This window comes from Amblyomma americanum, chromosome 8 (genome assembly GCF_052857255.1).
Source record: "Amblyomma americanum isolate KBUSLIRL-KWMA chromosome 8, ASM5285725v1, whole genome shotgun sequence".
NCBI classification, from domain to species: Eukaryota; Metazoa; Arthropoda; class Arachnida; order Ixodida; family Ixodidae; genus Amblyomma; species Amblyomma americanum.
The window spans coordinates 154,036,085-154,180,263 of NC_135504.1; positions in this window are offsets into that span (position 1 = coordinate 154,036,085).

The window sequence follows — 144,179 nt, forward strand, 5'->3', positions numbered from 1 at the left end:
CTGAAAGAATATCCCGCTTCCATCGTGGAAGACGTTATTCTGAAAGCTCGCGGTATGGACAGAAATAAAATACTGAGTTCCCACAACTTCCAGCAAGGTTAAAGGCAAACCAACCTCGTTCTCACACATTCATCAAACATACCATGCGTGAACAATATCCTCTCAAAGCATATCAACATTATCCAGCAAAGCAGTCACCTGTACCGCATTTTTAATCAGCCACTGAGAGCGGTATACCGGCGTAGCAGGAACCTCAAGGATATTATAGTTAAATCCAGAACATCGCCAATGCTAAGCTGAACCCCGGGTATCAACCCTGCCGAAAATCACGCTGCAAGATTTGCTGTCACATGCTGACCACAAACATTGCAAAAGTACCTTCTCTGACTTTCACAATCAAAGAAACTCTAAATTGCGAGTGTGCAAATGTGGTCTACATTCTTCACTGCGGCGTGTGCGGCATGCAATACATCGGCCAGACAGAAACTCCGTTCAACCACTAGGCCCACATTCACACACTGCCAAACCTACCCTTTTCCAAGCACCTATGTCTACCACAGCATATATTCGAAAGCATCCGGGTCATCCTCCTACAGTCCGGTTTTCAAACAGGCCGCCAAAGAGAACAAAGGGAATTATATTTAATAAACAAATTTCGTGCATAAACCGATGGCATAAATGAGAACTTGTGCAATTTTGCCTTCCTCAAAAACCATTCCAACTAGGAAAGAAACTCCCGTCTGTTTTTTTCCATTAGTTTTCCTTTTATCGTGCTCACCATGCCCCCCCCCCCCCCCCCCTTTCTTTTTTTTCTCCATGCGGTTTCCCTTTTTTCCTCCTCGGTCCTCCTAGCCCCCGTCTCGGAATTGTCAGCGGTGGGACGCGCGGCGCAGGCTCCCTCTGAGGAACGGCCAGTGGTTGCTGTCTGCAGCGGCTAGTTGCGGGATCGGGTTTCCGCACGGCGTCTGGACGACCGCTTTACCACCGCTGGGGCGACACGCCGCCGTCGCAACGGTCACGGGTGTCTCTTGAGCAGGGCGAAATGACGCGGTATTGACAGCTTACAGTAAATTACATTACAATTGTCCTTAACATCTGCACCTCTGGGGAGCGGGTCATGCTATGTGCGCCTTTGTGTTTTGTTTCAGTGTATTCTGTGCTTTTCTTTTTGTTCTTTTCTTGTTTTCCGTGTTCTCTTATTTTTTCCCCTTTTGTTGAACTTCTCGCTTCCGCACAAGGAAGCCTTTCTTGCTTAAAGGGACACTGAGGAGAACCCTATGAAAATTTTTTTGTGAGCAGTATCTGATAGTTCGGCATTTCATGTCCTTGTTGACGCTTGTCCGGGATCGAAAGATGCATTTATTTCAAAGAAATTTGGATTCGAAGTTGAAAATTTTTTTCCCGCCGCTCAGATTCAAAGTCAAGAACTCTTATGACGACACGGAGAACTCTTATGACGACAAAGAATGGAGTGACGTGAAACGTGACGTAAACGGAGACTCCGTAATTTCTGGTGGCTAGCGGTGCGGTCTAGCAGCTGATGAAATGAAAGCTACCGCCTCCGCACGTTGAAGACATCTATCGGGGGTCGCCACCGTCGCTTCGTTTACGTTTGCACCGGCGTCTTGCCAACGTTACGATGGATCCCGTTCCCGAACCCGACGACGTAGTTCTCGCAAAAACTCTGGCCTGCATTTCAGCGACCTCAGCCCCACAGAGCGTGCGATGCTTTTGAGGGAGCACGGTTAGGTTAGGCGCCGGCGGGTGGTTTCCCCCTTCCTCAGAGAGCAGCCGTTGCAAACTAAATATCATAACCCCAGTGCGGGGAGTCGCGTGGGGTGCGTTGCGCCCATCGGAGGCTGGCCGGGGCTTTGGGGCCAACGGATTGTGATTCCTTGAACGGAGCGGTTGCACGGTGCGGCAGGCAGCGTCGAGGTCTCCCACGGTTGCAAGGGCCAAGTTATTTATTAATTTTTTTGCCACAAAAAACAAATGGGTGCTCGACGGCGGTCGCGTTTAAAGTCGGCGGCTTGAAACCAAAGCCGGCGCACGACGCTTCAACGGCTTCCGCTAGATCCAACGGGTCCACTGGATTGCGATCTCTCGCCCACTTGCATGTACCTTCAGATATGTACTGTGAATGGATTAAAATAGCCGAGCTCGAAAAGAACACCTCCGCCGATATGCCGCAGCTAATGAATGTAACGCGCACCTCGCCGCGGAGCCAAATTAGTCTGGCCGGGCCGGCGGCGGCTGGCGCACTCGGCGCGAAATAGATACATGCTCCAATCTCCCCGCCAATGCGGTCAGAGTGCGCCGAAGCCGCCGAACGCGTAGGCGGTCAAGCGCAGTTGGAGTATAGAGGGTCTCACTTTGACCGACGTGACTTCGCCGTGCAGGGCGCGCGCGCGCCTCGCCGCAGCATAAACGCGCCTTAACAGAGCCTGCGCTTAATCGCTAACCATCGTATTCAGCGGCGGCATCCATGGGAGCCACTGAAACACCCCGCCCACTCGCTGCATAAAAGAAAAGAGGTCCGGTGCCGAGGTACGGAATCGAACCAGGGCCTTCGGCGTTTGAGGCGGGAGCGCTGCCGCTCCGCCACGACGGCTCCAGTTACAGCCGTCAATAAAGGCGCATCTAGTGAATGCACTCTTCTGATGCAGAAATCTCCGCGCTTTCGCTAGGTATATCCTGGCCTGACAGAGCTAGGCCATCAGCAATTTTTCTGAACTGCCTTGTACCTTGTCTCCCGTCCCTGATAAACGATTTCCGTTAAGTAGTTTGAAGTTGACTGGCACAGCCGGGAATGTTTCGCCGGGTAAGCGTGCGAATACACAAGTGCTGCCTTGTACGATCACCAATCATCGTGCCATCATAGCTTTTCATCGACCGTGGCGATCATCTGACAAGCCTTAACAGGCTCCTTCAAAGTTTAACTAGCACTTGAAGCGGTACTTGGAGTTCCTCTGCTGTTCGGTGCTTGTAAATCGAAGCGCGTCAAAAACAAAACCATGGGGCACGCAAAGCTCATAGACGCGAAGCGCCATAACAAATCGAAACTTTCCTGGCCGCCTGTGACGCCGCCAAGCATCCGTTTTCTTTGCTTCCAACATTCAGGTTGTATTTTGCCTGCCTTCCTTGTGTGATAAAAGTGCCCTATTAGTTCTAGAACAAAACTTACTTCAATAATGATCAGCGCAACCTACCTTTGTCAGCCTCAGAGATTCGCGACACCAAGTAGGATGGAAAATTCCTCCAAGGTGGCGTCTCTTGTCCTATGGCGTCACTATGCTTGTACTTGCGAGATTGGCCTGTGGTGGCGATACCTGCATTTTGGTTCTTGCTATTTTCTACCTTAAAAGAGCTTTGTTTTCAGTAAGAGCGGTGTTTTTGTGATCAGGAGCTGGTATTTATCGATACAAGCCAACTTCAATTTCTCCTCAGTGTCCCTTTAAGTCTTCTCGGCGAAAATCCAACCCTCTCAGCCTCTGCTACATGTCTGCCACCTCTGTATTTTAACTTTCTTTAACTTGTTTCACAAGCCTGCTCCTTTCCCCTTATGGACGCCGACACTCTTGTCTTCTACTCCGCGATGTGTGTGTATGTTTTTCTCCACAAAGAAAAGAAAGAGAGTGCCTCCTCTCCCACTCCAGTTAGATCTGAAAACAAGATAATCGTACCAGTTGTGACCTTTTCACTGTGCAAGTTTTCACTGGCCCTTTGAGCAACCCCGACTGCATCCACTATATATATATGCTTAATAAATGTCTTCCCTGATCCAGAAATTTGTAATGCAGAAAAGGAGGGGCACACGAACGGATGGAAACAGATTTATTTACGACGTTTCGGCCGGGGCCCAGCCTTCGTCAGGTAATGCACAAAGCAGCTGTGCTTGCTCCTCATATATATATCTGTGCCCCGTGTTCCTTTGCCTTGTGCTGTGGCTTCTTTGGGGGTTCTACTTTCTGCGACCGCCTTCTGCACCGTAGCATGTGGATGGAGGTGCGGGGTGTCAGTCCCCGTACGTCTCGCACATGAGCCACACCCAGTCAGTAAGTGTCAGCGAGGGTGCGCCCCAACCGCACCTACACTGACATGCTCCCCATATATGCCTCATCTGGCCACCGCCTCTTGGACATCGCCCTCACATACGTTACGACTGCGTACAAATCCTCCTGCCGGGACGCTGTTTCCTACTCCCCTTTTTACCTCTTGTACGGCCGCGAGCCTCAACTGGCTCTCGACAGAGTTCTTCAAATATTTGGTCTTCCGCCTTCTGAATACGCATGCGAAGCCATTGCCCGTGCCGACCACGCCCGTCAACTCGCACGCTCCCGGCTGCAAACTTCTCAAACCTTTTAGCGAGAGCACTGTAAAGGCCACTACCACGTCGCCTCCTTCTCAGCCTAGGTCCTCTACGCTACTCTGGGCGCCTTCCCGCCGTGTTGGGCTCTGAGAAAAGCTTCTATCCCGCCGCTTTTGCTCAAATCGTGTGCTGCGCCAAGTCACGGCCGTCACCTATGAGACAGCTCCTTCCTTTTCAATCAATCAATCAAATTTATTCCGCAACAATAAGTTACGAGGAGGGCAGGTAAGAGCTGTGCGAAACAGCTTGAGGAGCCCTTACCCCCTAGCACACGGACAGCATAAAAAACGTGCGGCTAAGGAAGTACACCTGGACAAAACAAATACACGAATTAAGCAAAATCATTCGAAGAGGAAAGCACTAGGAAAAGATAGAAGAGAAAAAAAAATAAAAAGGTCAGTGTATGGCATCATTATACAAACACTTCACGCAGTTCTTTTGGTGATACACCAGATATGTCAATGTTAGTTTCTTTTAACACGCGATTTAGAAGTGTGGGAAGTAAAAATTTCAACATTTGATGTCCATAATTGGTTCTGTATTTGGCGACATACCACACTTCGGGATGGCGAACATTATAAATAGGGACGTTTTCCGCTAGTTGTGCTAAGCTTGTTATGGCGTCAATATTTTTTAGTAAACAGAGTTTATACAAACGACATAGCTTCTAGGCATACATTGATGAAACCTGAATTATATGGTGCTTCTTAAATAAACCTGCAGTGTGAGACCGATAAGGGACTTTACAGGCTAGGCGTAAAGCTCTTTTTTGTAAGATGGAAAGTTTACTAATATTTCCAGCTGTTGTTGTTGGCCACACAAGAAACGCGTAACTTAATAAAGAACAAAATAATGAATTATATATGAGTATGTTAACAGACGTAGGGAAGAAGTAGCAGTAACGGCGCATAATGCCGGTTGTCCTGGATAGTTTATTGATAATATAGTTCACGTGATGATCCCATGTCATGTTTTGTGAAAAGTATACGCCCAGTGATTTAAAGTTTTCGACCACTTCGATTTCATAGTTATTTAACAAAATAGGAGGCAACTGCACATGTGTATGGCGGCGGTGAAATAAAACAGCCTTCGTTTTATTACTGTTAACTTTAAGACAGTTCATTTGTGCCCATGCATTAATTTTTGACAGTGCGCTATTTTCTCGACTAGCTAAATGTGCACTTGAGTCAACTGAAATGAACAAACTCGTTTCATCAGCATAGATTATGTGATGGGCCGTTTCATCGATGCGGTCCATCTCATTAATATAAAGGATGAACAGAAATGGGCCCAGTATGCTTCCCTGCTGGACACCTGCTTTAATGGATTTTATCGAGGAATGTTCTCCTTCAATGACGACAAATTGAGAACGGTATTGCAAGTAGGACTTAATTAATTTGTTCGCGATGCCTCTTATGCCATAGTGATCATGTGTTTGTAGCAGTAGTTCATGATTAATTAAGTCGGAGGCTTTTGAAAAAAAAAAAGGCCAAGTACCATATTTGTGCATTCAAATTTTCCTAATATGAATTATTTTTGGGCGAGTAATGCGAGCTCTGTAGATTTGTTTTTGCGAAAACCATACTGTGAGGAACTTATCAATTTAAAGCGGTCAGTGAATGAAGTAAGGCGTTTCAAAATTATTTTCTCCAAACCCTTGGAAAGCACAGGTAGAATCGATACAGGACGGTAGTTGGACAAATCATTTCTGTTACCCTTTTTAAATACAACTTTTACTTTGCAATTTGCATGCTTCGGGGAAAAATTCCAGTCGACAAACTAATATTGAAAATATGGGTAAGACAAGGTGCTAGTAAATCAATTACGTGTTTTACGGGCTTCATTTGAATATTGCCCGCGTCCGCGGCTCTGCTATTGCTCAGGGCTAAAAAAGTGGCTACAACCTCACTATTTGAGACTGGCTCTAGAAATATGGTTGGATTAATTCGGTCATTCATATATTTTAGGTCAGAAGTGCTGGTGCTATGGTCCCCAACTGACAGAAAGAAGTCATTGAAAGGGTTGGCTAACTCAGCGCCTTGAATTTCTGTCCCATCCTTAACTATATTAGTCACCGCTTCTGATGCACTATTAATTACAGTGTTAAGTGCCTTCCATACATTGTCTGTGCGTCCTTGTGTTGAGTTGAACAGGTTGGAATAATATTGCTTTTTTGCATGACGAAGGTATTTAGTGACAAAATTTCTATATTTCTTGAATTCCTTGAGCGCTTCGGGTGATTTACTAACAATAAATCTCTGAAACAGTTTATCCCGATGTTTCATAAGCTGAAGGCTTTCTGCTATCCGCGTCCCGTCCCACCCAGCCCAATATCGTCCACTGCTTGCACATCAAGCCTTATCACATCTGATGATCTGACGCTCTGTAAACATCAAGGAACAGCGCCGAAGAGGACGCGGACGCCGAAGACAACACGATGAAAAGATTTCATCACGGTGTTTTGTGATGAATTACCAACTAGCCCGGTCTTCAGTCTTAACTCTGTAATCAGCACCGCGACGATGCTTCTGCACGCGGGGACCGTGCTACGCACCCAGCGCACAACGACGACGGGGATAAAGTTTTCTGTGTGCTCGGCGCATGCTCTCTGGCCGAAACCTTCGCAGCGGCCAGTGCCTTGTGTTCCATGTGTGCCCTGTGTTCCAAGTTATTCGGTAGCTCTACGTGCTGCGACCTCCTTCTGCCCCGTAACTATATTGCGCTTACGTTGGCAGCACCTCTTTATTCTATGCGAAGGGAGCCTGGTTATTTGAGTTCAGTTGCCTAAATGCGTGGAATTCCCATATCACATTGCGGAAACGTTGGCACAAGACGGAGCGTCGCCCTGCAGTCTTGAGAGAAAACCCAGTAGGTTCCAGTTGGAAACAATTGATTTTCAGACACCATTGGAATAACTAGAACCAATTAGAAATCTGAAAACAACTGACTGCAGCTTTTTTGAGCCGAATTGGTTCCATTGTTGGCGAAAACACGATTGGGTCCAATTTTAATTCCGCCTTGTTTTTTTTAGTGAAATTTCAAGGAGCGATAATTCTATTTAATGCCTAAAGCTAACGGGATTACACATCATGTGATAGGTAGCGGCTAGTTTAAAAAAAATCGACCACTGTGGGTTCTTTGCGAAGGAGGTTGGCCAAGAGCGACGCCTTGCGAGCAGTGCACTGCTACTACGACAGAGGGCGGTACGTGGCTGCAAGGGTCACGTCTTTAGCATGGGTGCAGTTTATGATTCTATTGTGCAGATAAGCTTAAATTATCTATTGCAATTTTATTACGCAGCGAATTACCAACGTGTCAATTTATTTCATGGTCCCATTTGAGTGTGATAGATCTCAGTTCTTCGAATGATATGGCCATCCACTACAATGTCGCATGAAAATTATGGTCCAGTTTCGCATTTTTCTGACGGAGCTTTCATTTGCTGATAAGGCATGATTGTTATTGTGCGGTAACTTGGAGTCCTTTAGCCCGCGACAATCGATGTTGTACTTAAGCTTCTGTGAAACAATGCTTTCAGGGCCGAAGTTCCCAGACACTCTGTGAGAGCTTTTCCTGACCGACTTAATTGCAGTATACAGCATCTCCTGAAGCTTTCCTTGAACCCGGAACTAAACAGTAGGCGCTAAAGCGGCTGCCCAGGCGCGATGAGTCATGCAGCAGAGTCTCTAACGCTCAGTTCACTGTGACGCCGTTCGTGGCAAGAAAGAAGAAGCAGAAAGATTACACTCTGCTCGAATATCAAAGAGGAGAGAACAAAGATCGCACCGCATGCCAGGGGCGCTTACTATGCTTGATTTTGCACAGCGTAGGAGAAAACAATTAGTGCGTTTATATATTTATTTTCTACGAAAGCCCTATCCCCCAGGCTCTGCTGTCGTGCCTTGATTTATGTACTCCGCTTGTTTTCTTTCCGAGTTTTTTTCCTTGTAGCTGTAGGCACGCCCGATTCTACAGGAAAGCATGGGAAGAGCATACCGGTTGAGCGTGCTTGTCCCACAAATGGTTTTAGTTGGGGTGTGGGAGGGTGGCGTCAACACCGTGGCCTATGGGAAGGTGGGTCTTCTCGTCGAGCCCGAAGTTAGGGGGAAGGAGGGTATCACTCGGCTACGAACAGGGGACGCCGCAGCCGGTAGCGGTGGTCCGCCGAACAATTCACTTTGGGATCCTCTCCTGCTGTGTCGTCGGTGGGCGATTCCCCCAGGGCAGGGGCGAGGGAGGGCGCTCGGCCGCTGCCGGTGACGTCATCTCACAGGCCGAGGTGGTAGCTCCCTACTACTGTCTTCCATGAGCGGTGAAAAATAACCTTTCGCTGAGGTTGGGTGTCAGGGGCCGCAGTGCTGAGCAGGAAGAAAATAGTAAGGAAAACAAATTTCCACTTGTTATGAAAATGGGGATCCGTTTGGTCTCCAAAGGTAATGCTACTCTGACGAGATAATCCCAGCTGCCACAGCTCCAGTGGGCTACTAGTGAACACTAGTCGACAAATGCGGAGGTTTTTTTTATCGCAGGAAACTGCGAAATGTTCCCTCGCGAACCTATGCCAATTCTCCGTCTTTCCTGCCAATAAAGTTTTGCATCTCTGTTCCTCAGAGCTGGTGCTTTGCGTGCGTAACGTCCCTAGGTGCTAGAGGATGCCTGCTCACTACCATGTGTCGCAAGGTCCGCCTCTCTCAGCACGGCTGCGCTCTCCAAAATGCTTGAGGATTTTTTAGAATTTTCCCTCAGCTTTTTAGTAAGAGTACTGAGTAGCGCACAATGGACGTGCAACACAAGGAAAGAAACGACGAGACACATGGGTGTCGACTTACAAAAGTTTATTTCGAACATCGGACCAGAATATATAGGTATATCACGGCCACCATCACGCATGCGTGGCAAGCGGACTATTCAGACACTGACGAAGGTACAAAAGCTCCTTATGGCTAATACCGATCGTTGGCTTCGATACCCAAAAGCCACATAAATGATCTAGCATTTTGGCTTTGATAATTTCAAGAGTCCATTTACATTTGGTTTTGGAAATTACTGTGCAGTCCTGTAAGACGGGCTGACGTGTGGAAAAGTGATCTCATTCGCCTTCGTCTTCATCTGCATTGTTATCATCAGGCTTACATTTTCTGCAGTGTGCGTCAGGAATCCCGCCTCGCATTTAAGACACTTAATTACAGTGTTCCCGCCGTAGCCCGTATAGACACCAGGCCGCTTTGGCCAACGTAGCTTTTATCACGTGGCAATATAATGCTACAGCAAAGTTGGCCGGAATGCTTGTGAAAAGCGGGCACACGTCGAACGACACCAGTATATAGTGGTCTTTCGAAACGACGCAGGGAACCTTGGCAATGAAATCAGCTATGTTGCGGACGTGAGTGTCGGTATTGTCGACACTCACAAGGACCTTGTGTACGTACACTGAGAGCGACTTTCTCGTGTTAGGCTGAACGGTCGAGTACTACTGTCACGTTCGCCTTGTCCGCGAGCAGAATGGTAATGTCAGTGTTGCTCCTTAAGGAATTGAGGGCCAAGCGTTCGCTTTTCAACACGACAGACGACTGGCATTTCTTTTTGTTGATTCGGGATAGAATCCCAACTGCGGTTGTCCGGACTTTGTCCTGAGGTTCTGTACCCAGAAGGTGGATTTCTCCCTCTGCAGAGCATATCGCTTTTCTTAAATCTGGGGGCATCCCTTGGTTAAAATTCATTGCGCGGCTCAACACCCTGGCCGGCACTGCGGACAGTCCGTGTGAAGATAAGTTCCGAATCGCGAAGTTGATGGGTGCTTCAGTGTTTCGCCGTCGTAAGGCGTATAAGCACCGCAACGATGTTGCTAAGAACTTGACGGCGTCAAACACTGTGGCAGAGCACGCACTAAAAGAAGGGCATGAAATCGCTTGGGATGACACGGAAATCATTGCTACTGAAAGAAATCTGTCAGCACGGCTGCACCTTGAATCCTTTATAATAAAGTTGTCATCAAGTAATATCAAAAGAATGAAGAACTTTCTGCCGCCCTCTGCTACGCTTGCATTCCTTTTGAATACACTCCGTTATCCTTGAGGACCAGCGGTTGTCTTGCCTTCGCAGTACATGCCCTGCCCAAGCCCATTTCTTCCTCTTCATTTCGACTAGGATGTCATTAACCCGCGTTTGCTCCCTCAGCCACTCTGCCCGCTTCCGGTCTCTTAACCTTACACCTATCACTTTGCTTTCCATAGCTCGCTGCGTTGTCCTTCAGGTGAGCCCTTTTCGTTAGCCTGCATGTTTCTGCCTCGTAGCTCAGTGCCAGTAAGGTACAGCCGCTGTATACTTTTCTCTTGAGAGATATTGGTAAACGGCCACTCAGGGTCTAAATGAACCTGCCATATGCGCTGCACCTAATTCCGAATTTTCTATTTATTTCCCTCTAATTATCCTTATCAGCGGTGGCTGCCATTCGAAAAAAACTAAAATCGCGGATAATTGTCTGTAATTTGATACAGCGAGTGAAACAAAAATAGACTCCGAGTAGTAATAAACTGCTTTGACGATGCGATATCTATTACTGGTTGGCGTCCCTATTTTTGTTTCAAATGTACCCACCCGGCCTGAGACGGGATTCTCTCACACTGTCAACTTAATTTGATACTAGAATTTTATTAACGCCTTTAAGCAGGGCTTTCTCTCTTACTTTCTTCATTTCTACCGGGAAAACTACCCGATAGAATATTGTCCGTCTGTGAAGCTTCGCTACCATTAAATTCATAAAGGTTGTGTATACCTTCATCTCATTTGTGGGGTCAAGCAAAAGGCTTTCGATGAGGCTATGTGATGAGGAAACTTCGCGTTGTTGCATCTTGACTACACCGGTAGTTATCAAAATGCTTTTGTCATTAAGTGCCTTCTCGGAGAGTGCTTTGCATGAACACAATATCCATACAAGTGATGCATTTCGTGCATTGCGGCCTAACAAGTTCTTAAGTGTTTTCCTGATGGCGTCTAAAGTTGTTATTTTATTAATGTATTTTATATTTCATTTATGGCAGTCCGGCGGAGTGCTTTGAGCTGAACTGATGCATTTTTTCCCCATGTATGATCTGGACCTGATCGTTTGCTTCTTGCACATCGGCAAGATTTCAAGCGGCGGATACCTCTTACTCACGTGGCTTGAACGTTTAACGCAGCCTTCAAGTAAAGACTGATGCTTCGACAACGAGGCAGTGAATGACGTCTCACGGAGAGCAGCCAACCAGTTCATTCCACCCGGCTGAACGACGCTTAAAAGTGAGAAGCTTCGGACCATCAGTTGCAGTCTGACGGAGTGCATGGGGCTGAGCTGACGAATTTTTACTTTACCCGTCTAAGGTTTAGGTCTGACCTTTTGCTTTTTCCACATCGACAAGATTTGAACCTGCTAACCCCTCTTACCTATGTGGCTTGAACGAAACCTTCAAGTAAAGAGAGATGTTTCGGCAACGAGGCATGTAATCACATTCCACGAAGAGCAGCCAACCAGTTCATTCAACCTGGATCAACTACGCTTAAAAGCGGGAAGCTTCTCATCACCAGTTGCAGTGCGACGGAGTGCATGGGGCAGAGTTGAGGCATTTTTACGTCGCCCGTCTAGGACCTAGATCTGATGTTTTGTTTTTTACACATCGACAAGATTTGAACCTGTGAATTCCTCTTACCTACGTCGCTTCAACAGAGCCTTCAGTTAAAGACAGATGCTTCGGCAACGAGGCAAGAAATCACGTCCCACAGTGAGCAGCTAACCAATACATTCCGCTTAGCTGAACTACGCTTAAAAGCGGGAGGCTTCTGACCCCCCATTGCAGGCTGACGGAGTGCATGGGGCTGAGCTGACGTTTAGCAAAGCGGAAGTTTGGGCGAGTTTGTAAATACGCATTATTCTTTTTTTGCTTACAGCGCCACAAGAACGGGAGACGAGACGAAAGAATAACACAAGCAAGCGCTGATTATGAACTGGTTTTTTATTGAAGAACGAAAGACAATGAAAGACATATCAAGACAAAGGTTATCCGTAAGGCACGTGGAAGATCAGCTGACTGAATTCCCTCTCGGATAATGCAATGGAGGGGCTGCTGATACACATCGCACCCTTGTGGTAATATAGAAGGCCGCTATTACCTCGCGTGTCATTTTATCGCTGTGTCGAAACACGATGTCCGTGTTCTTGTAATCAGGAACGCATTTGCACTGCTTGCATCGGAAAGCAGACTGGGCAAGAAGGTCACCTTTAGCTCTCCTTTCTGCGTAACCTTTTTCATGTTTGCATTGACATTTCCTGCTGTGGGCGCCTGTATGGGAAAGTGGATCATTTTTTCTTGTGTTCTCATGCTCCATTAGATATTTGTTGACACACCTGCCAGTCTGGCCAGTGTACATGGCACCGCATGAGAAGGGGACCTGATATACCACCCCCACCTCGCAGGGAATTGACGGCGGCACATGACGCACCTGACAAGCACATGACGCACCTGACGCACCAGATTTCTAGGCAAGCTGCCTGTACGGGTGAACACCAAGTAGTCGTCGACATACCGAAAAACCGGAACGACTGACTCGTCCAATGCCTTTTGAATTGTCCTATCAACCCTGCTTAAAAAAAAAATGTTGGCCAACACAGGAACCATCCTGGAGCCTTTACAAACCCCCGATGCTTTTACAAAAGCTTCTCCGTCCCAATCAACCACTGTTGCAGATAGATAAACAAACAATATTTAAAAAAAACTGTTAACTGAGGCCCGTTCAACCTGAGTCAACTACGCTTAAAAGCGAGAAGCTTCTGACCACCAGTTGCAGGCTGATGGAGTGCATGGGTCTGAGCTGACGGATTTTCACTTTGCTCGTCTAGGACCTAGATCTGATGTTTTGCTTTTTCCACACCGACAAGATTTGAACCTGTGTACGCCTTTAACCCACGTGGCTTGAACAGAACCTTCATGTCAAGAGAAAGCTTCGGTAGTGAGGCATGGAATCACGTCCCATGAAGAGCAGCCAACTACTACATTCCACCTGGCTCAACTATGCTTAAAAGCGGCAGGGTTCTGGGCGTTAGTTCGAGTCCGAGGGAGTACATTGGGCTGAGCGGACAAATTTTTCCTTTGCCCGTCTATGACCTGGATCTGATCTTTTGCTTTTGGCACAGCGACAAGATTTGAACCTGTGGATTCCTCTTACCTATGCGTCTTCAATGGAGCATTTAAGTGAAGACAGATGCTTCGCCAACAAGACGCGCAATCACGTGCTATGAAGACCAGCCAACCAGTTTATTCCGCCTGGTCCAACTACGCTCAAAAGCGAGAAGCTTCTGACTACCAGTTGTAGTCCGCTGGAGTGCATGGGGCTAATCTGATGAATTTTTACTTTGCACGTCTAGAACATGGATCTGATCTTTTGCTTTGTGCACATCGAGGAGAATGAACCTGTGGATACCTCTTACCCACATGGCTGGAACCGAGCCTTCAACTAAAGACAGAAGCTTCGGAAACGCGTCATGGAATCACGTCCCCCAGAGAGGAAACATCCAGTTCATTACTCCTGGATCAACTACGCTTAAAAAAGGCAAGCTTCTGACCACCATTAGTAGTCCGACGGAGTGCATTGGGCTGATTTGATGATTATAGTGAATTTTTATGGCGCAAGGGCATCTGCGGCCAAAGAGCGCCATGACATAAGATTGTATCTATTTGGCTGATTGCGCTGATTTGACGAATTTTTGCTTTGCCCATGTAGAGCCTGGGTGTGATCTTTACTTTTTGCACATCGCCAAAATTTGGAGGAGTGGATCTTTTGTTTTTTGTATACTGACGAGATTTGAAGCTGTGCATGTTTCTTACCTATGTGGCTAGAACAAAGCCTTCAGTCAAAGGCAGATGCTTCGGTAACGAGGCATGTAATCACGTCCCACGGAGAAAACCTAACCAGTTCTATCCACGTGGATCAACTACACTTAAAAGCGACAAGTTTCTCGCCACGAGTTGCAATCCGATGGAGTGGAATGGGCTATGCTGACGAACTTTTTCTTTGCCCACCTTGAACCTAGGTCTGATCTTTTGGTTTTCGCACATGGACAAGATTGGAAGCCGTGGATCTTTTGCTTTTTGTATATCGACAGGATTTGAAGCTGCATATGCTTCTTACCTATGTGGCTTGAACGGAGCCTTCAATCAAAGGCAAATGCTTCGGCCACGAGGCATGAAATCACGTCCCACGACGAGCACCTAACCAGTTATATCCACGTGGATCAACTACACTTAAAAGCGACAAGTTTCTGGCCACGAGTTGCAGTCCGAAGGATTGAAATGGGCTAAGCTGACAGACTTTTGCTTTTCCCACCTTGAAACTAGGTGCGATCTTTTGATTTTGGCACATCGACAAGATTTGAAGCTGTAGATCTTTTACTTTTTGCACAGACAAGTTTTGAAGCTGTGTATGCCTCTTACCTACGCGGCTTGAACGAAGCCTTCAAGCAAAGGCAGATGCTTTTGCAACAAGGCCTGGAATCACCTCCCGCGGTGAGCAGCCGACCAGTTCATCGCAAATGTAGCAACTACGCTTAACAGCGACAAGCTTCTGGGCCACCAGTTGCACTCCGCTGGAGTGCATTGGGCTGAGCTTATAGCGCCCCTCGCGCCACGTTCGGCTCGCAGGGTATGGCGCGCGGCGCAGGACAAGAAAGAGGAAGTTGGTCTAGGCCGCCGCAGCGTGAGCACCGCAAATAAGCATTGTGTGAGGTTAACAACAACAACAACAACAGCAAATAAGCAGTGCGAACCTCAACGCTGTCAGAGCTGGCTCTTCCTCGCCTTAGCTCCGACAAGCTGAAGAAATTTTCTTTGCCCGTATAGGTAAGGCTGTGCTTTGTTGCTTCATAATGTCTGACTGTGACTGCCTCGCTTTTATGTCTTCAATATAGGTAGAAAACCAGTACTTATAATGCGCTGAATGCAAGCACAAGTGGCACACCGGGAAGTTTTCGTGCGTATCAAAAACATACTTGAAGCAAATGAAACTTGATAAGCTCCAAAATTGGTCATGTCTAACTTTTGATTCAACAAAAAGTTGGCCAGTGCGAAAATCATACTGATAGTACGGGGAGTGTAGACGACTGCTGGTTGACAGATATTATGGCTAAGCTTGGTGTCATCATAAGCCGCATTGATACTATTGAAAGAAAAAAAAAACAGCAAGAGGAACTGGCGAAGCACGAGTGCACGAATAACGAGTTAGAAGTAGAAATTTTTGCTGGGCTAGTTGGTGCATGTTACTAAGAAAAGAAGCGCCAGCGGAGACAAGACGCAAGAAGTGACACGGACAAGCGCTTACTGCAAGGCAAAAAGTTGCAGTAAGCGCTTGTCCGTGTCACTTCTTACGTCTTGTCTCTGTTGGCGCTTAACTTCTCTTAGTAACGAGTTAGAACCGCAAGTATTAACAATCCAGAGAATTAAGACATCTTTTGAATGGCTGTCATCCAAATGAGAGATTTTAAAAGCTCTTGATTTCTGGAGAACTGAAATAAAAGGACGTAAGGAAAAGGCTACTGATTTAGAAAAAACAGTTTATAGCAAAGTGTGCTTGCCTCACGATGGAGGAACAAGATGTGGATAGGCTGCAACTGTACTCCAGTCGAAATAACGTGCAAATACACGGGGTCAAGTATAACGGCCACAAGGAATTAAGAGCAGTTTTACTGTCTATCGCTGAAAAACTCGAACTTTCTATGCAAATAGATGGGGGCATCGAGGCACAACGGTGAATTAAAACCAAATCAAGCACCGCAGGTCCAGTACTGGTGCGATTCGCTGGGACAGAAGAGATAAATGGATTGAGAAAATAACCAGTCTAAGGAACAAAGATAGTTTCATTGATGAAAATCTCACGTATATATGAAGATGCTGCTCTGGATGACTAAACAAAGGCGAAAGAGTAGCAAATTGTTTCGTCTAGGCTCGCAATGGGCGGATATTTGCGAGAAGAAGGAAGAGAGTGATTCTGTGATCCGAATTGACTGTTAAGAAATTTAAACGATCTAATGTGAAACGACTTACAGCCTTGACTTTGTAAGAGAATGGGTGAAGTGGAATGACCAATGGGGGAGTGGAATGCTTAGTGATGTCATTCTTGACCTAATACACATCAACGTGTAATACACATAAACACCTACCGTCCTCCGGCGCCCGCTTCGCTGCTTCCAGGAGAGAGGTCAGAAGTTCCGTGGCGCGTTTCCTCGGTTGGGCATCGAACTTGGTACAAAGGCGCAGAATCACACAGACTTCTTCCGAGAGGCCGGAGTCGCCACTCGTGTTGTTCGTATTATTACTTGCCGACAACGCCTTGCGAAACATTCCAAAACGGGCCAGAAGGATTTGACCTGGTATCAGGTAGTACGACTTTTTTGTCTTGTATTTTGGTCATTACACTGCGCTATGAATCTAAGTTTGGCAAAGTAATTCGAACGTTCGGGCAGATAAAACGAACATATTTAGGGAGACTATCCTTCAGTGTTTTTTGAGACTTAAGTGGAGCAGTCGTCTTCAGTTTTATTGACAGTCTTTTATAGACACCTTCGATAGCATTGTCATTCTGAGTGAATTTATCGTAACTTGTTATTCACTTCACTTAGAAGAGCAGCTCTTGCAGATTTCTTTTCATTAACGGTGGTCAATATTTAGAAAAATGCTTGCGTATACGTAGAACGAGTGTTAGTTCTGGAAATTTTCTCGCCATCACCGGGTAAAGTAAGAATAGCCAAAGGATAAAGACACAGTCGTAGGCGGCCGTAAAACAATTATGTCAGCTCGGAAGTGCTACAAACCGCGGAAATGAGTTCGCGGGGTGATTTCTTTCTTTTTATAGGGGTTTAACGGCCCAAAGCAACTCAGGCTATGAGGGACGCTGTAGTGAAGGGCTCCGGAAATTTCGACCACCTGGGGTTCTTTTACGTGCACTGACATCGCACAGCACACGGGCCTCTAGAATTTCGCCTCCATCGAAATTCGACCGCCGCGGCCGGGATTGAACCCGCGTCTTTCGGGCCGGCAGCCGAGCGCTATAACCACTCAGCCACCGCGGCGGCTAGTTCGCGGGGTGAATAATGCAACTTCGTGAGTTTACAGCACGAGGAGCAGAGGCTGGGGTTTAGCGCACGCCCTCGCGTGCACGCTGCCGAGTCCATGCGCGCTTTCTTTTCACAGCCATTCCGAATAGTTTCTTTTACGCCCCACGGTGAAGCTCCTTTGCATACAGTAAGGCCGTCTCATCTAGTCCCAGGTCACTACTGTCAAGTGTTGCATTCTTCGCTCTCATTAAGCTTGTATTTCGTTTCGAACGCGATTTAAATTGCAAAATGACAATATTCTTGCGATATTGTGCGTTAGTACCTGACTACATGCAGGCATCATTGAAGGATTCTCTGATGGGCTCATTTATAGCCGTTTAATTATAATACAAAATGTCGAAAACGCTTTTTTTTTCTTTTCGAACGGTTCCCCGGATTTCAAGATTCGCATTACGCCAGTACTGTTCTGATGCAGGTGATCATGCGTGCTACTTGTATCCTTGTTTCTTTGAGCTGGATGAATGTGTGGGTACTGCGTTAGGTTAAATTGAACCCGCATGGACAATATTTTTATTTTTGTCTTTTCCGGTATGGGCGTTGCGTCCAGGTAGACCTTTAGTTTCAGGTCCTCGATGGCTTGGACGGTCCGGTTTTGCTTGCCTCTCTAGACTCGCAGCAGTTCCGATTTCTCGGTTGATCATGCGAGCCCTCTCTCTCCAAGGTGTCGCTCTACACACGAGACCGCTTCCTGTAGCCTCTCTTCCTTCTCCCCGAGGTAGTCCGCGTTTTTCCAGACTGTAATGTCGTCGACATACATGGCGATCTACACGCCATGCATACATCTTTGATCGTCTCTAGTTTTCGAGCTAGGCCTATGGTCACCAAATTGTGACATGGCACGCGCGAAGTGGCCACACTAAAACTAGTCGGAGACCTGGTAGTCAGCCGAGTCACGTACTGTCTATTATACCACTACCTAAACAGGAGCGAAATACAACAAGCGGAAGCCTTGCTAGGCAAAGCATAGAAGAAAGCGCTCCGACTAACGCGCAACGCGACTACAGAAAAACTCATGGCTCTGAGATCCCAAAACAGCTTCGAGGAGCTACGAGGGGCGCAGCTTGAATCGCAAGAAAAGCTGGTGCAGGCAACGATTGGAAGAGCGCTCTTAGAGAGACTCGTATACCAGGAGCAGGTGCGAGAAATGACGAGGACGGAAACTATCCCCAATGAGCTTCCCAAGTCCCTTGTGGTTGCGCCAATACCAAGGAAGATGGACCTTAATCTCCACCAAGGCAGAACAGAAGCGAGGGCCAAATTCATCGAGAAAATATGCACTCCTCAGGACATGGCCGTGTACGCCGACGCGTCCTCGAGAGGACGAGACAACAAAATTGCAGTGGCCACGGTGGTCAATTCGTCTCTGCACAAAATAACCAGCGCGACTATGCGAGACTGCACGGCAGCAGAGGCCGGGGAAGTAGCCATTGCTCTAACGGTGGGGGAGGGCTATAGAACCGGGCCGTCCCTTATATTGCTCACGTACTCTCAAACAGCCTGCCGAAGTGACAGAAAGGACAGGATAGGTCGTCCTGCGCTTGGTATAGTCGTCGCAGAGCGCGAAAGAACTAAAAACAACGAGGAGGAAGACTACAAGACCACACACAAAATTGTGTGGGTACCGGGACACGGGGGGGGGGGGGGGGGTGGCAGGGAACCAAGAGGCCGACATAATTGCTCAAGGATACACTACTTTGCGAACATCCGACGAGACCGCGGAACTCTCTCTGCCGTCGCTGCAGCCGCTGCGTGGACCGCTGAGCGCTGCCTATCCAGTGTCTGCCTATGGACGAAGCAAGTCAGCCGGAGCTGAAGTCCTCGAGAGTGGGTAGTCGAAGTCGCCGGGCAGAGTATGATCATCCGGTCGACATTGCCAACCGTGCGAGTGATTTATCAATCGATAGGGAGCGTAAACACGCTAAACGGGCAGCCGAAACCGGTGAAGAGCGGGAGCTTCGTCTGGCTCAACGGCGATCGCAAGATGCCGAAAGAAGACAGCGACGAGCCTTGGAAGCAGCCGCGGCGGAGACCGGCGAGCCGCTGGGAGTTCTCGCAGTGCGGAACTCGCAACGATCCATGTGGTTATGCAAGCTTTCACTTGCATGGCCAGCGTTAGCTAAGCCGCAGCAGTTTTTTCAGAACAGGGATGCTTGTTTTTCGAAACTGGTGATTCAGTATATATGGTAAAGAACTTTCGGTCCATTTTAGTCTAGGTTTTTGTAATCTGGACGGTTTAGGGCAAATCGATGCTGAACGCCAAAGCCACATTAGGAAGAAATCAGCAATACTATCAACTAAGGCTGGAAATCTCTGCGAGCAGCGCTGACTCACAACACCAGATATCTGAAAGGAAAGGTCAGTTCCGTGCACGAATACACAACCCAAGGAAGCAGGGACATAGTAAGTCATTTGATCTATGCACGTATGTTTAATTACCGCCGCGTGCTCTAGCTACTACTCATCGGAAGAATAAGAAATGCGGTTATCTGCAATTTTACCTCACATGCACCCTTGTGCGAAATGGCTCTTCGACTAGAATGCCACTAGAAAGCTAGGGAGGCTTGAAATGCGGCGCATAAAGCGCGAAAAAGCACAAGCTCGAGCTCGAAAAGGCGAGAAAGGGCGAGGCCAGCTTCTAGAGCGAACGCAGGCCGGAGGGAACGGGTACTCTGGCTGATGGGTGAAGGGGCCGGAGGGATGCCCGGTTCAAAGGAGAAAGTGATGACCCGCAACGGTCATCAGTCGCAGGGGGAAGCCTCACTGCCGAGAAGACCGCAGACGAAATAGAATACCAGCACGGAAAACGAAAAGAATAATGGTATACACCAAACACCCTAATCGGTGTGTTGCGCAAAACCCACACCTGGACAGAGCGGGAAGCATAAAAATGAACTGGGCAGAAAGAAGATAAAAAGGAAGAGCGTGGCCCAGGCTGTGGAAAAACAAAAGTCGATGCAGAGAGAGTACCGAGGACGGCCGCACAGTAGAAATGATCTCGAGAGAGCGGGAACGCGAAGGCTCCTTGCTCCGAACCTATGAGCAGCACGTGCGTGGTGCAGTCCCCTCAGTTTTTATTTTTCTCTTTGGACCCCCGTCGTCCCTTTCGGTAGGGTTTTCGCTTTTTGTTTTCCTGCCTTGCTTTTACCCATCAGGCACCCCGCAGCCGTTGGCACGGAGGATAGGCATGGGGAAAGGGGAGGAGGGACTCTTTGGGTTAGTTCGTGTGCTCCCCGCACCGATTTGAATGGATGCTCCGAGGGTGCGTCAATGGGCCTCGGGGAGCAGGGAACAAGTAAGGAGGAAAACTACACGCTTCATCAACGCTGCTCCCTCGTTTCGTTTTTTTCTTTCCCAGCTTTATTTCTCCAGCCAGCCCTTCCTCTATGTTCCGTCTGCGCCTAACCGGTCCGCACAGTACGGCGCTGTACCGCTTCTCCCCCGCGCCCTTTTTCGCCAGTCTTGTTGAACACGCTTGCGTGACCCCAGCTCACGTGCTTGGGCCATTTCAAACATCACGTAATGCACAAGTCGGAGCGGGCCCTGCTCAGCATGTGGCCCGGAAAAAAATGTTCGCCACTTGATATCCACTGTTCGTTAAATGTCGCGTCTCCGTTCTGTTTAGAAATCTCGTAATACCGGGAGCGCAAGGCTATAAAGCCCGTCGCACAATTCGCGCCTTTCAGGGTTAGCTTTATGAGGCATTTAGTTGGTGGTTTTTTCAAGTTCGAAATTTGGTTTTCATTAGATACTACCCACACAACAATGTAATTGAATATTCCACTGCAGAAAGAGGTCCCGAACTATTGCTTCTTTAGAGGGACCTCTTATAAAAAGTGAACAAATTGAAAGCATTTGTTATTGACAGGATTGAAAAGCAAGACGGCTGGGAGTGAAAAAGATCATCTGGCAAACAGCAGTTCATAATGAAACAATGATAGAGGTACACAAGATCACAATATGCTAACGCTTAAAAATATGCGCTTTATTATATAAGCTTTATATAATTTCCTTAGATAGGCTTGTTCCAAGAATGTGCCGTCAACGTCTGTAGCGGAGGAATAAAAGCTGTGCTTATCCGAGACGAAAACTTTCGCTGCGAGAGCGCTTTATGTCGCCCCTGAAGTCCAACGCATGTCGTTACCGGCTATTTATTAATCAAAAAAACAATGAAAGAAAAAGATGCTGCTAGCCACGGCATCTGCCATCGGAACCTGCAGCACGTACCTGAGCTTCGGCTAGCGGGAATAAAAGGACCGGGAGAGGGAAAGAAAGGGGGAGCGATACTAAGATAGGATAGCGGCAGGGGGTAATGTACATTGTGTACCAATACAGAATAGGAAATAAATGTGGGGCGCTGCGTCGCGCATGACAGGAACACATGCCCTCCGCATGGCTCTGACCGCGGAGCGAGGCATACGAGGTGGGTAGCCCGCCCCCTCCCCGTACCTTGGGTATGGGTGGGAACTGTTTATGCGGTAACAGGGGTAGAAGCACAACAGCTGTACTCAACGTATTCGAGTGAAACGCTCGAGTCTCCCGCCCTTTAAATTATTCTCTGCATATGGTCATCATCATCGGCGCCAGCTAACTGCTTCCAGTGCTGCAAGCAGTCATTCATCCCATTAAGAAGTACTTGCAACTGGGCTTGTTGGTGCATATTCGTGAAAGACATAAGAGCGCAAACTGGTAACACGGACGAAGAAGGGAACAGGACGAGCGCTACAAAGCGCTCGTCCTGTTTCCTTCCTTCACTTCACTTCACTTTATTTCCTTAAAGACCCTCGTGTGAGGGTATTACATAAGGGGTGGGACACATATAGATTAACAACAGAAAAAATACACAAAAATTGAACGAGTTATACAAAGAAAAATGACTATCGTGATGCAAGCAAACGCGTAATTTGGTCAAGAAACATAGTTTGGCATGTGATGGCAGCAAGTTCATGGGGAAGGCCGTTCCAGTCGCTAGCAGTCCGGGGAAAGAATGATGAAAAAAAAGTTGTTGTGCGTGCTCGTGGCCGAGATACCTGCTGCTGATGTCCGGTGCGAAGAGAAAAGCGCGGTGGGGGAGGGCAGATATAGGGTTCCTGTGATAGCTCGGAATAAAATAATTTATGAAATAGGGATAAACTAGCAATGTGGCGACGAAGTGCAAGAGTAGGTAGATTGGACTGCGATTTCAGAGCTGATATGCTGATATCAAAAGAGTATGAGGAATGAATGAATCTAGTTGCCCTATTTTTAACTGATTCAAGTGAGTTAGTAAGGTATACTTGTTTCGGAGACCAGATGGGCGATGCGTATTCTAATTTTGATCGAACTAGTGATTTGTATGCGAGTAGCTTAGCATGCTGGGGGGCAGAGTGGAGATGACGCTTTAAGAAGCCAAGCGTTTTGTTAGCAGATGAAATAATGTTCGCGATATGGCTATTCCACGTGAGGTCATGACTAAGATGAACACCGAGATATTTATATGATTGGACAGGGTCGATAGGAACGTTAGAGATAGAGTAGGGGAACAGAAGAGGATTACTGCGACGGTGGAAAGATATATACTTGCATTTGTTTATATTAAGTGTCATTAGCCATGTCCGTGTTGCCAGTTTGCGCTCTTCTGTCTTTCACGAATTCATCCCATTGACCTCCTATTAATGCTGTCCTGTCGTCAGATGCTGTCGGGCTATCCCCACAAGCTTGCTAACTTGATCTGAAGATCTAACTCCAGCAGCCCCCTTGTGCCTACCATATGCATTGCACTACATACTTCCAGTGAATTCTAGATGAACAAAACACATCTACGCAAGAGCGTAGCGGAAGTACTATTAAAGTTTTTTTGACAGTAACCTAACCAAAGGTAAGTAAGTAAAACAAGGCAAAGATAATGACAAGATGTAGTAGTTTCAAAAAGAGTCCGAACTTTTCGAGAAATTGACAATTATTATAATTTAATCCCTTTTACACCTTTGCCCCCTGCTTCATAGAAATGGTTACTAAAATTGCGTTGAAATTAGCAATGCTGGAAGCCATATTCGCTGCAGACGAGGAACTTATCTAGAAACTTTTCTTCGTTGCAGTAAAGATATGTGTTTCGTGGGTTATTAAGGCAGCTATCCCATACTAATGCCCTGGCATAAGAAGACAATTTGCCACAGACAGGTAGTAGCACTTCGCGTCCTATTGCAGGCTTTTGTTCCCTGACGGGAGTGGTGAGGGCTGCTTTAATTTCATCATAATCATTGTTGATTGCACCGTTCTTCTGACCGATATCTTGGCGAAAACAAAGATGTATGCGTTGGTATGTACGGTATGTATGCCTAGGAGGTGCACATGAGGTGTGACGGATTTCACGTATCCGCCCGGATACGCTGTCGGATAGGTGAGATCTGCGTTGGATTCTTCGCAGCCACAGGGATCAGCGCTTTTCTGTCGCCCTTCGTTTCCTGGTGTCCTTCTCCTGTAGAGCAGCAAATGGGTAATTGTGTGGCGTTGTTATGGGAGACGTCACAATTTAAAGGACTGACATAATTTCTACACCCTTATTTCCTTTAACATAGACCACAAAATAGGCGTGTGCCGTGTAGTAAATATTTCTGCAACAAAAATTAAGCATGAAAATTTTAAATAAAAACGGGATTTCTGGCTAACCAGGACTTGAATTTCAATCGGCTGAAACAAGAAAAATTTTCCAGGATGATGGCTACCGCTGTAAAAAAATAGAAACAAAATAACTTGTTGCTCTCCCCTCTCTTGACTTAAATTCTGCCAGCTAATCAACACGTTTGGCACTGGTACGTCACCTAAGCGTCAATGAATGTCTTTTGCGTCGATTGTCTGACCCCCCCCCCCCCCCCCCCCCCCAACGATCTTGTGAAGACTCGGCGAATTTCTCCGAATCGATAGAGGCCACTGATATCCACTAGATGACGAATCGGGCGCCCGAAATTAAAGCCACCGGAAGTAAGCGGGCTTGCGCCGTAAGTCAGAGTTTGGCAGTGCACGAAAAATGACCTGTTCCCGGGTTCGAACCCGACCGCGGCGGCTGCGTTTTTATGGAGGAAAAACGCTAAGGCGCCCGTGTGCTGTGCGATGTCAGTGCACGTTAAAGATCCCCAGGTGGTCGAAATTATTCCGGAGCCCTCCACTACGGCACCTATTCTTCCTTTCTTCTTTCACTCCCTCCTTTATCCCTTCCCTTACGGCGCGGTTCAGGTGTCCAACGATATATGAGACAGACACTGCGCCATTTCCTTTCCCCAAAAACCAATTATTATTATTATTAAAATGACCTCAGCACGGTTTTTCAATTTCAGTTTTCCTTTTAAACTTAGTATGTCCTCTTTTGCCGTTATCGTCATTTTCTAGGCCAATGCCAACCTGTTGCGCCGTCAACTGCATGAGGAGACTAGCAAAGTCGTCGGGAAAGACGTTTCAAAAATAAGGCTGCAATGCATCGCAATGATACGACACTATAGTGGAATGCAATTAAAGACCTCTACAGAATTGCCGTCCAATGTCTATACTTTCGGATCTTAGGACGGTATTCGAGAATTCGCTTTCTAGAGGTATACAACCCACTCTCAAATAATCAACGTGGGTTTTGAAAAAATAGATCTACCGCCACCGCTTTGGAGCGGTTAAGTGAATTTAATAATAAAGCTTTAAATAATAAAGAATATACACTCGGCATTTGTAATAAAATTAAGAAAGCATTCGATACAGTAAATCATGATGCCCTGCTATCAATATTAAACAGGTATGCATTTAGAGGCCTATCTCAGCAGTTTCTGTGCAACTATCTTTCTGATCGCATTGTGTTTGCGGCAAAACTGGGAATTCGCTTCTGTGTGGTGTGCCCCAAGGCTCAGTACAAGGAACTTTACTCTTTTCTTTACATATAAATGATCTTCCGCATGCTCTGAATCACGGCCTGAACACGGCTGATGATACTGCCCTGCTCTTCTCTAGGCACGACTTGAAGATAGAATTTCAAACGAATGGGGACCTCTGTATGAAACCGAAATGGTTTTTGAGAAACAAATTCAATATAAACAATTGGATAAGTAAGTACATGATATTTTTTGTTGTGTATAAAAGCCCGCACATGACATTAAAGCTTTGGATTTATAATTGCATTGTCGAAAATGTCGATCAATACATATATCTAGGCAAAACTTTGGGTGAAAAGAAAGAAGCGCCGATTAAAAATGGTGTAGTCAACATGAGAGAGACGTTTCGACTTCCACACGGAAGAATTGTGAACAAGGCTTCCATATGGAAGTCGAAACGACTCCGTCATCTTGACTACGCCATTTTGGTCGGCGCTTCTTTACTTTCACCCTTGTATTAACCCGACGATACGAGATTTCGTCAAACCTTAGATTTCAGGCATGACTCTGGATTCAACATTTAGTTTCACTCTGCACATAACTAAAGTAGACAGTAAACTAAGTAGTGCCTGTAGTAAAAATAAGTAAAAGCAAGAAAGTTCTTTTCTCTTAGCACGTTAAAACTCTGCATTATTGCCTTTCCACAGCCAGGTGACTTACTGTATTCAATCTTGGGGACTCGCTTATCCTACGCACTTAAATAATGTTAAAGAAAAGAGGCATTCGTGTTAAAACATGTAGCAAACCATTTGACAGAGATCCTCTTCACTGTTCGGTGGTCTAAATATTAAGCTGTTGTACGCTGCCCGAAATTATAAACTATATCCTGTGTGGCTATACACATTCTCAATCATAACATTCCAATGCCCTGTTCTGATTTTATACACTCATTCCGTCAAATAAGAAATCATTTCAACCGGTGGTTTTACCTTCCTATTATTAACAAAATCTACCGTAAAAGAAGCATCGTTTATGCTGTTGCCATAATTTTTAACAAGTTTCCAGTTGGTTTATGAACAGGACACATTTCGATCACCGAAATTAAAAATTTCTACCGAAGTGACCAATATGAGACAACACTACAAATCAATATTTTTCAAAGTGCCCTTCATTTTATTCTTTTTTTATTATATATGTAACTACTGTAAAATTTCGGTTGGCAAAAGTTTGTCATGATGTTACTTCATTCTAAACCAATGGTTTTCTAAGTGGCGGAAAATCTTCCAGCGCCGACCAATCGTTAAAAAGATGACGTTTCGGCCCCGGCTTACGGGGGCCTTGTTCACAATGAAAGAAAGACAGGAGTGAAGGTGAGTTATATAGGTTTCATGGTATGACGCAAGCAGCGGGAGTATATCGGGGGTAGATTGCCTTCGTTGCGATTAAGCGTGTTTGCCGTCGTCTGAATATAAAAAGATTCTAGTTAAAGCCTTCTCGTCTTGCTCTTTTCTTTTCCGATTATCTTTGAGCCGTCCCAGTCGATGTCATGGCCCTCGGAGATAGCATGATCAGCCAGTGCGTTTGTTGCCACGCGCTTGTTCTTGACATCATTGTGGTGCTGCTGCAATCATTTCCGAAAATCACCTGTTTCACCGATATAGACATGCTCGCAGTCAGCGCAGGGAACCCTATACACGATGCCCGGGAACTTCTCCTTCTTTATCTTGTCTTTCACTGTAACCAACGCGTGTCGCAGCTTCTGCGTGGGTACATGTGCGACGTCGACTTCGTACGACTGGAATATCCGGGATAAACTTTCACTTACTCCGGGGACGTAGGGTATCGGAATCCTTTTTTTCTTCTCTCGCTGGGGTTGCTGTGGCGGCGGGTGAGCTAGGCGATTCTCGGATTTTTGTATAAAAGAACTGGGATAGCCCGAAGCCATCAGGTCGCGGCAAACGGTGTCCAGATCTGTCTTTTTCTCTTCCAGCGTAGAGCAGAGGTTCTCCGATCGGCGGACAAGCGAGGCAACAACGGACTTCTTGTGACAGGTCGGGTATACGGAACTGAAGTTGAGGTACATGCCAGTGTGCGTGTCCTTCCTCAATACACTGAATGATATTCCAGGGCCGTCGCGTTTCTAAGTGCTTTTTATTTTTTATCGCTTTATTGATTATATGTAACTATTGTGTAATTTCTCTGAAACGAAATGTATTCTGAGTATGTCCCGCTACTTTTTTCTTCTGCTTACTGCATGCGACCAAATCTAGCCGATAAGTCTAAGGGCCCAGCTGTCTCAGATGTATGTTTTTATTGACCGCATCCAGGAAATAAAAATTGAATTGAATTGAATTTCTCCTGTCCAGCTTGGTTATTCTGTTGATATATCAGCAGATATTACGAGAATAACGAAAAATGCTGAGAACTGAAGGGCAAACGATGCGATATTGTACGTTGAAATACACAGAAGCAACTAATCTTCTGTGACATGCCGTCCAGTTCCCGGTGGGTTCAATAGTGCCCGCTCCGAAAAGAGGGAATGCGGCATCCAGCCACCTTGTGGACATCAGTGATTCAGGCCTCTGCATTGGCGGCCCGCAATGGCAAAAGTGGAGCCCTTTGTGCAGATAAGGCCGCATTGGGCGCATTTTTTTAGTATTTCCCTGTGAGCACAGGCTGGGTGCTCTAAAAGCGAGGTGATGCGGCGAAATTTGTTTACTTCTCTTTCACACGTTTCCAGCCGCCGGCAAGCGGTGTAGTAACATTGCCGCACGAGATCGGAGGAGATTGCTCCGGAGTGGCGTAGAACGTAGAATTTCTTGGATGGTAGGGATATTTCGCAATATTTTTAGGAGAGTCGAGAATTGAGTTTTCGACGCCCAAGGCACATATATTGACATTCCTTCTTAAGTTCAGTAGGTTTGGTCTGTTTCTGGTTTTATTGGGCTCAACGTCCCAAAGCAAATTGGGCTTTGAAGGACACATTAGTGGGGGTCTACGGATTATTTCGACCACCTGGGTCCCGAAACGTGCACTGACTTCGCACATTATGCGGGCCTCTAGCATCTCGCCTCCATTGCAATGCGATCGCCGCGGGCGGGATCGAACCCGTGTCTTTTGGGTAAGTGGCTGAGCGCCATAACCGCTGAGCAACCAATGAGGCTTGTTAAGTAGATTGCAGATGTGGCTTTTTTCTTGTCCGAACTGAGATAAGCGACGGTGATAAATACCATTGTGTGGAACAATTTCCCACTTAATTTGACCTCTTTGTATTGTTTAACCAGAATTCTATAAATGGTCGCAATCTGAATTCCAGTTTGCCTACACACGTATTGCCTAAGGACAAGCGCGTATTGAGTACACTGGTGCGAAAGTCTTGAACATAACACAACATTGAATAAAAATAAAAAAGGCGGAAAACCTCTAATTTTCAACCTAACATTTGTTCTTGAAAAAGAATTCGAATTGTTGATGATTTTTTAAAAAAGCCGGCTTATATCTGATAATCGCCATTGACTTGTCTGTCTTATGGCCGTGTCACACGGACAGATTTATTTCAATAATGACTTAAGTCTATGAACTTTGTATGCTCCATTAATCTATCGTTTCGGCGTATCTGACGGATAGACTTGTCCAGGGCTTTGGTCTGCCTAAACTGCAGATTTAGGCTGCATGCCAAGTTTATAAATAACGGTTACGGTTCCAACCTTACACCCCATTCTAAGGCCAGCAAATGTCACCCTCTGTTGCCTCACACTTTGGTAATTGGCGCGCATGCAGGAAGGCTCGAGCGTGAGCTGTTTAAAGCAGCAAAGATTGCTCAGGGCGAGCGATGCGCTAGTACAATCTCAGTCAATTTCACCAAGAACACCGTTCTTGTTCCGTGTTAATCAGAACCTCGTTTCCATCGCTTCCTCCACTCTCTCCTTGAGGGTTTTTAAGATAAGAGTGATTGTACAGCAGACATGCTCAGCGCATGCGCAGTTCTCCCGCTAGGATACATGTTCTTCAAGAAATCAGCTGTTGAAAGCTAGGACTCGTCACGTCCACTCCTCTGCTCTCGTCGTTGTGCCTTTGTGCTTTCTTTCCTCAATATAAAAACCAAACGGAAAGAAAATGACCTGAAATTTGAAAACGTCGGCCTAGCTTGAATGCTACCGGTCTCACTCCGTTGAAGATGGAAAGCGTAAAAAGGTAACAATTGTAACGAATAGCGTCTGTGCGGGAATTGACACTGTGCTTATCAATTATTTGCTCTCCAGCCCTGCGCGACCTTGAAGGCATAGCTTTCAGCGCTGACTGCTTGATATTTGTAACTGATACAGCGATGTCACAAGAAACCTCGTCGTCAGCCAGGAAAAGTGACACCACCACATAACGACGGCAGCGCTCGCTGCAGGGGCTGACGCGTGTCATTAGTCAATTGAGTGCTCGTCGCCCCACAGTCGCTGCCTTGCCCCACAGAAGATGGGCTGTCCAAGGCAGTACCTGAAAAATTTCGCGAGTGGTGCTGCGAACGTGACGACTACGTCCATAATTGAATACTGTGAGAAGAGTTAATTACGTGCCTGTGAAGCTGAGGGAAAGCTTCAACGGCAAGAGGGTCATGATGTGCGATCTCGTGATGCCAAGAAGACCGGACAACGATTCCAACATCAAAATGTCGGCACCCACGAAGCCCAGGCTACCACACGGAAGGGGTACTGGGCCCACATCGATTGTGCCCCTCCGAGTTCGTGCATGCGTTCAAAAGGCATTCGATTCGGCATCGCGGGTTCGGTCGGCAACAGACTCACATCATCATCATCATTAGCCTGACTATACCCTCTGCAAGGCAAAGACCGTTTATTTATTAACTTCGATAGCTTTGCCAGTTCTTTTCTGTCCGTAGGGTTAGACGCCCACTCGCTTTGGCGTTTCATAATCAGATCTGTCATCTCCTGAGATTGCTTGTTGGTATCCTGTCGAACCGTCCTACCGCCTACTTCTACTGCACACTCCATAATGATAGCTGTCACACCACTGTTCACTGTATGAGCTTCAATATAGTCTTCCTCAGGTTAAAACCGAATAACTGTTCTGCTGCGATATCCTGAATTCTTCCATTTTCCTCCTTAAAGCTAACACGTTAATGGACTTCATATTCACTAGCTTCTTCTGTTCCCTCTTTAAGTCTAAGCTTGTTGGAGACCTTACCAGTCTGTGGTTGCTACAGCGCACACCTTCCTTTTCGAGGACGCCCACATCCTGGATGATGCCAGGTTGAGCGCATAATACTAAGTCGATTTCGGTTTTAGTCTCAACATTGGGGCTCTTCCAGGTCCACTTCCTGTTCTCTCGATTGCAGGAGAAGGTATTCGTGTTCCGTAATTTATTTCTATCCGCGAATTCGACTAATAACTCTCCCCTGCTATTTCTAGAACCTGTCCCATAGTTACCTACCACGTGGTCGTCAGCCAGCTTCTTGCCCACCTTCGCATTGAAGTCGCCCATCAGTACAGTGTACTGTGATCTTACTTTATTCATTGCCGATTCTACATCCCCATAGAAACTTTTAGCGGTCTGGTCACCATGGCTGGATGTGGGCGCGTAGACGTGCACCACTTTCAGCTTGTACTTCTTATTCAGCCTTATTACTGTAGCTGCTATCCTCTCGTTGATAATATTGAGCTCCTCTACGTTGGCAGCTATATCCTGATTAATGAGGAATCTCACACGTAGTTCTCATCTATCCGCTAATCCACGGTAGCACAGTATGTGCCCGTCCGTTAGTACTGTATCTGCCTCACCTGTCCTCCTAACTTCACTAAGCCCAATGACATCCCATTTAATGCCCGCTAGTTAATCGAACGGCATTAGTAGGCTCGCCTCAGTGGATAAAGTTTTAGCGTTAAGAGTTCCTAGGTTCACATTTCAATGGCGGCCTGTCCGGAGCCAGAAATTCTTAGCCCCCTCCGCTGCCTCACAGGACTGACCGCCGCCTTGGTCAGTGTCTCCGCAGCGGCAAGGGTCTGAGGGCCGAGGGTAATTGGCTAGTTCATAGAAGGTTGGGGCGAAGTACCACACCACCGTGGCAAAATTCTGTTCTGGTAAGAGAGTGTGTTGTCGGTTCTGGTCACCGAGATCAGGCCGCACCCCAGGCCCGGTTATGCAATTCCATCGGCGCGCGGATTTTTTATTACAACCAGGTGGAGAATTGCGCGGCACCAGGATTCGAACCCCGGTCCTCTTTCACACAAAATAGACGCTCTACCTGTACGTCATCGCTGTGTACCTACTCAAATAGACATAGACTATCATAGGTTTTTGGAATTGTTCTCGGAATTATATGCTTAACCGGCTTATTTCTTAGTGACAGAAAGATGAGACAGGTTCAGGAACACGGTCATCTCCCTAGGTTGCGAACGGGTAAAGAGCATTTAGTTGCAAAATGTAGCAATTACTAAAACGGCGTCTTACCCGGGTGCATCATTTGGCTCCTCGCGTTTAGCTTCTTTGCAAGACGCGTTAGGAAAGCCATCGGTGTGCAACGTATTAGGCTCGAACCTATGGAGAGCGTGACTTTTATCGCCACCATTTATAAAGCGTGAAGAAAGCAAGAGGTGCTACTACTAAGTAGAAAAAATATGTTTATCTGAAGCGCCACGGAGAGAAAGATAAAGAATGGTGATCTCAATGCAATTGGCGCCTATACTAAATAATAAGCGTTAAAAGTTGGTGTTACGGTTGCCTTTAGCTTTACTGAAGCTAATGATTGCTCTAAAATCATAGCTCTTGCGATCGTATGATTCTCGCTGCTCTGACTGTATTTTTTTCACTTCACTTCACTTCACTTTATTACATTAAAGACCCCACTTTGGGGGTGGTACATAAGGGGTGGGAGTACAAATATAGGTTGAATATGATTGCTTACATGATATTTATGAAATGCATATTTAAATTGTTCACAAAACTTGATTGGCATGAACGTCGTGGGGAAGGCCATTCCAGTCTTTAGCAGTGCGAAGAAAAAAGGATGCGGAAAAAGTGACGGTGCGGGTGCGTTGGCATGACACTTGCAGTTGATGGCCGGTGCGATGAGATATGCGAGCGGGCGGTGTGATGTAGGGTGGTTGCCCGAGAGAACTGTAAAAAAACTTAGGAAACAGACTAAGAGAAGCAATGCGACGACGATGGGCAAGAGTTGATAAACCTGATTGTCGTTTAAGTGACGATACACTGATGTAGTATGAATAGGCAGAATGAATGAACCTCGTGGCGCGATTTTGGACAGATTCTAGTGAACTGATGAGATATGCTTGTTGCGGGCTCCAGATAGCAGATGCGTATTCTAGTTTTGGTCGAATGAGTGATTGGTAGGCGAAAAGTTTAATATTTTGAGGGGCGTGCCGTAGATGACGTTTCAAAAAACCCAATGACCGGGTAGCTGATGCGACGATGTTCGTTACATGAGAGCGCCAGGATAGATCCTGGCACAAGGTGACACCTAGGTACTTGTATGAGTATACAGATTCTAGTGGAACGTTAGCAACGGAGTAAGGGAAAATATGGAGGTTACGCCGGTGGTGAAAAGATACGAGTTTACATTTATTAGGATTAAGCGACATTAGCCAGTCATCGCACCAGGCATGCACTGTGTCAATGTCGTTTTGGAGCTGTGATTGGTCAAAGGTGTTGGAAATCGTGCGGTAAATAACGCAGTCGTCTGCAAACAGACGAACATTGCAAACCAGGTTTGAGGGTAGGTCGTTTATGTAGATTAGGAATAGGAGGGGAGCAAGTACAGAACCTTGGGGTACGCCTGATGTTACTGGAAGAGGGTTAGAACTCTGGCTGTTAGCGAGAACAAACTGGGAGCGGTTAGAAAGGAATTCTTCGATCCACAGTAAGACGTTAGGATGCAGTTTTAGCATGGTTAGTTTTAGCAGTAAACGCCTGTGGGGAACTTTATCAAATGCTTTAGCAAAGTCTAGAAAAATAGCGTCAGTTTGTAAATTTACGTCGAGGTTAGAGTGAACGTCATGAAGACGGCCAGTTGAGTTTCACATGACAAACCCTTGCCAAACCCGTGTTGTGAGGGATGAAAGAAGTTGATAGCGTCAAGAAAGTCCATGATTTGAGAATAGATGACGTGTTCCATGATTTTGCAAGGTATGCTGGTTAATGATATCGGACGGTAATTTAAAGGAGAATCTTTGTTACCGGACTTAAAGACGGGAATGACCTTTCCCACTTTCCAGTCATCCGGAATGGAACCTGTAGAAAGCGACTGTGAAAACAATAACGATAAGTACATTGCAGAAATATTCTTAGTGTTGCGCAGTATTTTGGAGTTAATTTCGTCGACGCCGGCCGATGATGAAGTTTTAAGGTGTTCAATGAGCGAGGAAATGCCGGCTTCAGAAAACGCGATAGCAGGCATGCTGGACTCTATATTGATGGCGAAAGTTGCAGTTGATGGGTGAATTTCATTTGTGAACACAGATGAAAAGGCGTTATTAAAAATGTCAGCGCACTCAATGTCATCAGCTTCCTCTCCAGACTCTTTAGTTAGAGTGATGGTATGTGCCGGGTGCTCACTTATGACCTGCCAAAACTTTCTGGGATTGGAAGTCAACAATTTGGGGAGGTCGTTGTGAAGGAAAGAGTATTTTGCGTTGCGAATTTCTGATAGGTAGGTGCGTTCGACTGTAGAGTATTTTTACCATGCGCACTCGTCGTATTGCTTTAATTTTGCCGCACGGAAAAGGCGCTTCTTTTTATTGTCGAGTCTTTTTATCGTTTTGGTATACCATGGTTTCTGGCGGTCCGAGTGGAAGCTTATTTTGGGGATGTATCTATCGGATAGTTCGCTAACCTTTTTCTTAAAACGGGACCAATTGTCATTTACTGAATTATCGTGAAAAGATGCTTCAAATGTTGTGAGATATTGGTTTAATTCAAGACTAAAGGCTTCATAGTTTCCTTTGTCGTAGAGGCGAATAGTTTTGTTTTGATTCTGGCGTCGTGATGGGTGGAACTCTAATGTGGCGTGGATTACTTTATGGTCGCTGATTTCGCGAAGATAAGTGATAGATGAGAGGGCTTCCGGGTGGGTAGTCAGGATTAGATCTAGGATGTTTACACCGCGGGTCGGTTCAGATACCACTTGAGTTAAGTTGAAGTTTAGGTAGACCTCGATAAAATCATTCGCTTCCATGTTGCCGACTGCTGTCTGTGTCTGCCAGTTGATTTCTGGAAAATTGAAGTCTCCAAAAAGAATGATATGCGCTTTTGGGTATTTCCTCGTTAATTGGCTGATCACGTCGTTAAGAATTCGAGAGAAATCGGAGTTGGTTTTTGGCGCTCTATAACAAACGCCCAGCAGTACGGTTTGGGGCGCAGCGCGACAAAGTAGCCATACTATCTCAAGGTCTGATGGAATATTAATAACTGTACACGAGAGCTGATTGCTAACTGCGATGAAAACGCCTCCACCTCGAGCGGATGTGCGATCTTTGCGAAAAAGGTTAAAATTCGGTAAGTCAGCAAGAACTTCAGTATCGGTGATGCCATAGTGAGCCATGTTTCGGTAAGTATCAGCAAGTTACTAGCAGATGAACACACAAGATTGGAGATGATTTCACGTTTCGGAGGAAAACTACGTATGTTTGTGAAAGTCGCCGAAAAGGAAAGATTAGGCTGGGGGGTGGCAGGTACATGAGCGGCTGGGGGCTGGCGGCACAGCAACCGCTATGGTATCTCTTTTACAGATTGCGATGGTTCGTCGAAGATATATCGTCGGGAACCGATGAACAGGGTTTTGTATCGCAAAGAAAAACGGTTAGTCTTGCTTTTGGCAAATGTAACTAGGTGTTTACGCACATTGCGAACGCGGCGTGAAAAATCTTCACCGACGGAGTAGTCAGTGTCCTTGAATTGGCGGCCATTAGGTAGAATTTTGTCCTTCGTTTTGAAAAGTGCGAATTTGGCAATTAACGGACGGCAGCGATCAGGTTCGTGGCGCCCAAGACGGTGAGTGCGGTCTATCGTTTTGGGGTCGAGGGTGATGTCCAAAAATTCGGAGCAATGGCGAATTAGTAGCTTTTCAGAGTCGGCCCACGTTTCAGATGGGTCAGGGTCCGGAATGTTGTAGAATATGAGGTTGTTTCTTCGTGATTGGTTTTCTGCTTCGTCTATGCGATCCTCAAGATCACAGAGCTGGCGAGTTGCCTGGGTGGTGTGAGTGCTTAGGCCTTCTATCTCTGTTCGTAGTGACTGTATGGTTTGGTAATGACCTTCAAGAGCGCTGATGCGCCTGCTTAGATCAGAAATAAGGTTGTCTGTTGTTAGTAACTGGTTTTTGAGGTCTGTAACTTCCGCGATTAATGTCGACTGACCGGCGGACAATTTTTTACGTTCCGTAACTACAGTTTCGAGTGAGGCAGGGCCGGGGTTAGTCTCTATGTCGCCGGACAACAAAAGCAAGGAAATAATGACATCAGAACACTCAGTGACAATGGCGAGGCAGCATTGCGGGCTCGGCAGCTGTATCAAAAAGTAATCACTAGATTTCTTAGCGTAAAGACAACATGGCTTACTAACCTGCATGGCGAGGCAGAACGGGTTAAGCGACCGCATCGTGGCACAGCCACCGAGCCCACAAAGCGACGCCCGTGGCCGAAGCTGCTTAAAAGCTGGAGCGGGAGATGATGTTGATGGCGATGGTGTTTCCAACTGTCTGTCGAGGGTGCAGTGCACTGGTGAGGTCAGCGCACGATCGGGTGAAGCGGTGATGGCGCAAGGCTGGCACATATCGGTTCGGTTGAGAGCGGGCGTCCATTCCGGCGAGATGTCCGGTGGACAGGCAGCAAGAGGGGCGGGGAAAAGCGTGGTAATCCAGAGGGGAGCGATCACCTGCACGGCGAGGCAGAACGTGTTAAGCGACCGCATCGTGGCACAGCCACCGAGCCCACAAAGCGACGCCGGTGGCCGAAGCTGCTTAAAAGCTGGAGCGGGAGAGGATGTTGATGGCGATGGTGTTTCCAACTGTCTGTCGAGGGTGCAGTGCACTGGTGAGGTCAGCGCACGATCGGGCGAAGCGGTGATGGCGCAAGGCTGGCACATATCGGTTCGGTTGAGAGCGGGCGTCCATTCCGGCGAGATGTCCGGTGGACAGGCAGCAAGAGGGGCGGGGAAAAGCGTGGTAATCCAGAGGGGAGCGATCACCTGCATGGCGAGGCAGAACGGGTTAAGCGACCGCATCGTGGCACAGCCACCGAGCCCAACCAGATAACTTACAAAATACAGACCTGAATCCAGATAACTTACAAAATACAAACCGCCATTGAGCGAGTACTGCGCATCCCTGATCGTGTACGCACGCAGCTGGTGCGACAAGCCGTAAGATGCGCTACTAGGTTGGGTTTAAGATGGGCCGAACTCTACCTACAGGTTCCTCTATTCTGCTTTCCGAGGGCAAAACCTCAGAAAAAATTATCCCTTTCTGACACCACGGGATAAACAGTACCGTGGTACCGCTTTTTCATAGTAGTTTATGGCTAATATTCATTCAGCAGGCGGGATCAACGTCGCAGACCACCTGGGTAGGAATAACAATTTTAATTTTTTATTCACTGTATCTCGTAGAAAAACCTACTCCAGCATGCGTCTTGTAAAGCAATTAGGAGCAGGCAGCTTAGAGAACACATTACCCGAAACGGAATTCCCTAAATATTCTTGCTGCGCATATTGTGCCAAACATAAGTAAATTCTGAACGTAGTAACAACAAATAAATGCTTGAATTTCTATATAAGAGGGTCAATAATTGTTAAATATTAGAATTAGGCACGTAGCATTAACTGTTCCTCTGGAGCAGCCCAAGGTTTTTTCTCCTACCGGAAGGGGGAAGAGGTTCATGCCAAACTAGAGAAGAGAATGAGAAAGGATGGACGAGAGGTAGGTTGATTTCGGGGAGGAAGGAAGGCGCTCCTTCGAGCCCTACCCTTGGGTAGGTGCTTGGTTAGAGCAGTGTATACGTATTTATAAATCATAATATGCAGCCAAGCATTTTAAGACGAGTTCGAGTATGAATGGTGTTACTTAATCTGAAAAATGTAATTTCCGGGGCATTTATTGTGTGCACCATTAATTTGACGCAAGAGCCACGCGAAGAAACTGCATTTTCCGCCGAAGACTTTAGAATACGGCCGCTGCGACAGCTCTGCCTGCGTGCGCATATTAATGCCTTCGCGAACAGAGCCGGAGGAATCCGGCCGGAGTAAACATGCGGGGATCGAAGCATGGACGGCCCGGCAGCAACTATTCACCGCAGCCGCTGAGCAATCAACCTACGCGTAGAAGCAAAGAAAATGAGAGCAAAGTGCAGGACTTTTTCCATAGGAAGTCCTGTTTGACCCAAGCGGAGGCGACCACTGTCAAGCTCGTGTAAGGACGATGCGGACTTTGTGGACCCCATTCGGCCTTTTGCTCGTGGTGGCAGATGTGTGTACAGAGAACGTGTCTCGAACCTTAGAAGAAGAAAGCAACGCACGACAGAGAGAGGTGTGTGTTCATGACTGATGTATGTCGCCGACAATTTTCATAAGGTACATACCGCGACGGCTACCAATGTCTTTTTTTTTTCGAGCAGACTTTATGAATACTGCGAGGCATCGTTAGATGCCGATATTTATTTCCTCTTGAAAACACACCAGATCCGTCCCTTCACGGTACCATTCCCAGGGGTATACAATCGTGAGCGTGAAGATGCTGGCAACACATTTACTTTGAAAACGGCACAGTGAGGTTTATTTCTTGGAATAGGATAAATTGAGAGGGCTAAAGGTAAGCGTTTGTTTTTTGGTTGTTTTGTTTTTAGGCAACGCGTTTGTCATTCTAACACACCACGTGGCGTCACACATGGTGTCACAACACCGTGTCACGCTGATGGTGCGCAATTCGCAATGAAAGCACCCCACACTGACTGGCAATGTGATTCAGCAAGATGAGTTCTTGGGCAAGTTGGTTTATTGTAACGTAAAGAGGGTTTGCGCAAAAGGGACTGAATGTAGTGTGAGATTGCGGAGAAGAGCCTCTCCCGCTCCACTGGTGTACTGCGGGTGAGAGAAGGAAAATGACTAGGAATTCGGAGAGGGGAGATGTATAGAGGAGTGGGTAGAGGAAAAAGAAGTGTACAGTCATGAGAAAAAGTGGAGAGACCACGGCTCCGGGCGCTGGAGCGGCTACGGGGCCGCACGCTCGCTGCGAGAGTGCCCCGAGTGTCGACAAACTTCTCCCACGCTCCCGCGTCGGTGCTTGTCACGCTTGATAAATTTCTAGTGCGGCGTTCTTACTCTACAGCTACTCTACATGGGAGCGCAAATCGCAGACCGCCTAAAGTCTCCAAAAGAAAATAGAGAGAACTGCACCACTCCTCCTCCGTTTTCGGCGCGCCTTGGCGGTTACGCGTCGATGCCGTGCCTTTATCTGCATGCACGGGCGGCAGCGGCGGTGGTGGAAGGACGCTTGCCTTATCTGCTCTTTTTTGCCTATCCAGGTTGGTTCCGACTTGTGTGCTGGCGAGGACGTCACCGTTTCGTGCCTTGCTGAAGCTGTTATGCCTGCTGCTGTTTTCCAAAGCGACGTCTTCTTTTAACGTGTTCTTCAACGTCAAATCTTCTCCACACCCCAAAATTCACCTGAAAACTTCTGCTGCGGCTGCGGAACTACCCCTTGACTGACGTCACTGGCATCGTTGTCGCGTTTCCGGTTGCCGGATTTGTAACTCGACACACGAGCGGCAGCGGCGGTGGTGGAAGGACGCTTGCCTTATCTGCTCTTTTTTGCCTATCCAGGTTGGTAAATTCGCTTATTTTCCTGTCAAACGCCGCGCTGCTACAACCGCCGTTGCCACCGTGTTGTGCGATTTGCTCAGTGCTGTCTAGTATTACATGCCTTGTGTCTGAGTGCTTCGTTGCGCCTCTGGACTACTTGTCATGGCAAACACATGCCAGTCCTGCGACAAGCCCCTGCCAGATGACGGACGCGTCCTGAAGTGCAGCGAATGTGAGTCCTCTTACCATCTTGGTAGTTGCTCTGGATGGTCAGAGTCAACATTTAAGACCAAAGGCGAGAACGGCCGCCGGACATGGCGGTGTGTAGCCTGCCGTCCATCAAAATCCAAATGTGGGGACAAAGCGAGCACGGACTCTGAGCTATCTTTCTGGCAGATTTAACTCGAAGGCTCGATGCTCTGGCAGGACTGCCATCTCAAGTTGGGGAGATCATGGATTCTATTGAGCTATTGTCCCAGAAGTATGATGACATCCTGAACCGGCAGATTAAACAAGAAAAAGACATCAGTAGCTTGAACAGACCTGTAAGCAAATTAGAGACTGCCTGCACTTCAGGCAATATTCAGCAGCTGAAAGCCACTGTAAGTGATCTTGAGTTTCGTGGCAGGAAGCTAAACATAGAAGTTCACGGCATCCAAGCTACGCCAGACGAGGACTTGTTGTCTAAGTTGAACAATGTAGCTGACAGGGAACGACATCTGCGCTATTCATAGACTTCCCTCAAAACCGAATAAAGTGCCTGGGATTATTGTGTGGTTTGCCCAACAGCCAACCCGTGATCAGTGGCTGGAAAAGCGGAAAGCCCTTATAAATGATTCATCTGGTGTTTCTATCACTGAAAACATGACGCATCAAAACAGAGAGTTGCTTCGATGCGCAAAAGAGTGGACAGAGAAAAATGATTACCGTTTTTCCTGGCATTGCAGCGGGAAGGTTCTTGTAAGAAAAAGAGAGGGCGATGGCGCCATTGTCATTCGTTGTGCTGCTGACCTTGATAAGCTCTGATATGATTTCACTTGACACTGCCTCCTGATGTTTCTTTTGAGTTTCCTTTCATCATGCTTCCCTTCTCAAGTGAGCAAGAAGATGTCATAAATCTTAAAAGCTTATACGATACCAATGGCCAAAGATGCTGTAGTTGTGTTCATTTTAATCTTAGATCGGGTAGAAATAAGCAGGCTGAACTTGATTATTTTTTTAGTGAGGCGCAAATACGCTTCGATGTTGTGATGTTTTCAGAAACATGGTTTGCCTCTGAAGAGGATGTGATTTCATTTCCAATGTACAAATCTTACTACATGAATCGCACAGGAAAGAGGGGTGATGGCGTAGCAATGTCAATCTCAAACTCAAAAGATTCTGAACTTATGTCCGAATTTTTATTAATCACTCCTTTTTACGAGACGCTTGCTATTAGATGTGGTACTTCTGTTTTTTTTTGTGTTTGTTACCGCCCTCCTTCAAATAATGTTCGTCTGTTCTTTTCTTTTTTAGACTTTCTTTTAGAATTTGTGAGTGAAAGAAAATACGCACTTATTATAGGTGGTGACTTCAACATCAACATGTTAGCTGATACCAGTGCTAAGACAGAACTAGAATCATTACTAATTGAAGTTCATAGTTCTTCAGCGCAACGGCACGTTTTTAGCCAAGGAAAAGAAGACAGACATTGCGCTGAAGAACTATGAACTTCAGTCAACAATACCAACTAGCCCAAGAACTAACTCTACTGAAGTACATTTCTAATACATCGGGCTCGCCTTTCCTCTGTGTTCCTGGTCTTCAGGATGTGAATGTGCTCCAGACCAGCATTGCAAGAGCGACGTACCGTGCTAGGTTCCTGGCATTCTGCTTAAAGAAGAGAGTGACGCCCGCAGAAGTGAGTGCCTTGTTTGGTGCTGTTCCGCCGTCGTGGGGGCATGTGAAACGCGTTTGCAAACTCTTAAGGTCTGAACTGTGGCGTCAAGTAAGGTTATACACCGACTGGCTGCGCGCTGCATGTTTTGCGCGCTACCCGGAATGGATTGCTTCAAGACGGTTTCATCACCTCAGAAGTGAAGCTGCAAGACTGACAGAAGTTTGGTGGAACAAGAACTTGAAATGGATTGTTGCTAGCGCGAGGAAGCCTAAGAAACAAGAGCGCAGTAAGGGAGGACTTGTAGTGATGGGCGGGGCTTCTGTCCCAGCCAATATCTCGAACTTGCTTGACAAAGGTCCGAAATTCGGTCTGGAACCTTGTGTACCCCCTCATGAGCTTGTGGGCCTGAACCGTCGCATAACCGAGAAGGCAGCTCAGGAAAATCAGGGACGTTGCCTTTTAGATGGCATAGACTGTCTGTCAAAGAACGTAAAGCTTAAGAGACAAGACAAGGCTAAACAATCTTTGGCTCGTATCGTGAATTTTTTTTACGGATAATGAGCTTTGTCTTTTACAGGCGGATAAAATCACAGGTTTTGTTGCCATGCCTAGAGCCATGTTTAATGAAAAAGCTTTGCAAGCAGTGAATAAAAATTTTGTAGCAGTGAAAAAACGTGACACCCAGATTAAAGGCAAATTTCAGAAATTTTGTAAGCGTTTAGAGCTATTACCGCTTTTTAAAGCCATCACAATTAGTGAAAGTGGCGGGTTACAGGCGTTTTTTAGTGTGAAGACCCATAAACCTGATGCCCCGCTTCGTACAATTGTAAGTGAAAGGGGAACATGGCAAAATAATGTCAGCAGATTCCTTCATAAAGTGTTGAATGGCCTCAAGATAAATGATCCATTTTTGGCGAGGAGTTCTATTGATGTATTTAATTTCCTAAAGGAGAACCATGATGTAAGATATGCCTTTTCGGTTGATGTTGACGACCTTTTCTATTCTGTTCCGCATCAAGAACTGTTTGCTGCTGTCAAGGAATGTATTGACGATAACGGAACCGTTCAATTTCAAAATGTGTCGGGGATGACTGTAGATAACTTTATAGCGCTTTTAGAATTTTATTTGTGTAGTACGTTTATCACCTTTGACAAGGAGTTTTATCTGCAAAAGAAGGAGATATGCATTGGGTCATGCCTCGCCCCGGTTTTATGTGATATTTTTTTAGCATGCATTGATCGCCATTTGAACTATCATTTTAAGCAATCTAAGATTGACTTTGTTCGAAAAGTGTTTCGTTATGTGGATGACTTTTTAATTGTTTTAGACAAGCATTGTGCCATTCCCAATGAGGATACACTTATGAGTGTACTGCATGACTTCAAAAAGCATGGAAGGGGGCTCACTTTCACGTATGAGCTCCGGGTTGAAAACAGCCTGCAGTTCTTGGATGTGAGATTAAGGTTTATGAATAAGCACGTGTGCTGGTCTTACTTGCCCAGAGCAGAAAAAGAACTTTTGCCTTATAGTTCATCCCATTCAAAGATTGTGAAGAGAGGGATCGCAAAACTCTGCTTAGAGTCTGCGCTCCTAAAATCCTGTGTGCATGATATGCAAGATAGTTTTGAGAACCAATTGACTAGGCTTGAGGCTGCCGGCTTCCCTGACTCGGTAGTTGTCGCTGTTGCAGAAGCGTTATTGAAGAAGTTGAAGCCCGGAACTCGGAAGGAGGCAATAACACCCCCGCAGGCTAAAGTAAAACCTGAAGTGATGCCCTACGTGCACAAACTATCCCATGGCCTCAAAAAGGTGGCAAACCGGCACAATGTGCCGTTAGTCTTTTCAGCCCCTCGGAAGCTAGGCCAGTTGGCCCGACGCATCACAGGTGATGACAAGAAACCTGGGTGTAAAAAGAGGCACGGGAACCGCTTTGCGGAATGCGCCACAGGCGTTGTGTACGAAATTCCCTTGACGTGTGGCAAGTCCTACATAGGGCAAACGGGGCGCTGCGTCAACGACCGTCTCAGGGAACACGAAAGAGATTTAAGGAATAGGGAAGGTGCTAACCTTGTTGAGCACTGCGCAACTTGCAAAGATTGCACACCGATGTTTTCGGCAGCGAGGATTCTAAGCAGAAGCAAATTAAAAACAACCCGTGAAACGATAGAGGCATACTATATTAAAAAAGCTGGGTCAGAGTGTGTCAGCGATACTTCAGTCATTCTGTATAATACAGAAAAGGCGTTCCTGTCAAAGTTTCTGCGATAAAGATATGATGAGATTGTTTTTCGTATTTTTCCTTTTTGGTTCTTTCACGGTGTGTGCCTGCGCTGGTCTGAGAGTATTTAAGCTGTGTGTGTGACTCTGAATAAACAGTTGTAAGTCAGCGTTGTGCTCGTCCTTGTTCGTCCTTCTTCTTTTCTGTCTTTTGTATTCTTTTCCTTGGCTAAAAATGTGCAGTTGCGCTGAGGAACTATGAACTTCAATCAACAATACCAACTAGCCCAAGAACTAACTCTACTGAAATCATTACTAAACTGTCATTCCTGTCAAAATTACATAACGACGCCCACGCGAATCACCCCACAATCAGCAACACTTCTTTATCTGTTTATAAGCAATTCAGATCCTTCCCTTGTTAAAGCTGCCACTTTAAATAACAATATTAGCGACCACTTGCCTATATTTTTATTCGTCAGTCAAGTTCATAATACACCTAAACAACTGCTTTCGGAATATTCCTACAGACTCATAGCTCCTGAAACGCTATCTGCTTTTAGAGACTGCTTAAGCAAAGTAAGCTGGACCGATGTGTTTACAGAGAGCGACCCTAACTTAGCATACGATTTATTTATGGAAAAGTTCTCTGAAATATACTTGGCGTGTTTCCCAATCAAGGCGTTTAAAAAATGCAAAAAAAGTCGGAAACCATGAGTAAATAAAGCCTTCAGCTTGTGAAACATCGGGAAAAACTGCTTAAGAGATTTATTGTTAGTAAATCGCCCGAAGCGCTCAAGGAATTCAAGAAATACAGAAATTTTGTCACTAAATACCTTCGTGATGCAAAAAAGCAATATTATTCTAACCTGTTCAGCTCAACACAAGGACGCACAGACAATGTATGGAAGACACTTAACACTGTAATTAATAGTGCATCAGAAGCGGTGACTAATATAGTTAAGGATAGGACAGAAATTCAAGGCGCTGAGTTAGCCAGCGCTTTCAATGACTTCTTTCTGTCAGTTGGGGACCATAGCACCAGCACTTCTGACCTAAAATATATGAACGACCGAAGTAATCCAACCATATTTCTAGAGCCAGTCTCAAATAGTGAGGTTGTAGCCACTTTTTTAGCCCTGAGCAATAGCAGAGCCGCGGACGCGGGCAATATTCAAATGAAGCCCGTAAAACACGTAATTGATTTACTAGCACCTTGTCTTACCCATATTTTCAATATTAGTTTGTCGACGGGAATTTTTCCCCGAAGCATGCAAATTGCAAAAGTAAAAGTTGTATTTAAAAAGGGTAACAGAAATGATTTCTCCAACTACCGTCCTATATCGATTCTACCTGTGTTTTTCAAAGGTTTGGAGAAAATAATTTTGAAATGCCTTACTTCATTCACTGACCGCTTTAAATTGATAAGCTCCTCACAGTATGGTTTTCGCAAAAACAAATCTACAGAGCTCGCATTACTCGCCCAAAAAGAATTCATATTAGGAAAATTTGAATGCAGAATTATGGTACTTGGCCTTTTTTTATTTTTCAAAAGCCTTCGACTTAATTAATCATGAACTACTGCTACAAAAACTTGATCACTATGGCATAAGAGGCATCGCGAACAAATTAATTATGTCCTACTTGCAATACCGTTCTCAATTTGTCGTCATTGAAGGAGAACATTCCTCGATAAAATCCATTAAAGCAGGTGTCCCGCAGGGAAGCGTACTGGGCCCATTTCTGTTCATCCTTTACATTAATGATATAGACCACATCGATGAAACGGCCCATCACATATTCTGTGCTGGTGACACGAGTTTCTTCTTTTCAGGTGAATCATGTGCAGATTTAGCTAGTCGAGCAAATAGCGCACTGTCAAAAATTAATGCATGGGCACAAATGAACTGTCTTAAAGTTAACAGTAATAAAACGAAGGCTGTTTTATTTCACCGCCACCATACACATGTGCAGTTGCCTCCTATTTTGTTAAATAACTATGAAATTGAAGTGGTCAAAAACTTTAAATGACTGGGCGTATACTTTTCACAAAACATGACATGGGATCATCACGTGAACTATATTATTTATTTTATTTATTTATTTATTGAATACTGCGGACATGCTGTATGTCCAAGCAGGAGAGGGAAATACATACAGGGGAAAGAAAAACAAGTACCGAACAATATATATGCCACAAAATATACAATGCAGACACACATTAAAATGCAGTTACAAAACAGCAGTGAAAATATCAAGAATGATTAGCAAGCAACGGAGAGGTCTGTGGTAGGGAATTCCAATCAGAAACTGTTCTTGGAAAGAAATAAAACTTGTACGTATTTGTGCGTGCAAAAATAGGTTCCAAGCTAAGGGTATGCTTGTGGCGCGAGGCTCGACTAGAAACTCTAGCGATGTGATTTTCGGGTCGAATACCAAGTCGAGAAAAGTATAATGAATGAAGGAAATTGAGACGGGCTTTCTTTCTTCCATCTGCAAGTGGTTCTAAGTCTGCAAGTTTGAGCATGGCGGAAGGAGAGTCTAGGCGCTGGTAACGGTTGAAAATAAAGCGAGCCGCAAGACGTATTTTTTCAAGTTTTCGGGTGTCATCTGTAGTGTAGGGATCCCACACAATGCAGGCATATTCGAGAGTTGGCCTTACAATGGATTTATATACCTTCAGTCTTAGGGCACTAGGGCAAACACCCATTTGAAACTTAAGAAATCCTAACTTTTTGCGGGCGGTGGAACATATATTATCGATGTATTTCGTTCATTTGAGCCGTGACGTTATCGTCACCTAGATACTTATATTCTTTTACATCTCTGATGGCATTGTTATTTATGTTGTATCTAAAATTAAGGGGCGTAGTCTTTTTATTGACGCAGAGAGAAACTGTTTTGTCAAAGTTAATAATCATTTCCCATTCGTTACACCATTTAGCTAATAACTGAAGATTTGCGTTCAAAGTAAGCTGGTCAGAAACAGATTTGATAGTATTAAATATAATACAATCATCCGCAAACAACTTTATGGACACAGAGGGTTCGAGAGCTTCTGTGAGATCATTTATATAGATAATGAAGAGTACTGGGCCCAAAACCGATCCCTGAGGTACACCTGAATAAACCTCTAAGAATCGAGAGGTGGCTCCATCGATTTCGACAAGCTGCTTTCGTTTGGATAAATATGACGTGACCCAATTGAATATTTTATCCGGAATGCCTATTATTTTCATTTTTGTTACTAGTTTATGATGAGGGACTCTATCAAAAGCTTTGGAATAATCTAAAAAAACCATGTCAATCTGGCCACCACAATCGAGCACTTTGGCAAGTTCATCTACAGTGACCACTAGCTGTGTTGTTGTGGAGATTCCTCGACGGAAGCCATGTTGTGCTTTGGTCATTATTCCTGTCTGGTCTAAAAAATTGTTGAGGTATTTGGTGAGTACGTGTTCTAGCACTTTGCAGGAGGTGGAAATCAGTGAAATGGGGCGGTAATTACCAACTTGCAGTCGGTTGCCACTTTTAAAAACCGGAACCACGCGGGAAATTTTCCATTCACCAGGTACTATGCCCGATTCAAGGGACTTATTAAATATTATTATCAAGAACTTAGCTAGTATTTCAGCGTAAATTTTAAGAAAGGTAGTGGGAATATTATCGGGGCCGGGGGACTTCTTGGGGTCTAGCCGCAGGAGTAGTTCCACTATTCCTTCTCTGCTAATAGTAACGCTTCTTTCGAGACTATTCAGACAGCAACCATTAAACGTTGTATTAGATTTGATAAGCACGCTTTGGAAGTAAGTATTAAAAGCGTCGGCGATCTGCTTTTTGTCTGTAATGGCAGAGTCGTTGACAGTTGTTGTCAAGTTTTCTAGTTTCTTTGTTTGAGAGAAACTGACAAAATTTACTGGGATTTTCCGTCACAAAACGACCAAACGTCTCACCAAAGAAGCGCTGTCTTGATTCGTGTAACTGTGACGCAAGTGTAGCTTTTAGGCTGTTAATGATAGAAATGGCAGCGCTTTTTTGTCTTCGATATCGTTTCAGTTTGCGTTTAACGTGAATTATCTCTCTAGTTATCCAAGGACTTCTCTTATCTAACTTCTTTTTTCTATCTGGAACAAATTTGTGTAGGCAGAAGTGGCAGAGAGTCCTAAACCTTACCCAAAGTGGATTAACATCACCACTATCGAATGATTGTAGTGAATCTTCTAGATAGGAAGCAATGCTAGGATGTTCCGCTAAAGCAAAGTTTTTTACCGTTACGATCCTGGAAGAAATCTTCAGGGATAGACGTGGAAGTGAGCAAGAAAAAAATACCAACTTTTGGTCCGAGATTCCATCATGTACTTCAGTAGTACAGTTTGTTATGGTATTTGGACAAATGATTAGGTCTAACACTGAAGCTGTTGATTCAGTTACGCGAGTTGGGAGTAGAACCACCTGCTTAAGATTATAAGCTAACAACATGTCCAGAAGAGTGTCTGCACTAAGTACTTCTTGCGTGCCAGCAGACAGAGATTCCCAGTCAACATTTGGGAGATTAAAATCACCTGCTATTATCATGTTGTGTCTTCGGTATTTACCTAGCTGATAATACAGCTTCAACATAAAGTCATGGTGAACTCCAGGCGCTCGGTAGACACCAACGATAACAATAGGATGACCACAAAAGTCAATTTGACACAAAACACTTTCATGCTCACTGTCGATGGGAGGCAGAGCGTAAGATGATAGTCCATATTTAACCAGAATTGCAACTCCGCCTCCCCTCGATAAGCGATCCTTACGGTAGCTAGTGTAAGAAGGTGGGAAGGTACAACTGTCAGGCACATGAGGCTGCAGCCAAGTTTCAGAGATAACCACCACATGAGGATCGTAAGTAAGTAAAACATGCTCATGACGTTCCTGCTTATTACACACACTTCGCGCATTCAAACAAATAAGGCGAAAATCTTTCAACTCAGTCAACCCGTTACTGTCAAGGCGTCACGGCTCTTCTGGCTGCCTCGTGCTACGCAACAGTGTCCTGCAGTTCTTATCATCGTCCGACGCATAAAGGTCGTCATTTATCAACAGTTTATCATGGACCAGCTTTTCTTTATCATTAGGGTGACGATCGTCTTCAAAGGACTGCCATAATTTCTTTCTTTTCTGCTGTGTGACGTATGAGTAATCGTGCGAAACTGACACCCAGAATCTTAGAGTTTGGAACAGTTTTGAAATATTGCAAGCTTTTCGTTGTAGTTGAACACGCGGAAAATTACTGGCCGAGGTCGATCCTTGTGGGGTTCGCCAATTCGGTGGATCCGTTCAACTGTGCTCACTGAGACGCCTAGTTTGTCTCCGCATACTTTCTGGAGGACGTTTTCTTCTAAATCAGCAATCGTTTCTTTTGGACTTTCCTTTATACCAAACACCACAACGTTGTTCCGGCGAGCATGATCCTCGTAATCCACCATTTTCTTGCCTTGTGTTGCCAAGGCATTTTGCAAATGCTTCACCGATTCCTCAAGTTGCCGTATCTTTTCTTCGTTAGCTTTGCATAATTCCAGGACCTCGCCTAGTTTTGATAGTTTTGAGTTAATCTCAGAAAGTGTTGCATCGCGGCTCGCGTTACCTGCCTTCATTTTTTGCAATTCCTCCAGGATTATACTTAATGTTTCCTTTTGTCCGGGACCCGGATTAGGCTCAACATCCCCGCACACAAGAATCAAGAGAACTGACCAGCAATCAACAATCATGCAAAGACACTTCAGAGGGCACGGCAGAATCACAACTGCATAATGGCTGGAGCGAATTGAACAATATGGATTGTAGAAACTAACCTGCATAACCAGCCAGGCAAATTTAGCCATGCTGCTCTGAAGAATGTTGCCGTGCCCTCTGAAGATCACAGGGCGATCCGAGGGTTTTATAGCGTTGTCTGGTGATGTCACTGTTGCAAAAGCTCCTTGATGTAACCTGACGATAGCAGCTTGAATTCCGCGTTGGTAATCTTGAAAACACATGAGGCCCAAGCATTCGTTGTCGCACGGCGCATGCCCAGTCATACCGGGCTTGGTGGATCCAGGCGGCGGCCCGGCGATGCAAAGAACCTGCACAACCAGCCAGGCAAATTTAGCCATGCTGCTCTGAAGAACGTTGCCGTGCCCTCTCAATAAACGATCAATAAACTATCCAAGACAACCGGCATTATGCGCCGTCACTGCTACTTCTTCCCTACGTCTGTTTACATACTCATATATAATTCATTATTTTGTTCTTTATTAAGTTACGCGTTTCTTGTGTGGTCAACAACAACAGCTGGAAATATTAGTAAACTTTCCATCTTACAAAAAAGAGCTTTACGCCTAGCCTGTAAAGTCCCTTATCGGTTTCACACTGCAGGTTTATTTAAGAAGCACCACATAATTCAGGTTTCATCAATGTATGACTACAAGCTATGTCGTTTGTATAAACTCTGTTTACTAAAAAATAATGACGCCATAACAAGCTTAGCACAACTAGCGGAAAACGTCCCTATTTATAATGTTCGCCATCCCGAAGTGTGGTATGTCGCCAAATACAGAACCAATTATGGACATCAAATGTTGAAATTTTTACTTCCCACACTTCTAAATCGCGTGTTAAAAGAAACTAACATTGACATATCTGGTATATCACCAAAAGAACTGCGTGAAGTGTTTGTATAATGATGCCATACACTGACCTTTTTATTTTTTTTCTCTTCTATCTTTTCCTAGTGCTTTCCTCTTCGAATGATTTTGCTTAACTCGTGTATTTGTTTTATACAAGTGTACTTCCTTAGCCGCACGTTTTTTATGCTGTCCGTGTGTTAGGGGGTCAGGGCTCCTCAAGCTGTTTCGCACAGCTTTTACCTGCCCTCCTCGTAACTTTTTGTTGCGGAATAAATTTGATTGATTGATTGATTGATTGATTGGTTGGAAGGCTTCCGCTCGACTCCCGAATCATTAGGCTGCGACGAACAAATCGAGGTGTAAAATGCAAGGTACTGTGGATTCTCGCTTTGAAAACCTCTTCAAATAAGTACTAAAAGTGTTTGGCACTCTCAGGCTCATTATTGCCTTGAAAAATAAACAATCTGAAAGTAGCAATCAAGTAATACCTAGTGCAGTTGCCATTAACGGCAATTATACCAGGAGCTCGGGGTGGCATCGAACCATACAGTGTTGACACAACTTGGGTGAGCACGAAGAGTCTACCAATCCTGTTTTGATCAAATGTTTAGGGGAATTCCCCAAGGCTGAGTAGATTTGTAATGAGGGAGTAATTACTTATTGACATGCACCCGAGCGCAGCCATACGGCTACAAAGAAAAGCTATACAGCTTTCTCAGAAACTTCGTAGTTAAAGAAAAATTCGTCCTGATCCGGGGTGATTTTTTTTAACCACGAATTTTCTGAGAAAGCTGTATAGCTTTCCTTTGTAGCCGTATGGCTACGCTCGGGTGGATGTCAATGAGTAATGAGCAATTACTGCCTTATTGCATTCCTGTTTTACGGCAGTCCACAGGTGACCGGCTGTAGCTAGTCGTGCGGAGATCTCCGGCCGCAATTTGCATCTTGATCAGCTCCCCTCACGTTTTAGATGGGGTTCAGATCTGCGCCTACTGATGGCCACTCCAGCATGCGGATACCCAGCTCTTCCTGGAGTGTGCCCACGAGGCGAGCTGTGTGAACAGGGCTACGATCCTGCTGGAGAAGGAAGCAGTCATCACTGAAGGGGCCACCAAGCACGTAGGGGACCAACTGTTCTTAAGTAATGACACTGTACGCGGATGCGTTGAAGCGGCCTTCGATGCGCACAGGTCGTCTTTGCAGATATCTATCCTTCTCCGACCCCCCCCCCCCCCCCCCCGCACTCCCCCAGCCGACTAAATTTAACATGCCACCACTACCCAGATCTTAGTTACTAACACTCCAACTGGCATCAGCCTTTCCCACAGCCACAGCATTCGCTGAAATTCGCTTTATTATGAGTCAGGTTCATTTTTTTTCCTCCACAGAGGGAATCCCGTAATTTGTTGAGAATTGTGCGGTAAGCACTGGCGCCTCCAGTGGCGGACGCCGCCTCTGTGCAAGGCGCCGTCGTCTCTGGATTCCACGCGATAGCGTATCAACTCCCCGGAAAACCGTGGCACGCAAAGCAGTCGGCGCAGCCAGAGCTTGCGTAAATTACAATTCCTACGCGGCCGACAGGCAGCCAGCCTAATGACAGCGGACACGAGAAACCGATGGGAAAGCTGCCCCCGTGCGCTCTTGGTGATGAGCAAGCATCCCTGTGTCCACGACATCTTCCAGTGGGGTCGTCTTAATGTGTCGGAGTGTGGAGAATATTCCCAATTCGGGAAGCCCCAGTGAAGCGAAGACGTCACGGTCGTGGAATGTCGACGGCTCAAAGAGACCAGTGCTCATTTTCGGGCATTCATACGTACATAGTCTCTCTACAACCCGTAGACCAGGCTCTCTGAACACCCTAACGCTCTTGCAGCCCGGCGATCTTCTCTATGAATCTGTTGTTTCTTGAACCGCCTTCTAACAGATAGTACAGGCTCCTCCAATACGAAATAAGACAGAGTTTATAAAAAAAGATTAAGTTCTTGTTTTTCTCTACTTAACCTGCGGGTGATCTCCGAATAATATAAGTGAGGAGGGAAAACAGTTAAGACCAAAAGAAAGCTTCCTTGCAACACGTAATTTCGGAGTCATCAATATTCGAATGCCGAAATTTGTACTCTTCCATGTTGGACGGATCGGCACCCTTCACCTTTGCACAAAGAATAAAGGGAACGGCGCGCTACGTTCAACAAAGTTCACTGGATTATGCTTTGTCATGTGTACAGCTCCGCTCTTTATTAGTGTGTATCAAGCAAGGTGGTACTGTGGTGAGCTCATCGTTTTTCAACATTTCTTGAAGGGTCAATCCATTGTCGGGAATAAGTCAGATATTTATTTATTTATTTATTTATTTCAAATATTGGAGACCATACATGGTCCCATCAAGAGGGGCACATTCAAAGATTTTTACAAGAGAAGAATTGGCAAGAATGTGCAGACAATATTGGTAAATATAAAGAGATAAAAACAACAATAAAATGGGAACAAATAAAGGCAGGCTTCATAAAATACACAAAAAAACTATTCATAAGAAACTTACTAAATACGGAGTTGACACTCCAATTCTGGTGAAAAATTACCAGACAGAAAGATATGAGAGGGTAAGGCATTCCATTAGGACAGAGTTCTGGTAAAGAAGCTATTTTTAAATGTGTTTGCGCGGGCGAAAACTGGGGCCAAAGAGTGTTCCTGCGTGTGTATTGGTCCTCCTCGCACATTCACTTTGGACCCATGTAGGGAACTTCATTTTTATTTTTCCTTGTAGGCATTGGTTAAGCAAGGTGATGCGACTAAACTTCCTTCGGGATTCTAAAGTGTGTATGTTGTGAACCTTCATTAGCATAGATGGTAAATCATGCCTTCTATATTTGCCAAAAATAAATCGCACAGCTTTCCTTTACACACGCTAAAGTTGTACTATATCTCTTTTTTGTTATGCGGGTCCCATACAACCACCGCATAGTCAAGTTGAGCCCTTACGCAGTTGTTATATGCAAGATGTTTAGTACTGGGAGAAGCAGTCCTAAGGTTTCGCTTAATGATCCATAGTTTGCGAACTTAAATACGTGGCTGCAAACTGGGCTTGGCGGACGTCAGCTCGGAATAACTGCAGTTGGCCTGCTAGACGTTGCAGCACATCTTCTGCCTTTCATACCAGCATGAATCACAATTTCATGGAATTTCATGTTGTTGAAGGAAAACGGCAGAATTTTGCTCTGCCTCGCGATCCAGTGGCATGGTATTGTTGCCTTCCCTTTGATGGCAACAGTATAGAGACAGTGCTGCCTCCAGCGCTGCAAACTCCTGGAAGCCCCGAGATGGCCGACTGAAATTGATTGCTGAGCCACGACGGCAGTTCGCTTCTAGTGCGTCCACGTCGATGCTTCTTCAAAAAAGTAGACTCAGCCACAAAGAACAAGGAGGGTGGAGACCAACATTAGTAGCCCCAATTATTTAGTTTGCTGATCTTGTGACCTCTAGACTTTAAATCTAGCATGGTACACGTGGCTGCAAATTATCGTGTTCTAGGACGCTTTCTTGAACTTGTTTGCTTTGTCAGATATTCCGATAGTACCGGTTTCTTGGGTGCAATTAAAAGAGCCGAGCCATTGAACTTGGTGTAGCATGATTTGGATATCATGTGCTTGGGAAAGTGTTTCGCAAAGACACTGTCTCTCGGTTGTAATACCCCATATTATACGGAGACTGCTTTGAAACGGAGACTGCGGAGGTGCCTTGAAAACTGTCAGTCGATGCGGGCAAGACTGATAGCCCGATATGCAGTTGCTTACGAAGCACATACTTCCTCTAATTGCGTCGGGCCAGCTTCTGGACCCGGCTGGACTATGAGGTGTGCTGCAGCAACAACCAACCTATCACAACCACCCGGCACATATGCCGCGACGACCGTTGATGTGGTCGGCACACGTCAACACCTTAGCTTGCGCCACCACGTCACCAAACTGACACAAAAGGCTTATTCTAGCAAACCGTGTTCATTCCCAGGAAAAGGTAGAAGCAGAGAACATAAAATTCACATAAAACATTGAAAAAAAAGAGCGTGAAATGCCCCCGAAAGCCGGGCATACCACCCAAGAGTAAAATGGTACCGTCGTACCATTTTAAATGACTGCCGAAATCTCACACACCTAATCCGACGAATCCTTAACAAAAAAAACGCGCTTAGAGAAGCACAACCAACGCAGCTGATCACTGCACATGTGTTTAGCAGACCCCTGCACACCGCCGCGTATCTGACGCTAGCACAAACACACACTAGAAAACTCCAGTCATCACTCAACACCTTTCACAAGGCTGCTCTGTGTCTACCCATATACTCTCGAAATCAGCGACTTCAGCACACTGGCATCATTATCAGTCTCGCTTCATCATCATCATCATCATCATAATCAGCCTTACTACACCCACTGCAGGGCAAAGGCCTCTCCCATGTCTCTCCAATTAACCCTATCATTTGCCAGCTGCATCCACCCTTTGCCTGCAAACTTCTTAATCTCATCCGCCCACCTAACCTTCTGCCGCCCCCTGCTACGCTTCCTTTCTCTTGGAACCCACTCCGTTACCCTTAAGGACCAGCGGTTATCTTGCCTTCGCATTACATGCCCTGCCCAAGCCCATTTCTTTCTCTTGATTTCGACTAGGATATCATTAACCCGTGTTTGTTCCCTCACCCACTCTGCCCGCTTCCGATCTCTTAACGTTACACCTATCATTTTTCTTTCCATGGCTCGCTGCGTTGTCCTTAACTTAAGCTGAACTCTTTTCGTTAGCCTCCACGTTTCTGCCCCGTAGGTGAGTACCGGTAAGATTATGCTGTTGTACACTTTCCTCTTGAGGGAAATTGGTAAACTGCCACTCATGATCTGCGAGAATTTGCCATATGCGCTCCAGCCCATTCTTATCCTTCTAGTTATCTCCCTCTCATGATCTGGATCAGCTGTCACTACCTGCCCTAAGTAGACGTATTCCGGCACAATTTCTAGGCTCTCGCTGCCAATTGTGAACTGTTGTTCCCTTGCTAGGCTGTTGAACATTACCTTGGTTTTCTGCATGTTAATTTTTAGACCCATCGATCTGCTCTGCCTGTCTAACTCGTTGATCATGATTTGCAGTTCACCTCCTGAGTGACTCAGCAAGGCAATGTCATCAGCAAATCGCAGATTATTTAGGTATTCTCCATTTATTCTTATTCCCAACTGTTCCCAATTCAGGCTTCGAAATACCTCCTGCAAACATGCGGTGAACAGCCTTGGCGAGATCGTGTCTCCTTGCCTGACGCCCTTCCTTATTGGAATTTTATTGCTTACTTTATGGAGGACTATAGTAGCTGTGCAGTTGCTATATATATCTTCCAGTATTTTGACATAAGGCTCTTCTACCCCCTGATTACGCAATGCCTGTATGACTGCTGAGGTTTCCACTGAGTCGAATGCTTTCTCGTAATCAATGAAAGCTATATATAGAGGTTGGTTATATTCTGCGCATTTCTCTATCACCTGATTGATAGTGTGAATATGATCTATTGTGGAATATCCTTTACGAAAGCCTGCCTGATCATTTGGTTGATTAAAGTCTAACGTTGCCCTGACTCTATTAGCGATTACCTTAGTAAATACTTTGTAGGCAACGGATAGTAAGCTGATTGGCCTGTAATTTTTCAAGTCCTTGGCGTCTCCCTTCTTATGAATTAAGATAATGTTTGCATTCTTCCAAGCTTCTGGTACAGTTGAGGTCATAAGGCATTGCGTATACAGTGTGGCTAGTTTTTCTAGCACGATGTCCCCTCCATCCTTCAACAGATCTGCTGTTACACAACAACATAAAGACAGGCCAGTAGCGCGCTTGTCTTGTACAGAGCAGGAAAATAACATCCTGAACCAAGCAGGCGTCACCCTCATCCACCTGACATCAGTTAGCCACTGCCCTCAGCTAGCGCGCAACTTCGCATTTCAACAACATCGCAAAAAACATGACGCCACATCTCCATGACGGTCCACGACCGGCACATGCAAACCATCACCGCAGGGACAGGACGTGTATAAAGATATACACGGGCGCCACACGGTGTAATGGGGGGTCATACGCGTATGCAATATATTCACTAGGACATGCGAAACCAATCACCAGCACAGCTTTGTCATTTTTCAGCCCTCCCAACTTAACCACTCTAGAAAGTCACGCGATAATGTATGCCATAGAAGAAGCATTTTTACTAACCAAACACCAGACCACTAACATGATCATCAATAATGACTACAGCAAAGCCATCCGCAATATACAACTCAGAAAACTGGAAACACAAGGCCATCTAGGACAACCCCATAGCATGAATCCATACATTATAATCACTCTGCGTTGGATACCTGGTATGCTGGGACCGCGGGAGAAAGAGTTGGCTCATCAACGGGCCCGTGAAATCAACAACCGGGCGCCTTCAATCCCCTGGCCAAATCCAGTGTCAGTGGAAGACGCCGAAACATACAAAGAGCAAATACCTGAACACTACCGGAACACCAGGAAAATCGCACATTTCTACCTAAACATCGCCCGTTACTGAATGCAGAACAAGTACATGTCCTTCGCAAAGTTCGAACTAAAACTCTCCTCACTCCACTCAACATCATTGTCATAATTATCAGCCTGACTACATCCACGGCAGGGCAAAGGCTTCTCCCATGCCTATCCAATTAACCCTGTCCTTTGCCAGCTGCGCGCACCCTATGCCTGCAAACTTCCTAATCTCATCCGCCAACCTAACCTTCTGCCGCCCCTTGCTACGGTGGTCTTCTCATGCAATCCACCCTGTTACCCTTAAGGACCAGCGGTTATCTTGCCTTCGCAGTAGATTCCCTTTCCAAACCTATTACTTCCTCTTGATTTCCACTACGATGTCATTAACACGCGTTTGTTCCCTCACCCACTCTGCTCGCTTCCGGTCTCCTGACGTTACACCTATCATTTTCCTTTCCATTGCTCTCTGTGCGGTCCTTTACTTAAGCTGAACCCTTTTCGTTAGCCTCCACGTTTCTCCCCCTGGGTGAGTACTGGTAAGATACAGCTCTTGTACATTTTGTCTTGGGGGATATCGGTAACCGGCTATTCATGATCTGAGAGATCCTGCCATATGCGCCTCGCGTGCATGAGGACCGGAGTTCGACTCCCGGTGCCGCGCAATTCCCCACAGGTTTGAAAAAAAAAAACTCCGCGTGTCGATGGTATTGCATAAGCAGGCCAGGGGTACTGCCCGACTAGGTGATCAGAACCGACAAAGCACTCCCTCACTACAACACAATTTGGCGACCCTGGTGCAGTATCTGCCACAACCTTCCATGAAGAAACTAATTAAACCTCGGCCCTCAGTCCCCAATGGCTGCAATGCAACTTACAAAGCCGGCGGTCAGACCTGTGACGCAGCGGAGGGTGCTAAGAATTTCTGGCTCCGGGCAGGCCGCCATTGGAGTCTGTACCTGGCATCGTTTAACGCTAGAACCTTATCTAGTCAGGCTAGCCTAGCAGTGCTGTTCGAGGAACTCATCATCATTATCATCATCAGCCTTATTACACCTACTGCAGGGCAAAGGCCTCTCACATGTCTCTCCATTAACCCTGTCTTTTGCCAGCGTGATCCACCCTTTGCCTGCAAACTTCTTAATTTCATCCGCCCACCTAACCTTCTGGCGTCCCCTGCTACGCTTACTTTCTCTTGGAACCCACTCTGTTACCCTTAAGGACCAGCGGTGAACTTGCCTTCGCATTACATGTCCTGCCCAAGCCCATTTCTTCCTCTTGATTTCGACTAGGATGTCATTAACACGCGTTTGTTCCCTCATCCACTCTGCCCGCTTCCGATCTTTTAACGTTACACCTATCATTTTTCATTTAATGGCTCGCTGCTTTGTCCTTAACTTAAGCTGAACTCTTTTCGTTAGCCTCCACGTTTCTTCCCTGTAGGTGAGTACCGGTAAGATACAGCTGTTGTAGACTTTTCTCTTGAGAGAAATGGGTAAACTGCCATTCATGATCTTAGAGAACATGCCATATGCGCACCACCCCATTCTTATCCTTCTATTTATTTCCCTCTCATGACCCAGATCAGCTGTTACTACCTGCCCTAAGTAGACGTATTCCTTTACCACTTCCCGGCTCTCACTGCTAATTGTGAACTGCTGTTCTCTTGCTAGACTGTTGAACATTACCTTGGTTTTATGCATGTTAATTTTTTGACGCCGCGTTGTGCTTTGCCTGTCTAACTCACCGATCATGATTTGTAGTTCATCTCCTGAGTGACTCAGTAAGGCAATGTCATCACCGAATCGCAGATTATTTAGGTATCCTCCATTTAATCTTATTCCTAACTGTTCCCAATTCATGGCTCGGAAAACCTCCTGTACACAGGCGGTGAATAGCATTGGCGAGATCGTCTCCCCTTGCCTGACGCCCTTCCTTATCGGAATTTTATTGCTGACTTTATGGAGAACTATAGTAGCTGTGCAGCTGCTATATATACCTTCCAGTATTTTGACATAAGGCTCTTCTACCCCCTGGTTATGCAATGCCTCTATAACTGCTGAGGTTTCTACTGAGTCGAACGCTTTCTCGTAATCAATAAAGGCTATATATAGAGGTTGGTTATATTCTCCGCATTTCTCTATCACCTGATTGATAGTGTGAATATGATCTATTGTGGATATCCTTTACGAAAGCACGCCTGACCATTTGGTTGATTAAAGTCTAAGATTGCCCGGACTCTATTAGCGATTACCTTAATAAATACTTTGTAGGCAACGGATAGTAAGCTGATCGGTCTGTAATTTTTCATGTCCTTGGCTTCTCCCTTCTTAATAATTAAGGTGATGTTTGCATTCTTCCAGGCTTCTGGTATAGTCGAGGTCATAAGGCATTTCGTATTCAGGGGGGTTAGTTTTTCTAGCATGATGTCACCTCCATCCTTCAACACATCTGCTGTTACCTGATCCTTCCCAGCTGCTTTTCCCCTTTTCCATTGCTCCTAAGGCATTCTTTATTTTTAGTTACTGGCGGGATCACACATGTGCTGTGCACTACTGTCTTTCTCATTAACGCTCTGATTACACTGGCTACTGTACTGGTTTGTGTAGAACTCTTCGGCTACGTTAACTATCTTATCCATATTGCTAATGACATTGCCCTGCTTGTCTCTTAGCGCAAACATGTGGTTTTTACCTATGCCGAGTTTCCTATTCACTGCTTTTAGGCTAACTCCGTTCTTTAGAGCATGCTCCATTCTCTCCTATATTAAGCTTCCCTATGTAGGCTACCTTGCACCTATTTATTAACTTCGATAACTCTGTCAGTTCTATTCTGTCGGTAGGATTAGACGCCCTCATACTTTGGCGCTTCCTAATCAGATCTTTCGTCACCTGAGATAGCTTTGCGGTATCCTGTCGAACTGTTCTACCGCCTACTTCTACTGCGTGCTCCGTAATGATGGCTGTGAGATTATCGTTCATTGTATGACCATCAAGATGGTCTTCTTCAGTTAAAGCCGAATATCTGTTTTGGAGCGCTATCCAAAACTCATGTACTCTCCCCCTTACGGCTAACTCGTTCATGGACTTCCTCTTCACTAGCTTCTTCCGTTCCCTCTTCAAGTCTAAGCTAATTCGAGACCTTACCATTCTGTGGTCGCTACAACGCACCATTTCGAGGTCGGCCACATCCTGAATGATGCCAGGTTTAGCGCATAGTATGAAGTCGATATCCTTTTTAGTCTCACCATTGGGGCTCTTCCAGGTCCAGTTCCTATTTTCTCGTTTGCGGAAGAAGGTATTCGTGATCCGTAAATTTTTTCTATCTGCAAATTCGACCAATAACTCTCCCCTGCTATTTCTAGAACCTGTCCCGTAGTCAACTACCACGTGGCCGTCAGCCTGCTTCTTGCCCACCTTCGGATTGAAGTCGCCCATCAGTACAGTGTACTGTGATTTTACTTTATTCATTGCCGATTCTACGTCCTCATAGAAACTTTTAACGGTCTGGTCATCATGGCTGGATGTGGGCGCGTAGACCTGCACCCACCACTTTGAGCTTGTACCTCCTATTCAGCCTTATTACTGTAGCTGATATCCTCTCATTAATAATATTGAACTCCTCTACGTTGGCAACTATATCCTGATTAATAAGGAATCCCACACGTAGTTATCGTCTATCTGCTAATCCGCGATAGCACAGTATGTGTCCATCCTTTACTACTGTATACGCCTCACCTGTCCCCCTAACTTCGCTGAGCCCTATCACATCCCATTTTAATCCCGCTTGTTCCTCGAACAACACTGCTAGGCTGGCCTCACTAGATAAATTTCTAATGTTAAATGTTGCCAGGTTCAGATTCCAATGGCATCGAGCAGCGATGGCGTAGAAATAGAGCGTCCTCCTCGCGTGCAAGAGGACCGGGGTTCAAATCCTGGCACCGCGTGTCGATGGAATTGCATGACCAGCCCTGGGGTGCGGCCTGATCTCGGTGACGAGAACCGACAACGCGCTCCCTCACCAGTACAGGACTTGGCCACCCTGGTGTAGTACTTGGCAACAACATTCTATGAACAAACCAATTAGGTGAAAATACTGGTAGATATATATAGGAACTGTACAGCTACTATAATCCATAAATCAGCAATAAAATTCCAATAAGGAAGTGCGTCTGGCAAGGAGACACGATCTTGCCCATTCTATTAACCGCATGTTTACAGGAGGTATTCCGAGGCCTGAATTGGGAACAGTTGGGGATAAGAGTTAACGGAGAATACGTAAATAATATGCGATTCGCTGATGGCATTGCCTTGCTGAGTCACTTCTCTTCAAGAAAAGAACTGCAAATCATGATCAATGAGTAACAGACAAAGCATTACAGTGGGTCTAAAAATTAACATGCAAAAAACAATGTAATGTTCAACAGTCTTGGAAGGGAACAGCAGTTCACACTTGGCAACGAGGTGGTGGAAATGTAAAGGTATACTTAGGGCAGATAGTGAAATCTGATCCTCCCTCCACCAATGCTGTACAACTTGGGATTGCGTGTCACAGCTCACTCTAACAACTCTCCTGAGATGAAGGCAGACACAGAACACGTTCTCTGCCCATGTAATGCTACCTTTACCTCTCATTATTTACTTTACCATTCTTCCTGGAGGCTTCGCTCGGCAGATTATCAGCGGTACTTGGGCGGAGCATGCTCTCTTCTTCTCTGGGCGTTAGTGGTTGCCTCGAATAAAGTTTTTTTCCTCCTCCTTCCAGCGCTGCTGAGGTAGGAGCATGTACTGGAGCCCGAACAGTATCTGCGCGCGCTGTCTGCCGTTGTGGGCGGTCAGTGCCACACTTACATTCCTGCACCAAGGGAGCTCCTTTCACTAGGGCTGTGAGCAGAAGCGTTAGAAAAACTTTATTCAAAATAAACAGATTCACCAGTGTGAGTTCCTGCAATGATCTGAGTACTGCTGCGCACTGGGAATAAGCAGGGTCGGGGCAATACTGACATTTTAAAGAGCTAAAAGAACACAAAACTCACATGATGGCAGCCACGATGTAACGCTAGATTAAGCGGCAGCTGTGTACTAATTCTCTCCCTCCTCCTTCAACGGTTACCATTCTCCCAGTTCATCCCCCAGCCGCCTCCCTGTGGTTGCCCTGTGCTCCGCTCTCCTCCTCATTTCACGGCTAACCATCCTCCAGATGGCTCCTCCAGTAAGCACCCTCCGGTTATGGCGGATTCACACGACGGACCGTTCGCCGGGGGCCCGCGCATCACGTGTTCGTGCGTCACCAAATCGAGAGACGTGCTGTCGGCCCGCGGACTGGACAACCAAGGAAGTTCAAGTGCCTCTCCCTTCGCGGGAATTAGCGGCGGCCCGCGAAGGTGCGCGCGCCAGCTCTGGCAACCACCGCTCTTGCCAGTATTTCGGCTGGCGCGTTTTGCTGAGTGGCGTCGAGCAGGCGCGCTGTATTGAAAAGCTGCACTGCGTTCGCTACCATGACAAATTAATCAACTCGGCTAGCAAGACAACCTACGCCATTGAGGAATTGGACAAAGGGCCGCCCCTGCACCATTTAATCGCAGTCATGGGTCGGGAAGAAAAACCAGGTTGACCAGCGTTGCCAAACGCTTTAAAATAATCTGGCAACAGTGGCACACCCAGCGCGTCGTCTGCCCTTTTGATCCGTCACATCCGCTTGACGTCATCGGATAGCAGGCCAGTTTTTAGTGGCGCATGAACACGTGATGCGCGGGCCGCGGGCGAACGGACCGTCATGTGAATCGGCCATGACGCACTCCACTCTCGCCAGACTGACCTCGCGCGGTAACCACAATACGGGTGGTTCCCGTGGCAGCCCCTCTACGACTAGGCATCCTTACGCGGTCGCCATACCTTTCTCCTACAGGGGTTGCCAAACGAAGTGCAGTTCCCTGGGCAACCACCCTGCGGTTACGCATTCCTCCTCTTTAGCCACGACCTACTCCTTTCTTATTTATCACCTGGAAAAAAAAGAAGAACACCGCTTAGACGAGGCACAACACTTCGCACTGCGCTGTCGTCTCCATTTTTTGCGCCGCTAAATTTAAATCCGCCGCAACTCACCCTATTTTCCGTTCTCCATGCCCTTCTTCGTGCTTCCACGGTAACCACCCTACCAGTGGTTCCCATGGCTATCACCCGCCGGTTACGGCGACGACTACGACTAGATTGCACGAAGAATCTGCTCCCTCACAAACGCATGACCAACGTATAGAGAGGCTGGCTGCTCCCAAATTCAAAATGCTAACGGCGTTGCGATTAAGAATCTCAGGCCGGGAAGGGGTAGGGTTGCTGCGCCCTCGCACGCCGAGCTGTGGTGTAACACGTGGAGAGAAATTTCCGTTGCTCGCCGGGTTGATATGAACGCCCGTGCAGAGAGCACTTCGCTCACCGCCTGTCTGGCCGTGCTCGTCGATAAACAGGGAATCCTGGAGACTGAAAATGATTATTACGTACTTCGTTTGGTATCCAGAGGCAGCTTATTAGCTATCTCGAGTCAATATCTCGATATATTACCTATGCCAAAGTTCAAGGTGTCGTACCAGGGGGCGGCAGCTTATTAGCTATGTCGAGTCAATATCACGATATATTATCTATGCCAAAGTATAAGGTGTCGTAGCAGGGGGCCGCAGAAAGTTAGGTTGGCGGATGACATTAAGAAGTCTGCGGGGTTACGGCGGCCGCAGCTGGCACAGGACACGGTTAAGTGGAGAGACAAGGAAGAGGCCATTGCCCTGCAGTGGACGTAGTCAGGCTGATGATGATGATGATGATGATAACAAGCTATCACAACTGATGCCTCGAAAGTTGGAAATTATATTTTTTACTTTCTCGACTTAGGCTTTGTCGCTTGAAAAAGAAAAAAAAAAACACTCTGGCTTTTTCCACTCTTAAATCGAAGATATTTTAAGAGAACTTATTGTTGGGCGAGGTATGTGGCTGTTGAATGTAAAAATTTAACGGCGTCAAAAAGCACTCGCACAAAAGAAAAGGCAGCGGGTTAAAGCACTCTGTCCTGTTGAATTATCACTTCTATGTTTTTTACGCCTTTAAATATTTACAATGATATGCATGTTTATTTTCTAGGAGTGGTTCCTTGGACACCTTCTTGAGATAAGGGTCATTCATAGATAGTGTTGACTGCGCTGCCTGGATTTAGTGCCGAACGAGAACGTGATCTAAAACCATAATGATGGGTCAGACAAAAATGAATAATACACAACGAATGCTCTGCCTGGCATTTCGTTTTATTTCAAAAAGGATAAAAATTATGTAGGCCAAGCAAGAAAAAGCTAGGTTGCCGACTTATTTAACTTAGGAACTCTAAGAAACCTTGAGATCGTGTGAGAGTGACTGTGGGCTTCCTTCTAAGCATTTTGTGTGCTGTTCACTAATAAAAAGACACTCTTCTGCTTTCTACTTCTCTGCATGGACCACCACGCCGCTTTTCCATCATGTCATACCCACCCGCCGGGGCTCTATTCGGTCCGGAGTGCATGTCACAATGCTGGCATACAGAGGAGCCGAATGCGACTTAGTGCCTACGACAAATTACTGTATCACACGCACGCATGTATAGTTGCGTCAGATCCAGAGGAAGAAAACATTATTAAAGCGATGTCGCATAACGTTAAACATAAAAAATAAACTGCCGCTGTTTCCGCACTTGCGAAAATTTGGGGTTCCGCTCGCACCTCCCCGTCCCTGTCAGCCACGCCCACTTCGCAACACGTGCCTCGGCGCCTTAATTACAAGCGCGGCTCCTCGCAAAACGATCTCTTGCGCCAGGAGGGGCTGACAACCGTTGCTGTCTCCCTAGGTGGCGCCACGTGGCAATTATGGAATCGTGCCCAAAGCGCGTCGGTTCAAGCCTTTTGGGCTGCTGCTAGGCCTACCGCGGGATAATGTCACGGTTTTCTGAAGTGCTTACTTTAGCAAGTTTGTTAGGAGAACAGCTGTCATCTGCAGCACGTTTTCAAGCGCTCCAAAAGTGTTCCACACCTTAACCGGAAGGCATTTAGTGTTGAAAACAATGGAGTTGTACGCTTTGTCGGTTGAGTCATCTTGTCGCTCTCGCCAAAACGTGGCGCCGGTGAGAACCCCTGCCAAAGTGGGAACGCTTGTCGCCATAGCGATGGCTGACGCTTGTTCGGCCTTCCCCGCGTGCTCCTTTTCGGGGAAACACGAGCTTTCATCGAACTAAGTGCGACGGCTAAAGTTAAGCGGGCTAATGTAGGAAAACAGTTCATCAAGGTTACGGCCACGAACTTCGGGCCATGACAGTGATGACGTGGATTTTCTTTTAGAATGAGTTTTCATGTCTTTAATGCAGTCAGTTCCCCAAGGAAAGATTTAACGTTCACTTTCCCAAATGCCCATATCAGCGGCAGCCGAGCAAACGATGCTTCGCTTTTGATATCGGCTGTAAGCAATTCAGTCTAATTTTTCCTTACAATACCTCATATCTCGCACCGTGGCAATTCGTCATGGTGTTGGGGTGAGGTTGTGCTAATGGGCCCACAAGATCCGTGCTGGTACACATAGGTGTTACGCGGAGTGCAGGTCGACCGCGTTTGGCTTGATAATGTAGGGTAAACGGGTGACGTTAGTTTCAGCCATATGTCTCAAAATTACTGCATATTTCAAATTGAAAGTTTGTGTTTTTATCAGTACTGCTTGTATAGAACTTGCTTACTGTTGTGCGCTTTAGTCGGGGAAAATGTGTAGGGCCACGTGTTTAGTAAACACAGCCTGTAGTTCTGTATTAGCTCGCGGCTTCAAACCACACTGGAGGAAGTGAATACCGAATTTTACTTTTCAACTCAAGAAATATTGTATCCTTCCGCCGGGTAATAATGGAGCTATCGGCTTCGTTTAAGAAGCACATCGTCAGGGTGTTTTGTCTCCGACTGTGTATGAAAGTTCAAATTTAATGGAAATTTCTTAAATGAAATGTTCCTTTTATCGGCAGCAAATATAGTATGCTAATTAAACTTTGCAGGTGAAATCTAGACATTACCGGCATTAAATGGAACCTTACAATTTACGCTGACTTGCCATGAGCCGTGAGAGAGAACTGACTTTCAACTTACAAATGATTTTCAGGTTTTTAACATAACTAGAATATAAAATTTTCAGACTCAGACTATTAGCAACGATTGCATATCACGTTTCAAAATTTTCTTTTTGAGAAAATTTCATTTGTATGCTTCGTCATGCTGGATTTATCTGTTATTTTACCCTTTAAGGAATTTATTTCTTCATTACATAAGGGGCAGAACAAAATAAATACAATGCAAGCAGGCTAATACAATGTTAATGCAATTGAATGTGATATAATAGTAAATGATTCCGCATATACTGCAATGATTAGGCACCAGCGGAATACACACATTTTCATCCTTAGAATCAACCTCGAACACTTTCCTAACGTTTCTCCTCTTTCTATGTAGTTCGTTACTTTTTGAGGAGCTACGGAGCTCTCTCTTTTCAACTTGCTGATTGCAAGCCGGTTGAGATCATTTCGCATAATATACCTGTAATGATGTTGAATGCTCGGAAAGTAGCAATCAGTGCTTGCTTCCGATCATTGTAGTAAAACACAGCACCACAATTAGGCGGAAATTTTCACGTTGTTTCACCCACAATAAATCTATTAGGTCAGCAGCACCAAGTCAGCTGGTAAAGTGAAGAAATGCTGCCCCGTGTTGTGCCACGGAGGCACTTCTTCAAAATACCTGGCGAAGGCAAACAAGGAAACGCTTGCTAAATTTTTTTTCGACAGCAGTTGGAAGGCGGTCTTTCAGTGATTATGTAATGTAATACCGCTATTAAATGGATATGCTATGTAGTATACATACATACATACATACATACATACATACATACATACATACATACATACATACATACATACATACATACATACATACATACATACATACATACATACATACATACATACATACATACATACATACATACATACATACATACATACATACATACATACATACATACATACATACATACATACAAGTTTTATTCTCCACAAAGTGAAAGGAGGTGGAGGGAAAAGCCGTACATTTGCGGCTTGAAAAATCTCCCGCCCCCTTACAGTGTACATTGCAGCAGAGTGGGGCAGTAGACAGTCACATTTTTTTGTTGCAAAGAGAAAAGAAAAACAGCACTGTATCGCATCAGACAATAAAATAAGCCTAAATAAGAGTTTCAATAGAGCACTGGATTTGGACGCCTGGAAATTTTTTTTTTCCAAAATGAAACAATGTAATGTAATTGAACATAAGGATAAACCTTTGCATTCATTCACAAAAAAGAGTATCAGTAACAAAAAATTTGTACATATTTGTATATAAATGAATAAATGTACCTTATGATTTACCTCAACAGGCTACGGTAGTACGTACACCATGATGACATTGCCCTAGGAACAGTCCATGATTGAGCTCCGCGCTCGTATCTTCATATTCAAATTGCCTCAAGTGGAGCTCTCTCTTTCATGTGCGCCACATGTCCGTGGCCACAAAAACCCCTCCTGTACCCTCTGCCACCACCCAAAAGCCACTCTCGACCATATCCTTTTCTCCTGCCCGTCGGATCCTCCTCCGCGGGGCCAGGAGCACCTTACCACTTAGGCGGCTTTGGAGACCCTACTGCGCTCCGAGGACCCGGCCAAGGAAGGCATCGCCGCAAGTCGGGCTGCCACCATCATGAGCCTCCGGGACATTAACGTTTGAGTGCAGTGGGGCCGTGCGGGGGCCCAAGGGCCTGCGTGTCCTAAACTCCACTGTGTCCATTAAAGTTTTAACCACCACCTGCTGCACAGATGAGACACTGTAACATGCAGGAATAACTTTCGGTCTACTTCGTCGAATTTCAGCATCGGTTAAATAACAACGCGTCCACTACAACACAGCTATTATCCGTAATTCATGAATTTCTCTGGCCATTGGAAATCGTGGAGAAACAGTTGAAATTTTCATGAATTTATCCGAGAAATTTGACTGTGTGCCCCATAGATTCCTTATTAAGAGGCTAAACGAAATCGGGATGCCGGACAATCTTATGCAGTTGGTTGCAAGCGTACCTACAGAATCGCCGACAATTTGTAGAATGTGGTGGAATGAGGTCTGAGTTTTTGCTGGTTCTGTCCGGTGTACCGCAGGGATTAGTGCTGGGACCGCTCTTGTTCATCATTTATATCAATGATATTGCTGAAATTGTTGATGAAGGTATCATTTTGAAATTGTTTGCGGGTGATTGTGTCATTTTCTCCATCATCAAGAATGCTTACTGTCAGCAACTACTGAATGCCAAATTATGTAAACTCGCGGACTGGTGTGAACAAAGCTCGATGAAAATCATTTTTTCTAAAACCACGTAAATGACAATTACAACCAGGAAACATTCCCTACATGTATGTTCACAAAATTCGAGATCAATTCCTAACTACAGTCAAATCCATTAAATACCTAGTCCTAACAACTGCTACCAATCTTAAATGGGATTTGCATCTTAATGATGTATGCTCGAAATCATCCAGGAAATTACGCTACCTACACAAGAAATTAAAAGCGTACTCGTCCAGCGTAAAACTTGTAGCATATATGATTCGACCAGTCCTAGAGCACGCCTCTGTTGTGTGGGATCCGTACCATGTAAAAAACATCGGGCAGGCGGAGCGCATCCAACGGCATGCAACCAGGTTCGTCTCATCCGATTTCCGGAAACGTTCATCCGTTACTAATATGCTGAGGCAGCATAAGTTGGAGGCGTTCCAGTTGCGCAGAGAGATTGCCAGGCTAAAATTTTGGCACTTACTATATCATAAAAAAACAGGATTGCCACGTGATTCGTATTTACTTTGTGCACCACAGAGATCATCAAGGCTCAACCACACAAAAGTGATAAGGCCATACAATGCCAGGACTAAGCAGTACCCTTTTTCCCATGCACAATCGAACAGTGGAATCGCCTGCCTGCTTCGGTATTTGAATGTACTAACATTATTGCTTTTGAGGGTTACTTGCAAACATACCTTCGTTAGCCTCTCCTGCCTGGGCAGCACTGCTGCCTGCAGTATTTGGAAATAAATAAATAAATAAATAAATAAATAAATAAATAAATAAATAAATAAATAAATAAATAAATAAATAAATAAATAAATAAATAAATAAATAAATAAATAAATAAATAAATAAATAAATACATGAGACGACATGCAGCCTAAACGATCCAAACTAAAAGCGACAACTATTGTTCAATCGCTCTTTTCTTTTTGACCATGAATGCAAGATAAGATTCATTTTCTTCCCATAAACACTTTTTCTTTGGAAACATTAACACAGCGCAGCGGAACGAGGACAAGATAGAAGAAACACGTAACACAGCCCGGGCGCTGGTCCTGAGTTACTGTGTTACCGGTCCTGTGCTAATCTGTTTCGTAGAAAATATGAACCAACTAGCCCACACCACAATCCTCATAAAAACATTTTTTTATTTTCTTTTATTCCGCGCACATCGAAAGAGTAGAACCACTTTCCCGCAGCGTTGGCTGCCATACACAACTATGTCACGTTTCTCGTCACTCTCTGATGAGGTTGCGGTATGACACCACTAGTTAATTATTTTGCTTTATCATTTATTCGCGTTTTTTTTTCTTTTCCTTGCTGTTATCGTTCAGACTTATGCGTCACTTTTTATGCTGTTGTCGTTTCTGTGCTTCCTTCAAGTGCTTTATTTTTTCGCTTTCTTGGAATGTTGTATTAGGTTACATTTTACCTGCTTAGTTTTGCCGCTTTTGAACTTTTATGTTGTTGTTGATGTTCCTCCACTCCCCTTTGTAATGCCTCGGTACTAGAGAGTATTTAAAGCAGATTAATAAATCCTGTACATGTACAAGCCTGTACAAGCGCCGACGTGGAGATATTAGAGGCTACAACTAAGAAAAATGCCAGGAATTAAGCATATTTTACACACACCGGTATTTTTCTCATCTAAATATATGAACAAGAAAATGACGGTAAATGAGGTGTAAGCGAACATTCGCTCCTGCCATTTTTAAACACCATATGGCGTGGTATTTAGCGCCACTTTTAAATATCTGAGAGCATTGATCCGCACTCTCGGCTGAAATGAATTGAATTGCGTTTATATCCCTAAATATACAATTTATGGGGGATTTAAGGGAATACATTCTCAGAGCAACTTGACGGGCCTGAAACGTTGTCTGAGGGCAGTAGCGGCAGGCAGAGCACTAATGCATAAAGAAAATGTAGAGCTGGCTTAAATCCAGCCATGAAACAACACTTCAATCGAATGAAAAAGCTAAAGAACTTGAAAATACAGTTTTCACACGGGCAATAAAATAAGCAATACAAAATTTACAGAATAAACACTGAGGAATAAAGGATGAATGGTTGCACAATAAATATAATTATAATTGGTTTTTGGGGGAAAGGAAATGGCGCAGTATCTGTCTCATATATCGTTGGACATCTGAACCGCGCCGATTGCACAATATACAGAGGCGAATATACAACTGAAAAATCATTTATGGTCAGCAATCTGCCTCGAAAACCGTCACAGTGATAAAAAAACAAACTTGAAGCAATAATATGAGCCATATTCAAATTTCACTGAAATATTGGTGCAATTGCGAAACGGGACAAGCCGAAACATCTATGTTATTTCGCGCGAGGTTGTTTAGCGGGCGTGGTAAGCGGGGATATAACATTTGAAATACGTAGTTAGTGCAGGAATGTGAGACGCGCCAGTGTAGTAGTACTAAAGAGAATGAGCACAAACTGTGCGAACAAGACGGGACGTTAGGCACACAAAAGGACAGACAAAGCGCAGGCTTCCAACTGATCTTATTTGAGAAAACACATGGTTTATAAGGCCCGCGAACATAACAAGAAAAAGACTATCGCCATAGGGCTCGACGATAGAAAACATCAGCAGAATTTTACAGGACAATCAGAGCCGGTGTGAAACACGAACATGCCCTTCTGAAAACTCTATCTCTTGTCTCGATAGCGACAACGAGGGCGAGCTAACGCAGTCGTCACCCTTTTTGGCAATCAGGAACGCCTCGATAATCTCTCTTTCAGTTTTGCAGCGTGCGTTAGAGAGGAAAGCGGTCTTGTCCAGGTAAGGAACGCAGTCGCGGCTGTCACAGCTTTTGCAATGCAATGGTAGATTGCTGCCTGTGCCGGTGTGTATCTTTATTCAGTGAGTGTGGGGGGTTTTCAGTGGCTTCCGCCACCGACCACGTGGTTCGTCACATGGTCGGTCACTTCGTGCGGAGCAGCTGGCGGCGGCGCGGCGCAGTGGCTGGTCACGTGGTTCGTCACGCAGTTGATCACGTGACCAGTCCCGTGGTTGATCACGTGTTGCTGTGCGTCCACTGTGTGAGTGCGAGCATGGCGAAACTGTGATTTCGTGGCCAATGCAGCTTTCGCTACAAAAAGTGCATGAAATCTTAATATAATACTATATCCGAGCTTAGGCATTACTAATGAAGCACGTAAAAGTGATTTCGCTACTCAAGATGAAACTTTCTTACCAGTGTCAGAGCATCAGCTGCACAGCAGTCACGTAGAAATGACCGCTGGAGGGCGAAAAAATTATTTCTGTTATTATTTCTGTACGGGCACGCGGAAAACAAAAATACATGACTACATTTTTTTTTACAGATGCCATGTGCTGGTACCTTCCTGCCGGTGAAGGTACCAGCACACAAGAAGTCTGTGTGGGATCCATCCATGACCCATTTGTGTGGAATATTTCTTCATTCTCCGGTAGTGCCCGCATGGAAATCGTCAAACTGGTGAACACGTGCTTAGTGTGTTCTGGCCGGCATTAAGGGTTAACGTGTTTTTCTAAGGTAAGATTGCATACGGCTAGTGATATCTGTTCGCATTTATTTATAATTTATTCAGCCAGGAAGGACAGTGTAAATAGAACCGAATGTCAAAATTATGTAAAATATAGGTTTCAGATATATAGGTTTCAGATGACAGCAGAGGTAGGTGTGGGTGACACGCAGTGTTGTTCTGTGGCTTTGTATCTCGTTTCCTGACCAAAATGTCACGGCAGCTCATTTTGAATGGCGCAAAATGCAAAAGAATGCATATACTAAAAAACTGAAAGTAGTCATAAATAATTGAACTTCTGCCCATCCCGGCCACATATTTTGTAGTGGTTTCTTCTACTTAGTATAAAAAGACTCTAATATTAAATTATTTGTTGCCATCAGTATTAAAAATCTGCAGTCAAGTACCTGTAGGTATTATGGAAACAGTTCATTTTGGTATTAATGGTTGGTTTTGCACTGAGCATATTTTACAATGATACGTGAAACTAGACTGCATTGAAGTTGCAGCTTCAATAATTTCACATATTTGGAGACCCAGTGTCTCGCTTGTTTGAAGATTTCAGTGTACAACATTGATTAACTTGCAGGTGATGGTGTGCGTGAAATGCAGATGTGGCGGACCACTCTCACCATGGGGTCTCATGCGCTCGAAAGCCCTGAAGCCAGATCCATCCTCGCTCACGTCTCGGCTGGACTGGTTACCTAGCTGGGTGTCCATACAAGGCTCCTGAATGATTACATCACGTGTCTGCAAAGATGTCGAGGGCTACACGGCATGGTCAATAGTTCTCTCCGAAGATCACAGCTTGCATTGTGTACAGAACGTATTCATCCACACTCAGCTGCAGGACCATGACACCACCAGCGAGTGGTGATAATAGCAGGAGCTACAACAAGGAAGAGGACACAGCACCATTTGGGTTCTACCTGACAGACAGGAAGTGTGTGATCAGCTGTGTGTGGGAATCGCATTCACTGCAACGGTTTTCACATGTAGCTATGCCACAAGCAATCAATGTGCATTTTCTCTCTTTCAAGTATACAGCATACTGCTAAGAAAGTGGTGAAATATTCATTTTGGTGCTCTTCTCTAAACAGCACCATATTGCTGGCTTTCAATTTATTTCATTTCATTTATTTTACCCTCAGAGCTTTCGCATTGCAGAGGGGGTGATGCAGTGAAAAACAATGCACAGATCAAACAGAGCGCTATATATGCGAACAATATCCGAAAATGCTAAAGACAGAGGAGCAGAAAATTGAGAACAGAAGTACAGAAGTTAATAAAAGGATTACAAAAATAAAACCTTAATTATAATCTCTATATGGGTAACTAATTGGTCTTATTCTAACAGTGCGAGTAATTTGCTTTTAGAACGCGCAGTGTCGCTAATACAAGTGGCTGTGGGTGAAAGATTGTTCCAGTCACTACATGATTTATGGAGAAAGGAATTAGAGCAGGTCACTTTGCTGCAGTGTGGAACAGCTACTTTTTGATTTTGGTCAATGCGATGTGAGATGAAAGACGATGCCTTTACACAGATGAGTTTCAGGTAAGGATTGTGGTAGTAAACTTTATGGAAAAGGCAAATGCATTAAAGTTCACGGCGAGTGGAGAGTAAGGGAAGTTTAGGAATAGATTTCATTTCTGTTGCACTGGCGGTGCGATCATAGTTTCCAACGATGAAACGGACACTTCGATTCCGCACGGCCTCTAGTTCTATTAATGTGATGGTGCCGGGGTCCAAATCGAGCATGCGTACTCTAGCTGCGGACGAATGAGTGTAGTGTATAGTAGCATTGTCAGTGAAGGCGGAGAGGAAGGAAAATTTCTGCGGACGTACCCTAGCATGCGATTAGTGGTATGCATGGCAACAGATATTAGTTTTAAGGCGGAAGCCTTTATAGGCTCATGACTCGCCAGCGGGATGTTCGCAGAAACGTGTCACCCTATAGCTGTCAATCAAACGTGGTTGAGGTCTGCACCGAGATTTCGAGATTTGAGAGTTACTGCGTCCTTTCCTCAAAAACATTTCCTTTCTTGAAAACGCATGCTTTCACATTCCTCCGCGTAAGCAGACAAGTGTAACCAGAGTTAAATAGTAATTTGCGAATTAACAATACAAGTGCTTAATACCTGCGCCTCAGCCTACTGCGCATGCGTGTGATGTCATTCAGTGGCGCCACCATTGTTCGAGAGGAGCGCTGCCCAGGCAATCTTGGCAGACGCTTCCTGAGCGCCAATCCGGAAGGATGCCGCCTAAACGCTTTCTTATGTCTCCAGCAATCATGCGTTCGCGCGCTAGTGAACGACGTCAGCGAAAGTGTCGTGAGGCGAAAAATTGTGCAGTCTTTAATCACCATTTAGAAGTACGGAAAGCTGAGCAAGTTGGTTACTGTTATCCATGGTAAAACAGCGCGGAAAAAACACAAGGACGGAAAAAACACGACGACACGAGCGCTGTGTCGTCGTGTTTGTTCCGTCCACGTGTTTTTTCCGCGCTGTTTTACCATGTTTAATCAACATCTTCACCACACATCAGCGAAACAAGCAGCAACACTGTGGTAAAAGCTTTCACCTCACCACATTTTAGGTCAACAAAGTGCCGCCCTGAATTTTTCTCGGGTGCTTTCCGTGCTTTCCGCCTACCGTCGGCCAACTTGCTGAGTGTGTGCTTCGAAACATGCCTTGAAGATTTTGAACAAATGTCGTTCCTTGGCGTAGTGCTTCCTTGCGTGCTTAGCCTATACACAACGCAAATTTTATTTGGTGCTTCAGTGAAAGACAGGAAGGCACCAAATTGTTTTCCTTCTAGCATCATAGTGTTGACTGGACAGGCTTTCGCCAGTCCTTTTTTGTTTGCTTTGGTGGGTGTGGAGAGCCAGCAGTCTACAAGATGCTCAACATACATCATGGTCGCTGCGTCTGCAGTCAATTACAGCATCTCTACAGGGTGCTACACATCTTGTGCGGCACCGTTTGTGTGATAAGATTGCAACATGCTTTGCCTCATGGCATTTGGTTGTCTATGTGTACTTGCTTTCGACTGTTTCTTTCACATGCTGCATGTAGTCAAAGAGCAATGAACTGCTTTTCCTGAGAGAAAAGTAAGGCGATTGTTTCATGGTCAGTATCTTAGAGATAAAGATGCAAGGCTTGGGCAGAGTTTTGTTGGGCTACCCATTGCTATCTTCTAACTGAAATTTGTACCCCAGGCGAAAACCTACGAATTCTACATTATTCAATTGAATGTAACTGGAAGTATATACAATCCAGGTGGACGTAATTTCAATATTAAGGCCCAAAATGGCATTTTGCAGCTGGAAGGGTGTAATCCACATCAATAATCCAGCTGCAAATTGATAGTAATAGTGGTAGTAATAAACTTAATTGATCTTTATGGATTATTCAGCAGGTCTTCCCAGGTTCAGGATCTTTTCCTCTTTCCGGGATTCGGGGCTCAGGATAATTTTCTGTGCTGGGCTATCAGCCTCCCAATCAAACTGTGTTAGATCCCGCTTTCATTGAACAGCCATTTGCAGTTTGCTTCATGCAAATAGGGGATGTTGTTCGCTGGCTTTAAGAAAAATCGCAGACAACCTGTTTACCCTCTTCACCCTTAGTGTGACTAGACCGTGAGTGTACGTGCTGCCTTTTTTTTGTTTAGCAAAGGTGTCTTCTGGGTACTCCTCTTTTCAAAATAAGCAACGATAATATGCGTTTACAGCACTCTTGAACGTTTATGAAAGGCGGGTTTGTCCAAAAAAATTCTTATCTTTTTACACGAGGCTTATTGTTCAATATGTAATGTTGCACTAGGTGATGATTCCCAATTAGGCTGCATAATGAATTCTAGGATGCATGAAGGGAAGTTATAAAAATAAATTATTTTCGCAATACAGGCTTCCACTACCTCTTCCTTGTACATGTAAAACACACCTCACTCCTCTTAGACAAGTTGCAACACTTAAGACGCATAGCAACTTGTCTCGCTCCCCAACATTCTAGTCGGACACTTAAGCTCAGCATTCAAGGGCCTTATGCGACAGGGTTAAAGGCTCCCGCCAGGGGTTTCTCTTCACACACACAGCCACCGTCCTTCATTCATGTTCGCACATTTATCACAATTATGTCAACACAGGTTCCACATTCTTGTCTTTGAACTCTTGCACACAGCAGCTCACCTACATGATATTACTGTAACTGGTTTCTCACTGATTGGCATATTTCTAGTTCAGGGCAGTAATTACATTACTAAGCTTCAAATGAAGCCAGCAGCACACAGAATCACCCCCGCTTTGTACCTCAGTACAGTCAATGTGCCTGCACGGTCTAGTTGGTAGCGTGTGCCTGACTGGTGACCCAAGTGTCTTTGAAGCCAGACTGAAATTTAACCAGTTTTTTGTATGTAAAATATATTACATTATGAGTTGAAGTAGTTTCGGACGTGCGCTTACATTTGATTTAAATTACAAATTATGTTTTCAATGATTCTTATTCCAGACATGCGCGCGTGACGCGGATTTTTGACTCAATGCCGGCTGGATAACGCTGGGTTTTCTGCAAAATGGTAGTCTTAATATCGTGTTATAAAACTCTCATTCACATTGGGTGTGCAGACTTTTCATACCTTTCTTTTCTGGATGCAAATATTGCGCAATAACATATCACGCAATAACATATTAACACTAATTTCGATGCCGTCACATGCCAGCAGCATGTTACCTGGCAATAATCACAAAGATAAACATTTCTGACAGTCCAAAACAAAATAGCAGCCTATTTCCACCTGGCTTTATTTGGTTTCATATGTCTGCTTGAACTTGAAGAGAAAATAGCCAGCAAAGCTTTACAAGAAGGTTATTTTTCAGGGAGCCTAAATTTTGGCACAAGTATTTTCAATGACTCCAATTTCATCATTTTGCAACGTGTTCTACCATTTCATTCGTGATGAATACTTTCTGTTCATGCCTCTTTGAAACTAAAAGTCAGACTTGCTTATCGTGTTTCAAACTGCCTTAATCGTGCTGAAAAGCACAATTTACCCTTTATGTGCACACACCACTGTGCATCTTAGGGGTTCCATTTTTTTTCTTTCACGTAGACAAGGACTGCAATAGCCTTCTTTCCAATGCACTTCACCACGGTAATCTTGCGCACAGCACGTGCTTCTTTGAACAAATAATCTATGAGCTGTACACGAGCTTCGTTCTCATTACAGGCAGGCACTTTCATATTAGAATGTGGTAATGTACTGTTACAGAGCAACTTAGACTTTTCCTCAGTGTCCTTTACGACTTTGCGAACATTGTACTGTCTATAGATGTTATTGTGGCGTTCATTGAACTGTTACGTCATTTTTTTTGTTGTGCATAGAGGGTTGCGGTTGTTTATTTTAATGCACAGTGAAGGCAACTACTTTGAAAGTGAATGCCATTCACTGCATTCTCTCTTGGAGGGCACATTAGTGCCATCACAGGGTCTTCATTGCATCAGTGTATAGTGTAAATGTTGCCTAACCGCGTTTCGATACACCGCTTGAAAAGAACCAACAATGGCCCTAATATGCATGTGATGAGTGTACACAGGGTGCAAGGTTATACACTTGCACATCAGGCAACAAACATTGCTGAAGCTTATTGCAGAGTCTACGTGGAGTGCACAGGGCTTCCCAAAAGCAATGCACATCCAGTGTTATCATGCAGCATTAATGAAACTTTTGCCAGAATACCACTGTCTGTTTGTAGTGAAATTCTGGCGGCGGCGCTAAAAAATCAGTTGCACTGGTCGCTTCTTCACACCACTGCGCCATCGTCACCGCATTTTTAAAGCATAGTATTTGTTACATTGAAAATATGTTCTATTTACAAAACTAAAATGTGCTCCGAGCATGATAGCCTTAGCTGCCTATATGCCATTAAACCTAACACAACACATTAAATAAATTATTTGCAAAGCTTTTAGGAAGTGAGACGAAACATCGCAGAAAAATGAGCCGACGCTGAGGCAGCGATCGAATACCGAGCGTTAACACATGTAACATAGGTCGCCGGTTCAAATACATGCGGCGAGATACTCTCTAACCTAACTAATAAGTTTATGCTGCAGAAAACGCGAAATTTTATGTCACCACCTGAAACACTCTGCGACAAACAGTTTGGAAGGAAAGTTCATGCGATGATTCGCTAAGGCCTCGAATTGGGGGCCACCACGTCGAATCCTTGCCGTGAGCTAGGCTCTGAATTAAGTAGTAAAGTAAAACTCTAGTTTGGGCGAGTTGGTTCATGTTGAAAGAAAAACTGGTAATGGCGCAAGAAACGGGGACACAGAAGTCACACAAAAGACAGGACTGACGCCAACTTACAACTGGGGTTTTTTGCACCTAGCCTGCCTTTTATACCAAAACCAAGCCATATCAACAAATGCGTAAACGTTGTACATATCAAACGGCAATTCATCGAACACTGGCAACAAAGTAACGCTGAACACTATAGAATCTAATATACACAGAGCTTGGAAAGCCAACTTCTTTTCTGGCCAGCAGAAATAATAACATCATCCAAGGGGCATGACAAGTCCACACTATCAATTTATGAAACGCGTGATGAAGGCGAAAAAGAGCACGAATTGAACGACAATGAGATAAAACCACGTGAAAAAAAGATGACAATAATGAGGGATGAAGTCTGAAGATACAGCGCCTAGCGTCAAGTGATAAAAACTGAATATCATTCTTGTAAAAAACAGTCGTCTTAGCGTCTAAAAAACTAAAAATTGTAAAACACCGAAAAAAAGGACGAAACAAGAGCACAAAACCAAGGGAAATCTGCGAACTACAAAAAACCTTCTATAAAAGACGTCTCGGCACTGCTAAGAATAATGGAAGGCCTGCTAACGCATTTGTTTCCAGCTTTTTTGATGAAATATGCCTCAACAATCTCTCTCTCAGTTTTATCTTTTCCACTCTTCAAAAATCTAGTTTTGTCGAATTCGGGATGGCACTTAGAACAGCTATTGCATTGGTCAACGAGGAAGCTCCTTTCGTTGTTGCGCAAGTTTCGGGATTGTTCACTTGCACGCTCATTAAAACAACGACCTGTTTGCCCGATGTAAACGAGGCCACAGCTAAGCGGTATCTCATAAACCACTTGTGTCCTGCATTGCGTGAACTTTTTTTGGTGTTTTATGGTGCAAGCCGGCCGCTTTTCTCTGTTGGTCATGGCACAGTCTTGAAAGCTTACAAGGCGCGGTGAATACAACTTGAACATTGTGTCTGCTCGCTATTTTCTTAATATTATGCGACACCTTGTGAATATACGGTATTACTGTTACTGATGAATGCGAAACCGGCTCCCTTATGCGAGTGAGTTGCTTAAGTTTCTGCAAAAGCATTTCGCAAACCGCCGAAATTAGACAAAGCGGATAACTTGCCTGTTTTTGCCTTTCAACTTGAGTGCGAAAGCTTGTTGACAACATGTGGGGGCAGGATTTGTTTAAGGCATATTGCAGGGAGTTAGAAACAATCGCGCGTTTCACAAGCTTTGAATGAGCGCTGTCAAATGGTAGCAAGCCTTTCTTAGAACGCGGGTTGTACATCCAACAGAGACCTTTTTCCGGAAACAATAACTTGATATCTAAAAACTGGAGTTGGCCGTCCGTAGGGACCTCCTTGGTAAACGTGAGACCCTGGCCGTGGCTTGAGAAAACGGACACAATCCTCGTGACGGCAGCGTCTAAATCCTGTTCCGGATTGTCCTTCATAATGACCAAGAAATCGTCGACATACCTGTGTATGGAAACTACATGAGGGTCACTGATACGTCTGCTGATGTCCGCTCCTACCACTGAAAGGAAGATGTCACAAAGGACGGGTGCAACAGAAGAGCCGATGCAGATTCCTTTCTTCTGGACGTAGAACTTTCCCTCGTAGGAAATTGCGGTGGATTTCAAGTAGAATTCTAATAGCGTAATGAAATTATCAGTGCTTATTCCAGCGGCATTTTGGAAGCGAACTTCTCCTGTAGTAAAGTTATGCCGCACGAAACGCTGGCTCGTATGACACCATCCGGAACATTCTGGCGCGAACGGTTGGCCCACAAACTTTACATGAACGTCAAGACCAAGTGCCCAGATTTTGACGCCTGCCAGACAGGGATATATATATACCGGATCGACATAGTTAAGTTTTTAGTTGTGGTGCTCGGGCGTCACGCTGCCGCCTGTTATTGTTTTATTCCATTATGTAAACACCTCGGTTATCACGGCAACTACTGATTACGATTTGCATTGCTACGCATAATGCTGAGACCTGAAACGCGAAAAGTAGAGCGGAACCCTGTAAAAGCAAGAGCACTGGACGCGAGGTAAGGCTGAGCCCATCACCAGCAGGGAGTGCCACTCAGATTTAAAGTCAGTCGGTTCATACTCTTCAGCTGCGAGAAATCTTGACATGCAGAATATAAGCACTGCCAAGCGCTCGAGTTCTTCTTCTTCTTCTTCTTCTCCTCAAGTAATATGGCACATACCCACGTGGGGGGGATTGGCCAAGCTATAGAGTAGAATGCCAATGAAGCATTTGCGCGGGGAAGGAAACGTCAGCAGATTGAATCAAGATAAAAAAAAAATTGAAAAAATGTGCTTGCGCATTCGTCGTTTTCGTCACGTACCCGTATTCACGCGGTTTAACCTACCGTTCTCTCACGCTGTAGATTGAAAGCGTGGTCTTCATCATCTTTCATCCGTGCGCGTGGAAGGGTCCTCAGAGAAGCATGCAGCAAACCGCACGAAATCGCCGGATATAAAGAGTGAAATTCCAAAGACCCATTGCTATCGAATGTCATTGGGTAGTGGTAATTAAGCGACCAACAAACTTTCTTTGTTCTGAGTTTAATCTGTGCTTAGCACTTACTGTAATTGTCGTGGCAAACGCTACTGCATTGTTTCCTAAATATTCTTGGCGTAGATTAGAACAACAACGCGCTGGCTCATTTTAGGAGAGCATAAAGATAAAGAAATGTTGTAAGTGCAGGGCACATGTATGCATGCAGTTCGTGCCAGAACTAAAGGCAGAGCGATATTTTGGGGATCGACTTGTAACTTTCTCGGTTTTGTCGGACGTATTAGTTCAAGCAACAGACACTCACCTACACGCACACACACAACACTATAAGCATCTAGCCTCTTGTCCAACAGTGCCTTTACAGCTTGTCTTTTATGTTTATGAGTCAGTAATATCGCCAGAAGTTGCCGACTGCAAAAAGAACTCGAGTTTTAAAGCGGCTGTTAGTGAGTGTGAGGCTCAGGGGGGATCGACGATATGAGTTTGAGGGCGAGGGAGGCCCCGCAAATTTTTTGATATGAGGACGATGATGAGGGAAGGCCACGTATTCAAATGTGAGGGTGAAGGAGGGAAAAGTAAAAATGAGGGCATTTGCCCCCCCTTTAGTCCTGGCCTGTCACAGCCCTTGTCTTGCCCTGCCCCTCTCTTTAATCGCATGGAATGGACTACTACGGGCAACTTCGTGTCACTTGTCATCGACGGGCTGTGCCCGAACGGGACACCTACTTCTAGAGAGGTGGCTTTCTGCATTCTCAGCCACGGCGCTTTGGAGTTCCCGCGGCCGCGTGTTTTATGCGAAGAATGAGAACCTCTCCAGACACCTTAAAGTGGGAATCGGAAGCCCGGAACTTGTTCGATGCCACACCACCAGAGAGTTTTACGAAGTGTGAGGAATAGAAAGCCGAGTGCTGCAAAATGATATCTCTTGATGATGCATAATGTAAAGTTCTGTTATATCAGTGGGCATGCAGTCAAATGAAATTACCGCTATTTCGAATAAGGCGAAAATATCAAATTGTGGACAGTGTGACGTTATGTGCATTATAAGCTGTGATGTCACAGTACGTCATCCCCCGCAGCCATTCCCAGCATACTCAGAGCCACTGTCAACAGCTCCGGCCCGCACGCAGCCCCTCAGAGCCAACGAGGGTGCGGAGTGCGCACTCTTGCCAGGCTTCCTGCGATTTTCGGTGCGTCCGGGCATGTCATAGAACCAGCCATGTTTCGTCGTCGCCTTTCGAGCGGTATAGTTACGGAATCGAATCAACTCTCCTAACTTTTTGTCCTCCATAAGCCAACTAAGCCGAGCGATCAGACACTACTAGAAAAGAAGGGGGCCGCAGTTGCTGACCGGTAGAGATGGTCTCTTCAGAATCCTGCAGTACATTAACCTGATCTAGCAGCAAAGTGCCAAGCTCGACAATGGGCTCCCACAGCGAACGCAAAGGGTGCTGAGCATAAGCGATGCGAATGACTTGCCGTAACGTTTCTTATGCTAACTGATCTCTTAATGTACGCCAAGACGCTGGTGCGAGTTCTACATCGGAAGCTGTAATAGCTTACCTCAAGCAAATCAGAAGTTAGGGGTACAACGGCAGCCGTGTAACGCATCATCATCAACACGTAACGAAATCTACCAGCGGTAGCAGTGGAGAGAAGGAAAGGTTTTTATTAGACGTCGTTGAAGCGGTCTTCAAACAAGGCCACTTTGTTCACAGAATAAGCACGGCGTATCATCGTCAGAGAAATCGGGCCCATCGAACGGCAGAACCAGACATGCGGTGACATGCTGAGAACGAACAATCGTTCCCTGCCATTTTAACCGGGGCCTGGCTCTTCCGTTCGTCACACATGGTTTCATTACCACCGCCTAGTCCCCACCGTATTTTCTCAGTTCTTTCTCCTTTGCGGACTCGAACCTACCAGCCTTTTTGATACAGTTCTTCCCCACCATCCTCATGCATAGACTGCGCATCTGGCATTGAAGTTTCCAAGTGTGGCGAGGAATGCCGCCAACTCGCCCGCTTCCTCACGTCCGGTGATCAAAACCGACAAAATAAGTGTCACGATTCTGGTCAACCCACTGTCACTTTACCTCCCGGTCTGGATCCATTCAAAGGCTCCTGTACTCTCGTCCAAATTTATAGAAAAATAATACGGACGTTATTGATGTTTCAAACTTGATCGATGACCTGTGCAGTAAACCTTTAAAATCATTTCTCATCTCTGCCGTCGGGACTATGAAACAGTCCACGTCAGGCACGTCAAGCCCTGTCATGATCCCGTGATGTGCATCACGCCTAAGGTCGCCAGTATCGCTTCTTTCACCGGGGCCATTGTAACGGCGTAAGGACGAAGATTTCTCTAAGCGGCGGCGGCAGTGCTATGGTCGAACGCGCACCGCTTATTGGGTTTGGAATGACCGCCGACTGTCAGTGAACACTGACTGTAAACGATTTGAGTTCTGACAGTTTCCGAAACCTACTGCTGATTAGCGGATGCGGCTGCATTAGGTAGATCGGAGCAAGTTTCCTATAAGGTTGGTCCCTACGTGTTTCCGAGAGGCTTCAACGGGACGTACTGCCGGTGGGCGAATTGCGCAGGTGCCACGTTTTGAATAATAAGTGACAGTGAATGGTCACACAATATCTATATGCGCTTAATTTCGCTTTGAGGATTGTGTGGTGAACTTTGGTAATCCCATCATATAACTCCGCCTAAAATCCTTAGCCTTCTAAATGCGAGATACCTTAGCACATCCCTGTTACGCAAAATATAAGCTAATATAAATATTCGGAATTCGGCTCTCACTCCTGGCAATACAAAACTCGTACGGGCGAAAGCAAGAGGTGAGACCGTCTGTACTTGGGCGCTTTATTTTTACCGAAATTAATTGTTTTTGTTTGCTTTAAAGTTCTTTTTCTGAGTATGCAACATTTGACAACGTCGACAGAGGACAGGTGCAAAATCTACGCTCAATTCTAAGAGCGTTGAGATAAGGCCCAAAATGATGACGGATTCATGGGAAGTTGAGATGCAGATCAAGGTGCAAGACCGCGGGGTCAGAAAGAGCGAGGGGCAACCGGCAGACGTGAATGTGGACAGGACACGAAGTAAAAGGCGGATGAGCAGTGAGGTTGGAAAGGGCCTCGGGCCACAAGGGAACCCACGAGCAGTGCTGACAGGGTCCTAAGAAAATAAACGGGAGAAAATATTTAAACTAAAAGCAAACATTTTCCCTGCAGTTTAGTAATCAAGAAAGAAGACAGCCACGCAGTGGCCTTCGTATTATTCCAGCTAGAGTGGGCAATTTTGAAAAAAGGGGAGAGCATACCATCAAGCTGTCTACGGTGGTGCGAGTTTTCGCTGAGCTTCCTTTAGTGGTGGCTAGATTAGCAGGGGCACGAATCCGCATGTTTACAAAGCGCGCTTATTCCTCAGAGAAAACCGCAATGCCTGCGAAAGGCTGATGATAGACGTAAACTAGACGACTGCGGCTCCACCGGTGAGGCGGTGGTCGTGGGTTGTAATCCCGGACCAGAATGAATTTTCCTGTGGAGACTGTGTATCTTTCCTTTTTATCCGAATGGCTGCCCTTGGAGAGCTGCTAATGGGTAATTGCTCCGCTATTAGAAATGTACTCCACCTAGGGGGATTCCCCTGAACATTAAACTTACATCGTTCTCCCCTTCAAATTGTTGATAAATTCACTTTCGCCCTACTACTAGCTAGTCGTAGCGTTAAATTTTGCTGGTAGACGACTGGCCCTGAGGCGGTGGTTTCTCGGGTTTCATTCCACGGCCAGGGTGAATGTTTTTCGACTACAAGAGAAAGTGAGGTTGAAGAAAGTGAGAGAAAGAATAAATGCGGAGAGGTCGGCCGGCAGAAACGTGACATTGGCTGCTCGGGAGAACGGGTAAGCAAAAGAAATGGCGCGGGAAAGCGCAAATCGAAAAAGATGATTGCATTATACAATGAGATGTCTACGCACGTACCTGCTGACACTCATCTCTCGCCGAAATTGCAACGCATGTCACACATTGTTCATATCATGCAAACACACAGACGCGCATCACAGGCACATGGTTGAGGGATGATGTCTGAAATTAGTAAAAAATGTACAAATCTAAAAACATCCAAAGCATTGGTTCCCTCAAGATCTTGAGGGAACGCAGCAGCAGCGGTAGGCAGTGGCTGGTCGACGCACAGCTAACTTCTCATCCCCTGCTTTGCAGATCTGAATCTGATCAACAGCCTGAATCAAGCATCACGTGGAAGAACCCCCGCCGTGCCCAATAGCACATCAGTCTACCGGACAATCAGCGACTACGTCACCACACTGCCGCTATAAGAAGAGACACCCCGTCAAGCCTGGCATTATTGCACGCAGCAGCAGCGGTAGGCAGTGGCTGGTCGACGCACAGCTAACTTCTCATCCCCTGCTTTGCAGATCTGAATCTGATCAACAGCCTGAATCAAGCATCACGTGGAAGAACCCCCGCCGTGCCCAATAGCACATCAGTCTACCGGACAATCAGCGACTACGTCACCACACTGCCGCTATAAGAAGAGACACCCCGTCAAGCCTGGCATTATTGCACGCAGCAGCAGCGGTAGGCAGTGGCTGGTCGACGCACAGCTAACTTCTCATCCCCTGCTTTGCAGGTTAGTATCGAAAAATTTCTTTTTGTGTGCTTGAGATATTTCATACTGCTGCTCCCGCTGCTGCTGTTTGTGCTTTTGCCTTACTATTTAAATGGAGAAAGATATTTGCTTAGCATGCCAGGAAGCAATCACGGATGACTCCCTTGTCCTGACTTGTTCGGAGTGTGGATTCTCCTATCATGCTGGAAATTGCTCGGGAGTGGGAGAGGCAGCGGTAAAATCCAAACCAGAGATTGACAAAACATGGCTGTGTCCTACTTGTAAAGCCTCTAAACTCCGGAGTCAGAGCTCCGGGAAAACGAAGCCTGAGCAAGGTGCTGATGTGGGAGCTAAGCTGACTATTATGAACAAACGGATTGCCTTGCTCCTACCACTTATTGACAAAATAGAGGACCTGTTGTCTGTGAAAGAAACTGTGAAAAACATTGAAAAAACAGTAGAGTTTTTGTCCTCTAAGTATGATACCCTACTTACACTGGTGACTACCCAGGGACAGGAAATCTCCGAGTTGAAAGAGAGAATGCAGAAAGTAGAAACGGAAACATCGATCGAAGAAGTTAAGAAACTGAGGAGGGAACTTAATGACCTTGACCAATACAGCCGCCGCCAAAACTTGGAGGTTCACGGTATTGAAAAAAGTGAGGACGAAAACTTGCTCGTGAAACTAAATAACGTCGCACGCAAGCTCAACATCCCAGAGCTAACCGCGAAAGATGTAGAAGCAATACATAGGCTGCCTGCAAGGGAGGAAAACACTCCCGCAATCATGGTACGCTTTTCTTCGCGTACAACCAAGGAGCAGTGGACCGAGCAAAAGACACATCTGGTAACTAAGGTTCCCGGCGTTCGTTTCCTTGACAATCTAACTCCTCTGAACAAGAAATTGCTGTGGGTGACAAAATCGAAGGCACTCGAGCGTTCCTATAAGTTTGTCTGGCAAAAGAATGGCAGAATCCTTGTGCGCAAGAAAGAAGGCGACAGCGCTATCCAGATCAGAACTGAAGATGACCTGGCGAAAATGGTGTAGCAGAGCGCGTGCGCTCTGATTCTGTTTTTTCTTTTTCATGGCTGCTTACACCCCAAACTGCGGTTATCATAGCGCTATCACTTTCGCCAACATAGTCAAGGAAACACAAGCACTGAAAAAAACAGCATCGTTTTTTCACCTTAACGCGAGAAGCTTGCGAGACAAGTATCCTGACGTTTGTGCGTACCTGGCAACGTTAAATCATGAATTTACCGTACTTGCATTTTCGGAAACTTGGTTCAGTGATCAAAAGCATGCAGTGAAGCTTGATAACTATAATTATGAATCGCTTGGTCGATGTAACCGACGCGGTGGAGGCGTGGCGCTCTACATCAGTAAACGCCATATGTACAGTATCATCCAAGAGTACTCTGCTATTACGGACAACTATGAATCCCTTGCAGTCAAGTGTCAAGCGTTTGCTGTGACGGTTGTATACCGGCCACCTTCAGGATCCTTGGTTGCATTCTTAGATTTTTTCGAAGACCTTAGTGAGCATTTGTTATCCTTTAAGTGCCCAGTAGTCATTTTGGGAGATTTTAATATTAATTTGCTTTCCTCTGATTTGTGTTCCAGTAAGTTTCAGGATTTAATACACTCGACCGGTCTAATAAATGTTATTAGCATACCTACTCGTGTGACTGCAGATAGCCAGACATTAATTGATTTGTGTTTGACAAGTTGTCATGACAATGGTGCGCGCTCTGGAGTTCTGACAACAGGCATCAGTGACCACATGCCAATATTTTGCTTCCTGCCGGTAACATCACAACCTCAGTCACACCAAAAAGCTCCGCCTCGTAGACATGTCAGTACAGCTGGAATAACACGTTTTCGTGATCTTTTAAGCAGTTTAACTTGGGAAAATGTTTTAAATGTTGCACATCCTAATGATGCATACAACTGCTTTCTAACTGCGGTAACTCAACAATATTATGATGCTTTCCCTGCAAGAATTCTGAAAAAACCTAAGCGTGCAAGAAAGCCTTGGATCACAAACGATATATTAAACAAGATAAATGCCCGAAATGACTTGTTCAACACGTTTATTGAGACTAAAGATATAAATAAACTGTCAGAATATAAAAAACTGCGAAATAAGTTAAGTGGTGAACTAAAGAAAGCTCGCACAGCGTATTACATGAACAAGTTTACGGCAGTGTACAACTGCCCTCAAAAGGCATGGACCTTGTTTAATTCAATTCTTTCGCAGAGAAGTGACACTATACCCCATGAGTTAGTCGTAGATGGCACAAGCCACGCCGGTGAGTCACTAGCAAACCTATTTAACAATCATTTTCTTACGGCTGGTGCATCTCGCAGCAGCTCGGTCAGTTCATACCTAAATCTAAGTAATACTGAAATAGATTCAATTTTTTTGACGCCAACCACACCAGATGAAATTGAAGGAGTGATAAAAAATATGAAAGATTCTTCTGCTTGTGGTTATGATGACATTGCTGTCCGACCAGTGAAAGCGGTATCTGATATTCTTTGCGTCCCCCTCTCCCATATTTGCAACAACATAATGCGGCATGGTATATTCCCAGACAGTATGAAAATTGCCCGCGTATGTGCAATACATAAGGGTGGACCTAAGGATGTTCTCGCGAACTACAGACCTATATCTGTACTACCTTTTTTTTCAAAGATACCTGAGTATGTTATAAATAATAGACTTTACAAATTCTTATCAAAGAAAGACATAATAGTAAAACAACAGTATGGTTTTCAGAAAGGAAAAACAGTTCAATCTGCCTTGCTGAACATCAAAGAAAAAATAATAACTAATATTGAGAATAAGATGTATACCGTAGGCATATTTTTAGATTTTAGGAAAGCTTTTGACTCGATTAAACATGATATATTATATAATAAACTTTGTAACTATGGCATTCGTGGAATCACGCTCGACTTAATTAAAAGTTACTTACATAACCGTTACCAGTTTGTAAAAATCAATAGCTTCACATCAACGTCTAAACTGATACAGTATGGTGTCCCGCAGGGATCTATCTTAGGTCCCCTTTTATTTCTTCTCTATATTAATGACATTGTATGTATTCCTCGAACTCCTGATATTATCTTATACGCTGATGACGCAAATATCTTTTTTCAAGGAACCGACTTAACCAGCATATTAACAGAAGCAAATGCATGGCTTGAACAATTGTCTATCTGGTTATATCATAATCAGCTAGTCCTGAACACAGAAAAAACAAACTACATGATATTTCGACCCAAAAATAAGGCAGCAGATTGTTATCTAAAGCTAGAATTTCAGAAAAAAGTGATAACGCAAGTAAGCAAACAGAAATTTCTAGGCGTGATCTTTCACGAAAACCTTAACTGGACACCACACATCGATAGCATCTGCACCAATATATCGAAAACCTTAGGTATCCTAAACAAATTCAGGTACATTTTACCCACGTGGTTCAAGCGACAGTTGTACTATGCAATGATCTACTCACGACTACACTGCTGCGTACTGGTATGGGGCACGACTTCAAAGGGCAATCTTGAACGGCTTCATATCATGCAGAAGAAAGCGATTCGATTTATTGAAAACTTATCAGCACGTGAACATACTCAAGGTTTTTTCTATGAAAACAAGATTCTTACATTTACTAACGTATTTCGCCAAGTACTAGCACTCAGAATATACAACGAAATTAAACGTGATCAACCAGGCTTTTTCGCAACATATGAACGTGCTCACTGTGGCTACGAGTTGAGAAATGTATTGTTTACTTCAAACTTGATCAGAACATCCTACGGGAAGCAGTCGGTTTGACTTTCAAATCCCTGCACTTTTAAACATGTTTCAGGAAATTGTTCAAATAGTCTGTAACTCCAACTCAGTAAATAGTTTTAAGAGACAAGTTAAAACTTTTTTACTAGATAAAGCATAACTGCGCTGTTTTGATGTATGCTGTTTTAATTTGTTTGATTTTTTCTTAAGTGTTTTTTTTATGTACGGTATTCCATTGTATCTTGAGTATTGCCTTTGCATTGTATTCTACCTGCTTAGTGATTGATGTTTCTAATAATGGCGTCTTGTACCGAATCTTTCTGATTGTTTTGTAACTGCACAGTTTTGCTGCCTCCTTATTCTTTCTTGTTGTTGGCGCGACCGGCCACTCGTCTGTCCTGATGCAATATTCCGGAGACGAGGCCTCGTCAGGCGTGCATTAAACGCCTTTTGCCTCGTCTACCTTGGCAGTGCTTTATACCAATGTGTGTTATTCGGTCTTGTATTGTAACCAGTTCTGTCAAAATAAAAAGAAAGAAGAAGAAGATATAAGCTCTTGAATTTAGGAGCATGACGTTTCTAAAAAACTCAGTATTTTTCATTCGTCTTATTCTACAAACCTTGACGTACGAACTTCCGGAAGGAGGAAAAATTTGCTTTTTAGATTTAAATTCCGTATTCACACCAACCACATGTGCTGGGCATATGAATCTCGCTCTATAGAGCCAGTACTAAAATATGATTTGGCGCATTCAAAAATAGTTAAGAAAGGAACTGTCAATTATTTTTTGAACAGTGTCCTAACTATTACCTCCGAGCACATGCTTGATTACAGCTTAGGTCAGAAATTGTCCAGACTATCTGCAGCAGGCTACCGGAAGCACATGAAGGCATTTATTGCTGAGTGTTTTCTTAAGCAGGAACAGAAATGCAAGCATGGATATGACAGAAACCCACCGAAAAGGACTTGTTGAAAGCGAGAAAAGGACAGCAGTAATTCCCAATATTCACGCTCTGTCCCACAAGGAAGTGCTCCACGGTCACAGATCGTGTAGTCTTTTCCGCTCCATGCAACCCTCGCACACTTAGGAGTATCAGTGTGCACAGACGGAGCCAGGCAACGCATGCAAGGCAAAACACCAAAACGGACTGGTAGGTTGCACTGAAAGGCTACTTTACGAGCTCCTGCTATATTGTGGAAAAACGAACGTGGGACAAATAGGGAGTTGCTTGAATGACAGATTGAGAATCCAGAATATACGGCTAACTTTAAATACAGACACCTACTTCTTCATTGCTTCTAATGCACAAGGGAACATAAGAAAGCGTGCGAATCCATGTTAAACAACTGTCGTATTATAAAACAAGCAGGACCGTATCGCGAAAGAGATAACTGAAGCTGTAAGGTACATGCATCGCTCTAGCTGATCTCTGCATTACCAGCCCTTCACTTTTATTATCGGGGAACAAATTGGCCTCCTAGGGAAGGACTGAAAAACGGGATAAGCCTCAATTTTACTTCTTTCTCCGCTTTCCACCTGTTCCCAAGCAGCACAAGTAATTGGCCCAACATTGGAACCGTATTGGCAAAGGCCGGCCCTACGAATGACCAGTATGGGACCTTCCTGTTGCAATATTGGGCCGATGACCTGTGCTGTTTGGGAACTTTCCCATCTGTCACGCATGAAGCCACGTATATATTTCTTTTAAATTTTTGCAATAAATATTTATGCAAGTGAGCGCCGCGTGTGACCCCTCTTGACATTGTTGACGTCCTTTACGTTGTTTTAAGATATAAACATCCCGCCTGGATTGACCTCTCTCCATGTAGAACTACACATTAAAAGAGTTAGATGTTGGGATAGTTGGTTTTCTGTCAACCCATACAAAAATGTCCTATGGCCGGCTATAGAATTTTGGCCCAAATAGCTATAGACCTTTCCTATTTCTGTCTATAGCTGTCTATACAGGCTGATATATTTTTCTATACAGAGCTTAAGACAGTTGTATGGTTCCAAAGCTATAGCTTTAGTGGAATAGATTTTTCAATAGCTGGCAATAAACACCTCTATAGGTGCTTATAGACGTTCATAAAAGGCCATAGACGGACATAGTTATTTCCACAGACGCCCATAGGACTTTTTTGTATGGGAAAAAATCTATCTTGTTCGCGCAAACACGGCAGGACACAAAACGAAAGAAAGATAGAAAGAGGAAAAGCGAAAGAAAGAAAAAAATGAAAGAAACGAAGAAAAAAAAGGAAAGAAAGAAAGTGAGAAAGGAAGGAAGGAAGGAAGGAAGGAAGGAAGGAAGGAAGGAAGGAAGGAAGGAAGGAAGGAAGGAAGGAAGGAAGGAAGGAAGGAAGGAAGGAAGGAAGGAAGGAAGGAAGGAAGACAAACACGGGCGCTACTTGCAACTGATTTATGGAAGGCAAAACCACGGAGTATATACGCACAGGCCGGCGCGGGCGCAGCCTAACAAGCAACCTAGAAACTAGGCAATAGAAAGTTATCACTAGACACGTTAGAAAATTCACTTTAGCATTCTACAGGCAAACTGAAGAGCTACAACCACAGTCCGATTCCGCTTTCCTGATAAAAAATGCCTCCAAGGTTTCACTAGTGACTTCTGCCTAGAACAGTGGCGGATCGGGCTAGTTGGTGCACGTTTGTCGTTTTTCGAAAGCGCTAAAAGAACACGGACAAAGACAGAATAGACATGGACGACCGCTCGTCCATGTCTGTTCCTTATTTGTCCGGGTTCTTTTAGCGCTTTCAAAAAATGACTTCTGCCTAGTATTGACACATAACGGAAACGCGGTTCACAAGCGGTGCAAACAGTGCAGTGGTCAACAATATTCGTGCGCTCCCTACTAGCTAGAAAAAAAACCAGCGAGAGAAGACGCAAGACCAGAGGAAGACGCACACAGACTGTCTTCCACTAGTCTTGCGTCTTTTCTCGCTGGTTTTTTTTTGACGTGAACATGTACCAACTCGCCAAACAATTCACGCTTCTGACCTACTAGCTAGGTCTTCTGCATGCTCCTTGAGTCTGTCGTTAAGCAACGCCCCGTCTGGCCCATGTACACTTTGCCACACGACAGGGGGTTCTTACATACAACGTTCATGGTGCACTTAACAAAACGGCTCTCGTGCTTCCTTTGACAGTCCTGTATTTTGTCTCCGCAAGTGATCCGACCACACAGTTGAGCGAGTTTCTTGGGGGCCCAAAGAACCATCTGCATGTCAAACCCACTAGCCACCTTCTTTGGATTGTGGGTGACCGTGTACGAGTGCGGAACAACTTCCGGTCTTTGCTTGGCCTCCATGGTCTTCGCAGCAGTCGTGGGCGTTCCGGGCTTCATTTTCTTCGGCAGCAATTACGTCACTGACGCCACGACCAACCCAGGGTAGCCTGCTGAAAAAGCCTACCCAACTTACGATCCTTATGATCCAAACTTGCTTGTGTCCAGGGCGCGGATTCCAGGCAGATGGTTGCAATACCTCTCTTTAGTATTTTGGAATGGGCAGAACTGTATGGCAAGAGCTCTTTGTGCACGAGACGAATACGGCCAGCAAACATGCCTTCCCTCTGAATAAAGCTCAAACTAGAATTAAGACTAAAGCAGTCAAGTTTTGCAAGCAATTAGATCTTCAGAGGCTGGCAAGAGATAAAGCTGTCAGTGAAAGTGGTGCGTTTCGTATTTTTTAAGCGTTAAGAACCATAAACCAGACACTCCGTTTCGTACCATTGTGGACGAAGGTGGCACGTGGCAGCACTGTGTTGGTAAATTTCATCTGAATGTATTGAACTTCCTCGACATAAGTGATCCGTCATAGTAAATAGTTTAACTGACATTGTTCGTTTCTTTCAAGTATAACATTGATGTACATTATGCCATCTCTATCGGCGCCTCATCCTGAACTGTGCGCTGCCGACAAGGATGGCATTGATGAAAATGGTGCCGTTGCTTTCCAAAAGTCAGCAGGCGTGATGATGGACTAATATATATAGCTATACTATAGTTATATCTTGGTAGCACTTTTGCCAAAATTTATTTACAGTTTTATCTGCAGAAGAAAGGTATTTGTATAGGTTCAAGCATATCGTCGATTTTGTGCAACATCTTTTTAACTTACATCGATCGCTCTTTACACGATCGTTTTAATTATTTTAACAATGAGAAAGTCCTTAAAGTTTTTCGTTATAAAGACGGCTTTTTAATTGTATTGAACAAGAAATGCTCCTTTTTAAATGAGCAAACACTGAAGTTTTTCTCGATGATTGTAAACCAGGGTGTCGTACCTTAACCTCAAACCAGACCCGAACCCGTATTTTTGCCCGTAACCGGAACCAAACCGAACCTATTTTTTTGGCCAACTTGGAGATGAACGCGAACCGGACCGATTCAAAGAAACCGGTTCGAACCGGTTTGGTACTCTGTTCAGCCCCAATTGTTTTCGCAACACGCCAAAGTTTGTTTATTTTTTTTTAAAAGAAAATGTGATGCACTAGCACCTAGATTCACCCATCCAACTCTGTCAGCACTAGGCAGTGCAAAAACACCATCTAATCCATGCGACAAGAAAATTGAAGAAATCTCGGTGTCTAGGCAGAAACCTAACTGGCACGTCTATAATGTGTATTCGGTAATTCTAAATCATTGATGTGAAATCTTGAGTTTATTAAAGCCTCAGGCTTTCACTTATTTGCGCGCAGTATTATTCGAATTAACGGCTCTGCTTGAGCTCACAAGGCACCAAATGAGACTGTCTAAGAAATTCTCCACTTCAAATGAACAATCACTGAAGTCTCTTCTCGATGATTTTAAACTTCATGGCAAACGACTAACTTGTACTCATGAGCTTCCACAGGAAGGCATTCTCCACTCCTTAAACCTGCGTTCAATACTCAAGGAAAGGCGTTCTCAATGAATACTCAAGGAATACTAAAGAAAAGGCTATTCCCTTAGGGTGAACTTGTTGCATCGCCGCAGAGAAGTGCTGTGGAAGGAAAAGTCGCGACGGCTTAGACTAATTCCGATGCATGATTTCAACTCTGTGGAAAGCAACGAATTCGAATGATGGAACACGCACCAGGCGGGTGACCATTCGCCCATGTTGTGCGTGCTCCTTCGCTCGTCTTCTCTATTTAAGCCATTAATGCAAACAACTGAAATGAACAGTTTTGCAAGAGAATCCTTATGTGATGCACATGTGATGCACATGTTGTGCACATGTCATCCTAGGGAGAGAAACTTGACTTAATCCACGCATCCCAGAGTCGGAACTTTCTTCTTGAATTGCATTTGCAATTTAGAGAAAAGTCCGTATTGGAGCTAAAAGAGGCGGTGTTATGATTGCTGCGAAGAATTCGATTCTGTTTTAATTAGTGGAGGTAGATTCAGAGCTAAATATGTTATGTGTTAATATCGGACAGGGCTTCCGAAAAATTTTAACTGGTGTCTGCTACAGGCTACCTTACAGTCCATCTGACTTCAGTGGTATTCTCTACGATACCGTAGCTCAAGTTCAGTCGCTGTTCCCAAACGTGGTTCTAATTCTAGCAGGCAATTTCAATTGTCCAGGCATGAACTGTAATAAATAAAATTGTGCTGAGCGAGCGCACAAATAAAGAAGAATGCATGAAAATCCTTGATATAACTCAATATTTTTTTGTTTAAAACAACTTGTGAATTTCCCAACCTGTGACAACGCTCTCTTGTACCTGTTTTTTGCAGCCCATCCTAAACATTCTACAACATCGATAACTATCAAAATAAGAGACAATCTTGCCGTTCACGTTACTCTTTTTCTCAAAGTCAAGATAGGCGATCGTGCAAAGAAACAAATATGTGAAAATAGAAGGGCACATGTGGAATACGTGACGTCAATGCTGGTCGATTTCATGCTTTTTTTTTTGATGGTTTTGAGGATCGGTTGGCAAAAGATAACTGGGTATTGCTTCGTGACAAATTGCTTGAGTGCCAAACTGCATGCGTACCTGTGTTAAAAAGTGCCCGTTGTCACCGTTATGCTTGATTTACTAGAATATTTATGCGAAGTATACGCAAAAAGAAACGCCTATACCGCCGTGAAGCCAGCTCGGACTCGGAGGAGCGTTGGAGGGCTTATCGTGCACAGTCTCTTCCAGTGAAAAAACCGATAAAAGAAGCTAAAGATACCTTCTGTAATGCTGATATTTCCAACTTGATGAGGAAGGATCCTAAAAAATTCAGAAGGTTGTAAGCCCAAGTTCTTCCAATGTTCTCCCGAGTTTGGGCATGGATGGCACGGCGATTGATGAAACCGTCTTGGCGAATTAGTTCAATATGTTTTTAGCACTTTTGTCACTGATGAAGACTCGTTTTCTCAAATGAGTCTTCTCGAAGCTGTCGGTCACGCCATAAAATATATCACTGTTTCTTGTCTTGGGGTAGAGTGTGCCATCATTGATCGTTTGCCTTCGAACTGTAGCCCTGTACCAGATGGAATCTTCACAAAGTTACTAAACCTAACTAAACACATATCGGAACCACTGCTGTGCAAACTGTTCCAGCAACCTCTTGCAACTGGCAAAATGCCCGATGACTGGAAAACGGCTGTTGTGATTTGTTTCTTTAAACCTGGAGATAGAAATTTCCTTAACATTACAGGCCCATCTCGGTCACTTGTGTTTCGTGTAAACTCATGGAACACAATACATCATCCCAAATAATGTAGTACCTACTGAATTCCAAGATCATCTCTTCTAACGAACATGGGTTTCAATGTGGGCGTTTGTGCGAATCACAGCGGTTTGAATTGATCACCGATCTTCACCAATCAATTCAATGGTCTCATCCCATCGACGTCATCTTCATTGATTTCGCTAGAGCCTTCGACAGTAATCCTAATAATCTATTATTTTATGAGCTTAACATATTGAATTAGTCGCCTCAGGTCATCAACTGGATCAAAATGTTTTTAACCAGTCGTTTTCAGTCGGTGATCAATAAGAAAACTGCGTCCGCTCCTGTCTCGGTGAAATCGGAAGTACCTCAGGGCTCTGCCTTTGTACCGGTTCTTTTCCTCATGCACACAAATGACTTGCATTATAACATCCCCTCTAGTATTCGTTTTTTTTTCGCAAGCAATTGCGTAATTTACCGTCTCATCAAAAACCCTTGTGACCATGATTTCTTGCAGGATGACTTCAACGCTATTTGTGGTTGGCTCACAAGGTGGAAAATGTAAATATTGACATATCAAAAGTACTAACGTTTTCTAAAAAGAAGCAGGTTGTACTTCACACGTAATTCAGTAGAGGCATTGCTACTGAACATGTATCAGCCACTAAATATCTAGGAGTTCATTTCTCTTCCGAACTTATTTGGAATGTTTATATTGAGTACATTATTAACAAGGCCGCTAAAACATTAGGTTTCCTCAAGTGTAACATGTATCAAGCTAACCAACAAACAAAACACCTAGCCTATACATCCCTTGTCTGATCCCAACTTGAATACGCTTCAGTAATCTGGCACCCCCATCAAGCATACTTAGTACACTCTATTCAATCAGTTCAGAGTAAAGCAGACAGGTTTATTGCCCATGATCATTCATTTCGAACCAGCCTAAATAGCTTTAAGCAACAATTTAGTTTATTTCCCTCAAACTAGAAGACGAAATGCCCGCCTATCGCTCATGCACGAACTGTATCATGGTTCATCAGACTTTCGTGAACTGTTTCTGTGCCCTGCTGTCCACATGTCTTTTTGTTTAGACTACCCATTTTAATAAGTCCCATATTCGCGCGCATAAATTTGTTCAAATATTCACCTCGGTTACTTGAAATCTCACAATGTAACAGATTGCCTGCAGATGTCGCCTCCATATCTGATAATCCTGTAAATATAGGGAACATGGTAATTGTAAGGGATGCTCTTTGTTGTTTGAGGCCAGGGCGGGATTTTTGCGGACGAAGACATATATTGTCAGGTACCACGGGATAGACACGTTGCGCGTTGCATGCGGAGGGTAGAATGAAACGGCTGAATACTTGATACTTTTCTGTAAAGGGCTTCACCCTACAGTGGAGAGCAGTGGGGCTGATTTATCCAAGGCATTGAGGTTTAGGGACGGTGAAGGGAAAGTAGATAATAAGCGGGTTGAAGTAACCAAGCGAAGGTTATCTGATGGTGGCTAAAACCAAGACAAAAGTAAAATTTAATAGGTCATGGCTAGGTGGTTTAAGCCACTGCCCGATTTAAAGGGCTCAGCTTCATCCATCCATCCATTCATCCATCCATCCACCCACCCACCCACCCACCCACCCACCCATCCATCCATCCATCCATCCATCCATCCATCCATCCATCCATCCATCCATCCATCCATCCATCCATCCATCCATCCATCCATCCATCCATCCATCCATCCATCCATCCATCCATCCATCCATCCATCCATCCATCCATCCATCCATCCATCCATCCATCCATCCATCCATCCATCCATCCATCCATCCATCCATCCATCCATCCATCCATCCATCCATCCATCCATCCATCCATCCATCCATCCATCCATCCATCCATCCATCCATCCATCCATCCATCCATCCATCCATCCATCCATCCATCCATCCATCCATCCATCCATCCATCCATCCATCCATCCATCCATCCATCCATCCATCCATCCATCCATCCATCCATCCATCCATCCATCCATCCATCCATCCATCCATCCATCCATCCATCCATCCATCCATCCATCCATCCATCCATCCATCCATCCATCCATCCATCCATCCATCCGCAACATTTCCCAAAGCAATAGAGAGAATAGAATGTTAAGCTCTTTTCATTACTTTGTTGTTATTGCTTTAGTGTTTCTGATTGCATGCTTTGTTGTATTGGTCTCCCTGCCCGGTATTCCGCGTGTATATAGCTAATTATTTCATAGCTTTGTGACATCATTTCAAACTACATATCTATTGCATAAATACTCAGGTTTAAATTTTTTTTTAGTTTTTCTTTCATTTCTCTCCTGTTATCTATTGTATGGGTGCCTTGCAAGTGCGATTTTTTGCTTATATGCATGTACTACCAATGTTTTTTTACTTGCATTGGCACCTATGTAATGGCCGAAAGGGACCTCACGATAAATAAATGAAAATATATGAAATGAAATGAAGCCTAAGGACTGAACATTTAATCAATTTCTGCTTTATTCTATCATTCAGTGATCGCTAAAGGCATCAATGGGCCTTTATCAAAGGCAGAGTAAGTTATTTTCTCAGGAATACTGCAGATACCATGCGCAAGAGGTTGAAGCCGCCAATATCCCCCCTAATACTCAGTCGGTTGCCTTAGCAATCTCTTTTCTTTGATTACTCTGCTGCGTCTTTTCGAGCGTTCTAAAATATCTGCATATCCAATTGTCCCGCTTTTCTTAATGCCATAACTTAGGGCGTGATTCAGATGTTGACTCAGTCGATATTTTATAACACGTTTTCCCTCTGCTGGGCTCTTAGACAGTGATGGTTCGGCTCTACAATATTCAGGTGTTGCTGTTTGTAGTTTCTGCGGTTTCAATGGCTCCTGTCAAACGACACAGAAATTTTAAATCGGTTTCTAAACTTCGACGAGTAAACGTCGGTGGTAATTTGGCTAGATGACTCCAAAAAAGATATTTTACAAACTTTCCGAAATTTTCAGGTATGCGAGAAATGTTGCTGCCACCTGCCTGCCTCTTTTTGTCTGTGCTGTGAAGACACAGCGCAGCAATTATCCAGTATTGATTATAATAATTGACGAATTTTTGTCACTATCTAGTTTCATTTCATTTCATTTCATTTTGTTACTCTAAAGGCCGATCAGGCGTTACTGAGAGGAAAGGGTACAAAACGAGAAACTAAATAGAAGATAAAAAACAAGTGGTTGCAGTACGTAAGTAGAAACGGCACCTTTGAATTTCACATGGTTTATAATGGAAACGACGGTGGTTCCAATCCGTGGCAGTTTTGGGGATGAAGGAGTTTATGAACTGGTCAGTCCTGCACTGTGGAACATGAACCTTAAGGTGGTAATCTGCTAGACGAGTACTTTGGAGGCGTAAACAGGGGCTGCTTTAGGCTGTTGTTAGTGTAATAGATTTTATGAAAGTTGTACATGCGAGAAATGCGTTGTCGTATGGAGAATTCTGGAAATCTAAATGTTTTTTTTTTCATTTTGAGAAACACTGGCAAGACGTGAGTAACTAGACATAATAAATCTTGCAGATCAGCTTTGAATTGATTAAAGTAAAGAACGAGAGAGACAGTGTATGGATCCCGTATTGACCCGGCGTACTCAAGCTTTGAGCGCGATAGAGTTTTATATAGCAGCAAACTTAGGGAAAAACTGCAAAAGATGAAACCAAGCATGCTGTTAGCGTCATTAGTGATATACTCAACGGGCGCTTTCCACGACGAATCATCTGTTATTTGAACACCAAGGAAAAACATTGCAGGGGTGCACTTCTTTCTGCTTAGGTGCCGTAATGCAAAGTCACTTACTGCTGCCGATTACATTGCTGCGTCTTCGTTTCCTTTATGTCTTTGCAGTTTCTGAGCCGTGTTTTCGCTCTCAACTCGTTTCTACCGCATCCGAGCACGTCGGCTCCGTTGGTAGTGTCTTGTAAGTACAGCAAATTACTATTTACTTATTAAATATTTACTGAAATATTTAAGTGGTTTAATTGATTACAAAGTTATTTTGTACATAAGGAATTCATCAGTTGAATATAAATTCAAATTCTTTATTTATCCATGAAAACACAAAGTATTTACCAATTACCACTAAATTTGTGATGTGATTCATTTATTGAACTAACTAAATATTTTGGTCAAATAATTTATTACACTATTAATGATAATTTTTCGTACTAATTTATAGCTGAGAGTAATTCTTTACTTAATTAATACAGTAATTAATCATTCATCAATGTCATTAAATTAGCGAATAGATTGTGAACCAACTGACTAGTTCTACTAATTAACCAATTCGCCCACTTACCTAATTACCCAATCTGTAATTATTTTCGGCGACTTACTTAATAATTCATGCTTATTAGATAATTATCTCATCAACTATTTCGTTACCCCTACAATGGATTATTGACAGTTCGCGTGGACACGCTCTGCCGACAGATCCTATACTCGTCACTCATGAGACATGAAATCCTTTCGCTAAAACCAAGACAGAAAGGCGGCGGATGCAAGCCTGAACTCATAGCAAGATGTGACAACGGTGTTGCTTCCTAGAGCACTTCATACTTCGGAGCAGTGTGGGCGGTTAAGAATTAACAACGATGCGGGAATGTGATGGCCCGAGAGACAAGTTTATTTGGAGAGGTATGGAAGAAGGCTTTCTCTTGCAGTGGCCACAGTTCAGCTAGTGATGATGAATAAAATGACACTTCGAATACCGCGTTCACCAGACGCTGGGTTATGAAGGAGAAAAAACTCACAATACCTAAGGCGATACGGCCAACCAAACACCTGAGGGATGATGAGGTCCAATCCATTTCTGAAGAGAACCCATCACCTCTGTTACCACCATCATCTCTGTTACCTCCTCTTCAGTACCACCTCAAGGGTTGTAACACCAAAGGCAGAACTTACGATTTACAAAAAGCTATGCAGAATTCTGTGCATACATATAGCAAGAAGCAGAATATCGGCCTGAAGGGCGAGTTGGTGCATGATGAAATGAACGGCGGCGCAACATGGACACTAACTATATAAACACACCACATGGGCACACTACCAACTGTTTACTACACGGAAAGGTGTCATATTTAAACATTCAGCTCAAGCGCGAGACTCATTGCATTATCGCTCCGAACCCAGCAGGTGGAATAAAAAGCAGCTACATCAGGATAAAACTCATGAAAACTTGAACCCCTGCAGATAAACTAACAAATTCTGATAAAAGGAATTATAAACGAAAATGAGGAAGCCATCTCTTAGCAAAAGCAGTATCAAACAATCGTAGCAAAAGCAGAGTCAGACATGAGGAGCAAAAGCAGTCAGAAACCGACAAACAAAAATAAAATAAAACCAATAACAAAAAATAACAACCAATATAACAAAACTTAACAACCACCTCGACTTTTCATCCCTGCATTTTTATATATTTCAATGCGGTCGTTAGAAATATACATATAAGTTTTTATAAGTTAGAAGACGCATATGCCCTCGGCGCTGTGGCCGGACATATTCTGGCTACATAGTGCCAAAATACATTCGGTTTCGAAAACATGCAGGCAAAGTAATCCGTTCAGTGCACGTATCTAGTCGAAAAAGCCAAATTTTGGTCTAACCGCAGTGCTAAGGGTAATCGCGTTTTTGAAATTTTAAGCATTGATATGGCTATTACTAATGACCTAATACGCATCTCTAATTGGAACCAGGTGTCTAACTGCAACAGGTAATAAGATAACTATCTGGAATTTGTTAAGTGCCAGCTAGGCTAAATAATTCGCCTGTTTTCTTGATGTTGGCCAACTCTGGTACATCGCACCTTCACACCTCGAAAAGCATATTTTTAAAAATGCTGGTTCACCTTCGCTGAAAAACCTGTTATATTTTGAAATGCTCTATCTGCACTACAACGTTTGTTTTTCGGCGATACTGATTTTCTTTCTGGATCGAAATGAACCATCGAGCTCAAATATAAGTTCTTCTAAACTAAACGTTTACAGTCTGTAGTTTACGAAATATAATAAAAATTAAAATGCAAATGTAGTTTGCGAATTTCAATTAGCTGTCTGTCCGCGTTCAACTAAGACTGACGGGTACTCTCTTGTCGTGGAGGCCAGTCCAGCAGCCCTTAGAAGTATTGAGCGAATGCCGCTATTTGTGGCGAATTTGTCGTAAGCTAATGTGAACAAAAATTATATTTGCTCGCAAGCTATAAATTAGAAGAGCGCCATTACACGCATCAGGTATTGCGCTTATACTGCTTTTAATTTTACACACCTCAGTGTTCATAAACGGCGACTCATAGGGGAGAGGAATTGAACCCGTTTGGCCAACATAGTTCCTTTGCTTTATTTATGTGGGCAGACTTCTCAGACGGAGGATACTTTACTTAGTCCAAGGCTTCCTTGCCCATCGATGCTGTTCAGCACGCGTGCGGAAATGAGCGCGGGCGCGCGCGCGCGCGCACGCACACACACACACACACACACACACACACACACACACACACACACACACACACACACACACACACACACACACACACACACACACACACACACACACACACACACACACACACACGCACGCACACGCGCACACGCACACGCACACCCACACACGCACAAACGCGCACGCACGCACACTCACACACATACACGCACACACACACGCACACACACACGCAAACACATACAGGCACACACACACGCACACACACACGCAAACACACACACACACGCACACACACGCGCACACACACGCACACACACACACACACACACACACACACACACACACACACACACACACACACACGCACACACGCACACACATACACACACACACACGCACACACACGCACGCACACGCACACGCACGCACACACGCACAAACGCGCACGCACGCACACTCACACACATACACGCACACACACACGCACACACACACGCAAACACATACACGCACACACACACGCACACACACACGCAAACACGCACACACACGCGCACACACACGCGCACACACACACACACGCACGCACGCGCGCACGCGCGCGCACACACACACACACACACACACACACACACACACACACGCACACACACACACGCACACACACACACACGCACGCACGCACACAGGAAGAAAACAGAAAGATGGAAAGAGCGCAAAAGCTCTCTTTTGCGCTGTCTTTTCGTGTGCGCAACTCGTCTTAAGAACAACCATGCACCAACTAGCCCCCCCCCCCCCCCCCAACAAGAAGTTCTAGACTATCGAATTGCGGCTGCCGCGGCCGGGATCAAACCAGCGTCGTTTGGTCAGCAGGTGGGCACCATAACCACTGAGTCACCGCGGCGGGTTTGCGGGTGCTGCATTCTAGGTGGACAAAGAATTGGAGCCTATTAAGTTGCATTTTCCGCTTCACTGTCATGAATCCAGCTCTACTTCTAAGATCTGTCACTAATTGGGGTCTTGCAAATAAGTTAAAAAATACCCAGGACCTTAATTTGAGCCTTTAATTTCTCACAGTTCGCTACCCAGTTCATTGCTGGTCCGTATTTTAGAATTGATATGAAACATTAGAAAGCGTCGGAGGGCGCTGGCATTGCCTCGTCATTTGAACATGGCTCTTCAAGAGCCTCAATGCCTCTTGTTCCCTGCATTCATGAGAACACTTTCGGCGGTAGTGAGTACCACAGCTCAGTTTGGATAGTTTTAGCTAGGCGGGAAGTCACTTGACAGAAGCCGTGCAGAAGATGGTTGCCGCACAGGAGCCCAATAACCACGCTGTGGCATCCCCATTCTCATCCCAGTGTTCCTACGTTCTAAGTTTTCCAAAGTGGACGCACAGCTGACGACGGCGTTCGTCACTTTAAGAGAGCACACTTTTGGTCGAGTCGGCCGAGTCGTCTATAGAAACACAGACATCAATGGGACACAACAATCGCGAATCTTCGCGTTTTATCTGCCCTTCACGACCTTGTCTGTATGTGCGCAGTTATATGTGTGATAATGAAGCACACCGTGAATATCTGTGATGTTTCCTTTCACGTGCTGTGCTGAATTGAAATAAATTATGTTTAAGAATGAAACTTGGACATACAGGCCTAAAAACGTCGAACGCTGAACGCTTCCAGAGTCACCTTCCAATCATGGTGGCTGATGTCATTCTATAGAAAATCCAATCATCGCTCTTTAGAATATAAAACCTGCGGTCGCACGCTAGAGCCAAAATTCAAAGCAAGCGTTCACCAACGTCTGAACCGTACCAATTTACATTGCTTTACTAAGAGTCATGCAAGAACAATTAAATGACAGAGCGAAAAGGAATCTTATTCTCAAACCATATGGTTCGCCCAATTCTGGCATAACGCTTTAAGTTGAAAAAAAAAAGATCCTGCAGGTATTTAAACGCTCCCGACCCACTGTTGTGGGTCCAGCAGAGGAGGATCCATGCTAGGCCTCATTGGCCGCACACTCCATTCGCTTCACCTGCTGGCTTTTTTCCAGAAGGCATTCGGTGCCGGAGGCGAAGACCACCACCGATCGACCATCCGATGATCTCCCCTAATGGTTCCGGAGACCTTCGGCCCCGAAACCAGGGCCTACGGAATCCGCTCGCGGTTGTTTCCTAAGCCCCGGGAAGCCGGCAGGAAATCGAAAGGAACATTTGATGTTGCCGGCTCCTTCCGGGAAGACTCCGCATTTAGCTCTATTGCCGTGTTCTTGCGCGGTGACCAATGCATTTCCCCACCCTTGTGCCGCGAACGCAGTACTGTGCAGCAGCGGCCGAAGGAAGTAGAGGTCCTGGAATGGATTAATAATATAAACGCATTCTGTTTAAAATTGGGTGCTGGTGGTTTTGCCGCCTGGCCGGGCATTTTTTTATATACATTTTTTCCAGTGTTTTAATTTACAAGTGCTATCGTGAATCCTCCCCTTTTTAAACAAATATTTCACTGTCCTTCACACTGTACTGGCCAATCTAGAATTCCGAACATTCACCTTAAGCGCTGTTGTAGGCAGGGCACCATTCTAACATATGAATTAGGAAGCCGTAATTTGCAGAGCGTATTGAATACCGGTTAAAATTTGAGATTGGGCTAGTTTGTTCATACTTGAAACATTAGGCAGCAGTGGAAAGGAACAACACAGAACACAGCAGAAACATAGAAACACAGGACGAGCGCTGACTACCAACTGTGTATTGTGAATCCTCCCCGCACATTATAACGCCATAATAAACCCCGTGACCGCCAGGGAGCCAATGAAGCACGAAGCAAAACAAAGGGGGAAAAAGAAGTACGACTATTTCATCTTCACGGCCAAATGGGGATGTCCTAAACAAAACCGATTTAGTGAGACTTTGTGACGGGCAGTTGGTACCTATTCATTTCTGAAAGCTGTGCGCTAAAAAAAACGTTCACAGGGAAAAAAGAGGACAGACGACCGGAAAGAAGCGCGACTTTCAACTTAAATGACAACAAAAGAAGCCAGGCCCACTTATATATCCGCTGTTATCCAGAGATAAGCTGCATGAGAGAGTGTCAACCTCACAACCAAACCCGAGAAAGAGCAATGGGGCATATCTAAGTGTGATTAAAATCCTAAGAAGGTGAACATATCAACACGTATCGAGAAATGGTAATATAGAATTCACATGGGCTAACAACTATACATAACAACATGTGAATACAGAGTGGCATGAAAGATGACAGCGAAAAGAAAGAAGTGCGTAACGAGATGAAAATATGCATAAAAACATTAAAAAATTCTGACAATGAAAGGAAACAAGAGAAACGGGGATAAAAACCAGTAAAGGGTGGTAAAGAAGAGATAAAGGCACGTTAAAAATGTTAAAAGCAAACTAAAATACATAGGAGCGAACGGGTTGAGAGACTAGATGTAACCGTCCAAAAAGATAGTTCATTCCTAGAAACGTTAATAGAGGGCGTGGAACGCACTTGTCTTTTCGTAGGCCAATGAAAAAGGCCTCAATTACTTCTCTCTCGGTCTTGCCTTGAGCCTTAGCTAGAAACTTCGTTTCAATAAACCTTGGGTAGCAGATGTGACAATTGCTGCAGTGTAACGAAAGGTTACCTCCAGATTTGCTCTTTAGGGTTACGTCCTTGCGGGCGCGCTCACTGAAACATTTCCCGGTTTGCCCCACATACACTGTGCCGCACGTCAGCGGGATTTCATGCACAGCATTGGCAGTTCATTGTGTGTATACAGTTTGATGCTTGATATAACAAGCCATGTTAGCACGCTTCTTGGCCACCGTCGGAAATAATTTCGCCAGTTTGCAAAGAGCCGAAAAAACCAGCTTAACCCTGTGACGAGACGCAAATTTCTTCAAATTTTGTGAGAGAATGTGCAGTAAAGGCATTACTTGCACAGGTTTCTGTTCTGTGCCGTGTTTATCTTGGCCGGAATTTTTATCTTTTTCAAAAGGTTTTCAGAACTGCCGAGACCATTTGGGCTGGGTAACCTGCAGATAAAATTCGGTCAATGTGACACTGGAAGCTTTCACCTATCTTGTGGGCCCATGATTTTTCCAAAGCACATTTCTTGCAAAGAGATACTATGCCACGCTTTACCAGCTTGGAGTGGGCACTATAATAGGTAAAAAATGATTTCGTTGAGCGCGGCTGATAAGCCCAACACATATGAAACTTTGTAAAAATAAGTTATAAGTCTAGAAACTGCAGTAAAACATCTGCGCGTTCATGCGTGAATTTCATGCTCCTCGATTAAGAAGCAAAAGTTGTAAGAGTCCGGTTTAAAAGTGTAGCTGAGGCGCAGTGTGTAGGGACATTAAGGATTACAAGATAGTCAACAACGTATCTGAAAATACGTGCCATCCCTGCGTCCTTAAAGCTGGCTTCAAGGCGCCGGTCAAATGACGCCAGAAAGGTTTCGCATAGGACCGGAGCAACTGACGAACCGGCTTTTTCAAGTAAAACTCTTCCTGGAAGGAAATAACAGTAGAATCGAAATACAACTTTAGGAGGTCCAGAAATTTATCAGTTGATGACACCAATGGAATTCTGAAACCTGACTTTGCCATATGCTTCCAAACGTTCACCGACAGCATCAAACGAACCGTCGTGAGGCACAGAGTAAAATAAGTCCTCAACGTCAATAGAAAAACCAGTGGAGGCCGACAACTGGCCTCCTCCCAGGTCCTGCACCACTTCCGTTGAGCTTCGAACGCGGTAAGGGTCACCGCCAGCTATTCTGCCCAGTTGGCGCCGAAGGAAGTCACAACTTTTTGCCACGTATCTCGTTCGGACACAGTGGCACGTAGTGGGCATGCAGGCTTATGCGTTTCCCCTGAAAAGAAAATTTCGAGGCACCCGGTCTCAGCCACTTTGACTGACCTTACTACCGATTTTAGGTTCAACCCTGCAAGCAGTTTTAGTGCGACACGTTTTTGTCTGGAAGGGTTGAAGTCAATTGGTCGAAAGTTCTTGATGGCTTCAGTAGCTTTTTTGCTGAAGGTATCATTCGGCATTACAACAAAACCACCTTCTTTGCCTCCAGAACAGCGAGGTCAGACAACTTCATGAATCTGACAAGGGACGGTTCTTGATCAGGAGCGATTTTTTGAGGCATGCGACACCTTCCCCCCAATGATCCGGTCCCTATCTTTGTCAATGACCTTGCAGGCGATTTTTCGTGCCATCAGTACCAGAGCCGGGCGGTTCGTCTGAGGCTCAAAACAGTACTTGGGTCCTTCTTACAAGATGCTCTTGACGCCACTTGGAAAATCGACGTCACCGATGGTGGTAACGGTGTTGGATCTGCAAGGACCTGAAATCTGAATCCTGGCGACAGGTGCGTTACTATTATTACTGGCTTTGAATTTTTTGCATGAAGGGACAGATCCTTTGCTGGCTAACTCCCTATTCAGTGGGTACAAGAAGCTAGCAGTTGGATCCATTGAGTTTCTGTGACAGACAACGAGGCTATCACTGCCACCAAAAGCCAGACCAATTGAGTGTGCTAACACCGTTACCACTCTCGGTGACGTCTATCTTCCAAGTGGAGTCAAGAACATCTTGGAAAAAGGACCCAAGTACTGTTTTGAGCCTGAGACGAACCGCCAGGCTCTTGTAGCGATGGTACGAAAAATCGGCTGGACAGTCATTGACAAAGATAGGGACCGGTTCAAAGGGGAACGTGTCGTATGCCTCAAAAAATTGCTCCCGAGCAAGAACCCTCCGCTCAATCATCATCATAATCATCATCCTCATCAGCCTCACTACGCCCACTGCAGGGCAAAGGCCTCTCCCACGTCTCTCCAATTAACCCTCTCATTTGCCAGCTGTATCCAACTTTTGCCTGCAAACGTCTTAATCTCATCCTTCCACGTAACCTTCTGCCACCGCCTGCTACGCTAACTTTCTCTTGGAATCCACTCCGTTAACCGTAAGGACCAGCGGCTATCTTGCCTTCGCATTACATGTCTTGCCCAAGCCCATTTTTTCCTCTTGATTTCGACTAGGATGTCATTAGCACGCGTTTGTTCCCTCACCCACTCTGCCCGCTTCCGGTCTCTTAACGTTACACCTATCATTTTTCTTTCCTTGTCTCGCTGCGTTGTTCTTAACTTAAGCTGAACTCTTTTCGTTAGCCTCCACGTTTCTGCCCCTTAGGTGAGTACCGGTAAGATACAGCTTTTGTACACTTTTCTCTTAAGGGAAATTGGTAAACTGCCACTCATGATCTGAGAGAACCTGCCATATGCGCTCCACCCCATTCTTATCCTTCTAGTTATTTCCCTCTCATGATCCGGATCAGCTTTCACTACCTGCCCCTAGAAGCCGCCGAGGTGGCTGAGTGGTTGCGGCGCTCGGCTTCCAGCCCGAAAGACGCGGGTTCGATCCCGGCGGCGGCGGTCGAATTTCGATGGAGGCGAAATTCTAGAGGCCCGTGTACTGTGCGATGTCAGTGCACGTTAAATAACCCCGAGGTGGTCGAAATTTCCGGCGCCCTTCACTACGGCGTCTCTCATAGCCTGAGTCGCTTAGGGACGTTAAACCCCCTAAACGAAACCATGAACCAAACTACCTGCCTTAAGTAGACGTATTCATTTACAACTTGAAGGCTCTCGCTGCCAATTGTGAACTGCTGTTCTCTTGCTAGACTGTTGGACATTACCTTGGTTTTCTGCATGTAAATTTTTAGACCCAGCGTGCTGCTCTGCCTGTATAACTCATTGATCATGATTTGCAGTTCACCTCCTGAGTGACTCAGCAAGGCAATGTCATTAGCGAATCGCAGAATATTTACATATTCTCCATGTATTCTTCCCAACTGTCCCAATTCATGCCTCAAAATACCTCCTGTAAACAGGCGGTGAATAGCGTTGGCGAGATCGTGTCTCCTTACCTGACGCCCTTCCTTATTGGAATTTATTGCTGACTTCATGGAGGACTATAGTAGCTGTGCAGGTGCTATATATATCTTCCAGTATTTTGACATAAGGCTCTTCTACCCCCGATTACGCAATGCCTGTATGACTGCTGAGGTTACCACTGACTCGTATGCTTTCTCGTAATCAATGAAGGCTATGTATACGGGTTGGTTATATTCTGCGCATTTCTCTATCACCTGATTTAGAGTGTGAATATGATCTATTGTGGAATATTCTTAATGAAAGCCTGCCTGATCAGTTGGTTGATTTAAGTCTAATTTTGCCCTACTCTATTAGTGATTACCTTAGTAAATATTCTGTAGGCAACGGATAGTAAGCTGATCGGTCTGTAATTTTTGAAGTCTTTTCGTCTCCCTTCTTATGAATTCACATACTATTTTCTTTCTCCCAAGCTTCTGGTACGGTCGAGGTCATAAGACATTGCGTTTACAGGGTGGTTAGATTTTCTAGCACGATGTCCCCTCCATGCTTCAACAGTTCTGCTGTTACCTGATCCTCCCCATCTGCTTTTCCCTTTTCCATTGCTCCTAAGGTAATCTTTACTTCATCTTTAGCTACTGGCGGGATCGCAGATGGGCTGTGCAATACTGTCTTTTTCATTAACGCTCTGATTACACTGGCTACTGTACTGGTTTGTGTAGAACACTTCGGCTACGTTAACTATCTTATCTTTATTGCTAATGACATTGCCCTGCTTGTCTCTTAGCGCATACATCTGGTTTTTACCTATGCCTAGTTTCCTATTTACCGCTTTTAGGCTACCTACGCTCTTAAGAGCATGCTCGATTCTCTCCACACTAAACTTCCTTATGTTGGCTACCTTGCGCTTATTTATTAACTTCGATAGCTCGGTCAGTTCTATTCTGTCGGTAGGGTGAGACGCCCTCATGCTTTGGCGTTTCTTAATGAGATCTTTCGTCACCTGAGATAGCTTTCCGGTATCCTGTCGAACGGTCCTACCGCCTACTTCTACTGCGCACGCCGTAATGATGGCTTTCAGATTATCGTTCACTGTATGAACATCAAGATCGTCTTCCTCAGTTCAACTCGAATATCTGTTTTGCACAGCTATCCTAAATTACTGTACTTTCCCTCTTACGGCTAACTCGTTCATGGACTTCCTCTTCACTACCTTCTTCCGTTCCCTCTTCAAGTCTAAGCTAATTCGAGACCTTACCATTCTGTGGTCGCTACAACGCACCTTTCCGAGGACGGCCGCATCCTGAACGATGCCACGTTGAGCGCATAGCATGAAGTCGATTTCATTTTTAGTCTCAGCATTGGGGCTCTTCCAGGTCCACTACCTGTTTTCTCGTTTTCGGAAGAAGGTATTCATGATCCGTAAATTATTTCTATATGCGAATTCGACTCATAACACTCCCCTGCTATTTCTAGAACCTATCCCATAGTCACCTACCGCGTGGTCGTCAGCCTGCGTCTTGCCCGCCTTCGCATCGAAGTCACTCATCAGTACAGTGTACTGTAATTTTACTTTATTCACTGCCGATATTCTACGTTGTAAGGTTTCTGGCGACAGCCGGTCTGGTTCAGCTGCGTATTCGGCCCGGGACACCTGCAACCAGGGTCACTGCACGGCGATAGGCATTTTGGTTCCCATGGCCGGTCCCCGCTTGGTTTATTCGATTCAAAACGGAGGGCTCTGCTGCCGTTTGTAAACAACATTGTTCCCGGAAGATCAACCGTGCGGTACGGAGGCAGTTAGCGACCGCCAAAACCGAGCAGGGGTGGCTCACCCCTTCAACTGTGCCTGCTCGCCGGCGCCTCGCCCATTCGGACTTCCCTGAAGACGTGTCCGGCTTGACAGCGTGAGAACTGTCGTTCGGACGCGAAGACAACGCAGACAACGCTTTCTCTGGTGGGGGCGATTGTCCAGCGGCACCCTCTCTCTCCGGCGATGCATGTGACGGGGGCGTGTCCCTATGTGAAGTGGTGTGTGTGTGTGTGTGTGTGTGTGTGTGTGTGTGTGTGTGTGTGTGTGTGTGTGTGTGTTTGTACGACAGCGCAAGTTAGGCCACGCCCAACCTGGCGAAGACCTTCTCGAACCTGGGGAATCCTAGGGACCGGACCCTTTTTAAACCGGGCGACGAGTGTCATGAGCGGGAATCCTCGATCATCCTCAGATCTTCTCAGATCCTCCGACTTTCCCCCATCACCCTCCAATGGGTTCCTAAATCTTGTAAATAATGTAAAATAAACCCCCTGTACAGTTTCCTTCATAACCAAGTCCGACAACGTCATTCGGAGAAGGGACCTGTGGCGCTGAAAGAGTCAGCTCACTCAAGGACCCCTCATCTCTAACAACTGGTTGGCAGCAGCTGGGATGGACCGTGCGACATCGTGCTTTCTCAACCGGTAAGCGTTTCGGCATTTTGCTATAGGATTCGCCAGGCTTCAGATTTTGAGATAATAATCTAGAATCACTGGGAAGTGTATGTCAATTGAGAATGAGTAATCTTACGACATTTTGCAGATAGCATTGCCAAAGCGGAGAAAGTGTTGTCATGGACCTTATAAAATTGTCAAAGTCGGACTTGTTGTTATGCGAGGAACTGTCAATAGAAGTACAGGGCAAAATTACAAAACTTGAAATATGCAAGACAATTCAAAAACAGGTAGAGGACGATCAGCTGGTAGATACCTGGAATTTGGTACAGGAGGAAAAAAGCAAAAACGAAGCGGAACGGCTAAAGTGGGAAGCTGAAAAAGAAGAAAGAAATCTTTAGCGATTGCAGCTTGAAAGCGAAAATCGAAAAAAAGGCGACAGTACGAGAACCGGGTCTCCTGAAAGAGCAAGCGTTGTACAATCATATAGAATGAACAGATTCATGCAGCCCTATGAAAGTGGAAGGGACATAGGATTGTACCTGGGAAACTGAGAGAACTTGCGAAAGGGAGAACTTTGCTCGCAGTACATGGCCGCAACGGCTTCTGACACTCTTGCCATGTGAAGTAGCTGAAGTCATAGCGAGAGTTAGCACACAAGACGCAGCTGACAACGAAAAAGTCAAAGCCAGCCTGCTAAAAAGGTACCGGCCGTCAGCCGAAGCTTACCGACAGCGCTTCAGGAACACAATGAAAAACGATAGCGAGGGCTATCCAGATTTCGCGTATGGCCTAAAGACGAATTTGATAGAGTGGCTAAAAGGAGCCGAGGTTTATGAAAGCCGAGACAAAATCATCGAGTGTTTTTGCCTTGAGCAATTTTACTGAAGCATTCCCCAAGTGGTGAAACTGTGGGTTCAAGACAGGGAAAAAGTCGACACAGTTAAAAGGGCCGCTGAGCTAGCAGAGGAGTACGTTCCGCGCAGAAGGTTGAGCACTGAAGAGGGTGCGTCGCACGCTCGAGACGCGATGCGAGATATAGGGCCTAGCAGAAAGACGCGAAGTGCTAGAAGTTTGGAGCAATCAGAGCCAACGAAGGTAGCTCCAGAAAAGCGTGAAGAACAGTCAAAGAGACAGGGAGCAGACAAAGACGCGAAAAAAGAGTTTGAGGCTAGTAGGCCATTTCGTTGCTACAACTGCAATGGTGTCGGCCACTTTGCAGCCAAGTGTACAAAGCAACGTTTGCTGTTCTAGTGCGTCGAGGATAACGCCGAGAATATAGAGCTCCTTAAGCCATACCTGCACGAGCTGCGCGTTAACGGGAAACCGTGCAGGGTGCTTCGTGATAGCGCCGCGACGATGGACGTTGTTCATCCGTCTTACGTTTCAGTGGACGATTTTACGGGAGAAGTCTCGTGGATAAAACAGGCAGTAGAAGAACACAGTGTATGCCTTCCCATAGCTAGAGTGAGAATTTGTGGACCGTTTGGAGAGCTAATCACTGAGGCCGCAGTTTCGAAGGCCGTGCCAATTCAATATCTTTACCTCTTCTCGAATCGATCAGACCAATTGCTACGCGTGAGAGGCCAGAAGCTAGGAAGCGGGGTGATACAAGCTTTGACAAGGTCGAAAACTCGTCAGCTCGCATCTCAACTAAGTCAGGTTCCCGAACCTCATGTAGCCAGAGACGCACCAGCCAGCATATTGTTGCAAACAAATGAGGAGGGAAGGGAACCAACGAGGAATGAAAGCCAGGCAGCTGACCGAGCAGATGAGCGACCAGGGACTGCAGCCACTAAGTCGGTAGAGGAGGCAGAAAACGCTGAAGGGTCCATTTTATCTCCAACATCGCGTAGTTTTGATCGCCTTCTGCAGGTGAACCGGGAGTCCCTAATAAAAGAACAGAAGCAGGATCCCACTTTGGAAAGACTGCACCTTACAGCTAAAGAGGGCATCGCGAGAAGCAACATAACGATGCATGAGAAGGGAGGCTTACTATACCGACACTACCAGGACAGAAAAGGCAAAACATTTGATCAGCTGGTCGTGCCCGAAAAATACAGAGCGGACATTCTGAGTCTCTGCCACGGAAATGGCTGAGCAGGACATCTGGGAATCAATAAAACAAAGGAGCGGCTATTACTATAACATTATTGGCCGGCACTGGTAGCGCCTGTGTCGTGTCCGTCATTGCCTATGTGCCGTGTCTTTTGTGCGCCTCATCCACGCAAGCTATGAACCAACTTGCCCAAGAACGTGTTCTACTACAATACCTTTCTTCTACAGTGGGCCCTTTTCTATGTGTCTCTTCAAGTCAACCTCAACCTGCACTGGTAGCGCCTGTGTCGTGTCCGTCTTTGCCTATGTGCCGTGTCTTTTGTGCGCTTCATCCACTCAAGCTATGAACCAACTTGCCCAAGAACGTGTTCTACTACAATACCTTTCTTCTACAGCGGGCCCTTTTCTATGTGTCTCTTCAAGTCAACCTCAACCTGCACTGGTAGCGCCTGTGTCGTGCCCGTCTTTGCCTATGTGCCGTGTCTTTTGTGCGCTTCATCCACTCAAGCTGTGCCTCAAAGAACGCAACAATATATTGGCAGTTGTTTAGCGTCCTCCCTGTGGAAATCTTGCAGCTTTTTTTCACTTCACTGATAGCGTTCTTTCATTTGCAAATGATACTGGACACAACCTCACAATTGGTGGCGATTTCAACATAGATCTCTTGAAAGACTGAAAGCCTTCCTCAACCTTCACATCTATACTTGAGTCTAATAGTTTCTTTAGTACTGTCACCTCACCCACGCGTATTACTGCGTTAACATTATCATTACTCGACACATTTATTACAAATGTGTCTGCCGAGGATACAGTATCCGGTAAGATAAGCTCGGATATCAGCGATCATTAGCCCATATTTTTACCTGTAAAACAGCATATTGTGCCCCTGCCTAGTGAAAACGAAAATTATACGCATCGTCTGATAACGCCAAGTACGCTAGAAATTTTCAGAAAAGAAATAGCCGGAACAAATTGGAGCAGAATTATGGCCGTCAGTGATGCAAATGAGGCATACGAAAATTTTCTAGCTACTTTAAAATTAATATATAGTCACTCTTTCTCTGTCCAAACGCATCGAAAGTATAAGAAATCACGTAAACCGTGGATGTCAAGGCACCTTATTAAGCTAATAAAATAAAAATTAAACTGTATCAGTCCTTCCTGCAAACCCGTGACCCGAGGAAATGGATGGATTTTAAAACCCTTCGCAATAAAATAAACAAGAAGAAACAGAAAGCCATGAGTGAGTTCTATCATCGCATTTTCAATAAGGATAGCATAAAAAGAAGTGACGTCATGTGGCGGAAGTTAAACGAAATGCTAAATAAAAAATCTGGGGGCACACATATCGACAGTCTGACTATCGATGGCGAAACAATAAATAGGGTAAAACCGGCAGATAGATTCAATGATTTTTTGTTGAATTAGGGAACAGAGACAATGACTTAGATACTGCTTCAAGCATTCCAGTTGTTCCACAATCAATATTCTTTGCACCCACTTCCATCCATGAAGTCTGTAAAAATTTTAATGGCTTCAAAAACAGCCATTGCAAAGATGCGGATGGCATAGAAATTGGGCCAGTGAAATATGTAATAGATTTAATTTCGCCTGTGTTAACACATATTTTCAATGCTGCCCTTTCCACTGGTGTTTTTTCGGAACAGATGCAGATAGCGAAGGTCGTCGTTATTCATAAAAGAGGTGATAAAAACAGCCTAACAAACTATCGCCCAATATCTATATTGCTCTTATTTTATAAAGGCCTGGAAAAAAACATTAATGTCCGTATAAACAATTTTTCGCAAAAACATGACCTAATTACTGACTGCCAGTATGGATTTAGAAAAAACGCTATACGGAGATTGCTCTCTTGCTACAAAAATATATGATCCTAGATAATTTTGAAAAAAAGACTCATGACGCTAGGTATATTTTTAGACTTCAGCAAGGCTTTTGATTGCGTAAATCAAAAACTACTTCTTTGTAAACTCGAGTCCTACGGTTTCCGTGGGACACCATTAAACTTAATTAAGTCTTATTTAAGCAGACGCAGACAGTTTGTCCAAATACATGAAGAGAAATCGAGTAACCTACCGATAAAATCTGGTGTGCCGCAAGGTAGCATCCTTGGCCCGGTACTTTTTCTTTATTATATAAATGATATTGTAAGCAATCAGTAATACCTGTAAGTTCTTTATCTATGCAGACGATTGCACCATATACGTGGAAGGAAAGGATTTGGGAAGCATTTTAAGACAGGCAAGCTCTGTGTGTTGTAGCCTTCAAGTCTGGTCAGTAAAGAATAACCCAGTACTAAATGATTCGAAAACAAAATGGGTTCTTTTTCGTGCAGCAGGATCTCAAAGTGGCTGGAAACATTACTTTAGGCCCCTACTCAATCACAGTCGAAAACACGTTAAAACTTTAGGAGTATTTTCTCAGAAAACATGTCCTGGAATGAACATATTAACGCTATGTGTACAAAAATTGACAAATCAGTTGGCGTGCTTAACAGAACCCGCCATTCACTTCCTGTCGCCATTAGAAAACTCATATACCATTCTCTTTTCCATTCTCATCTCTGTTAATGTGTGTCAGTTTGGGGAAATACGACGTCGCACAACCTGCATAAATTGACTATTTTACAAAAGAAACAGTACGAGCCATACAAAATGCACATTTTCTTGAACATACGGAAGGATTTTTTCGGACACTTAAAATACTTAAAGTGGCAGACGTGTATAATAACAAACTACTATGATGCTATATAAGTGCAGTCCATGAAAAACGACTCATTTTTACCAAATGCCAACCCCAAACGCTCCCACTACGTGTACCCATATAGACACCAACCCCCATGGCAAATACCATTCTCACGCACAGAGCACGGTCGGCAACGGGCAAGTGGTACTCTACCTAAACTAATAAACTACTTTGATCAACTAGATATCAATGTACTATTTACACTAAATAATCGGTGCCTAACAGAATTATTCTTGTAGGTAATATGCATCACATTTTACTATACAAAAATGAATGAAATATTCAATTACAAGTGCAATGGAGTTTTTCTTTCTCTTGTGTACTGCATGCATCTGCCTTCCAAGATTTACATATTTGATAACCATGTGCTATTTCGACACAGTTTTCAGTTACAACATATGTTATCATAAATGACAGATCTGAGTGGTATTTCCTTCTTTGTAACTGTTCATCAGCATCGATTACATGTTTTTTTTTTCTTTTGTTAACTGTGTGTGTGCATGCGCGTTTTTTTTTACGTGTACTATAGCCTGTCGCTCCTCGAGGGGCGGACGGGGTTTTTGTCAAGCTGCGAAACTTGCAGCTTTTTCACCGCCACCCTTTGTTGGTGAAATGAATGCTCATTGATTGATTGATATTGCAACCCAGGGGACCAACACAGACGCCATCTCATCTCTTCCTGCCCAGCGGTCGTCAACGCTGGACATTCGAGATTTTTCGGGCCACTGAGGAGCTGTAATGTTTCTGGCGACAGCCGCTCTGGTTCAGCTGCGTATTCCGCCCGGGACACCTGCAATCGGTGTCACTGCACGGCGATAGGCATCTTGGTTCCCACGGCCGGTCCCCGCTTGGTTTATTGGATTCAATACGGAGGGCTCTGCTGCCGTTTGTAAACAACATTTTTCCCGGAAGATCGACCGTGCGGTAGGGAGGCAGTTGGCGACCGCCAAAACCGAGCAGGGGTGGCTCACCCCTCCAACTGTGCCTGCTCGCCGGCGCCTCGCCCATTCGGACTTCCCTGAAGACGTGTCCGGCTTGACAGCGTGAGAACTGTCGTTCGGACGCGAAGACAACGCAGACAACGCTCTCTCTGGTGGGGCGATTTTCCAGCGGCACCCTCTCTCTCCGGCGAGGCATGTGGCGGGGGCGTGTCCCTATGTGAAGTGGTGTGTGTGTGTGTGTGTGTGTGTGTGTACGACAGCGCAAGTCAGGCCACGCCCAACCTGGCGAAAACCTCCTCGAACCTGGGCAATCTAAGGGACCGGACCCTATTTAAACCGGACGACGAGTGTCATGAGGGGGAATCATCCTCAGATCTTCTCAGATCCTCCGACCTTCCCCCATCACCCTCCAAGGGGTTCCTAAATCTTGTAAATAATGTAAAATAAACCCCCTGTACAGTTTCCTTCATAACCAAGTCCGACAACGTCATTCGGAGAAGGGACCTGCGGCGCTGAAAGAGCTCACTCAAGGACCCCTCGTCTACAACAACGTCCTGATAGAAACTTTAAACGGTCTGGTCATTGTGGCTGGATGTAGGCGCGTACGCCGGCACCACTTTCAGCTTGTACTTGCTATTCAGCCTAATTACAATCGCTGCCACCCTCTCGTTAATATATTATAGAACTACTCTACGTTACCAGCTATATCCTGATTAACGAGGAATCCGCTCAATAGCCTTCCCAGATTGATCAATTCGTCTGACCTCGCTGTTCTGGAGGCAGACAAAGAAGGTGGTTTTGTTGTAATGCCGAATGATACCTTCAAAAAAAAGCTACTGACGCCATCAAGAACATCCGAACAGTTGACTTCATCCCTTCCAGACAAAAACGTGTCGTACTAAAACTGCTTGCAGGGATGAACCTGGAATCAGTAGGAAAGTCAATCAATGCGGCAGAGATCGGGTGCCTCGAAATTTTATTTTCAGGAAAAACGCAAAGGCCTGCATGCCCACTACGTGCCATTGTGTCCGAACGAGATACGTGGCAAAAAGTTGTGACTTCCTTCGGTGCCAACTGCACAGAATAGATGGCGGTGACCCTTACCGCGTTCGAAGCTCAACGGAAGCTGTGCAGGTCCTGGAAGGAGGCAAGTTGTCGGCCTCCACTGGTGTTTCTATTGACGTTGAGGACTTACTTTACTCTGTGCCTCACGACGGTTCGTTTGATGCTGTCCGTGAACGTTTGGAAGCATATGGCAAAGTCAGGTTTCAGAATTCCCTTGGTGTCATCAACTGATAAATTTGTGGACCTCCTAAAGTTTTATTTCGATTTTACTGTTATTTCCGGGAATATTTATAGGTTCGTCAGTTGCTCCGGTCCCATGTGAAATCTTTCTGGCGACATTTGACCGGCGCCTTGAAATCAGCTTTAAGGACGCAGGGACGGCACGTATTTTCAGATACGTTGTTGACTATCTTATAATCCTTAATTTCCCTACACACTGTGCCTCAGGTACACTTGTAAACCAGACTCTCAAACTTTTGGTTCTTTATCGAGGAGCATGAAATTCACGCATGAACAGGCAGATAATGATCGACTTCAGATTCTGTATCATCATCATCATCATCATCATTATCATCATCAACTTATTTTTACAAGTGTGCATGTGTGGGGTTTATGAGCCCCTCAACACGATGGAGAGACGGGGGGGGGGGGGTACTGCGCACAAAAAGACAAGGACAAGAAGATATCTTCTTGTTTCAACAGGACTTGTCGGGCTAGTTGGTTGATCATAATGCAAAAAAGACGAACTGCGCAACAAGAACACGGACGAAAGGGAGGCAGACACACACTAACGCAGACTTCCAACTTTACTAAAGGAAGGAATACAAGGCAAATATATATAGCGATCCCCCAACGCACTTCAAATCTGATCAATATGGCACGTGACAATCTGCCCAGGCGATAAACAGACCACACAAGAACCAACCGCTTACAAGATAATCTTATACCGGGCCGGCCCTTTCTATGAAAACAAAAAGCAAAGGAACGCTTAGCGACAGTGCACACTTGAGAATTACGCGTTCTGCAAAGTAAGGAAATTCATAACAAAAACCACACCACTGTAGCCATCTGATACCACTGAAGCTCGAACCGCTTACAAGCGCAGGTGCTGGCACCGAAACCAAGAGACGAATCACTCCCCCTTTTGAAAGCAAACAAAACGGGAAACAAAAACAACCACATCGGTCATCGTCAAAAACAAAAAACGGTGAAAAAAGGCACCAGGTCAAAAGGGTAAAAAAAACCATGATTCAGCTCAAGAAGCTACGTCACAAAAACAGTGAAAATAGGCACCGAGTCATTTAAAAAACAAAAAGATGAAAGACGGGACAACAGTTTAAGACAACAACGGTTTTAAAAAAGCGGGTGAATGAAATCCAAAGCGTAGGAAAACATCTCAAACCATGACAGAACCGAAACAAAACTGAGATCGCTAATCAAATGAACAACGAAAGCATCAAACGCAATCAGGAGGCACTGCTCAATCACCAGGGCACAAACAGGCCACTAGGCTACACATGCCCCCGCAAAAACGAAAATTCTTTGGATGATAAGGAAATGGAAGCCTTGCTAACACAGTTGTCCGTAGTGCCGATGTAAAATGTTTCGACGACGAGACGCTCCCATTTGTCATTCAATCTGGCCAGAAATTCCGTCTTTTCGAACCATGGTACACAGTCCCGTTGCTTCATTTTTGTGCAGTCCGCACAATGCTTAGCCAAAAACCCTCCATCGTTGTTTGCCACGCTCAACCGGTGCTCCCTTGCTCTTTCATTAAAGCATCTGCCGGTTTGGCCTATGTAGACTTTTCCGCAACTAAGGGGAATGCGGTAAACAACGCCGGAAACGCAATCTTTGAACTTCCTTGCAAAATCAAACATCTAAGGAAGTTCAAAGATTGCGTTTCCGGCGTTGTTTACCGCATTCCCCTTAGTTGCGGAAAAGTCTACATAGGCCAAACCGGCAGATGCTTTAATGAAAGAGCAAGGGATCACCGGTTGAGCGTGGCAAACAACGATGGAGGGTTTTTGGCTAAGCATTGTGCGGACTGCACAAAAATGAAGCAACGGGACTGTGTACCATGGTTCGAAAAGACGGAATTTCTGGCCAGATTGAATGACAAATGGGAGCGTCTCGTCGTCGAAACATTTTACATCGGCACTACGGACAACTGTGTTAGCAAGGCTTCCATTTCCTTATCATCCAAAGAATTTTCGTTTTTGCGGGGGCATGTGTAGCCTAGTGGCCTGTTTGTGCCCTGGTGATTGAGCAGTGCCTCCTGATTGCGTTTGATGCTTTCGTTGTTCATTTGATTAGCGATCTCAGTTTTGTTTCGGTTCTGTCATGGTTTGAGATGTTTTCCTACGCTTTGGATTTCATTCACCCCCTTTTTTAACACCGTTGTTGTCTTAAACTGTTGTCCCGTCTTTCATCTTTTTGTTTTTTAAATGACTCGGTGCCTATTTTCACTGTTTTTGTGACGTAGCTTCTTGAGCTGAATCATGGTTTTTTTTACCCTTTTGACCTGGTGCCTTTTTTCACCGTTTTTTGTTTTTGACGATGACCGATGTGGTTGTTTTTGTTTCCCGTTTCGTTTGCTTTCAAAAGGGGGAGTGCTTCGTCTCTTGGTTTTGGTGTCAGCCCCTGCGCTTGTAAGCGGTTCGAGCTTCAGTGGTATCAGTTGGCTACAATGGTGTGGTTTTTGTTATGAATTTCCTTACTTTGCAGAACGCGTAATTCTCAAGTGTGCACTGTCGCTAAGCGTTCCTTTGCTTTTTGTTTTCATAGAAAGGGCCGGCCCGGTATAAGATTATCTTGTAAGCGGTTGGTTCTTGTGTGGTCTGTTTATCGCCTGGGCAGATTGTCACGTGCCATATTGATCAGATTTGAAGTGCGTTGGGGATCGCTATATATATTTGCCTTGTATTCCTTCCTTTAGTAAAGTTGTAAGTCTGCGTTAGTGTGTGTCTGCCTCCCTTTCGTCCGTGTTCTTGTTGCGCAGTTCGTCTTTTTTGCATTATCTTCTTGTCCTTGTCTTTTTGTGCGCCGTACCCCCCCCCCCCCCCCCCCTTGTATTTACCATGATTGACCGACTAGCCCAACAACGTACGATCTAAAACGATGGAGAGACGGGCGGGTTGGTTATACATACTTAAGGGAAATAGCGCAAAAGACGTGGACAAGTGAAAAAGTGCAGTCACTTTTTACCTATGATAGTGCCCACTCCAACTGGTAAAGCGTGGCATAGTATCTCTATGTAAGAAATCTGCTTTGGAAAAATCATGCACCCACAAGATAGGTGAAAGCTTCCAGTCTCAGACTGACCGAACTTTATCTGCAGGTTACCCAGCCCAAATGGTCTCGGCATGTCTGAAAAGCTTTTGTAAAAGATAAAAAATTCCAGCCAAGCTAAACACGGCATAGAACAGAAACCTGTGCAAGTAATGCCTTAACTGCACATTCTCTCGCAAAAGTTGAAGAAAGTTGCGTCTCGTCACTGGGTTAAGCTGGTTTTTTCGGCTCTTTGCAAACTGGCGAAATTATTTCCGACGGTGGCCAAGAAGCGTGCTAACATGGCTTGTTATATCAAGCATCAAACTGTATACACACAATGAACTGCCAATGCTGTGCATGAAATCCCGCTGACGTGCGGCACAGTGTATGTGGGGCAAACCGGGAAATGTTTCAGTGAGCGCGCCCGCAAGGACGTAACCCTAAAGAGCAAATCTGGAGGTAACCTTTCGTTACACTGCAGCAATTGTCACATCTGCTACCCAGGGTTTATTGAAACGAAGTTTCTAGCTAAGGCTCAAGGCAAGACCGAGAGAGAAGTAATTGAGGCCTTTTTCATTGGCCTACGAAAAGACAAGTGCGTTCCACGCCCTCTATTAACGTTTCTAGGAATGAACTATCTTTTTGGACGGTTACATCTAGTCTCTCAACCCGTTCGCTCCTATGTATTTTAGTTTGCTTTTAACATTTTTAACGTGCCTTTATCTCTTCTTTACCACCCTTTACTGGTTTTTATCCCCGTTTCTCTTGTTTCCTTTCATTGTCAGAATTTTTTTAATGTTTTTATGCATATTTTCATCTCGTTACGCACTTCTTTCTTTTCGCTGTCATCTTTCATGCCACTCTGTATTCACATGTTGTTATATATATAAGTGCGCCTGGCTTCTTTGGTCGTCATTTAAGTTGAAAGTCGCGCTTCTGTCCTCCTTTTTTCCTGTAAATCTTTTTATAGCGCACAGCCTTCAGAAATAAACAAAATTCACGCCACGTGATTACACAAGAAGCCGTAAAACATCGAAGCAAAAGCGGAGTCGCAAGTTAAAAATAGATAAAGCTCACACAATTACAATATAATATTATACAATAGGCTTCATCTGTTTTTGTTTTGTGGCTCAGATTTTGCTTCCATATTTTTACTGGTACTTGCGTAGTCACCTGGCGTGACTTTTGTTTTGGACATCCCCCTTTGGCCGTTTAGTTGAAAAAAAGCGTACTTCTCCCGCCCCCCTCTTTTTTATTTTTTTGGTGCTTCATTGGCTCCTGGATGTCACGTGGCTTATTATGGCTTTATAATGTGCGGGGTGGCCTCGCGATAAACAGTTGGTTGTCAGCGCCCGTCCTGTGTTTGTATGTTCCTGTTGTGTTCTGTGCCGCTCTTTTGCTCTGGCCTCTAATGTTTCAAGGATGACTACCTGTTACTAAGCTGAAAAGTGCGCCCGTAAGGACCTATAGCCTCCAATGAATTGACATTGCGTCGCGTGCGTCAATGCTATATCGTGATGAACTGTCACGAGGAAAAGTAAAGAGGCCACAGAGGTGGGTTTCAATCTTCTTTACTTGAAGCATGGTGTAGTATTAACACTTTACCCTACGTTGTGGACCTCGCTTGTCGCGTTTGTCATGTTCCCACGTAACACTTTTTCACTGACTAGTTTGTTATTGACACTGGATTAGAGGCCGCTTAGTGACGATGACCAGCCTTAGAAAAAAGAATTGTGCCTTTCTACTTCCTCGAGTTTTCGTTGTTTTCTTAAGCGACATTTCATTTATTTCCCTCTTTTCTGACAGAAGGAACATTCGACGGCCTTTGTTTACACTTTAATTTCCTATGAGAGAATTGAAATGGTGTGAAATAATGTTAATGGTTACTTTTTTGACACAGGACGCTCTCTTTGCACTTACTTTGTTCTGATATCTTTGAAGAATGTACAGGTACCTTCCATGTAAAAATAATTTCGTTTTGCTTTCTATGCATTTACATCTGCCCTACTACATTCTAATTCTGTAGGATTTTTTCTTTGTTTTCTGAATAAAAATTTTTGGTTTTATTACACGGTTCAGCCTGCCATAAAGGAAACCACGTTGATTTTTTTTGTACTCGAGAAAGCAGATATTTGAAAGAAAAATACCTAAGAAAAATCTTAAGAAAGTGTACCACAACTTATCACCGGTAAAGTGAAGCACATTAATGAAGACACTGCAGAAATGTGATGAAATACTGTATATGCACAGCTTGCTTCATCGCAGGTGACGTAGTGGGTGACACAATGATCGCAAACGGCTGCCTTCGCCCACATCTGAGGCGTAAACAGCGTATACGAGACGAAATGCGTACAAAAAAAGCTAGACACAAGTGTTGTTAACAGATGTTCAAAATATAGAGAGAAAATGAAACAAAGCCCTTTGAGCACAGTTTCTTATCTGTTTTCTTTCTCGCTCTTTATTGTATTCTCTGCCAACTAGCATAAAAGCTTGTCTGCATGAAGCATTTTCGCAAAATGTACGGCGCGAGTTCCCCGCATTTAGCTGATTGTGAAGTTTCTTGGCGCGTTATGACAGGCATTTCGGCAGTGGAACTTGCTCAGGGCATGAATGCAAGATTTACATCTGGTGCCTTGGAAGATATAGAGCAGGAGAAGTCGGTTATTCGACTCATCGTAAAAATTCTGTATGTCGATAGAATAATCAGGAACCCTGAAAGGAAAAATCTAGCGCACGTTAAACATTCTGACGTTGATGACAGCGCCCTGAAAGCGGACAACTCGACCTCAATTGTCCAAGCCTTAAATGCATTTTTAAATGGCGCTGGGGTCGCCAATTTGAAACCGCCTGCAGTGCGCAAAGTCTATTCTGATTGACTCTGATCAGACGTACAGTACGAGTGGCCACTCCATTCCAATTATTTATGTATCCATCTACCCTAAAAGCCTGACCAGGCTTAATGAAATATAAATTTGACAATTATTATTACACACATGATCTTTACACGCAGAATTCAACACAATTAAGAAACACCGTACAGATAAAAACATCATGAGAATAAATATGCTATCACAACAACACAAACTTTGTCAATATGGGAGCGTTGCAAGGACGTAAACAGAAGACGCGCGGTAAGAAGCCATAGTTCAATCTGTTCAAACCTGATCGACCGTAAGGAGTGGCAAATTCTTCAATCCGCTGTTACGTGCAAATATAGCGTAAACATTGGAAAGTTGGTTCAAGTGTAATGATATATCGTATTGCAACGAAGAAAAGCTCCGTTGAAGAATGAGGAACCCCGATACCGTCAAAATCAGCCTCACTGAAGGACGAAAGCCTTTTACATATCTCTCCAATTATCCCTGGCTTGTGCCACTTGCGGCCACCTTAAACCCGCAAACTTCCCAATCTCATCAGCACAGCTAACTTTCTGCCATCCCCTGCTATGGCTTCCTCCTCTTGGAATTCAGTTCATTACCCTTAACGACCATCGGTTATATTGCCTGATTTTAAAACAGTTATTGCACAAAATTTATTGTTATTCAATAGTACTTTGTGGTCTGTACTTGTACAGTGTAATATCGCTGTAGACAAAACCTTTTAAGGTTAAATTAGAAACGAATGCAATCGAAAAACGGAGAAAAATAATTCTTTTAGAATTAGAGGACATTATATTGCAATCTTAAAAAAATTAAATAATTTCTCAGAAAGCGGTATCAATCCCGGTCGGAAGATGCTGAGTCCTGATCATATTTGGCCACGTCACGACTTCATAAGCCACGTGAAAGACATGTTTTAGAACATAGCTATCCAAAATGGCATTTTTCCCCAGAAGTATTAGGGAATAAAATCGACTTGATTGGGCTGTGGCCACTGTCGTGGAGAATAATCGAAATAAAATCGAATCAGTTTTATTAACACTTCTATTAAAAAAAGATGCATGCGAATCATCTCGGCCCTTAGCTTTCTCGGCTAGACGTGCGCCCATGCAAGAAATGCAAAAATATTTAAAGCGAGACAACTAAGTACTACGCCAAATTCATGTACAACCGTTATGCAGTAGTTATGTACAAAGAAAAGCGAAATACGCAAAAAATTACATAATACTTACGGAAACAAAACGTGATATGATTGTGAAAAAAGCGCTTTTTATAATGGTGTGGTATATTGGTTGCTTGGGCAATTTTTTTTTTTTCAGCAATTGAAAGCTTACCTATGTTTTAGCAGGTAGTCGGTTCCAAATGATGTCAGTAGCATGGGCAATAGGTCTTTTGCCGCGCACATTGTTAGCAAGTGGAAGTTGGATAAACGAAAACAAATGATGAATTCATTTTTGACTAGGCTGATTTCATTTGTCTTGTATACTCCGATTGGTCTGTAATCCACCTGCATTACAGTTTGCCTTGTATGATTTGTGCAGTATTTTCAGTTACGTGAAAATGATGGTGATGAGATGGATTTTTATGGCGCAAGGGCATCTGTGGCCAAAGGGCGCCATGACAAATGGTATTTTCTTGCACTCGAGGTAGGGTCAATGACCCCACCTCGGAATCAGGGCGTAGAAGGACCTTATGTCAAAATACTGAAAGATGTCTATAATTATTGCACAGCTAACATTGTCTTTCATGAAGTCAGCAATATATTTCGTACAAGGAAGGGTGTCAAGCAGGGGACATGATCTGCCAATGCTATTTCGCGCCTGTTTACAGGAGTTGTTCGGAGGTCTGGATACGAAACAGTTCGGAACATATGTTAACGGAGCATACCTAAGCAATTCGCGATTCGCTGATGATATTCCCTTCAACAGTCACTCAGGAGATAAGCTGCAAAGCATGAGTAAAGTCAAAGTCAAAGTCACATCACATCACATCAACTCACATCACATCACTTTATTACTTTAAAGACCCCCAATTAGGGGATTTTACATAAGGGGTGGGTACACATAGATTCAAACTTTATGCACAAAGATGATATTTGTTAATTATGACAGTTATACAATTCGAAAATGAGGATGGAAAGGTAGTTTCAGTGACATTGTGTGGAAACCCATCCCAGTCTTTGGCTCAGTGAGGAAAGAATGCAGGGGATGACAAACGTGGAGTGAGATGCATGCTGGAGGGCTAGTGTAGAGTGGAATACGAAGTGAGCTGTAAAAATACTTGTGAAATAAACACGTACTGGCGACACGACGATGACCAGCATGCTAAACTCAGCTTTTAAAGATGATATGCTGATATATGAATAGCACAAATGAATGAATCTAGTGACTAAGTTCTCTAGCGATTCAAGTAATGTTAAAAAAAAGATTTGCTTGGCACTCCAAGTGGGGGATGCATATTCTAGTTTTGTTCGAACCAGGGACTTGCAGGCGAGAAACTTAACACGTAGTGGTGCATGGCACAAATGACGTTTCAAGAAACCAAAAGTTTTGTTAGCTGATGATAGAAGGTTAGTGACATGCACATTCCTGGTTAGATCTTGGCTTAATGTTACACCCAATTATTTATAGGAATTGGTTAATTCTACTGAGACGCCAGAGATTACGTAAGAGAATAAAAGAGGCTTGCGTTTAATTCACCATCAACGTCTACGGGACAGGTGTGATGTTGAGGGTGTTGAGGCAAGCAAAAGCCTAAAAAGGCGTGACAAAGGCATGCACCCCGTTTGCACATTGCATAACGACGCGGAAGCCGACATAATAAAAAAGTGCAAGCAAGTTGTGCAAAACAATAAAAAATTAAGATAAAAACATATGGCAGTACCAACAACATTAAGTACAAGTACATTAACATCAAGAGAAAAATTACAATGCAAGTGAAATAAGGCAAAAAAAGTGGAAAAGCTGTGTACAAAGTAAGGCTGATACAACAGTATTTCAGAAGATTGGAAACTTCAGAAAAAAAAAGCGATAATATGCATGTAAAACATAATCACACAGGGGTCTTAAAAAGTCGGCAGTACATTTTTGGAAATGAGCAAAATGTTCAGAAATTTAATACACCTTTTAAGGTGTACCGTAGCATCTGATGAGCGTAATTTGTTCGTGTGTATAGTAACAGCCACTGTTCTGAGTTTCTTGTGTTATAGACACGGTACCGTAATTTCATAGCTGCAAGTTTCGTTGAGAAAAAGTCGTTATTTTTCATCGAGGTCTAGCAGCTTGAGGCAAGCACTGAACTCTAGAAGTTTCGTAATACGATAAAGTTCAGTTCTTCACAAATGGGCATGTCTGCGCGCCGTGAACTTGATTTGAAATGATGCGCACTGCTTTCTTTTGTAACTTGTATATTTTATCTAGTTTGTTAGCAGTAGTAGTGCTCCAAACTAATAAGAATATCTTAGTGTAGGAAAAAGCAGATTATTATAAAGCATTAGCTTCATATTTTAGGGTAAAAAGAATCACAGGTGCGATAACATCCCAACACTACGAGATAATTTGGAGCAGGTTATCTGAACGTGACGTTCCACGACAGGATTTCTTAGAACAGAACACCAAGACATTTCACAAAGGGCACCATTTCAAAGGTTCATCCAGCTAGGCTAAAACAAATCACAAAAAATCACAGGAATCACAGGTGCGATAACATCCCAACACTACGAGATAATTTGGAGCAGGTTATCTGAACGTGACGTTCCACGACAGGATTCCTTGGAAAAGAACAAGACATTTCACAACGGGCACCATTTCTACGGTTCATCCAGCTAGGCTAAGATTGAAGTTTACGGTTACTGGCGTGTTTTTGGAGTGGAATAGAATTCCTTTCGTTTTAGAGACATTTATGATTAAAGAGTTTACCATGCTCCAATTTGTGCAAAAGCATTAGCTCATCACTGACTTTAGATTCGAGCTGCGTCGAACTAGGTCCCGGAAAGAATAACTTGTGCCATCGGCATATGCGATAAATCTAGTGACGTCATTAATTTCTACTATGTCATTTATGTAGATGTTGATGAGCAGTGGCCCAAGATTACTGCAGTGAAGAACACCACTCCTGAGACGTGTGAACTTAGATGTGTAACCATTTATTTGTAGTAGCTGCTATCCATTATTTACGCAACTCTGCAAAAGATTCAAAAATGTACCTCGAAATCCGTAATATTCTAGCTTACTTGTAAGAGCAGTGTGATTAATTCGGTCAAAGGCCTATGAGAAGTCCACAAATATTTCTAGCCCGTAGTATTTATTTTCGAAAGAGTCCATGATAATTTTTTTTGTTTTATTAATTCTATTTTGGTTGAACAGTGCTTAGTAAATCCAAACTGCAAGGGTGTTAATATGTGGTGTTTTGCCAGAAAACGGTTAACTTTTCGTAATTTGATTTTTCAATTTTATTACAAAAGACTGGCCTGTAATTCGTGATATTGTTGTTATCGCCTTCTTTAGAAATAACAGATACTTTCGCTATTTGTAAGAGGTACGGAAAATGTCCTGCCGAAAAGATCAAGTTCACAACATGTGCTAACAAAGGCGCTAAAATAACAATGGCGTGCTTAATTAGAGGGATCCGCAAGTCATCAACATCAACGCACTTACTGGGTTTCACAGATTAGAGCACTTCTTTGACCTCAGGCACAGTCACCAGAAAAAAAAAGCGCTTTCTCGTGTTCTATTCATCAATTAACTTATACAATTGGGGTCATACTTACTGCACGCCACTGAGGCAAACAAATTATTAAAGGCGGTAGCCAACACGTGACCGGTAAGGTTAAATGAGTTAGACCGGCAGAGCAGTACAGTTGGTCTAAACATTTACATGCAGAAAATCAAAGTAATGCTGAACAGACCCTTAATAGTTCAACGTGGGCCTCGAATCTGGCAGACTTGATGCTGTCGGTAGCATAAGAGGGTTCTCGCACAGCTTTAGCCCTCACCGTTGGACCACGTTCATACGTTGCATTCGCGGTAATACAGGACGTACTACGACCGCCACTATGAAAGAGGGCGACGCTGGTGAACACTCTCAATGTGTTTGCACTACATATAAATGCCTCGAAAAGCAACAGATTGGCTGGCCGTCGCCGTAGGTCAGTTGGTAGAGCAGCGGACGTGAAATTCGGAGGTCGTGGGTACCGATCCCACCAGCGGCATGTGGTTGTTTTTTCTTCTGCTTTTATTAATCTCTCAGGGATGAAAAAGTACAAATAAAAAACATTCCCTAATGCTCCATGGTTTCGGTGGCTGTTGGCTTCCGTCACGTATGCCATAACCAGCAGCTCTTTTCCCTTCACTTGTATGCTTAATCCCTAGGGAACAGAAGTTCACAATTGCTGGAAGTGGTGAGAGAATACGCCTTTTTAGGGCAGGTAGTAATCGCTTATCCGGATCATGAGAAGGGAAGAACTAGAAGAATAAGAATGGTGTAATAGCGAACATGGGTTCCCTCAGTTCATGAATGGCAGTTTTATCAATATCCTTCAAAAGAAAAGTATATAGCAGCTGCATCTTACCGGTACTCGCCTATGGGGCAGAAACGTGTATGCTAACCGAAAGGGTTAAGCCGAAGCTAAGAAAACACAGTGCCCTATGGAAAGAAAAAATGATAGGTGCAACGTCAATATACCAAGAGCGGGTAGAGTGCATGAGGGAACAAACGTTGCTTAATGACACCCCGTTCAAAATCAAGGGGAAGAAATGTGCTTGGGCAGGGCGTGTAATGCGAATGCAAGATAACCGCTGGACCTTAAGGGTAACGGTGTCGATTCAAATAGGAGGCAAGCGTAGCAGGTGGCGGCAGAATATTAGGCGGGCGGATGAGATTAAGAAGTTTGCTGGGATAGGGTGGCCGCAGGTAGCAAAGGACAGGGTTAATTGTAGAGACATGGAGAGGCATTTGCCGTGCAGTGGGTGTAGACAGGATGATGATGACGATGATATTCTTGCCCATTGCCACTCACTGTAATGCCGTGCTGGCGCTGTGGATACGCTTGTAAATATATAAACTAAATAAATAAAGACCGAACTTCATTTTCATGATTTCGACTAGGATGTCATTACCCGCGTTTACTGACCAACTCTGCTGTCTTCCTTCCTCCTAACGTTGCACCTATAATCCTTCTTTACGCAGCTCACCGCGTTGTTCTCAATTTATGTTCTGTACTTTTGAATAGCCGCCATGTTTCTGTATCGTAGGTGGATAAAAGCTGCATTATACAGCTTTTAAGTGTTTTACTCTTGTGAGATATTGGTACACTGCAATTATTACTCATTGGCATTACTCACTGGCATAATTACACAGTTCCAACTTCGAGTTATTGATCAGTTCGCTCTCGCCCTCCCGTAAGCTTGCCGTCCCGGTCTGCTCAGTTGGTAGAGCGACTGCTCTGTTGAAGCGGTGGTCCCGAAATCTAACCCCGGACCAGGACGAATTTTTCTTTAACTACGAAGTTTCTGAGAAAGATGTATAGCTTTCCTTTGTAGCCGTATGACTGCACTTGGGTGGACGCCAATGAGTAATTATTCCCTTATTACGAAAACTGGCGATGTAGTCAGTTTTTCTTTGAGCGCTTGCATTGCCGCCTCGCAAGGCGCATCCCACTCAAAAGGAACATTCTTTCTGGACATGTAGTCAAAGGCCGGGAAATTACAGAACAGTCTTTGAAGAAGTGCAGGTAATAATTGCAGATTTCGCGGAAACTCTGAACTCCTTTATTGTTTTTCGGTGCTGGGATCTTTTCGATCGCGGCGATTTTCTCCGGATCTCGTCTAATGTCGCCCGTCAGCACATGGCCAAGATATCTAATTTCTTAATGTTCAAAGCTGCATTTCTCAGGTTTCAGACGCAAGTTGGCTTCATCAAGAACGCCTAACACCTACTCTAAGTCCGCTAGGTGCGTTTTAATTGTTTTTTAAAAGATGACGATATTATCTAAGTTAGCCACAGACACATCCTCTAAAGAAGGCCACTCCGAACAGTGTTTATCATTCGCTGGAATGTTGCGGGGGCGTTACAAAGTCCGAAAGGTAGGACTTTGAACTCAAATAGCCTGGATCCGCATGCAAATGCTGTCTTCGGTTTATCCTCTTGTCAGATTCTCACCTGCCAATAGCCTGAGGTGAGGTCGAGAGTTGTGAAATATCTGGCCCCTTAAAGCACACCCAGAATATCATCAATCCGGGGAAGTGGATGCACGTCCTTTTTAGTGACAGAGGTCCCTCTCCGGAAGTCAACAGAGAACAGCCAACCTCCCTGCGGCTATTTGCGGGAACCACGGGCGATGAAAATGAGCTTTGTGACTCTCTGATAAATTCTTCCCGCAGCATTTCTTCGAATTGTGCTTAAATGACTTCCCTTTCGAAGGGTGAGTGGCGGTATTGGTGGGGACGAATGGGAGCCGAGTTTGCCGTGTCTATAGCATGCTCCGTCATGTAGGTGCGTTGAATCGTATTTTCGTGGTTAGTAAACAGATGACTGAATATTTCAATCAGGGGCAAGAGCTCACCCCTTTCAGATGACGTCAGGTGTGGCCCAGTCTGTATATCGATGGTTTCCATCATCGAGGGGTCTTGTGGCACGGCCAGTCTAAGTTGCGCTTGATGAAGGGAGGAGGCCCAGCCGATCTTCGTGTCGCAGTGCACCCCTACCGGTGATAAAATAGAATTAGTGACGCGCACAATTCTTGCAATTCATTTCTCAGGCCAGAGTTTGGCTCAACGAACTGAATTCCGTCTCTCGGTATGTGAACCTAAGCACGGCCTCCGTACGCGGCTCGATGCGGGCTTGGTCTTCGCTTCGTGCTCTAACCACGTTGGCCTGCGACTGCACTAGCCTCTAGGTGCAAGTGGTAGACTTCGCCCCCAATATTTAGTACTTTCCGGCGAAAATCAATCAAAAAGTTGCACTGCCGACAAAAGGGGAGCCCTCCCAACAATTCGTAAGGGCAGTCGTTGAGAACGATGAATTTTACGCTGAATTTGGATGGTCCGAATTGAAGAAGTACTTCGGTTCCTCTCACATGCGACAACAAAGCTCGGCGGATTCCTTTGATATGGGCAGTGCGCTCAGTTGGTCTGAGTCAGCAAGAAATTTTCGCCGCCAGGCCATAAGCAATTATGTTTACGGATGCGCCGGTGTTAATGAAGATGGTGGTCTTCGAGTTGTTAACCTCGACTAGGACTGTTAGGAGCTGGTTCCCGCTCATCACGCGTACTGGCAGACTGGGCTGCCCACCTAGGCCCGGCCGTTCTCGGTTCCCGCGTTGGGAGCTTGATCAGCGCGCAAATTTCTTTGCTCGCGGTCTTCGTCTCTCCATCGCTGGTGATAGCAGCGATGCGGCCGCTTCGATTGCTGTAGTTGCATCGTGACTGTTCGTCGCCACCTTGCGACGTTCTCGGCGTCCACGGGGCACGGGCACGAGAGAGTTCTTTCTCGATTGTCTTTAACCACGCAGTTAACGATTCCAAGGTGGCGGCAATTGATTCAAGTTCCATCTCACCTGCTTGTCCTTGTTGTTGCCCGTGGGATGTTGCCATGCAAGAGGGCAGCACGTGAGGCTGTCCGGAGGCAAAGGAAAATGCAGGACTGTGCTGGCAGGTAGCGTCGGTGTGTGCTGCAGGGAAGGCCAATCCCCAAGCGTTATGCTCCCTCGTCAAGTAGGCGACGTTGGCTTGGGTCGACAGCCCTCGAGCAGCGAGTCCCATCAGCGCCGCTTGGCTGAGGAGCTGCAGTATTTGCAGAAAATCTGCGCAAGTTCTCGGGTTGGAGATTATCATCTTCTCATTGTTGCTGTTTGGACGCCCCGCGACAAATGACGCAGTCGATCCTCTTCCGACACCTTGGCGCCAACCCTCGCACACAGCTGCAGAACGTCATAAAAGTACTCCTCTGAACACTCTGACGGCAGCTGCACTCGGTTTTGCGGTCATAAGTAGACGATTGCCGCAGCTTGGCGGCTGCTGAAGATAGTTTTGATATTTGCCGCCCATTCGCTCTGCGAACTTGGCTCACCAGTGAGTAGTTGCGTAGTATGCCATTTTTTTTGCATCCCAGTCCAATGAAATATACAGGCATTGCACGTTTGTGTCATTGTCCCATGATTCTAGCGAAGCGGCGAGGTCGGAGCAAGTTAGCCACTCCGTCAGGGATTCCTCCGTGGTTCCCTTGAACACAGGCTGGGCGATGGACGGTCTCAGTTGTGGGCTTGTCATCGCAGCGAAGTCCGCGGGAGTCTTGCTTGGCTCACTCCTGAGGTTGGGGCACGTGTCCAGTAGAGCGGGGTTGTCGGTTCCACGCAACCTCCACCACTTTTAACTAAGCGTGCTTCCGTGCCAGGACGAGAGCTCCGCCGCATCGAAGGTGGGTACCAGCAGGCGTCGATGAGATGCATTGATCAACTTGATCCGTTAAGAATTGATCTGAATCATTGGTTAAACTTATAAACTGAGGCCAAATATATGAGGTCACATAGCAAAACAGTCAGTCATACCCTGGGGCGCGCAATATCCTCAGAGCGGAGGTCACGAGCAGCAGCCGGACAGCACCCGTTCTTCTCTCGAGTCCCCTCGGCGTTGTAAAACCTGCTCTTAAATACACTTCACCAGCATTCTGGCGACCCTTCTTTCGACCAATAAAAAAATCCGTCACCGGAACCAATCAGAACCCATACTTTCATGAAATGCCGACAGCAAACGCGTACACCTTCTCAAACTAAAATACACAAAAAGACCCAGCGGCCAGCTCGCGCCCTTGTACGAGTAGGGAAGGAATGCGCCCCGTTTGTGTACATGTGTTGTGTGCGAACCATACGGCGAAGGACACCGACTAGCCAAACGCATACTGAGCAACGCGAGCCCCAGAGCCCCTGCAGGGCCAGACCCGGGAAGCGGAGCCAGAACACGGCTGGGTGCCCACAGCAGAACACCGACTCCGTCACCTGATCCGACCGCGTGTAGCGAACAGAAGGGATGGACGAGCGCAGGGAGCTAAAGGGGGAAGCTTTTTCTTCTTTGCCACAAGAAGGCCCCAACTTAACGAAAAACAGAGGGCACCAAAGACGCACTCTGCTCGTCGGTTCCCAGCTCAAGCAATTGGCGCGAAAAACTCAAACTCGCTACGCGACACCTGGAGGACTGCTGAGGTTCGCGCTAAGTGTAATGATTTGTTTTAATTTTAAATACCTATATATAGGGGTTTATTATGTTTTGCACATTGCTCCATCGCTTGGATCATGCTGTGAATATGTTAATTGTCATGTACCGGCTATGAAAGCCTGCCTGGTACCTTGGTTACTAGAAGCTCACCTGGTACTATTCGCGATTACTTTCGTGAATAGCTTGTAGGCAACAGACGGCAAGCTGATTGGTCAGTAATTTTACAAGTCCCTGACGGCCCCTTTCTGATAGGTCAAGATAATGTTAGCGTTCTTCCAAAATACCTTCACGTGGAGGTCATGAGGCGTTGCGAATTTTGGAAGGTCAGTGTTTATAAGACAATCTCCCCTCCGTCTTTCATCTGATCTGCTGTTACCTGATCCTCACCAGCCGTTTTACCCCTTTCTATAGCCCCTAAGGCTTTCTTTGCATCGTCTTTCTTAGCTGTGGGATATCGAATTGCTCTGAGCTGCTGCCTCTCTTATCATAATCCCGGTGGGTTCCAGTACTGTATGGAACCGTGCTGATCTCCACAGCTACTCTCTCCCCTCCTTGCATGCTTAGCGTATTGACATGATATCTGCCTGTGCCTAACGTCAGCTTGACCGCTTTTATGTTACGTCCGCTCTTTAGAGTGTGCTCAGTTCTTTCCATGTTTTGCTCTCTCATGTTGGTTAGCTTAAGCTTATTGATTATATTTTGCAGCTTGGACAGTTCAGTTCTGTCTGTTGGGTTAGAGGCTTTCGTGATTTGTCGTTTTTAACCAGATCTTTCGTCTACTGCGAGAAGTTATCATTAGTCTGTCTGTCCCGTCTTGTGATTAATATATATATATATATATATATATATATATATATATATATATATATATATATATATATATATATATATATATAATACCTCTTCTTCTTTCCGCGTAGCTGTTTTAGAGCGGCATACCAAATATGAACACGTTCCGATTATAATTTCAAGATTAACACTATTATTGCATGCCCCAATAAGTTTACGTGTTCACCACTCGTTCTAGTCTTTTCGCATCTGAACTGTTAGCCTAGTGAGGTGGCTATGATCGCTAACTACTCGTCGTTTGTTAGCGCCGTTAAAGCGTTGCCATACTAACATGTAGACCGCTAGTAGCCCGCTAACATGCTAACATGTACCCCGAGTAAATCGATGCATCTACACCGCTCCTTACCAACACCTTTCTTCGCAAGATGCCTACATGTTCCGTCGAATCCAATCTCCTGCTTTCCGCAACCTCCAACCTCCTCACCGCGTCCAGCCACCGCTATATATGAATGCATGACCATGGTGTGACGCCGTCCCTACAATTCTTTATATCATGTGGACAAGCACCGATAAACCACACCACCTGAAGCCGCCCAATGCGGCCTTCGAGCAGTGAGATGTGCTGCTGACCAGCGCCACCTTGGAAGACCGGGAGGCGCTCAACGCCATCACCACAGCGTGGGCCAGAGTCACTGCGATTGTGCACTGAAGGCTCAACCTCCTTTGCTTCAAACACCTTTTTCATCACTCTCAGTAAATGTTTATTCATCGTCCTTAAAATACATTGTGGTTGAATATTTATACTTAAAAAGTTTTTTTTTACCATTCCGCTGTTGCCTGGAGAACAGTTCATTTTTTTTAGGGTACCGTAGTTTTCCTAAGTATTTTTTCCTAATGCAACCTGGTTGGTGACTGCATTCAAGAGCGTGTACAGATCATGTGTTAGCAAAATGGCAGAAATCGTGTTGTTTCCTCCCCCGTCGCCACCGCCTATGTATTGCCCGCTTAGATCCATTGGAATCCATAAGAAATGCGAAATACTTAAACTGTCTATGTGCCTACTATTGCTGTGCTCTCCGTAGTGTTCTTTGCATAATATGTTTCATCGTTTTATCACTAGGGTTGTTTTCCTGGGTTAAAGCACAAAATCGGTTGTGGATGCGAGATCCAGAATTACTCTACTTTCACTGTTACCGCTGGGTTGTTGCTGCACTTCTCCCTTCCTAGGTTTTCTCCGTTCACTCTCGAAATCTCTGCTATTTCGACATTGTGCCATCACACGGTCGCTGCATCGCAGCTGGCGCAGCACCTGCACATCATGCATGATGCCTGGGGTGCGCGCAATAGGAATCATATTTCATTTTTAGTCTCACCTGTCCGGCTCTTCCAAGCACACTTCCGTTTCTACCGTTTTCGGCCGAATATATGGATGATTCGTTAATTATGAAATCCCAGGTAGTTTATGCCACAGCCATTAATTAGTTGGTCTCCAGACTGCTTCTTGCCACATTGGTGACGGATTTACCCATCAGTACAGTATGGGTTGTTTTAATGGTTGTAAGAGCGTTCGCTCTTCCTACTTATGCTTGGCAAGGACACGTGTGTCTGCAGTGAAGGTGAAATTGACCAAAGCATTAACCGCGTGACCACAATCTATCACACAGGAACAGTAGGCACGTGTTAAGAGCAATTTTCTGTGCAGTTTATTCAGAAATGAATAGGATATTTGATGAAAAAACTGAAATTAGTAAATGCGTTTTTATATTTTAAATATGGACTTCTCAAAGCCGCCTCTCATATTAACCCAAAAAATTCACCTTCCGCAATTAGGGGGTAGAAATTATAGGTAAAGTTGTCGTGACAAGTTTGTGACCGATAAGTCCAGTTGACCGCATATGTACTACTAATATGTTATACAGTATTTATTTCAATATTTGGCTTTTCACCAAATGGCCATGCGCCGTCTCTAATCTGGACCCATACTCGTTAACTCTAAGGCGATCCTCGGTGGGTTGTTTGAATGCAGCAGCAGCCCAGCGTTCATTATGTCGTAGATAGTACACTTATGTATGTTGATTACATTCGAGGTCAACACATTAAGCTCACTACCTCCGAGATCCAGACACTAAAATTCGGTATATCAGACAGTAACAAGCTAAAGTTTGTTAAATCCGATCTGGCATACTACGGTCGGTTATTTTGTGAGGTGGTGTACTAAGTTCGTATAAGTGGTATAGTATTCCTTCATAGCTCAATGGGTCACTTCTCCCTGGCAACTGAAAGGTGGAGGTCGCCATATCCGTTTGCGCACACCTTCCTGTTGCTAATGCTTTAAGGTAATTGGGGATTTTATTCAACAATATCAGCTTTTGTTGGGACAAACGGTTCAACAAAATGACCTGCGACTGACGAATTGCGTTAAAACTTCCTTGCGTGGTGTCCTTGCAACACTTGCTTGGAAGAGGGCGCACAAACATTGACACTGAAAGGCAGAAACGTCATTCGTCATTACGGGCTCAGCAAACGCTGCGCGTAAACTTTGGACAGGAGGGCTTTATTGTTGTTTCCTTGCTTCCTTGACCTGCGTACGAGTGTTTCTGCAGAGCGCTCGATTAGGACCTCGTAATGGTCATTCTGGTGTGCGGGGTATTTAGTTGCCTTATTTCCTAACAGGTGGATTATCGTCGGTTACAAACGGACCTTAGGGAAACATGCCCTGCTGTTTACTCTTTCCTTAGCTGCTCCTTCACTGCGGATGAAGCGTTCGGCTTACAGTGTTGGGCGTGTGACGTGCCATATGTTGGGCTCAAACGTCTCAGAGCAAGCGAAGTGGGAAGCCAGGAGGTTGGTGCTGCCCAAGAACCCAATGCTCCTTCTGCTTTTGGCAGTTTCTACAGTGATGCACTAGTAGCCCCTCATTGCGGAAAATAAAGACAAAACAATAAGAAGTAAAGAAAAAATTGCAGCTGCATAAATTTTGTTGTATACGCAGCAGCGAGTGGCAAATAACTACAACGGGGAGGCAGACGAAGTTAGGAAATAATGCGCGGATAAGGTGACCGCAGATGGTGCAGGCCAGAGTAGAATAGGAAACAACAAGAGAGGCCTTCGTGCCGCATTGGAGTTTTTGTTACTGCCGCTGGTGGTGACGGTAACTGTCTGTCTGGTTCCTCGTAGTGTAGCTTAGTGCAGTCAATTTTTTATTGCGGTAGCTCTAGGAAGAAGACAGTGTGCCAGAGCACGGATCCGCTGTGTTGAACAGAAACAGAAGGCCGCATGCACAGCGGCCGCTCCAGGCTTTTCGTTCACCAATCGCGCCTTCTTTTTTTGTCCATGTAAATAATGAGGAGTCTTTTTTCGGCGCAAGCCGTCGCATTGAATTTTTTATCCTAGGATCTGAAGATTACCTTTTTTTTGTAATAGACTACATTGTATGCGCTCACGTTGGCGATAAAATTCTGCATAGCCTCATTTTTCTGCGGCGTGTTTTTGTAGTGATAAATGCGCATCCTATAACTGTCTTCCTTTTAAATAAATGTACGAGTGGCTGTTTCAATGAACTGAGTTGGAGTCAGCGCCCGCAAATTCATGCCTTCTTTTGTGCTCATGTGGAATAAGTAGCGAACACATACCGTTCTGAAAACAGCACTTACTGTCCTACAAACAAACTAGAGAAGGGAAAATAGGGGCTCTTTATGACAAACCTGACGGAAGGCAAAAGACCAGAAAACCAAGAAGCATAGGGGATTTTTTTAATTTGTGAAGTTGATAAATAGGAGAATAATAGGGCAATCATTAAAGATAATTGATAAGTATCTGGAAGAAAAAGAACCACATGGCGCCGGTGCGATCCAAACCCGCGACCTCCTAATATAGTGTCTGGTGCTCTACCAACTGACCTACGGCGACGACTGTCCAATTCTCTGCTTTTGAGGCGTAACCGAACGTTGAGTGTTGGCCAGTGCTAACCTGGTCCATAGCGGCGGACGCAGTACGTCCTGTATTGCTGCGAGTGCCATGAGAAACGTGATAGAACGGTGAAGGCGGAAGCTGTGCGAGAACCATCTTATGCTATCTTGGGCATCATGACTACTAGAACCGAGGCCGTCGTTAGCTCTTGAGCAAACAAGGAAAAGGAAAAGAGCGGCTAGTTATGACATGCATGACGGAAGGCAACTGTCCACGAAACCGAGGAGCATAGCGGATTTAAAAAAAAATTGTGGTGTTGAGGAATGGGAGATAAACAGGGTAATTTTTAAAGATAAACAATGGGAAAGCAGAAGAAAACACCACCACATGCCTGTGGTGAGGTACAATCCCATCACCTACGAATTTTGCGTCATGTGTGGGAGTCCTCAGCAATCAGTATACAGGTGGCCACATATAGAGTTGTATAGTATTAACGAAAGGTTGACAGATATCATAATTAGACCTATTAAGAGGTATAAGCTGAAGGAGATGGACGCCTACGCGCCTACATCCAGCCATGATGACCAGAGCGTTGAAAGTTTCTATGAAGACATGAAATCAGCAGTGAACAAAGTAAATTAACAGTACAGTGTACTGATGGGCGACTTCAATGCTGAGGTATGCAAGAAACAGGGCGGAGACCAAGAACTAGGCGAATATGACATAGGCTCTAGGAATAGCACATAAGATCTATAAATGCACTTCGCAGGGAGAAATAATTTACGAGTCATGAGTACCTTCTTCCAGAAAAGAAAAACCAGGAAGCGAACGTGGAGGAGCCCCAATGATGAGACTAAAAATGAAGTCGACTTCATGCTATGCACTCACCCTGGCATCGTGCAGGATGTGGAGGTTCAAGGAAAGGTGCGTTGTAGCGACCACAGAATGGTAAGTTCTCGAATTAGCTTAGACTTGAGTAGCGAGGGGAAGAAGCTAGTAAAGAGGAAGTCCATTAACCAGTTAGCGGTAAGAAGGAAAGAAGAAGAATTCAGGATATGGCTGCATAACAGATATTCGCCTCTGAGTGAAACGATCTTATTGTTCAATGAACGATAATCTCACAGCTATCATTGCGGAGTCTGCAGTAGATGCAGTCGGCAGTATAGTTAGACAGGATACCGGCGAGCTATCTTAGGAGACGAAATATCTGATTAAGAAACGCCAAAGCATCAAAGCGGTGAAGCCTACAGACAGAACTGAACTGGTAGACCTATCAAAGTGAATAAATAAGCGCAAGGTAGCCGACATAAGAAAGTTTAACATGGCGAGAATCAAGCATGCTCTAAAAAATGGAGGTAGCCTAACGGCAGTGAAGAGCAAACTAGGCATAGGTAAAAACGAGATGCATGCGCTAAGAGACAAAGAGGGCAATGTCTTTAGCAACAAGGTAAGTTGTCGGGCGAATTGGTTACCATATTCTTTGATTACATCGCGACGAACGGGACAAAGAAGAACGACACAGGTAGGGACACAACAAAGCGCTGACTGACAACTGAAATCTTTACTAGCACCCAGTCGGAATAAGGACTCGACTGACGGCCAGAAATGGAAAGTTGTGCACCCAAGTCATTCATCGAAAACACAAAGTATAAAAAAAAATCTCGAAATAAAGCACACACGTGTCAACATTCGCTGTCGAGGTAACGTTTTTCTTTCTGTGGCAGCGACAGAGAGCTTGCGCTAATACATTCCTCCGGGTGCCTTGCTATCATTGGTGCTTCTACAATTGTTGCTGCGTTCTCGTTTGTGGCTGTACATAATGCGGGGGTACCTACCTCTCTACCGTTTGCACTTCGGACGTCGAGATGGCGCATCCTTCCAAGAAGCGTCGAGCTCCTTTCTATCTGTCGAAGCCTGCCCTCCCAACGAACAAAAGCAAGCAAGCTTCCACAGTAATCCGCAAAAAACCGATGCGTTAAAGGACGCTGCCACAGCCTCTGTGTTTTTACAGTAATTATGGCGGGGTTAAATGTACTACAGTGGAATTGCAGTTCAGTCGCATCTTCTTTACACGATTTAGAAAACCTTGTCTCACAATTCGAGACAGACGTAATTTTACTTCAAGAAACTTGGCAATTACTCCTATTAGGTCATTCTCTCTGAAACATTTTTTTCGTATTCCGAGCCGATAGCAATCGCGGTCGTGGCGGTGGCTTGCTAACATTAAGTTCTGAAATATTTCATCAGGCGCATGTGTCAGACCGATTTCTAAGACCTGAGTGTGAATCGTTGGCTGCTGACATCGCAATTGCACAATGTGCTCCGCATACAGTTGCTAATGTCCAAATTCCATCAGGTGTCCACAGTGCAGTTTATTTAAATGATAGCAAGGTAACCATGTGGGCTAGTTGGTGTATTTCAGACAATTTCACCAGCGAAAGTACTAGGCACCAGGAGAAGAACACAGGACAACGCAGGACTAAGAACTAGTTGTTAGTCCAGCGTTGTCGTGTGTTCTTCTCCTGGTGTCTCGTATTGTCGCTGGTAAAATTATGTCTATTTAAATGATCTTGTGCGTTCTAACTTACAGAGTGGGGACAGCTGGTGATTTCAATTCTCATCACGTAATTTGAGGTTTCCATACAGATACATGCGGGCAGCTTCTGTGGTCATGGATGTCGGCAAGGAACGTGCGTTGCTGTAACAGTTCCCGAGTTACATGCGTGTCGATTCTCGGCCTGTCATTGACTTAACATTGGCAGCAAACGGGGTGCAGGTTTCATCCTGGTCAACAGTGGATAATAGTGCGTCGAATGATCACTTTCCGATTACTCTCAGCATAGCAGCTTGTTTCCTTACGGCGAGTGCTTCTCCCCAAAAATTGGTCAACAAAACACTTATCAAAAATCATGTGCATTCTTCCTTCTCCATTGCAACATCTGATAACGTGGATCGCGCTCAGCAAGTTCTTTGCTCATTGTTAGGTGCGTTTGTGCGTTCTGTGTTCATGGTGCTATCAAGTCAATAAAAAAACAGCCCTTCGTGTTGTGGAATTATGCGTGTCAGAGAGCATATCAACTTAAGAAAGGTGCCTAAAAAGAGCCTTTCTCAAAAGCACTGCCCGCGGAACAGGATATATAAAAACATTTCGCGGCTTAATTTGAACTGGCATAGCGAAGGAGGAGTACAATGCGAATTTGAACTGTTTTATATCAAGCCCAAATAATCGCAAACCATTGTAGTTCATGGAACACAAACATAATTCACCTTCTCAAGTTACAGAGTCAGTGGTGTTACCACCCCAGGAAGCGAAAACATCAACTTGAACAGATGGCCCAAGGTCTTGCTCTGCACTTTCAAGCGCTGCTGGTGGTTCAGTTCGCCTTACCCCCACTGCGAACAGACTACAATGCGGTTAAACCCTCGGCATTATTTTCCATCGCTTGTGGGCTAAAACCTGCAGCTCCTGGATGCGACGGGGTCACTGTCAGTATGTTGAAGTCTCTTGTGCAAGACTTTAACTCTGACGTATTGCATATTGTTAACGTGTCCCTTGAGACAGCTTAGTTCCCTCCTGAGTAGAAAATTGCGAAAATTATGTTGCTTCTCAAAGATCCCAAGAAGGGTTTTGTAATTGATAGTATTTGGCCGATTCCCCTCTTGTCTAATTTAATAAAACATAATGAACGCGGTGATTGTTTACAGCCGTCTTACAGAGCACGTTATTGAGACGTTTCTTCTGTTCCAATTGTTTCTTTACTTCCGAAACCTTTCTCAGAATACAGGTGTGCGTCAGCAATCGGTTCTGTCACCTTTACTTTTTGACATATTCATGCGGGACACACCTATACTGGGTAACACCAATGTGCATGTGTATGCGGAAGCCATACCCTTCTTCGCTTCTGCTAGGGGTATTCATTCACTATAGCAGCTATTGCAAGCCTACCTGAGTGCCCCTGAAGTGTGGCGGTGTAAGTTACATTTAATTCTCAATGTGAACAAATCTTCCGTTCTCATTTTCTCTCCAGCATCCCCTCCTTGTATCTGTCTACTGTATCCTTGCGCCCAAATCCCACAGGTTGAGCCCTTAAAATACCTAGGTGTAATATACGACCCTTTTCTAGACTGGCAATCTCATATCGAAAGTACTGCCCTCAACGGTGATCGAGCTCTCATTTGCCTGACGCGGATCAGCGATAGGAAATTTGCTATGCGTAGAGAGACTCTCTTATTTCTCTATAGGAGTTACCTAAAACTAATCTTGGAGTTCGGTTGTGTTCTGTTCCCCGGTTGCCCTAATACAAAATTCAATCTCTGGTGCTTTTGGAGAGGCACTTTCTAAGGCAAAGCGTTTGCCAAAATCAGTGGGAAATTGTGTCTTCTTTCTGGAAGCCCGTGTACAGGACTTGAACTCTCCCTTCCAGCTCCTCACCCCACGCACCTTCTTACGGGGACTTGAGGCTCCTCCTGGAGTGGCTTCTCCAAATTTTTTTTCAGAAACCCAGCTTTTTTTTTGACAAACCGCGCTTCAAACTGCCTCATTTTGTGTATACAGTGTACCTCTTTTCTAGAATTGCAGTCTTGCTTAGGTCCGTGCAATGCGTTAGCAATGTGCAGGCTGCACCAGCTGTTTCCATCGACCATAGGCTGCCGCGGTAAGAAAATAAGATGTGTGCCAATGTGCTAAATCGCCCCCCGGAAGAATATCTGTTACAGTATCCGAGTCACGTAGCTGTTCTCTCAGACTCCTCTCAATATGGTGAAAAAGCAGCAGTAGGTGTTTATTCCCACGCACTAGATTGGTGTTATTCTATCCGGGTTCCATATTATACAAAAATTTCTGCTGCTGAGTTTCTTGCTATGAGTTTGGCACTTCAAAAAGTTCCCCGCAATAGTTCTCATGCAATCATTCTTCCTGACTCTCTCTCTCTCAGTCTTGACAGTGCTTGAAAGTTCGAGGACTAGTCGCCTGTACCGATCCCTAATGTACTCTTTACCCTTGCATGTGCAATAAGTGCATTTTCAGTGGTTTCCAGTGCACTTTGGCATCACTTCAAATTCGATGGCTGATTTCTTAGCGAAATCAGTCATTAGTGAGCCCGTTGTCCATGTCATTTCAAAC